The 137,022-nt window shown below is 34.4% G+C and overlaps 20 protein-coding genes and 2 pseudogenes across 46 annotated transcripts; 9 read left to right on the top strand and 13 right to left on the bottom strand.

Annotated features, from left to right (window-relative positions):
• Window positions 1-3,413: 3,413 nt before the first annotated feature.
• Window positions 3,414-12,598, bottom strand: LOC108741051 (transcriptional repressor scratch 1). Its single transcript, XM_018475662.1, has 2 exons — window positions 11,859-12,598; window positions 3,414-10,511 (listed from the first exon to the last, which is right to left on the bottom strand). The coding sequence occupies exons 1-2, from the start codon at window positions 12,064-12,066 to the stop codon at window positions 9,382-9,384; spliced, it is 1,338 nt and encodes a 445-aa protein (XP_018331164.1). The 5' UTR covers window positions 12,067-12,598; the 3' UTR covers window positions 3,414-9,381.
• Window positions 12,599-20,309: 7,711 nt separating this feature from the next.
• Window positions 20,310-29,750, top strand: LOC108741050 (zinc finger protein 570). The gene is made up of 3 exons (XM_018475661.1): window positions 20,310-21,165; window positions 25,521-26,260; window positions 26,495-29,750. The coding sequence occupies exons 1-3, from the start codon at window positions 21,006-21,008 to the stop codon at window positions 27,113-27,115; spliced, it is 1,521 nt and encodes a 506-aa protein (XP_018331163.1). The 5' UTR covers window positions 20,310-21,005; the 3' UTR covers window positions 27,116-29,750.
• A 13,092-nt stretch (window positions 29,751-42,842) lies between these two features.
• Window positions 42,843-46,093, bottom strand: LOC108741069 (AFG3-like protein 2). The gene is made up of 8 exons (XM_018475693.2): window positions 46,011-46,093; window positions 45,657-45,776; window positions 45,230-45,495; window positions 45,011-45,154; window positions 44,862-44,955; window positions 43,961-44,806; window positions 43,359-43,895; window positions 42,843-43,291 (listed from the first exon to the last, which is right to left on the bottom strand). The coding sequence occupies exons 2-8, from the start codon at window positions 45,738-45,740 to the stop codon at window positions 42,908-42,910; spliced, it is 2,355 nt and encodes a 784-aa protein (XP_018331195.1). The 5' UTR covers window positions 45,741-45,776; window positions 46,011-46,093; the 3' UTR covers window positions 42,843-42,907.
• Window positions 46,094-46,388: 295 nt separating this feature from the next.
• Window positions 46,389-47,542, top strand: LOC108741025 (uncharacterized protein C3orf38 homolog). Of its 2 annotated transcripts, XM_018475605.1 has the most exons (3): window positions 46,389-46,644; window positions 46,702-47,111; window positions 47,170-47,262. In XM_018475605.1, the coding sequence occupies exons 1-3, from the start codon at window positions 46,533-46,535 to the stop codon at window positions 47,170-47,172; spliced, it is 525 nt and encodes a 174-aa protein (XP_018331107.1). In that variant the 5' UTR covers window positions 46,389-46,532; the 3' UTR covers window positions 47,173-47,262. The 2 variants fall into 2 exon arrangements, with proteins under 2 accessions (XP_018331107.1, XP_018331106.1); XM_018475604.2 differs by having other exon boundaries at window positions 46,702-47,542.
• A 545-nt stretch (window positions 47,543-48,087) lies between these two features.
• LOC108741026 (modifier of mdg4-like) lies at window positions 48,088-50,642 on the top strand. 3 transcript variants are annotated; one of them, XM_025979762.1, is made up of 5 exons: window positions 48,088-48,191; window positions 48,391-48,755; window positions 49,050-49,268; window positions 49,330-49,513; window positions 49,866-50,642. In XM_025979762.1, the coding sequence occupies exons 2-5, from the start codon at window positions 48,396-48,398 to the stop codon at window positions 50,102-50,104; spliced, it is 1,002 nt and encodes a 333-aa protein (XP_025835547.1). In that variant the 5' UTR covers window positions 48,088-48,191; window positions 48,391-48,395; the 3' UTR covers window positions 50,105-50,642. The 3 variants fall into 3 exon arrangements, with proteins under 3 accessions (XP_025835547.1, XP_018331108.1, XP_025835584.1); XM_018475606.2 differs by lacking the exon at window positions 49,866-50,642 and adding an exon at window positions 49,590-49,758 and having other exon boundaries at window positions 48,090-48,191; XM_025979799.1 differs by lacking the exon at window positions 48,088-48,191 and adding an exon at window positions 48,198-48,288.
• Window positions 50,643-52,075: 1,433 nt separating this feature from the next.
• On the bottom strand, window positions 52,076-52,872 carry LOC108741027. Its single transcript, XM_018475607.1, has one exon. It carries the CDS (start codon window positions 52,798-52,800, stop codon window positions 52,171-52,173), a length of 630 nt encoding a protein of 209 aa, XP_018331109.1. The 5' UTR covers window positions 52,801-52,872; the 3' UTR covers window positions 52,076-52,170.
• A 583-nt stretch (window positions 52,873-53,455) lies between these two features.
• LOC108741022 (F-BAR and double SH3 domains protein 2) lies at window positions 53,456-62,459 on the bottom strand. 4 transcript variants are annotated; one of them, XM_018475599.1, is made up of 14 exons: window positions 61,580-62,459; window positions 59,811-59,954; window positions 59,656-59,741; window positions 59,061-59,205; window positions 58,842-58,978; window positions 58,612-58,770; window positions 58,138-58,546; window positions 57,869-58,075; window positions 57,650-57,788; window positions 57,387-57,559; window positions 56,567-56,956; window positions 56,066-56,495; window positions 55,977-56,002; window positions 53,456-55,799 (listed from the first exon to the last, which is right to left on the bottom strand). In XM_018475599.1, exons 1-14 carry the CDS (start codon window positions 61,616-61,618, stop codon window positions 55,242-55,244), a joined length of 3,042 nt encoding a protein of 1,013 aa, XP_018331101.1. In that variant the 5' UTR covers window positions 61,619-62,459; the 3' UTR covers window positions 53,456-55,241. The 4 variants fall into 4 exon arrangements, with proteins under 4 accessions (XP_018331101.1, XP_018331100.1, XP_018331102.1 ...); XM_018475598.1 differs by lacking the exon at window positions 61,580-62,459 and adding an exon at window positions 61,087-61,553; XM_018475600.1 differs by lacking the exon at window positions 61,580-62,459 and adding an exon at window positions 60,659-61,048.
• Window positions 62,460-62,560: 101 nt separating this feature from the next.
• On the bottom strand, window positions 62,561-70,378 carry LOC108741023 (myosin-2). 3 transcript variants are annotated; one of them, XM_025979234.1, is made up of 16 exons: window positions 70,307-70,378; window positions 70,167-70,245; window positions 69,766-70,062; window positions 68,885-69,580; window positions 68,185-68,569; window positions 67,302-67,582; window positions 66,953-67,047; window positions 66,451-66,592; window positions 65,645-65,782; window positions 65,461-65,586; window positions 65,355-65,402; window positions 65,072-65,290; window positions 64,874-65,020; window positions 64,217-64,480; window positions 63,866-64,149; window positions 62,561-63,151 (listed from the first exon to the last, which is right to left on the bottom strand). In XM_025979234.1, the coding sequence occupies exons 2-16, from the start codon at window positions 70,185-70,187 to the stop codon at window positions 62,854-62,856; spliced, it is 3,441 nt and encodes a 1,146-aa protein (XP_025835019.1). In that variant the 5' UTR covers window positions 70,188-70,245; window positions 70,307-70,378; the 3' UTR covers window positions 62,561-62,853. The 3 variants fall into 3 exon arrangements, with proteins under 3 accessions (XP_025835019.1, XP_025835003.1, XP_025835040.1); XM_025979218.1 differs by having other exon boundaries at window positions 70,167-70,339; XM_025979255.1 differs by having other exon boundaries at window positions 66,451-66,562; window positions 70,167-70,339.
• Window positions 70,379-70,758: 380 nt separating this feature from the next.
• LOC108741028 (hamartin) lies at window positions 70,759-77,462 on the top strand. 5 transcript variants are annotated; one of them, XM_018475611.2, is made up of 23 exons: window positions 70,762-70,865; window positions 70,920-70,958; window positions 71,032-71,261; window positions 71,311-71,428; window positions 71,489-71,633; window positions 71,697-71,809; window positions 71,882-72,068; window positions 72,136-72,209; window positions 72,272-72,420; window positions 72,557-72,702; window positions 73,096-73,197; window positions 73,381-73,635; window positions 73,699-73,930; window positions 74,289-74,462; window positions 74,523-74,648; window positions 74,702-74,960; window positions 75,039-75,231; window positions 75,291-75,416; window positions 75,490-75,642; window positions 75,822-76,008; window positions 76,071-76,228; window positions 76,289-76,579; window positions 76,950-77,462. In XM_018475611.2, the coding sequence occupies exons 3-23, from the start codon at window positions 71,168-71,170 to the stop codon at window positions 77,052-77,054; spliced, it is 3,387 nt and encodes a 1,128-aa protein (XP_018331113.1). In that variant the 5' UTR covers window positions 70,762-70,865; window positions 70,920-70,958; window positions 71,032-71,167; the 3' UTR covers window positions 77,055-77,462. The 5 variants fall into 5 exon arrangements, with proteins under 5 accessions (XP_018331114.1, XP_018331111.1, XP_018331115.1 ...); XM_018475612.2 differs by lacking the exon at window positions 70,920-70,958 and having other exon boundaries at window positions 70,759-70,865; window positions 74,705-74,960; XM_018475609.2 differs by lacking the exon at window positions 70,920-70,958 and having other exon boundaries at window positions 70,759-70,865.
• A 232-nt stretch (window positions 77,463-77,694) lies between these two features.
• LOC108741033 (60S ribosomal protein L36) lies at window positions 77,695-78,366 on the bottom strand. The gene is made up of 3 exons (XM_018475617.1): window positions 78,236-78,366; window positions 78,033-78,134; window positions 77,695-77,976 (listed from the first exon to the last, which is right to left on the bottom strand). The coding sequence occupies exons 2-3, from the start codon at window positions 78,131-78,133 to the stop codon at window positions 77,742-77,744; spliced, it is 336 nt and encodes a 111-aa protein (XP_018331119.1). The 5' UTR covers window position 78,134; window positions 78,236-78,366; the 3' UTR covers window positions 77,695-77,741.
• A 401-nt stretch (window positions 78,367-78,767) lies between these two features.
• Window positions 78,768-82,329, top strand: LOC108741030 (major facilitator superfamily domain-containing protein 6). The gene is made up of 10 exons (XM_018475615.2): window positions 78,768-78,921; window positions 78,977-79,115; window positions 79,596-79,818; window positions 79,941-80,100; window positions 80,217-80,465; window positions 80,552-80,739; window positions 80,922-81,143; window positions 81,261-81,509; window positions 81,570-81,753; window positions 82,144-82,329. The coding sequence occupies exons 1-10, from the start codon at window positions 78,852-78,854 to the stop codon at window positions 82,215-82,217; spliced, it is 1,758 nt and encodes a 585-aa protein (XP_018331117.1). The 5' UTR covers window positions 78,768-78,851; the 3' UTR covers window positions 82,218-82,329.
• A 431-nt stretch (window positions 82,330-82,760) lies between these two features.
• Window positions 82,761-85,018, bottom strand: LOC108741031 (kelch domain-containing protein 4). Its single transcript, XM_018475616.1, has 8 exons — window positions 84,968-85,018; window positions 84,724-84,890; window positions 84,498-84,668; window positions 84,030-84,432; window positions 83,820-83,969; window positions 83,487-83,762; window positions 83,160-83,429; window positions 82,761-83,075 (listed from the first exon to the last, which is right to left on the bottom strand). Exons 2-8 carry the CDS (start codon window positions 84,835-84,837, stop codon window positions 82,918-82,920), a joined length of 1,542 nt encoding a protein of 513 aa, XP_018331118.1. The 5' UTR covers window positions 84,838-84,890; window positions 84,968-85,018; the 3' UTR covers window positions 82,761-82,917.
• A 331-nt stretch (window positions 85,019-85,349) lies between these two features.
• On the bottom strand, window positions 85,350-88,863 carry LOC112903854 (centrosome-associated protein 350-like). Its single transcript, XM_018475659.2, has 4 exons — window positions 88,607-88,863; window positions 86,446-88,397; window positions 86,236-86,333; window positions 85,350-86,175 (listed from the first exon to the last, which is right to left on the bottom strand). Exons 2-4 carry the CDS (start codon window positions 88,385-88,387, stop codon window positions 85,489-85,491), a joined length of 2,727 nt encoding a protein of 908 aa, XP_018331161.1. The 5' UTR covers window positions 88,388-88,397; window positions 88,607-88,863; the 3' UTR covers window positions 85,350-85,488.
• A 401-nt stretch (window positions 88,864-89,264) lies between these two features.
• Window positions 89,265-93,379, bottom strand: LOC108741049. Its single transcript, XM_018475660.2, has 6 exons — window positions 91,172-93,379; window positions 90,678-91,078; window positions 90,164-90,607; window positions 89,813-89,937; window positions 89,637-89,748; window positions 89,265-89,578 (listed from the first exon to the last, which is right to left on the bottom strand). Exons 1-6 carry the CDS (start codon window positions 93,195-93,197, stop codon window positions 89,540-89,542), a joined length of 3,147 nt encoding a protein of 1,048 aa, XP_018331162.2. The 5' UTR covers window positions 93,198-93,379; the 3' UTR covers window positions 89,265-89,539.
• Window positions 93,380-93,563: 184 nt separating this feature from the next.
• LOC108743745 (protein SDA1 homolog) lies at window positions 93,564-96,279 on the top strand. The gene is made up of 6 exons (XM_025977542.1): window positions 93,564-94,385; window positions 94,480-94,723; window positions 94,788-95,084; window positions 95,151-95,367; window positions 95,440-95,600; window positions 95,661-96,279. The coding sequence occupies exons 1-6, from the start codon at window positions 93,750-93,752 to the stop codon at window positions 96,230-96,232; spliced, it is 2,127 nt and encodes a 708-aa protein (XP_025833327.1). The 5' UTR covers window positions 93,564-93,749; the 3' UTR covers window positions 96,233-96,279.
• A 567-nt stretch (window positions 96,280-96,846) lies between these two features.
• Window positions 96,847-97,888, top strand: LOC108741066 (protein lin-7 homolog C). Its single transcript, XM_018475690.2, has 3 exons — window positions 96,847-97,045; window positions 97,103-97,503; window positions 97,594-97,888. Exons 1-3 carry the CDS (start codon window positions 97,009-97,011, stop codon window positions 97,747-97,749), a joined length of 594 nt encoding a protein of 197 aa, XP_018331192.1. The 5' UTR covers window positions 96,847-97,008; the 3' UTR covers window positions 97,750-97,888.
• Window positions 97,889-98,255: 367 nt separating this feature from the next.
• Window positions 98,256-99,931, top strand: LOC108741065 (GDP-mannose 4,6 dehydratase). Of its 3 annotated transcripts, none has more exons than XM_018475687.2 (5): window positions 98,256-98,454; window positions 98,519-98,954; window positions 99,005-99,237; window positions 99,334-99,561; window positions 99,641-99,931. In XM_018475687.2, exons 1-5 carry the CDS (start codon window positions 98,401-98,403, stop codon window positions 99,770-99,772), a joined length of 1,083 nt encoding a protein of 360 aa, XP_018331189.1. In that variant the 5' UTR covers window positions 98,256-98,400; the 3' UTR covers window positions 99,773-99,931. The 3 variants fall into 3 exon arrangements, with proteins under 3 accessions (XP_018331189.1, XP_018331190.1, XP_018331191.1); XM_018475688.2 differs by having other exon boundaries at window positions 98,266-98,454; window positions 99,346-99,561; XM_018475689.2 differs by having other exon boundaries at window positions 98,408-98,495; window positions 98,550-98,954.
• A 1,357-nt stretch (window positions 99,932-101,288) lies between these two features.
• Window positions 101,289-102,667, bottom strand: LOC112906555 (annotated as a pseudogene).
• Window positions 102,639-106,266, bottom strand: LOC112906379. 2 transcript variants are annotated; one of them, XM_025980401.1, is made up of 4 exons: window positions 104,801-106,266; window positions 104,195-104,461; window positions 103,991-104,061; window positions 102,803-102,877 (listed from the first exon to the last, which is right to left on the bottom strand). In XM_025980401.1, the coding sequence occupies exons 1-3, from the start codon at window positions 105,905-105,907 to the stop codon at window positions 104,011-104,013; spliced, it is 1,425 nt and encodes a 474-aa protein (XP_025836186.1). In that variant the 5' UTR covers window positions 105,908-106,266; the 3' UTR covers window positions 102,803-102,877; window positions 103,991-104,010. The 2 variants fall into 2 exon arrangements, with proteins under 2 accessions (XP_025836160.1, XP_025836186.1); XM_025980375.1 differs by lacking the exon at window positions 103,991-104,061 and having other exon boundaries at window positions 102,639-102,877.
• A 2,374-nt stretch (window positions 106,267-108,640) lies between these two features.
• LOC108741046 (angiopoietin-related protein 2) lies at window positions 108,641-128,140 on the bottom strand. Of its 3 annotated transcripts, none has more exons than XM_018475636.2 (9): window positions 128,059-128,140; window positions 122,278-122,557; window positions 114,473-115,535; window positions 113,867-114,133; window positions 112,418-112,549; window positions 109,777-109,964; window positions 109,561-109,704; window positions 109,123-109,247; window positions 108,641-109,055 (listed from the first exon to the last, which is right to left on the bottom strand). In XM_018475636.2, exons 2-9 carry the CDS (start codon window positions 122,490-122,492, stop codon window positions 108,961-108,963), a joined length of 2,229 nt encoding a protein of 742 aa, XP_018331138.1. In that variant the 5' UTR covers window positions 122,493-122,557; window positions 128,059-128,140; the 3' UTR covers window positions 108,641-108,960. The 3 variants fall into 3 exon arrangements, with proteins under 3 accessions (XP_018331138.1, XP_018331137.1, XP_018331139.1); XM_018475635.2 differs by lacking the exon at window positions 128,059-128,140 and adding an exon at window positions 126,374-126,858; XM_018475637.2 differs by lacking the exon at window positions 128,059-128,140 and adding an exon at window positions 126,374-126,858 and having other exon boundaries at window positions 122,278-122,554.
• On the bottom strand, window positions 109,893-112,406 carry LOC112906541 (annotated as a pseudogene).
• On the top strand, window positions 127,490-136,845 carry LOC108741047 (trimethyllysine dioxygenase, mitochondrial). Of its 10 annotated transcripts, XM_018475643.2 has the most exons (15): window positions 127,490-127,998; window positions 128,075-128,192; window positions 128,252-128,367; window positions 128,487-128,704; window positions 128,764-128,939; window positions 130,174-130,398; window positions 132,065-132,105; window positions 132,181-132,255; window positions 132,351-132,600; window positions 132,770-132,905; window positions 133,257-133,403; window positions 134,363-134,490; window positions 134,554-134,797; window positions 134,930-135,136; window positions 135,909-136,845. In XM_018475643.2, exons 1-9 carry the CDS (start codon window positions 127,938-127,940, stop codon window positions 132,374-132,376), a joined length of 1,056 nt encoding a protein of 351 aa, XP_018331145.1. In that variant the 5' UTR covers window positions 127,490-127,937; the 3' UTR covers window positions 132,377-132,600; window positions 132,770-132,905; window positions 133,257-133,403; window positions 134,363-134,490; window positions 134,554-134,797; window positions 134,930-135,136; window positions 135,909-136,845. The 10 variants fall into 10 exon arrangements, with proteins under 10 accessions (XP_018331145.1, XP_018331143.1, XP_018331147.1 ...); XM_018475641.2 differs by lacking the exon at window positions 135,909-136,845 and having other exon boundaries at window positions 134,930-135,269; XM_018475645.2 differs by lacking the exon at window positions 135,909-136,845 and having other exon boundaries at window positions 134,532-134,797; window positions 134,930-135,269.
• Window positions 136,846-137,022: the final 177 nt, after the last annotated feature.

Here is a 137,022-nt window from a genome sequence, read left to right as displayed (position 1 = left end):
AGAGCTCATCAACCGTACGGTATACTTCAGTTCCGAAATTTAATTATTATTTATACTCGTACAACACATTAATATATATAACTAACCCGCCGTTATAATGTATGCGTTCGTCGTGTGTATACATGTGTATTTGTCAGGCAGCTGCTACTCGACCTCAAAAGGCAGCAGTAGCAGTAACAAGGGGTAGTATCCAGACTAGAGCAGTCTGCTTATTACTTGCCTTCTCGTGCCTGACTGACTGCCAGCCTATGCAACAACCACCGCCCGATGGTGGTGATGGAGATTGTGCTCGAAGCAGATGGCAAATTAAATAATCAAATGTAGACCCTCCGCGTTTAGTTAAAGCGCACGCGAATGTTACAGAAATGCAAGAGCAACAGCACGTGCTAATTCGGATGATGAATGTTACTGTCATCGTTGTTGTCTTTGTTATCCCTCATCATTATTGTACCAACGCTGTTTTAAACACCTATTATACGATTTGTCGCATAACAGTTGATTCCGCGACCAGTATATTGCTATGCGAAACAAGAAACAAAATGATTATTATTTTTATAGAAATGCGTTCATATCGATCAAAGATGTAATAGCAGATATGCATACATAGTGTGGATAAAGTAAAAGCTTCCAATTCGATTACTCCTGCAACTTTACCCCACATCAAAGCCTTTAAATTTAAGTAATTAGCCATGTTTTGCTTTCAACGGTGCTGCATAATCCGCCTTTTAATTACACCAATAACTCTTTCATTCTCCTTCTCTTTCTCTTCCTTTGTAGTACCTACTTTACTTTAAACGTTGTTTATTTGCAACGTTTGAAAGTCTTCGAATCCGGATCAGAATAGAAGCGAATTGTTATATGGACTATCATACCGTAACGAAATTTATTCGTTATAAATCGAGATATACAAACTTTTTGAAAACGTACAAAAATTCGACTAGAGGTTTGTTGATTTTATCCAAAACATCCCTGCAGTTTTAATGAGCAACGTGTGAGCTGTGTAATCAGTCGACCCGCACTCTTTTTTATTGAACGTGTATGTCGGCGCAAACATTTCTTCCGAATGGATTAATTTTATAAATAATTCTCTTTAGATGAAGATATTCAATAATAACACTAACATATCAGTTATAAATTATAACGCTTAGAACTAAGGCGTTGTTCAGTATTAACTCAGTGATCAGAGAAATGCATGACTGAGTTATGTAATTAAAAGAGGAGACGTACTCACAGGGAATCAAGGCACTTTGGCTTGTAAATTTTATCAGCTAGAGGTGTATATTTATGGGCATATAGCTTAGATTTTAAGGTTTAGATCATCGCCATTCGTCACTAGAACCAACACCATTACATTTAGCATAGCTGAACATGAATGACGTCTATGATTTGTTATTTTGACTCCATTCTGTCCGTGTGTTGAGAAGAGCTCGTAAATTTCCACCTCTTCCGTGCTCAAATTAATCAATCAGTCCACAACCGTCGCCTTCAATTAATCAACATATCCAGCGATCCCTTGCATTCCTTTTGCCCACTAATTTAGGCACTTTTTGCCATAAAATGCCTCCGTTGCTGAAGATTCGATAATGCAAATAAGAAATATTGGAATCCTGTAGAGAACTTCATCAATTCGTATCTCTTATCTATCATCTTGCCTTCCTGACCCATTGGCTGAGAACGCCCTTGGAATCTTGCGTATTAAATACTTACTTTTATTGCATATTCTTTTCAAAGTTCCTTTGGAAACTTCGAAAGACTCCGAGTCTCCTAAACATGCAGGATTTTAATTCCCAGGCAGCATACGAACAGCGCCAATCTTAAGTTTTCGGACTCGACACGAACATAGGCGGCTGGTGGTATAAACTTTGATGTAAGTCTTCTTAAACAACTTTTAAAAGTTTAATGATGAGGGCATTAGCGGTAGCCGCCGCCTTTACTTTGAATTTAAGAGACATTTATTTAAGCGGAGCGTAACAAGGCGTATATTTACGTGGCAAGGAAGAACTTTAATCCCGTTGAGATCTTTAGTCCCATTCGTTATAAACAAGAAAATTATAAATACGATAGATATCTTTTACAAGTAACGACGTTAATGTGTCGGTGAAATTTGATATGTACGTTTTGGGTATGATAGGAAAGGATACATTTATGTACATGCAAATGATTCCAAAAAACCGAAATACCATTATGTTTATTACTACTTACAAATTTTACAAACAACTTTTTTGGAACATACGTAATCCTAAAATGTAGCATCGTGCTACAGATGGCGTTTACTGCGCCATTTGTAGTATTTTCTAAAACTTTCTATTTAATTCCATTTTAACAAGAAATTTACCATTTTGATTCGTTTTTATAATTTTGGTTTTCTAAAATACTTTAAGAAAGGTATTTATTCCAGTAGTTACAAAACCAAATTTAGTTTAGATCCTTTAAATTAATAAATAGATACTTCCTTGCGACGCTACACGACGCTACGTTTTGTAACTAATATGCGTCAACCGCCTGTCGTTATAAACGATAATTGACTCAAACACCTCTTTTAATATCTACTTACAGTACTTCACTTAAAAAACATTTTCTTTGCAATCTCTTTGTTGACAAAAATTTAATTAAAACTACAAGTGTTCGCCGTATGTGGACTAGGCCTACACCAATTAGCGAACATGTAATTGCAATTAGATTCGATATCCGTTCTCATTTTCAAAACTTGCATGTCATGTCATTTGTCCCATAAAAACTGATATTTAACACAGCATCGTGAAAATTATATATACCTATACACTAAGAAAAAATGGCTTCGTATTACAATTAGTTGGATTTCCTTTTTGATTTGCCACAAGGGACAATGACTATTTTGCCAACAAAACTGATGAAAAATATAACTACGAAAACATCATGGCAGAATCTGCTTGGCGAAGTTATAATATTATTAATTGCTTTTCCGATATTGTTTTTGTCGTTGAATGACTCGCGTTTTTCACGACCGAAAAATAAATGGAATATGAATGCTTCAGAATTTTTATATACGCATACACTGAAAGACTTATAAATATGTGCACAGTGTTTGTGTAATACTGTATACATAAATGTATTGTATGTGCGTAGGTAAAAATGTATAAAAATGATGTTTTATCTTTCCAAGTGGCAGAATTTGGTGAATGTCGCACGTCAGCCGTAGGGCTGATACTCTTGTAATGTAAAATTGAGCCACATCTACTGATAGGTACATCTATTTTATTCAAGTGTAGCTATTAGTCACAGAAGCATACGGATTTACCTAAATTTTAAATTTTGGATGGCAGATTTATTAAGTGGCTTTGTAAGATTAAAGAAATTGTTTTAGTAGGTAAATTAGCCAAAAAAAAAAAGGTTTATAGAGCGGTTGATTAGGGAATTTGAAAAAAATGATAACGTAAACTTTTTATCTACAGTTTATTATGAAAATATAATACAAAACTTACTATAATGTAATGTTACATTGCTGTCATAATTATAGTATGTATTAAATATTGTGGTCAACTGCGCTGGACTGTAAATAGGTACCTACATTCTTTATAAAATCTGTTTGACAAATTCACAAACCGAATATGATTCAGTTCATTAATATTTAAATTTACATTTGTATTATCTACCAAAAATATTTCATTTTGTTATTATTTATTTATTTTATGTTGCTATAAGTGTAATTTTCGAAAGTATTGCATAGAAAAATTAGCCTGGAGGGAAAGACGGTTTTACAGATGTGAATTTTACAATTACTATAGAGCGTGAATAAATAAATTAAGAAGATACAGTAAATCGAAATAAGAAAGATTATAATAAATCATTATTGAGGCTTACATTTAACCATAAATAAATAAGTGTACATAATAGTCCTTTGCAACATAGAAAAACAAATTACAAAATAGTTGTTAAGTAAATTTGACTAGAATCTACAAAATTGTATTGTATAACACACAAACACTATTCTTTGGTAGAACAGAACTTACTTTTCGTCTTTACTAAGCAACGATAAATTTGAGTAAACTAAACATTTGCGATCAAATAATAGAGGTCTTCAACCCTGTAATAAATATTGTTAATAAATTTCAGAATATTTCTGTGGTTTAAATGTACAGACGTTAGAGAGAGAATTCGATGATAATATTTTGACCAACAATAAAACCTGCAAATTCTCCTAAAATAGTTTTCACCAGAAATTTGTACAACTGCCGAAGTCTTATATAATAATCTACAGGAAAACGAGAAAATATTTTGGTAAAGCCAAACTAATTGACCTTTCTAATTGTCATTTTTCTTACGACCAACTAAATAATTGAATTACTACGTAGATTCATATACTACTTGTTTGTGACTTGGATAAATTCAAATTTAGTTCAAATTGTAAGTTACAATATTTATCTATGTTACGACTAAATAGCCAGAAATTCGCTAACACGCGTATAGTTAGTTCAAAATGTCATAAACCTTGACTTTGGGTTGTGCAGTGGCAAAATTCCACCAGTTTGTTGATTGATTTATACATTTCTACCTCTTAAAAACATTGACCGTCACTGTTAGAAGCTGCATCCGTTGTCGTACACAGCAAGGCATATGGTTGGCAGCCCAGTGAAGTCTCATGAGATTTTGAACTATCTATAACAGCCGGTTAATATGCATTTCATATACTGTAATTAAAACGTGTGCATGGAGCGTATATTTAATTAACCTGCTATTACGCGAAGTAGCCCATTTCTACCTACATATATTGTAACATGTGCTCGATGTATATAAAACTTGGACAGTAATATTGAACAACCCCTGACATGCTAAAACGCTATTCACTTTGGATTTATATATTTCTACTCATCTATATAATTATTATGTAAATGACCGCCTAGGGCAGCGCTAGTATTTTTTATACGGTACATTGTTATGTTCGATTAGTAAATAGGTATATTATTCATAATGATATCTTAAAACAGATGCAAAAACTATTGCTGACGCTATTGCTATTATAATATTATAAATTTCAGGCAGGTTATGCTAGTGTGAATGGGGAGCGCCCGTTAATCGCGTTTTTACTTCAATTTTGACTGCATAAAACTAAGTTCTGTTACGTAGGTATTCGGTTATATGTATTTACTGTAATTATTTTTATGGATTTTACATCGTTTAGCGGAAATCTTGTTAAACGTTAATGAAGTCGTCGACACTGAAGACTAATTTTACCCGTTACCTACTCCCTAAGGGCGACTTAAAGCCGTTTGCAATCCAGTTTATTTCTATTTAATTAACTTTTGTTCACGTTATAAATCTTGTCAGTGCCCTTTCACGGAATATGCCAGATAAAACACAAGAATAAATCTTCATGTTGTTTCCAAAAGATAAACACGATAGTCAACGAAGAAAAAAATGGAAATACACAACAGAGAAGTACCACTTCGGTAGGCAGCAGTACAACGCGTTATATTTTGACCGGATTAATAATAATACGATAATTAATTAATCGAAATGAAACGAATTTAAAATTATAATAAAATCGGTTGCAATACAGAACATGTCTACAAAGTTTTACATTCATTGAAATTAAGTTTTAATCAAGACGGTAGGTAGTAGTACGGCTACAGTTTTGTGGAATTTAATGACAAAAAGTTAATTACTTTCCAGTTCGACGGTACTGCTTTCGTTAGGAGAATAAAGTTACTAAAACTCAATTTATACAAATGGAACCTACAAAATCCTATTTCGAAGTACAACGTCTGGAAAAGTTCCAAACTTGAAGAAAATTAAGATGTAAAGCAAACTGGACGTCAATCTTATAACTTATTCTTAAATTCACTTCTCTTATTCGCGCTGCACAAAAAGCTTACTTTTAAAACAATCACGTTGAAATTACCTACTCAAAACTATTGCCCATCTCGTAAGTATCCGTACAACGCTGTCGATTTATAACGGCAACAAAAATTGTTGTTACGCTTAATACCTGAAGTACCATTAACGTAAAATAGATTTTATTCATAACGGATTGTTAGAAGAGCTATTGCAATTTTTCAGTATATTAATAGCAATAAGAGTGTATACGAAATATCATAATTAATTTTTTGTTCTGTGAATATTTCATTTAAAAAACACTTGTATAATTTAGGAATAATCACAAAAGGAAAGGAAAGAGTCAGCTTGGAAAATTGCATAAAATAATAATACGTATGTTTATTAAATATTGTAGACTTTTCTTTTGGTTTCTGTTTATTTTGGGAAACGGTAAACCGGCCCCCATTCACTAAGCTTTTATAACTCTAACGCTATCGTCGTTATAAACTAATTTAAGAATAAGTGTTCGTTAATTTCTATATTGCTATGGTTTCTGGGGCAAAGGCTGTGCCCTCGACCCGCTACTTTGGTTATTGCTTTTGAATACCCGGCGCACTCGGAGAGATGTTGGTCTCTTTTTCACAATGATACTCGTTATCATTAAATTTTATTGCTTTAAACTTTGACTTGTCTACATACGTTATCGTTATTGTAAACACGTTTATTTTTATCGTATCATTGCAAATTGCTATTGACTGCAGTGTACAAAGTGTTTAATTTTTCGTAGCACCAAGAAGTAAATTCAAACAACAACAACAGTATTAATTGTAATATGTATACAAAACACTTTAGGTACATACGTTATTCACTCTTTTTTTTGTTATTAAATATCGTACGGTAGGTACCTACTATAATAATTGAGTGTAAATGTCTTTATTGCTCTTGGTATGTAACTACACACAATTATATTACTTAGTATTACAATTTTTATTGCTTATTTGACCATTAACGGTTACTTAAAATTTTGAGCGTACCTACAAGTGTCCATGTGAAAAAAAGGAACCAACATCTTCAATCCGCCATGACGGCCAGAACGTTTTACAAACTATATTTTTATAGAGAAAATAAGACCCCTACTCCTATCGTTTAAGTCATCTCTATATCAGCTAATTCACTTTATGCGATGAGTTAGTTACACTTGATTCATTATTATTTTGCTTAGATTTACGTACTACTAACTGTTACTCTTTTAGAATTTAGCAACCGAACGCGATGTAGTACGTAGGTATGTAGTTTTTACTAGCGCGTGAATTAGTAAGATCTGAAACAAGTTTAACTAAACAATCATCTCGTTCAACAAGAGTTCGATGGGCGCATTCGCGTCTTTTGGTGTTACCGTGACTTAAGTTCGTTGTGGGCGTGAGAAAAACTCAGCTTTAGTCGTTGTTCCGAAAATTCTTTTACTAAGGCACCTACTCGCGAAACTCTTGTTCAAATCCATATACATACAATATGTATAGTGTACCTAATAATCGGCTTCTAATAAAGGCCCGGCACTACTCTAGCAAACGCGACAAGGTACATATGTCTGTTATAGATTGCAGTGGTCACTTTTTTGCTATAGCTTACACAACCGCGTATCGATTATACATGAAACGATGCATATTTATTTAGTAATTACACGGGAACTTTTAGAGGTAATGAATTTATCTAGATAGGTGTCAACCTAATGCTTACGCATAATCTAAATTGCAGTACATATTTTTTACTATAGACTCTAATCGTAATGTCATTTAAAATGTAAAGGGAGTTTGTATAGTATAGAAGAAAGTGACCACCTTAAACCATAATCGACGTATTCCTGACGATTTCGTTATCTAATCAATGACTAGTTTTACACTCGCCTGGCTCAGTGCTCGGGCCTATTGCACTGGCCCATTCAACTCTAATTTTTTAACATTCGTACCAAGCACTCGATTCGATACTTACCATACCGTTTTTCTTTATTTAAATCGTTAATCAACGCGTTTCGTCATAACGAAATTTCTCATTAATCTCTTCGACCGAAAATAAATTGTCAACATTGTTTAATAATAATGTTTAACATAACATACATCTATTACAAGGCATTCGAATCGAGTGCAACTACCTACTAGATACGTGTAAATAAGCGCAACCCTATTATAGAATAAAATAATATTCCTTTTTGTTTGTATGACGTTAGAATACGTAACGTATGCTATTATTCTACCTTTATTGTTATTATTAATAGACAATATGTATATTGTAATAATATAACTCGTTAAAAATCTGTATATAGGTACATTTGCAAAAATACTGCCAAAACTATGCTCTTGTTATCGTTATAATAATTATCATCATTATATTATTATTATTATTATTATTATTATTACGTAATATATTAGTTGTTATGTATAATTTACAATTTACTTTACGGTATCATACAACTGGAATGTAGGAGTACGTTGTGTTTTAGAGCTCGGAGCCCGTTTTAAAAATATGTAAAAATTAAAAATACGAAATAATCACTTAATTGACTACTTAGGTGACTAGAGTTATTCCACAGACTCTGCTTCCAGGAGAGGCTATGACTAGATTCGATCACAGATGGCAAAAAATTAGCCGGAAAGTCGATCAGTTACGGTGCGATAAGAAACAAGTTCGTTATTTAGTTTTTTTCTTTTTCGGGCAACCCAATTTTAAACACCACCCCGAGCTATATAATTGCCAGTCTGAAAACCGAACTGAAAACCTACTTAAATTACTTAAGTATTTAATTAATTAAGACTAATTCTTTGCAAGATTTCGTTGCTCGAGAAACGTTGCATCGTTCGTGAAGAACATTTAAAAATATTTTTTCTGGCACTCTAATTAAGTATAAGTTAGTGGGGGTGCCGATAACATAATAATCTATCCTTGCTCGAAGACGCAGCCAGTGGCGGCGCGCTTGTCCTTACACCTAAGCACTAAATTAATGGACGTGTTACGATGTGTTATCTTGTTGGGAGGGATATTTACAAGGGACTCCAGTCCTGCGAATAAATCATCACTAATCTAGACGCCCTGGCAGGGCTGAAATACCGCTCGAACGTGCGACAAGTCGACTAGAAGCTCTCAGGCTAGAATTTCTGTAAGCCAAACGACAAGGCATCGGCATACCTTCACTGTTTTTTTTTTTTAACAGAAAGTCAATTCTAACCGATTACATAATATTGAGTCGTTACTAAATCAGCAATAACCTATACCTATCAGCTATTTACTGAAAGCGACTTGGTAAAAGAACAAAAAAATCATTGAAGAAGGTTCGACTTAACACTAGGCTTACAAGAATTTGTTGTCTCTAGAATTGAACGACCACTGACTAGAACAACTACCTGTTCGCCTAACAAAAATAGCCTTAAAATTATAGCCTTGGGTTCTTTGTGTTAGTAGGTCTTTGCAAAACCGTTGTATGTACTTCCTTCCGTTTGTAATCAATGGCGTAATATAGTAAATCTGTCTAAATAACCGGGGCATACTATAGTGAGAATTTTAACATCTCGTGACTGAGTGCATTGAAAGAAGCGATTAACCTGCATGTACATGAATAGTCACCACCGGCGATTCCGCAGAACGATTTCCTTCATCGGATTCGTCCTTAAGGCACGCGGACTCCAGGTGCTTGTTTAGGTACGACTTGAGAGCGAATGACTTGTGGCACCTGGGACACTCGAAATTCTTATCGGCTGAGTGCGTCTGCATATGAGCACGTAAATTTGATCGGTCGGCGAAGGCTTTGCCACAATGAGCGCAACCGTATGGTTTCTCGCCAGTGTGGGACCTCAAATGGCCCTGCAACAGCCACGGGCGCGAAAACTGTTTCCCGCACACGCCGCACTTATGCTGAAGCTTATGAGTCAGCACGTGCATGGCCAAAGCCGGCATACTCACGTAGGCCTTGCCGCAGGTGATACACTTTTTAGCCGCCTGAGAATCTAAACTACGATGCGTTTGTTTGTGCCGCGAAAGGTTACTAGATGTGGCGTACTGTTTACCGCATTCTCCACAAGTGTATTTCGGCTTCTCACCGACGGCCGGTTTTTGTACAATTCCAGGAGAATCCTCCTGAGGAGGCATTCGCTTCTTCGACCGACCATCACTCACAAAAAACGCTTCGTAAGTATACGCCACCGTTTTACTTGGCGGCACGGTGATTATGGTTGCGGCATTAGGTGGAGTTTGAGACGATTGTACAATCACCTGATGATGGTCCTGCGGGTACTCCTTTTGACCGTGCTCTATCAGAATCGGATGCGGGGGGGGCGGCGGCGGGGGAAGAAACACTGCAGTGGAAGCGCTGAGGTCTAAGATCGCGTGTGCCGCATGCAAATCTTCTTCGGCAGGTACGCGAGGAACCGGAGCAGGAGCCAGAGCCGGTGTCGGCCTGTCGTCCAATGAGTAAGGACGGTATATGTCCTTTTTTTTCGGGGGCAACGACAAGGCCGCCCCTGTACTGGTAAAACACATAGAAAGGGACTTACGAGAACGGTTAAGATTAGGAGGCGATGTGTCGTACTCGCTCCTTAGTTCGTGACTCTCTGTCACCGTTCTCAGAGTTGCATAGGACGGTTGCTGCTGGTTCGTTGAAGAAACTGGAGGATCGGTTCTTGAAGTAAAAGATGACGTGTACGCTGCGGGGGGATAGTCTTGAAGATAGCCTGCAACAATAAAACAAAGAGTGTACTATATCTCGTTCGCTTAAAGTAATATAACTATTCAAAAACTCAAATGTGAGGCAATCACTGCCGGAATTTTAAGTGCATAAATAATTTGAGCTGTTGGATGTTTACCCAAGTAAACTGAGTTTTGGTTACGTGGATTACCCCGCTCAGATATACTTTAATAAAATAGAAACCTTGCTTAATGTGATTGTAATATATACCATATTTGCAGGATAAGAAGAATTATAAGAAAAAGAATGAGGGTTTATAATGTTCGACATCGAAAGCAAGTCACGGTCACGTCCAAGAGGGGGAATTACAATGCGGCTTCGAACTGCAAATATTGAAAGATGTCAAATGTTATCGACTTGAGGGTTGCTAGATAGAACAGCGACTGAAACGAAGGCTTTTATGCTGCCTACTTTAACCAATTGATTTTTCAAGTTGGCTGTATCGTCAAAGCATAAAAATAGAAAGCTTTACGGCTGTCTGTACGTAGTAGATACATATAAAGTAAAGTCGTTCTGAGATTTCGCGATATATTTGTAATACTTAGAATAAAAGCCGATCATTTTAAACCAACACAAATGTAGGTACTTTGAAGTATTTCACAAATTAATTTTCACAAACGTTTGAATGAAAAATGATATCGCCTTTAAAATTTTAATTCCATTAGACTCTACAGGTATTCGAGTAGATATTTCTCTCACTTTCCACTAAACCTCTAAGATGATAAAGTGAACCAATTACCAATTTCAAAGGAAAGCGGTATTTCTCGTTCGTTCTTTTTTTCCCTCAGCTACCGTAACGAAACGCGTTTGAAACTTTTCAGTTTTTCTTGAGAAAAAGAATCATTTGTTCTTTTGGGGTAACGCTCGAGGAAAGAACCTGCTTATTATGTTTTCGAGAAAAATACCTGCCGCCTAAATTGTGGCCATTAGTTGTAGCAATTCCTTAACCACGCGGCAGCCAATTTATAAAGACTCTACGAACGAAGAGAGAATTTAGTTTTCTCTCTGGATGTTTTTTCATTTGCTTTCTAGATCGTCCTTTTTTTTAACTGATTATTTTACTGTCGCAATCTGTGACGCTCATGCTATTTATTTTATTTTGTAGAAAAGGTTTATGATACCTACTTGGTCACATTTATTGCCTGGTTTATGTGATTCTTTATCAAGCGATTCGGAAATCTTTTCAGCGAGTTTAGTATATCGTGACGGGCTTTTCATGTCTTTTCATGATAGAAACTATTTGACGGTTATTATTATTTTTTTTTTTGAATAACAGAAACATTACTAATGTTTATATATATAAATATATGTATATTATGTGTATGTTACGTACCGTTATAAAGAATAGTGGTACCATGAGGTGAGGTTGGCGGAGGACTAGGAGCAGTAGCTCCAGCGGTAGGACTCGATGGGCCCCAACACGAGACTCCGGAAGAATCGCCTACCACATCAATTTCTTCCTCTTCTTCCTCCTTCTGCGGCTCGGACCTTTCTGGCCACGGGTACGCCTTCCACTTCTTGGCCATGAGACAGCGTGGCATGTCGCTATCGTTGCCTCCAGGTCGGCCACGAAGACGCCTTCCGATAACAGCAACAGTTCCGACGCGACACTGTTATAATCGCCGCAGACTTCATGTTATCACACAAAAAAGCGAACACAACTTTATCATTATTATCAACATAATATTTCTCAGCAACAATCCAACGAAAAGGATTAATTGATTGGTTAGCGTTACAACAGTTACTTAATTGTCGTCGTTACCAGTTACAAATTACAGCGTTGGCCCAACGGTGGATGAAGAACGGATACGCGGGAATGGATTAATTTAATTAAACGTTAGCTACCGGCAACTATGATAACGATATTTTATTAGTGACGAGTAAATGATGAATTATTAGTTAGTAATGAATAGTATGTGTGTGTATGTACAGGGAAAGAGGCAAGAGAGAAGTGGACAGCTAGCAGCGATAGTAGTACGAAACGAACTAAGTCAGCGCACCCCCTCGTGTCTTCGCGGCTAGCGCGCACCCTCCGGCGCTTTTATACGTCGGTGGTGCTTTGGTCGCGATGCTGGTGGGGCATACGTGAACCCCTCTGTCGAGTTTAGCGCACGAGCGACGCCGGCGTCGATGCTGTGCCATACCATACCATACCATACCATACCATACCATACCATGCCATGCCATGTCATGCCGCCTGACTATTAGGAATAATAATCATAATGGTGATAGTAGTGCAACCGAGTTTTCGTTACGGTTCGCGACACACACTTTGGCGTTAGTAAGTGGTTGTTTGCTATCTGGTCAAGTTTACCGAAAATTTTATGAATATTTTCAGTCAATTATGAAATTCCTGGCTGTGGTCGAATTAAGCACACAATTCTAATTGAAGTCAAAAAAGATATCAGTCGGGTGGAGTATAATCTTACTTTTATACTTAACTTTTAGAAAAAACTGAACAACGCTTTAGTTTAATGTTAAAATACTAAAGAAAACACAGAAAAATAAAATTAAACTAACCTTTAAAGGATCAACAACACGACTATTATTTACAAAACTTATATTAGCTTCCATGGTCAACAATTTAAGTCTCCTCGGCATCAGCGAAATTCCTTATGCACTATGAAAAACATACATGTACCTGTTGATATGGTGTGAAAGACATATCATACCTATTCTGAATGTTTAGTATATATTTTTCATTTGCACGTGCATTTCTGTCAATTTACTTGTTTATCTAATTAAAAGATTTTTCCCCAATTAACATTTTTTATGTCCGATGAATCCTTAAAGTTTAAATATGTATAGTAAACCATTGGTATAAACCGACAAACAATCAAACAAGAATCCACCGATTGTTAAAGAACATCCTTCCTTCCGGCGAACAGTAGTAGACGGTTACAGTCACTCTCAAATTACAACAAAGATAGGCATCATTAACACCAGCTGAAACCTTACAAAGTTACCCTTCCTTTTTCCTTTACCAATAGGTAAAATAAGTACCTTACGTTATATTTTTCTGGCACATCTGCAACTTTTTACCGATACGTTACAGACTAACGGCTACAAATTTACAGCAATAATGTAATCATCTCACAATAAGACTAGTACTAGTACCAGTCATGTTCGACTTATCTCAAAAAATACAAAGGTACGCAAACATTTCAAAAGTTCTAAGCGCTATGATTAAAGTGAAAGTTAATATCAACAAGTAAGGCTTGGTAGATCGGGGACAGTGGATTAAATTTACTTCACACAGTTGCAAGTACGATACCTATCTTTTGTCCATTATGTCGTGTCATCAGGTGCCCGTTTGGCGAGGGTGGTAAAGTAATAATGTAAGCAAGCGGACGTTAGCTTTCGATAGCTGACCATCTGAGAAGGTGAACTCTTGGTGAGTGCCTAAAAAGATGTTTGAGACCGAACACGTGCCACACTCAAGCCGCACGATCAGCTGTGAATTTGCGAAGAAACGTCAGCTTGAGTATTATTATTCTTCCGAGTATTTCATTACCAGTTGAAAAATTGTAGTTGACAGTGTCAACGAGAAGATGATAAGGGAGTGCCACCCGTCACCCCTGTTCAGTTCTCAAACTGTTAATAGAATTATGAACGCTCACCTGGTGTAACGAATAGACAGAAGACATGAATACGACCAGTTTTATTACAAGAGAAAAACAGAAAACAAAACTCAAAGGAATGAATGACTTTATTCTTTTTCGGCGCCTGTTCCTCATATGTTACGAAAAATTATTTATTCGTACGATAAGTTACATCCGGGAAATTTGAAATGTCATTCAAATTGCGCGGTCGTGTATGGTTTAAGCGAAATTTTACACTTTGGGGTGAAAAGTTTTGTATTTCCCTCCGAATGAAGACCGACCAAAACGGAACTCTCCTAACAGAAAAGGCCAATAGTAATTAAGAAAATGACAAATGATGAGAGCCGTTTCTGTTTCAGTTGTGGTTCCCAAAACAATGCAATCAAAAAAGTAATTACTGCGAAATTGCATTTTGCGGCCTTTGGAATGTTTGCTGCTTCGAACATCGCGAGAGAGCATTGATGAGATTTTAAATAGTTTATATAATTTAGTTCGTTGATTGTTTGGTTTCACGGTCTCTGCTGTTTGTTGCTTAAAATTCTGCATCCAAAAGGCTACTTAATTGCGTAAGCATGAGATTAGGTTTACACTTTAAATTCTAATTGCTATTTTATACGTATGTTTATAAAAATAAGTAAGTAGTACAAGTTGCTTTACAACCTTAAATGGAAAATACTGAAACCTATTTCGTTTCTAGCAATTTTTTGTTTTTGTTGAATATGCAGATTATCGACAAAACGATTGCCCCGGTCTGGCTGGAGCTGGTCTGTATTGAACAAACTTATTCGGCTCAACAAGTATGTGGTACGGGCTATTACTCCTATCGTTCAATCTATCTTTATGAACAGAACTAGTTTTGTACACGTATTTGTGACTATACGAGCCGAACTCTCTCAACACCGACACACAACACACCACCTTTTTGCCTTATAGTGTTAAGGTGTCTTTAACCTTCATAACTCATTCTCTGCTAGTACTCCTAATTGCACATAATAATATTTTTTCTCCGAAATTTAAAATACGATTAAAAACATTGAAATATTCTGGATGAACGCGCATTAGACAAAACAATTTTTATTTTTCGTGTGTACAGGGAGAGATCTATTTTTCACATCACACGTTACGTCCGTGTAAGTTATAAACTGTAACCTTTTAAGGAGAAGACGTATGTAATCGACGTTTGATAAATTTGTTATATTTTCACAAGGTAATGCTTATATCGCAGCTAGTTCGAGTAGGCAAAAAGTATTGCAGTAAGTGTAGCTAAATCTTGATTTTACGTTCAGTTAGCCACATTTAAATCCATAATCTAGCACGTCACCCAAAGCCTCTAGTTGCAACATCTAATACAGATTACGAATTCTCACACATCTCACCTCTTTCTTCTTTGTTTGAAATTGTAAATATTTTTCAATTGTGCCAACGAAAGGTTCGATTGTGGACGACTAACGAATGTATGCACACATGTATATAGAATTCGAAATAATTTTGACACTTGGCTGCCGCTTGGTTTTTTTTGTTCGAAGGATCAAGGAGGTGCAATTGCTCATTTGCTCTCATTAATAAAGAGCACCCACTACGAGATGTAGAATTTTAGGTTTGGTAGGTGAAGGAGGGAAGCAGGCTGTATAAATTTGTATCAACAAATACATGTCTATGTCGAAGTTGTATATAGGCAGGCACATGATGGCCCTGCTTGGCTGTACCGGAGATGGATTTGAATCATCAATTTGCCGTGACAAACTACCGTCCATAGAAAACCAACGTCGCTTAAGCCCGCGCTCGAGAGCTACTCCCTTGTCGTAAAATCCTTCATAAACGTACAGGATTAGAGTCTGGCTGACATATTAATGGTCGCAAGCGAAAGCAAATTGAGGCCTCGCACGGTCCATTTAAACTGTCCTGCATCGTTGCTCCAAGAACCAGTCATCACCGAAGGATAACCGTATCCTTGTCTTATCTTTGTACCAATAAATACATCTACAGCGCCTTCTAACGCTGCTACTCGCGAAAAAGGCGATGTTAGATCCGTTGTCTAGAGTTACAATTCTTCTTCTTCTTCATTATTTTTTTAAGAAAATCCCTATCTATCTAACGCCTAATATGTAGATATTTAAAATTGTTAAATTTACAGGAATAAAATTTGTTTTGTTAGCTGTCACAATAATGTTATTTAATCCAAAGGCCTATAAATTCAGTTTTCTTCGCCCTTTATAAGTTAATTAAGACCTTGGAAATATTTTAGTATGTTACATTTAGGAAGACGTTTTTGGCGCGAACCGGGTCGTTTGCCGAAAATTGAAGAATAATAAGGAGAAACAGCAGACCGAAAGCTCATTAAATTTATTTCAGATTAAAGCGTGAGCGTCAAATAAATGGGGAAGGAGACGTCGTTATTCTTGTTTTCAAAAAGACCTACTACGTACTGTTAAAACGAAAATAATTATTTTCCAAGAGGGTACCTAATACACCGTCCGTTGTATGTTGAGTCTTCATTAACCTGTTTGCTCACAATCTTCTTATCTAATAATAAACGCTTTCTCTCTACATTTCAATAGACAACGTTGCTTTAAAAGGAAAACATTTTATGATCGCAAAAAATTACGGACGATTCAATTCTTAATTGAATTTCGTCAATGAAAATTGATAAGTCGCTTAAAATGCATAAATTTGTTAGCTGAAATAACAAGAAGTTGCCGTTTACACGCAATATTACTATTGGGACGACGAAATAGTGTAGAATGAAATGTTTTTAAAATTTGTAAATTTCTGTCACATTTTTCAAAGATGTGCAATTTCGTGCTCGACTCGGTTGGAAAATTACTGTTAATTAATTCCCTTTCATTACCTAATAAGTTGGCAGATTCTTGCGACAAGGCCCTCTGAAAGGAGTTCATCGAGAGAGGCATTCCTTGTAAAAATGTTAGTACCGGTTAAACGTCTTTTGTCTCCGATATGAAAAGCCTTTAAAAATTCCCTCGTAGAGCCAGATAACTCGCAAGAATAATTTCGTTGCTTTGGCGGACTGGCAGCTAAATTACCGACCCGTTCAAAGTTAGTGTCCAATTAAATTATGCCATCCTTTGCAGACGATTCAGAAAAAAAATTACAAAGACGACTCACGTTCTAAACGAATGGACGGACGTATAGTAGCAGAGAAGTCGACGTCTTCTTTCCAAGAGAAAAATCACTGGTTGCTTCATTAGAACTTTCTAACTTTATTTAGGAAAGTTAAATGCTCTAATTAGGGTTATTCCTTTTAATTCCAGAAAGAAATTTACTTCAAGCCAAACTCATAATTCGTGAATACCTACAAATATTTTACAGTGATGGAGTAATGTTATATTAATAAACACTCTAAACACAGTAGATATGGATAGAACTGCATTTGTGCATTCATTTTTAATCAGTAACAGCTGGAGGTGGTATATAACTTATAATTTTCTAAATGTAACTGAGGCCTTGGTCGTTTAAGATTTTTCATGCAATGCATTAACCGCGCAGACAGCGGCGGAATAAATTTTGCGACTGGACACAATTTGACACTGTGCCACGGCAAATCGCGAGTAAAACTAAAATACTTGCTCAGTTGTTAGGTATTTTGTGTCATTGAAGACGATCTCCTTTCAACGTCGTTATAAATGATATCTATTCTAAATCACCGATTAAAATGTGCTGTTAGAGAACTAATAAAAGTCATTCTTGTCTCACGTTTAACATTCAACACTCAGAGAATCAATAATGGAGCGATTCCTGTTCACTTTTTAATTACTATAATTAATTGACGAAGTCTTTAGCCGTCATCTAGTGTCGCTTGACGTCGCGTCGTTTCACTTGCCGTCGTGTACCTACACGGCAACGAAGTCGTTTAGGAACACGAATACCGTTTTATTTCCTTCGCCACGAACCTACATCTTCATCCATCATAGCGTTCCACGGGGGCTCCCGTTAATAGCTATTAAATGCCACCAAAACGTCACGTCAACGAAACTTGTTGGCCTTGCCTTGTCGCAGGTGAATTTCTATCCGAACTGTTATTAAGAAAATTAACACGACTATAAATCAGTTTCAGATCTTAACCATCAAAAAAAATACTAAAGGGTAACTGTAAATAAAGAAAATTAAATCGCGATTTCGAACTTTTTAGCTACACACATTGACTTTTTGTCAGATATTTGTTAAGCCTTGCCAAGGACTTCAACCACTGCTGTTAGCAGCAAATGTCACTATATCGCGATATATTGCTTTTAACTGTAATGTTTTTAAGATACTATCATCTATCAAATTAGCGTGCGTATGTGGAAGGAAATTGTGTATTGTATTAATTGTGTTAATAAATTGATCAAAAAAAATGTATACCTACTCAACTCAATGTGCGATTTCATAAAAAACAATAATCTGTCGCTTTCTTTTTTTGTCGATTTACAAATTGTCCTAAATCTGATTGTAAGTCGAGCATCTTCTTGTTTTTAGTGGTACCTCGCTTTGTTTCTCGAGGCTTTTAAAAGATATTGATCGACGAATGCTAAAGTACATGTGACTTAACGGCTCCGGAAATCCTTGAGTAAACAGATTACAAATCCCGAAAGTGACGTATTACCTGCCTTAGCGCTACTAAACTGACTGACGGTGCTGATCCAACGCAATGGGATCGGAGAACGGGCGCCTCTGGTTATTAATTTCCTTCCCATCCATCATTTTTAATAACGATCCTTTAATTAACTAAATTAGGCTTTGTTCGTTCAGTTTTAACGTGATTTTTCGTATAATTCTACAAGTCGAATTAACCATTAGCCAACCAGTCTGCGCACCCCTCAAAGGCAAAATAATTTTGCTAATGAAATAACTGTGTTATCTTTACATCAAAATTATTGATGAATTTAGCGGTAATCTGCTGTTTTGTCACCACGGCTGCCTACTAATTAGTATTTAAAATCACAGCTAAGCTAAGGAAATCTATCCTAGATTGCCATTATCTTTTCTCAGTAATAGCGTATATCTACATCAGTTTTTGTTATACATACAGTAACTACGTTAATGTTTTTATACACAGGAAATATTCGTACCTACTATTCACCACCAGCATCCGATAGTAACTTTTGTTTACATAAAGTACACAAAGCAAATACTTTGTGGTTAGTAATCGCAGTGTCACTGTTGTGCAGAAGTTGACTTCAGGCAGTGTCAGCAACAACCGACAAGACATAGTCATGGACATCGTAGTTCCACTATCCCATGTCCTAACCAACTATTTCATTGCAACATTACTGGGAAATGTGCGCGACCTGCTACTGTGATTTATGCAATACCGCGGCGGAACGTGTTGCTTATAAAAGGGGATGAGGCGATGCGGTCGCGAAGGTATGCGAAATTGCTGTTCGTTGTTGTCGGACGAGAGTGTGCAGTTATAGCCTCATAAACTTAAACCTTAGAATGGCGATTATTAGCAGAACCACGTTAAAGTTTCGTTACAAGACATGTTATCAAATCCGAAAGCTCCTTATTACTCTTTGCGATTGCATATCTTCGAAATTTGCAGACAATTGGGATTGGTAAGGTTAAGCAGAAAGGGTGTCTACAACTTGCAACTTATTATTTTTATCTTTGTTACAAATTCTAATTCCTTTTGGTCTCCAGTTAATGTACTTGTTAACACCTTAGCATTTGTTAATTTCACCTAGCACAATCACTACAATTAGCCATTGTCAGTGATTACTGGATACAATTCTCTCTTAATAACTATTTTTTACAATATTATTGTATTCTATTATATACAACATTTCTTCTCACATGAACGGTTTAGAAAACGTTAATGTGCAAATTAACTCGACATTACTGCAGTTTATTTCTAATAAATAGCATCTACATATTGCATATGTATAATATTAATCGGAAGTTATTTTAAGTTCCGGCAATGCACCGTAAAAATACACATTTTCGTCATGTTGCGGCGCCCTCGTCGGCAATGCGTCGCAACACCACCAGCGTCGTCGAGATGCACCGCTGCGCCGTCCTATCGCCAGAGGTCGGCGTCGACGAGAGACGACGCTTGGGTAACAGGTGTCGGCGGCGTGCGCGATCGATCGGTGTGCACACGCGGGGTGCGCGTGTGCGCACTGGAATGACAAACCACCCCGCCCGTGCCTGGCGTCGAGACGCCTGCAAGCATTGCTACTCGCGAACGAGGGAGTGGTGCGAAACAAGAAAATAACCTTTACATCCACTACGTCCATGACCGAAAGAAAAACCGCCATTTCCTCGATTGTTGCTCATCTCTTTATTATCATCCGTCGTCGTTGTTGTACCGTATTTAGTGCGTCTTTCTATGCTGTTTGTGCGTCTAGTGCGGGAATAGTGACGACATCATCGTAAGTAACGAGCGCAGCAAGAGGAAGCGCAGTACCAATTCTCGAAACCGTCCATGTTTATATACAAGGTACACACCACACCAGATATTAGAGATTCTCCTTCTGCCCAGTCGCTATTTCGACTAAAATCTTCTGCCAACAAGACCTGTTTACCTGTTGGATAAGTCTGTGACGTGTGTTTTTGCTACTTGTTGCTCTCTCACCTATACATGGTCACCGACGCCATCATCGCTCCTTCCCCTCGTGACAACCACCTGACGATTATTAGAGCACTTGCAGCGGCCCATGCAACGGTTTATACATTCCCAAACATATCATAAAAGACAATATCTTTCTAAGTACTCTTCATTAACTAAAATTCCTAATAATAATAATCGCCCGTCACAACAAAATAAGAAATTTACGGACTGTCTCTTGTTCACTGTTTAAATTTCGTGCCATAACTCCATGCTGAGGTAGCCTTTGGTATCACTTTGGTAGTGATTTACTACGTATTTATTAACCTGCACCATGCCCCGTTGTTACATGGTCAAAAAACAAAGCAGCAAGTACCAATCCACCATGAGAGATAACTGGGACGAAGAACCTACAGGTACTACGAATGCTCCGGAGAGCCCCATAGAAGCTTGCGTGGCGCCACCCTGTTACACTCCTCTAACCAATCGTTCCGGTAAGTTTCTGGGTAACAAACCTCCTGTACTAGAACGAGTACTTATGATTGATACAATACTAAATACTATTCCTTTAAGTATTTACTTAACTCAACCGTTTATTCCTTCGCGTTTTCTTAAACTATCTGCTATACTTTTTGAATATTTAAATATTGTTTTGATAATGGTATAGTGCGTCATAAAAACTCATTCCATCCATCGTACAACCAACATTGTGTGTGTACGTATACACTTCGTTAAATGTCCTGCAGACTATGAATTGTCAAAAGGGGAGTCAAAATTGAAAAAGCATCTAAGTAAGTGCTACAAATGTTTTGGGTATATGTTTTGAAATTGGTATTAAATAAGAAAATCAAAGGGTTTCTACCCTGCACTTTTACATAAAATTCCCTCATCAAAACTGAATTTTTTTCTGTGAAAACTTTGAAATGCTCAAAATTTGTGAGTTGTATAAATAGACTATTACCTACATCACAAAATATTTTGAATCGAAGAAGCTGTTAAGTCAACAGCGGCAACAAACACAGGATTTAAGTTAAAAACACTTCCACAATAATTTTTTCGTCACACTGTTTGTACGTATTTCATATTTTAATGCTTTACTAAAGTTTTCGCGAAGTAATTACGGTGGTAGCACTACAAACCATTTTGATCTTCTTTCCTATTACTCTCATAATTTCTGGGTCGGACATGTATATATTTATTTTTCACCTTAGAAGAGACACACTTTCAAGAGCTAATAATATAATCCCTTTCTGTTTCTTATAGTGTATGAATTTTACTTTTGATGTTCATTGTTGGTTAGATACCTTCTAAATCATTAGAATGAGATAGCATCAACCACTTACTTGGGAATATGATAACGTCAATGGAAACTCATGCTGAAAGCCTGACATTAAAGTGCACAGCAGATAGTATAGTAGATTTTGTTGTCTGGATGGTATACGAATTACGGTAACCCAATATTCGAGAACTTTGATGCGGTCTCAAAGGTTTATGACGGAACTGACATTAACCGAAATCGATTTTCCATAAGTCTACGAGTGCATGGTAGCTTTTAAAGTAACTTCATGAACCTGGAAGATACGAAAGGTTTTTACCTACTTAATGCAACGTGACAGGGCACAGAAACGAGAAAAGGCCGAACTAGTAAAGCGATTTCACTTGCGCTAATATTTTCAATCAAATAGTTATGTAGGTATTAATAACATAATATTAGAAAACGATATTTCTCTGGCGTTGTCATTTAACAGGTGAGAGCCGTTTTTGTTTCGAATTTAATTTCCTTTTGCTATACAAATAGAGATATCGAAGTACATACACATTGTAGTTACTTTAGAGTCGAACATGAGTATCCTGTCGCACTCATCAAAGCCACAATTGTCTGCGCTTTTATGAATCATTTGGTGGTACTAAATACCTCTTTTCACATTACTGGGTCTTCATCCGGAAGCCTTACGCCTTATGCACATTGGTCGCGTGTCCTGCATGCACATCTGCGCCATCTCTTCGCCCACACTACGGCAATGAACTTAATTTCCTTAAAACCACTGAAAGACCACGTATTCAACCGAAAGCGGTATTGCTAAGATCGAATTCACCATTAGATAAGTAAAACAAAAAATTATCTGCGACCAGTGGTTCGAAGGATCCCATGTTTTATATAGTATTTACTGAAACCGCCATAATGTACTACGTAGCAGTAAAAGCAGTTATCACTTACAATATAAAGTAAAATTTGTTCTAATCTGAAATAAAATAATGCGTTCATTAATGAGTGCTGTATTAGGGAACCCATAAAACGATATCAGTAACTTTTTGTCTCTATAAGGAACATTAGGTTTTAAAGAGGGCTTTATTTTTATTTCTTTCATTAGCAAGAATTTCTTATTTGCAATTACTCTCGCACCTACAACTTTGTAAACCATTCAAACTACGATACTTCTTCCTGATCGAGTTGGTGGACTTTCACGGAAACATCCTGCTGAAAACAATTTGTTAATTCAAATAGTTTCAGTTTTACTGCATATTGGACTCGAATGGAAACAGAAACCAATTACAGAAGTAGACCCATCGGACACGGCAGACATACTCTAAAACTCTACTCATCGAAAACTATCGACAGTCTACAAAAAGATGAAAGAGAATTGATGAAAAAAGGACATAAAAAAGAGATACGAAACAATGAAACGGTATTCGTGCAATGGCGTGCATGCTCTAATAAGCTGCTTGTTACGTAACATCATAGAATATGCACCCACTCGTTTCGTTTACATAACTGTGAATAATTGAAGAAAATCTGCATTGCGCGCAAAGTACGGAACAAAAACTGTACGGCAATCGTGTGCGCATAGATGGTGTTGATAATGGATCGGGAGGAAAGAAAACTAAGGGCACAGCAATCTTTTTTTACTGTTCTAATTATGCTTTCGCAGTAGGTAGGTACACTTGTAATTTACATTGTTTACATACGGAAAGGAAAAGGAATAAATATGAAAAGAAAGAAACTCAGAGGTCTTTTTCGAAAGTGTAGCATAAATTGCTTTCCCAACCGAGAGTCTATATCTAAATGTAATCTATGGAATGTAATCTTTATAAGTGAAAACAACCAGTCGTATGAAATTATGAATTACCACAAATGTGATGTGATATTTTTTGTTTTTCAAAAGTCAAAGACAAGAGACAGTGCGCCTAAATTCTTACTCATTTCTAATGTATTTAACCAAATATAAGAGAGCGTTGAAAGTAAAAAAAAATAATAACTTTATAAAAAGTGAGAGTGATGAGTTTTTTGCCGAATAAAAGAAACCGTCATATCGAGGCTTTGTTTCTGTTAGTCGTCAGAAGAATTTCTTTTGTGCTGTTTGTTTTTGAAGTTAACGGATGGATTAAGGTTTTCGAGAAAGATAGGAAATGGTCGGGGAGTGTTCCTATTATTTTCAAAAGAAGTAAAAACTTGCCGAACTGGCACTCGCAGCCGAACAGCGATACATCCGTTAGCGGCAAAAAGTTCCAAGTCGCGCTGCTGTCATCGCTTAAACTTAAACACACAGTCTCGTACTTTTCATTCCTTCTAATAAGGCCACTTGCTGTAATTAACCCTGAACGTTGAAACACGAAAGAAATCTTTCGGGGCCCTAATAAAGCATCAATCACTAATTACGTATGGCATTGCAACTAATTCCATCTATAAAAAAATTGGATTGATTTGTTAAAATGTAAAAATAAATTTCCGCGTCCTTGCAAGATTTTATAAAAATTTCTTTTAACGCAAACATATTTTCGTTAGTTAGGCCAACTTTTCGCTAATGAAACGAGGCTCTCGTAACTGTAGTCCGCAAATGTAACAGTCGGATTTTCCGCCTCGTCCGTTCGTTTGATTTTATTTGATGTAAGTAGTATTTCCGTCCAATTTACTCGTTCTACGAAACGTTCTACGGTAGCTAATATGTACACTTTCCTTGTCACATTTACTTTTGACATACTTATTCTTCACGACCTTCACCTTCGTAATAACGCCACACGGCGTCATATTTATTAAAAAAACGGTCAATGATATCTAATATTACAAATAAAACAATTCATAAATTCCCTTAGACTAACTATATAAATGAAAACTAATTACATGTATGTTTAACTTTGTGGAATCTTATACGCAAATTATTTATTATTCGATTTTGTTCTCATTCTAACACTAAATTGAAAAGGCTTTTTTTTAGACTAGGCTCCACTTATACCATTTCATTTTACATAATTTTCTTTAAGAGATACTTTCTTGGTAATGTTGAAAATTCTTCTTTATTATTTCCTTACGATAAATTTTAAAAATCTGCAGCGAATGATGCGAAACAATATCACGACCGCAACTATTGGAAACGATCCAAAAGTAAAGCTTCCAAATCTTATGTTTCTAGAGTTTAGTTTCAGGAACAAAAGCTAGGGAATAGAAGGCCGTGAATTGTGTGTACACATGTACGATTCGAGATCAGAGAAATAATCGCTTAAAAAAAGTTTCTCTAAAGGAAAAGGAAGTAAAACTTTGACGTTTTCCAACCCATTAATGTAGATATGTTATATCAGAGTAAATAATACTTAGAAAATATTAACATTGATCTTCACCTCAACGAGACGTTAGCAGAGTCTCTGCAACTCCCTAAATTTACTTAGTCTTTTGATAAGATGTGATTTTTATATTAATCCCTTAAGAAATTGTTAATGGAATCACGGAATATCGATTTTCCTATATCGAACTGAAGGTAATTGTTTCATACTTTTGCTGTATTACATTTTAAAATATTTTATGCAATGAAAACTGGTTCTGCTTTTTGCCAATTTGAGTCAACTTTTGTTACAGATTCTAGTCAAGAATTTAGTAATATTGATCAAAATGGAAATAATTATTCAAATGAAAATAAAAGTATTCCTCAATTTCGAACGCGAAGCGCCGAAGAAACGGAAGCAGCTCACGACCTGTTATCACTTTCCCAAAGTCTCCCCCCTTTACCAGCGCCCGGTGCTGTAACAATTTCCATTTCTCAAAACGAATCGTCCCTCTCTTGTATACAATCGTACCGATCCCCGTCTCCCGAACAATCGTCAATAATAAATTATAAAAACGTTTCACCAATACCAGTTTCAATCCCTTGTTACCATCCCTCTATAGTTTACGTGGTACAAGTACCTGGCGTTCCAACTCCACCCACATCAGAATGTTCTTCCGACACCGAAAACCCTTTAAACCAACACACCCTTGTAAAACATGAGGTTCAAACCCTAAACGAAGCCAGCGACATTATTATTCTTCCCTTATCGCCTGCCACCGACGATAATATAAAAGACGGAAAGAAAGAATTAAACCCGAATATAAGAACAACGGACATTCCCACAGTCATAGTCAGTCCTTCCGTCGTCACCAAGGTCCCAGTGAGACAGCAGTCTGTCATAACATCAACAGCGTCGATACCTGATCGACGAATGCGAAGAAGTGGAAACTGCAGGTCGAATAAGATTGTCAAAGGTCGAGATAACAATAATGACAGTGCTTTAACCAATAATAACACGTATGTAACTAATGAAGAACAAAAAAGCAAAAGGGTAAGAAACATAATATACAGGGCGTAACAAAAATCCCAGGACGAGCTTTTATTTCGATAGCCAAAGCTTTTATAAGAAATTTTGAAAGATTTTCCTCTTCAAGTTGACGTTCTAATTATTTTTGAGGTCATTAATTAAAACTGAATCAAGTTATATTGTCTCGGGACTTTTCATGCACCCTGTATCACAATATCGATTGGTATGGCGAAACATGGTGTTTTCCGTTTGTTTCAGAAATTCTATACGGTTCTAGATACAGACTCGAAATCGGCGTCATCGGCGCCATCGACCAACAGTGTATCGGCGGACCTTGCGGCAAAAATTGCAGCGTCAAAACCTTCATCTCGATACATATGCAGCGAATGCGGTAAACAATACGCGACATCGAGTAACCTTTCGCGGCACAAACAGACGCATCGCAGCCTTGACTCGCAATCGGCAAAGAAGTGCATGACGTGCGGAAAGGCATACGTAAGCATGCCAGCCTTAGCGATGCACGTACTTACGCACAAGCTTGCACATGGCTGCGGCGTTTGCGGTAAGCAGTTTTCGCGTCCATGGCTGCTGCAAGGCCATTTGCGATCGCATACCGGCGAGAAGCCTTACGGATGCGCACACTGCGGCAAAGCCTTTGCCGATCGGTCCAATTTGCGTGCACACATGCAAACGCACTCCGCTGACAAAAATTACCGTTGTCCTAAGTGTAAGAAGACTTTCGCTCTCAAATCGTACCTTAACAAGCACCAAGAAAGCGCGTGTTGGGATTTCGGAAAGCAGAGGGATAGCGGTTTCGGAAACGGGGATCCGGATGAACCCATCGACGAAATGATCGAAGAAATTATCGTAGATGAGTAAGATGATAACATACTGTGAACTAACCATAGTCAACAAAACAAAAATGTGCACAGAATGCAATATGTCGAGGATTAGATATATTTTATATCTGTTTATCGAAACGAAAAGTAGGAGGATATTAATTATTAGTATTTTATACTAACATGATAATTTCAAGTAATGATTTTTCATCATTGTAAAGAAAGTGACTTGAAATTGAAGAAAAACAAAAGGGACGCTTGATTTTGTGCACTTTTTTGAATAAAGCTTGAAAGCATAAAGAGAGTACAGTAAAAACCAGGTATAAAAGCAATACAATAAAGATTTAGTTATCTATAAGACTTTTAGTAAGTAAAAGATGGTTATCAAAAAGCAACGAAAATTAGAATACGAGTAAAAATTAGGAATTCATTTTACCTACTTAACATTAGTCGCTTTCTGCTTTCATTAAACTTATTTCAGATTTGCTAATTAGTTTTAAAACAAAAAGCTTGATACATTCGAATACAATGTACATTATCTACAACGAAAGCAGGCCAGCATAACAAAACTTTACGCCATTAATGGTCGCAGAATTAAATATATAACTAGATATCAGTTGAGTTTACAATTTTTGACGTCCGTGACACCGTCGTATTAAATATCTAAAGTTATAAAAAAAAATTAACTGTCAAAATAGTCCGATGACCAGCGCAGAAAAGAGACGTAACAAAAGTCGACAGAAATATGTTCTATAATTCAACGTCAAAATATGTTTCGGACATCTGCTCCTGACAAAAATGGCGGTAGCATAAATCCCGAGAATTCAATAAAGGAAAATACTATAAAGGAACTCCTGTCGCAGACAGAATGCGTCATGTTTGAAACCTTTCACCGCCACCAGCAACGGATTTTTATTCATATTAATAATACTTTCGTTTTCTTTCTCACTTATTTTTTCAATTTAATCAAGTCAAAATAGAAAAGTGCTTACTACTGTACACCCCGGCCGCAGGGATTTAAAACATATTTTTTGAAAAGGAAAGATTGGAAAGATTTTCTTTCTTGTACGCATTCTCCTAAAAAATAAACTGAAGCTGGACGGTTTGAGTTAAGATGCCAGCAAAGCTTATTAGGTGTTCTCTAAGACAAAAGCACTACATAATATACAGAACAATTCGAAAGACAGAAATATAAATACGTATGTCGAAGTCAATCTGTAAATTTCGGCATTTTCCGTTGTCGGCTTACTATATCTTAAGCTATTGTATTTGACTTCATCTAATTGTGTTGTGATGGGACAAATAAAACTGCAGTTTGAAAAAATTTCAACTTTGATGAGGTTGTGGTGTGAACCAGTTTCGTGTTTTATGCGCACCACGATCATGTGCCATCCAATTAGGAATTAGAAATGATAATACAACAATTAATGCATAATTCATGGAAAACAAGCCAATAAAACTTCCGTAACCGATTCGTTTGAGGTTCTAACACACAATTCATCATATTCGATATAAACGTTCAGTTAATCGATTGCGCTATTTTCTAAATTGTCACCCAGCCGTGTAAAAAAATGCCATCAGATTTTTCAGATTGGCTGCGATTACGTAAAAGTGTGTAAGGCAGATAGTAAATGCCTGTTGAAATATTTATTTAGGTATGTGCTTACCGTAATATACCCTTTTACTGTTTTTTTGTAGCATATGTACGTAACTCTGATAGATCGTAGAGATATACCTTTCCAGTATAATCAGAGCAAACTCGTAAATTCAGTGAATGAAATTCCTTCATTTGTTGAATTTTACAAACAAATACTGTACGTGTTAATGATATTTTTTTTTTTGATGTTGGCCGATTGTCTTGTTGGCTTTGCTCGGGTTATACGGTAACGGCGCGACCAAATTAAAAGACATGGACAATTGTCGCAGCCTTAAATTTTTGCACCAATTAATTAGGATGTGAATGTAGTGAAGCAGTAGGGTAAGGTCGTTAGTTAAAAACAACAAACCAAGAAAAATTAAAAATATCTATAAAAAAAAAAGAAAAACGAAACTTTCATCCGGTTTTCAGTATTGTTGTAAGTATTTTCGTAGGAATTTTTGCTTATACAAGGGTGGCTTTTGTATTGGATGGAAGTTTCACGTAACAGACTGATCGAAACGAACATTGATTCTTTTGCATCTATTAAAAAATATTTTCGTTTTTTAGTGGATTGTCGAATCCGTGTGCAATTTTCCAAATGAAAAGTACTCATCGTCTGAAATGGCGACAGTTTATCTAGAAAAAGCAATAATATACATATAATAATACCGTACCTATTGAAATTGATAGTCAATATCGGAAATAATAAGTTTGGGAGTTCTCTCTAAAACGGAAACATCAGATGTTTCCCAGAATTGATACATGTAACATGTAAAACGATTGGTCCCGAAAATTAATTTTTGAAAAAGTCATTTTCGATTCTGACCAATTGGATTTGTTTCCGTTTAAAAATAAAAACGAAAGTCAGCCGTTTATTTGGATTGGAGAGAACACTTTTCGAGGGCATAAATAATATTTTATAATCTCTAATCTACCTATTAGTGCATAGCATTAGAATGTTTAAGTGATGCATGGATTACGTCTAGTCATTAAGTATTTATATATATTTATTATATTTATTATGTTACCCCAGAAAGCAATAAAGCATTTTTCACTTACAAAAATTACAATTTGCATAAACAAGTATACCTACTTACATGTACCTACCTATACGAACATCTTTTTTATGGGAATATCTTTTAGGAAATATTACGAATGTTTTTTATATAAATTTGTCTATCTGTGTTGTTTGATAATATGATATTAATATAATTGTGGTGCATAATTAGGTAATGCAGTCATATAATTACTCGACTCGACAGAGGTATCAAAAGTCCTGCAACGGCGATTAAGAAATAGAAATTAAGTAAACTGTTAATCTGTTGAAGAATTTAAAGAAGAAACTCGCCACAAAACTTTTTGATGGGTTCCTACAGACCACCTATGCCGATGTCGTTAACGCAATCTACTCTCAATAAATTTAAAATACATTAACATAACAAGAAATAACTAAGATGTAATTAACAATTACAATTGATAAGACACTACAAGAGAATGATAATAACACATTTTCGTACGAATTCAAATCTTCTAGCTTGAATTTAAGTATTAAAAGGTAATGTAAAAAGTGCTTCTTAGCACGAGTTAGTGCGAATGTGCCGTGAGGTTGAAAAAGGGGGTCGACCCTATAGGGTTGGGTGATACGGTTGGAACAGGTCATCTGATAGAGGTTGGCACGCGTTATCCGGATAGCGGTCGTGATTTACAGCCTACTATTTCCTCGCCAGTCCATCACGTTCTGCCTGCCACACCCTTCTCTTCTTTTTCCCCCGAATTGTGCTGCCAGCAAACCATTAATGCCCTCTTCTCTGTTCCCCTTCTAAATTCGCTTTACTACAACGATTGATGTTTTTACGTATACGTATCTGGCGGCTCAATCTGTTGCATGTATTTACTCAATTTTTAAGACCACCGCTCACATAAGATAAAGCTATGTACATCAAAGAAGGATGCATTCAACAGTTTTCAGTAAATTTCCCTGTTTTCATCATTGAAACAAGTGCACACTGCAGTCCAGTTATCGTAATGACTTGACCATCTTATTTAGCTGGAATTTTTTATAGAAAAGGAAGGTGTTACCTGTTGATTGAATAAATCCCATCTGTAGATAGAGTTGCTGAACAATCCCAAAACAATTTGTGTTTATTATATCATGTATACCATACTTACGACATTAACAGCACCAGTAAAAAAGTTTGATTTCAATAAAGAGCAACGTCTTGGGAAGGTGGAGGAGGGCGCGTGGACGATGCTGCAGCACCATGTTCATAACATAAGCGTCCATATAAATCCACCACTATGTGAAATTGATGTCATTTATCCTCTTATTATTCTATTCGTCTTCCTTTCAAACGTGCATGCAACATACATATAGTCTAAAGCTCTAAAGGACAGTAGTTAGTAGTAACGATGGCAGTGGTCGGCGTCAACGCCAAATTTGCATAGTCGACTGAATAATCCACGGCCGATTTAACGAGTTCGAGCGCTACCAGTTTTGTTCGTTCAGCCTGCTCAAAATTGAATAGATTAGCTCCGGGATTATACTATTCATAAAATATAATTGAATTTTTGTTCCACCCGTACTAACGGTTCGACAGAAAACGGAAAAATTAACGACCATGCACCGTCGAACACAATACAAATGTAGTAAATTCCACCACCCCAACCGATAAACTCAATTCTTCTGTTTATCTCATGTAGGTAGGTAACAAATGCACAATAAAATTTTAAAATTTTCTTATTCTTGAGACTCGCCTGTTCCTATTCGTCTTACTCTAACTTACGCTTTCATCGATGTTAATATACTGTAGCGTCTCGTGATTGTATCATTAATGCGTGCCGAATTGACCTATGCCCGTTGACGTGCTAACGAATTAATTGCACTCGCATAATTCTGTGTGCTATTTGTCCGTTCGTTGTTTAAACTTCCTGTTAGCGATGGCCGAACTTTTCGACGCACACAATGAACATCGGTGAATTATTGTTCTTCATAAATTAAGTGTATAAATAAAATTCATTGTGTTTACTGGCTGTATTTTGCCCGAAAATGCATTTTAAACGAGAAATTTTATTGTATAACCGAGTTTATTATGCAGTTAAAATCTATTATGCGAACTGAATGGTTTAAATTATTATGATAATTCCCGTGCCGAGTTTTAACACTAGTAGAACTTTTGATTTCCAATTTGTGAAATGCCACAGAAGTAAAGCACTTTATCTAACTAAAATAGTAACCGTAATAACAAATATTTTATAATGGCATCTCGTTTGCTTGTGATTTTTTCCTTTTAGCCGGTCTTATCGAAAAAAGAAACTGCCCTATCTAATATTCCACCGATCAAAAATTTTAATTGCAAATGGGACTTGGGGGCCATCCTAGCACGTTGCTTATCTTATCACAATTTTATCTCTTAAGCTAGCGATGCATATAAATGGTCGTTTACAGTCCGAGTCCCTGACAACGACTCTGCCGTTTGCCATACAAATTCCAAAGTGCTGGAAAGGAATAATGCATGAAGTGGTTTTAATACACCCCCATCTGTTGCCATAAAAGCATAAAAAAACCACCTATCAAAAACATAAATGTAAGTGTGTGAATTAATTCTTTCATTACCCACGAACGATAAGCTGATAAAGCCCAAACGGAAACTATCTTGGTCAGCAAACAAGTGAGGTGTGTGACATATACACTACAATGTGTACTTCTTACAAAAGTATCGTCCCACTTTTGCCCGTTTCTATAAAAATCAAGTTCGGAAAATCAAAAATCTTCGTTTGATTGAGGATTTCGCTAGTAATAAATTCATTTTCAATTTCCAACATCAAAACATACGTTTTAAATCCGAAAGTAGATCTTATTTATACTGGCTTGTCCTTATAAATATCGGATGCTAAAGGTTCTCAGGAGAAATTAGTTTCAGGATCTATAGAGCTTTTAACTTTTTCTGCCAAGAGCTTTTTTTTTTTTTCGAAAAAAGATACGAAAGAATGTAAAACAAATTGAATTGTCAATCAAATTTCCCGAATCGTAGTATAAAAATATTATAGTATCACTATTTTGTCTGTATCACAAAAAAAATGTAATTTCCATTTATTCACACACATGCAGTTACCATAAAAAAGTCTATCGAGGATTAACGCTTAATGTGCCTTGCGAAAATGTTATTCAAATTTTGCATAACTCTTTTGTTAAATAATTCATAAATAAATGAAAGCGAATTAAATATCCAAAAGAAGGAACTTAATCCAAATCCACCGTCATTGCTTTCGAAGTACAACTTCTCTAGTAGGTACCTGTAATAGTAACTCGAAACCTTCATTATGTACATCTCAATTCACCATCACATTTATCTTTTCATTATTGCTCTGGCGTATGCACTTTTCTAACGGTGCAAGATAAATGACAGTTGGGTTTTTATTAAAGCTTTGCAGCTCGTCCGATTCATCAGAGAACAGCAGCAAAGCACACAAGTATACGCTTAAATTCGCATTTATTCATATCAGAAGCGCGGCGTTTCGTTTCTTTTTTTTGTTGTGAGCGATATTATCTTCAATTTCAGCAGCGTCGAATTTAGTTGTACTACAGGAACATTAATTGAACCAAGGGTGCCGTTGTCGATGGTGCGTAGCTCATACATTTTAATCACGTTTCATTTACCCCTGCAATTAGACAACATTTTCTCAAATATTACTGCTTTAAGATTACAATGTGGGTACCAGTTGAATGTGAATACCGACTATGGATTTTATTTAAATCCGTCCATTTTTTTGCAGTTGTTTATGTCCGTCTGAAATACGCTTTTTAATTAAAAATTCCGAGGAAATGCTTGATAAAAGTAAATAATTCACAATTGAATCATAAAATGTTTTAATGTACCACAGTAGCTATTACGGCATATTTTATTTTCTTAAACCGCAATGAATTGCTTTTGTTTTTGTATAAACTTCCGCAAACACTCATTAATGTTATAATTACTAAATAGTGTATATACTAGATTTTGTTCTTTTTTTATTAATTTCTATAATTGTAGTTGTAGAGCTAGATTAGATTACTGTTTGCAAATAGTTAAGGATATGGGTTGTTCCAGTTTTAGGGAAATGCGAACATTAGCTCAGGATAGGAAAGAGTGGGGAGGTACGTGTTCAACCAGTCTTAGGACTGACGACCTTATGATGTATGCATGTCTCTTTTTCGCAGAAATGTGTGCTTTTTGATGTGTAAACATAAATGTTGATACACCACTGGAATTATCGGTGGCACTTGTGGAGGAATAGTAGGTGAATTTGCGTTTTTCACGTGTTCATTACGGCACTAGTGAAATCCAACATCCCTAGCATTACGACGCCGAAGCTTATGGTTTAATTTAAAATGCAAAGCGAAAATTGCAGAGGACATGCCATGTGCGCTGTAATAACATTTACATAAATTACGTGCCGGCCGCATAAACTGCCAGTTAAGGCGTAAGTGTTTTTGTGTTCTCGATTTTATATCGCTATTAAGAGACCGTATTATTAGCGGTGGTCGTTTTAAATTTAATGGAGTATAAAGGGACAAAGCCAATATAAAAAACGCCGTCATATTTTACATATCTATTGTACCCATATTCCGCTTCTGTATCGTATTTAATGAAAAATTCAACTACGCTGCAATTTTTTATTGTTTTTTTTGTTCTTTATAAAAACTCGCTTTTGTTTTATTCATATCAAAACAATGGTTAGAATTTCAATAAAGAGCATAAAATTCTTGATTACCAATTTATCAGATGTGAATCGCTACTCTAAATTTATTAAAATTTATCGGCACATCACATGTAGTTTCGCTAATTTTCACCATTTTCTTTCCGTACCGTACCTACAATACTCATAAGTTGCATAGCTACTTTGTTATCTTATTGGACTTTTCTAATCCTTTTGAACGGTCATAACTTTTTGCGCCATTTGAATTACAATACCATAATTCGGATTACTTTCTGCAACAAATCCTAACTATAGGGAAAACGAACGAATAGTACCTTATCAACCAGTTCTTTCTTCCTGTTCATGGACATTTAATTTTAACAAAAATAAAATAGGTGGTAGGTATGTATTTACAATCTCATGCTACAACCGATAGCTTCATTTCAGAAAATAAAAATATTTTTAATAATTTAATTAAACATTAATGTTAATTAATTAATTCTCAAGTCTCTATAGATTTATTTTCAAAAGAATTCGTATCCGTCATCCGGAATTAAATGCATCTGTATCTTTCTGATATGCAGGTTTTACCTGTATTTTATATGTAGGCACTTATAGCAAATGAAAAAATCGGTGAAGGTGCCTGTCACGCGCAAATTAATGCGATAGGCTACATAATACGTTACTTTTACTAATCGTATGAAATATTGTATGTTTTGAAGTAGACAATTTCCGTCAATTTAACGCATCTTAGCAACGTTCGTATGCTACGTGATCGGATAAAATTGCAGAAAAGGTAAAATAAAAGTACAGTTGTTACATCTGTCGTTTATATACCTGTTTGATTTTTCTAGTGAAATACAAGAAATTGCTCTGTTTCATTAAAATTGTGCCCTATCACGCAACACTATATACATTGTGAATTCGTGCATTTAACAATAAATTATCAATGTTTCATAAAGTCTGCAGAACACTATTTATTTAAAACATACATTATCTGTATGCGGAAAAATCCAAATTTTTTACAAACCGAAATTTAGAGGAGTTTGGGGTCGTCGGGGAAAGTCTCCATGAAATTTCCCAATGATTGTAAATGAGGGAATATAATCATCGTGCTCTAGCCTGACATTTTAATCCAGGCTATCGAAGCATTTATTTTCAGGTCTGTGTGATAGGTTTTTAGACAAAATAAATTATTGAGTGTAATTTGGAATGGATCCAATTGACGTGCTTTCCCGTTAATGTTCTTCAATTCCTAGTTGCAAGTGGTGCCGGATATACAACCAACACGTTTGTGGGCCCAATTTGGAGTTGGCAATCGTAACGAGCAGATCAATAACACCTGTAAACGTAATCATGCGAAACTTTGAGCCGAAATTAAATTACACGGTCACCTGCCATTCACTAACTAGCTGTCTCCATGTTCGATTTCTCGTTGCAAATTTCGGGCTCTGAAGCACATCCTCAACCATATACAGGATGTCTCTTCGACAGTCTGCTAAATTGTGAAACTTACATGAAATAAAAAATTGATTTCACTAAAAAAATGTACACTAGCTTAGAATGTTTTATAATTAAATAAAAACGCTGACCAGTGCAGCGCAGTGTGGTAAATTGGAAGCATTATTAGACCCAATCAATTTCGTCGGTCTTTTAGAAATCAAGAAGATGATGCCGGTCGGTCCCGTTAGAGATTGTTAGTATTTCCGGACGACTGGCAACCCTTTATAGTCTGAAACGAGTGGCCGAGAGCGAGGTCGTGTCCCGTGGGATAAATTCGAGCAACAGGGAAAAGGAAAAGCGACGCGACGCCATCGGCCCGTCCATTCGACCATTTTACCCGTAATCCATCAGACGCTAATTTGACAAAGCAACAGCTTAACATATGTAACCACCACCCTTTCGAAACTAAACTAATAATAGAAAATAAATACGCTGGCCTATTAGACTTCACGGATTATTCAATAAGAATGTTAGTAATTCATTTTCTCAAAATGTGACACCTTTCTGAAAGGTTACGAGCGATTATGACTTATGAAAATTTTTCAATAGATCGAACATATCTCAACTCTCAACTGTTGTTGCACATAATTTCCATGTAGCGTATATCGAGAAAAGCACCGGATCTCCAACCTACCGGTTCATACTCGTATATTATCTATGTAAGTATAGTTTGATCCTTGCACTCGTGCGAACCCTTGGACGTATTTGAAGAACAAAGTTTTCGGGAGGCAAAGGGAACATAAATAAAAAATTGAGCAATATAGAGCAGATTTCCCGAGGCAGACAGCTCGGTAAAGGGTGTATGAGAAGGATAAAAAGAGAGAGAAAACGGTCGGTTGGTCCCGATTCATAATAGATAAGCCACCTGTGCTACGACTGGGTCATCGCATTTCGCATACCACTTCCTAAACTCCTGCGGGACAAATATCCATCTCTGTTTCCTTCGTTGCACTGCAAAACTTAAAATTGAATTTCCGCACGCTTATGTTGTACCTACGTATAGCAATTCCCGCCTGCTTTGTAATTCAAAGAACAACGCAAAACCCAAAAATAAATAAAAAACCAAAAAGGAGAAACTTAATCGATAATATCGGAATAATGTCGATCACCTAGGTGTTTCGTTTTGCGTTTCATTCAAATCTGCAGCAGTATAATATTGAGCAATAATTATACTTGTGCAACTGTAAGTAAAATAAAAGACCAAAAAGTCCAGAGTTACTTTTTATTATATTTTAATTTTTTAAACTTGATGTACCTACGTTTAATCCGTTTACATTTATAAAGAAAATGCGTCCCTAACACAGAAGATTACAAAAATACCAAAGTTTCAGCAATCACTCGTAAAGTGTAAAATAAACAAGAAGGGGTCAGATGAAAGCAAGAAACGTTTTGCATAATTTTGTCTGGTTTAGTTAAAGTTTGTAAGTTGCCTTTTCAAGTTGAACGTCGGTCTCTGGTACTCAGTTTCACTATGCGTCGCAAGGGACTTTCGCAAGGGTTATACGCATTCCTTAATAAGGGTCGGTGCTTCTGCAGATTAACTATTTACATATTTTTAGATGAGCATGGATCCATTGTTTTATTTGGTGACTGTGTAAACATGGTTGAATTAAAAAAGTTTTGCTTTCTTTAGAGAAACTCAACAAATTTTTGGGTCAATTTGAATTATGAACTTTTGTCAACTTTTGAGTCTCTGCACATTCTAGACCCTAATAAAAAGGTGGATGGCTCGTTTTGTGTTTTTAACGGTTTTGACGTTCAACAACCTGACGAATTTACTTACTTTCTCATTTTACCTTTAATTGTTGTAAAAAGCAGACTAATTTGTCGACCTACGTATTAATGTTATAATAAATACCGTTCTGCTCCATATTTTTTTATGAGTAGCTGACCATTTTATGTCCGGGACCCCGTTAAAAATTATTTTACGACAAGGGCGTCGTTCTTTATGTGGCAGTATTCAACAGGCAATAGCAATATCCTCTTCATTTTGTTGTTTTGCAACCCCAATCTCTCCCGCACCCCCTATATACAATAAGGATGAGTATATATGTGTGCTTGTGGGTGTGCAAATCCCGTCTCTTCCTTTAGACGTGAAGTCAAACAAATAAAGTTGTGTGTTGACTACATCAACAGGCTTTCCACTTTTTACTTTTCACGTGTTTATTAGACTACGATTGCACGGAAGTCATTTATTATATGTATAACTATTACATGCGATTTCTGGTATATAGTTGATATATACCTAACGCATATTAAGTATTACGTATAGGTAAGCACCCAAGTATGCTTTTACGAAGTGACGAGTGTCAAAAGTCCATTTCGAGGTGTAACGCCCATCTGTTTAAAAATGGTGTTTCCGGTCCGATAACAATGTTGTGTGTCATTCATAGATAAGAGATACATAATTTATAGCAAGTATATAGTAGAAAAAGCGATAATAATATTTATATCACAAAGATAGTAAGCTCACTGCGTCGTCCACCGTGTAGGTACGCAAATCCGAAAACTCAAATATTTATGGCGGACTTGGCTGATTCGCCGACGCGTTCTCTATCGTTGTCCCCAAGGGGACAGAGCGCTATAGCGATGCGCGTTTTATTGTTCCGGGTTCCATGTTTTGTTTGCGTTTAATCAAGCCCTAATGAAAATCACATGCCGATAAAAATAGATTTGTTAAATGAGTCCCTATACATCATATACCACACAGTTAGAGTAAGCAGCAAACTTCAGCCGTGCGTCCTTTCAGTCCTGGTTATTTGAAGCCGTGGTATTAATTTTAAAAATTCGGTAAATAGTTTATTTGTTAAGTTTTTCTCGGTGCAATATAAAATTCTTTTCTAATATTTTAATATTAAACTACCTGTCGTGCAGGAATGGGTATGAGTTTTTGGAGAAATAAAGAAAAAGAAACTTTAAAATGAGTCGTAAAGTATTTTATGTTCCGACTCAAATTAAAAACGAACAGATATAAAAGTGTGACAAATGTTATAAGTTAAATCATAAATTTTCCCTTTTCTATAATAAACCCTTAAGCAAGTTCTAAGTAAATTTTCTTATAGCTGGGTATACGTGGTTAAAATTAATAGAAACAGCAAATAGAAAAGCAGATTGAACTAAAACAGTAGAGTATTTTTCTAATCTTTTAACTTCTGCAGACTGAAAGTAATTAGAATTTTTGTAAGTGACAGGACTCTGATGAACTAGATAACTGATTCGGTTGTTTCGAAAAGAACTGTCAACCTGGTGGTTGGTGGTGGTGGCCGAGAGCGAAAAGTGAAGTTGCGCGGTGAGGTTGTTTGTACGTGCTTCGGTCATACTAAAACAGTCCAATCAAACAAAATCAATGACAGGATTTGCATGTCGTCAGCCAATTTGTCTCGATCTTACGTCGAAATGACACACAAAAATTTCCAAGCGTTTCGTTCTATTGCCAAAATCAAGTCCAATAGATTGTCATTAAAAGATACTGCATGGTGAAAGCCCAAAGTTTCATATTCGACTTTCATTGTCATAAAAACTACTGTGGCAAAGGCCTACGTACAGAAAAATAAAATGTGAAACGTTTTTAAACTTCCTTTTCACTCGATAGAAATAGATGGATGAAAAAGTTTAGAAATGAAGAGACATTAGAAACAGTAGGAGGCCTTCAGAAATCAATAAGAAACAAGCTAGATTGGTTGTAGGACACCTTCTCATAAATGGGCTCATTATTAGAAGTAGAGGTAGAGATAATTAAAGATGTAGGTTAGTCTAGTTTTCGAGAAAAGCGAAGATAGGAAGAATTAGTGGTGCGTGACCAACTAGTTTTCGTACTTTATGATGAAGATGCCTACCGTATTTTATTCAGAGTACATTATATAATACTTGGACTAGAATCATATGCTGTTCCTTCTCAATCAAATACAAATTAGCGAACTCCTTTTTACATGAATGACCAGAATGTCTGAACGTTAATTTACATGGACAATAGAGTTACTCGAATTACACGTAGGGGTTTACCTTGTTATGTTGCGGCACAATTTGTAATTATAACCAAGATTATCTAAATCGGTTCACGTCCACAACGGACTGTTGTTCGTAACTCGCTCTGTCCCCCGAGAAAAGAGAAGAACGTGCTTGTAAGTCGCGACACGCAGAATTTCAGTAATTTCCACAACTTCTCCTTTACTATGAATGATTTTGGCGCCATTAATAATCATAATTTAAGTATTACATCGCCTGTACGGCTTGAAATTCATTAACTTTCTCAAATACCCGTCTGAATATTTGTGATGACATTTAAGCAAAGAAAATAGACCCAATAGGAAATTTTTTAAGACAAATTAAACGCTGTTTTTCTTACGTAGGTACTTACTCTCTTCTCTTATGCTGTAAAATTAAAATAAAAAATTGTGTGTTATAACAATACAGTTTTATATGGTAAATAACTTCATTGCGAAAGTGGAGGGCGTGGAAATTACAAGCACGCACCGGAATAGCGATTACGGCAGCGATAGCGATAGCAACCGACCGCTGTTATCTCGCTAATACAAACTCCATAACTCTGGCACGTTAATCAACTTGGAAATCCTCAAGTAGAACAACTTACAACTCACTTACCAGGATAGCAGAATTATGCAGATTCGGGCAACTTCCACAAGATTAAGAACCTTGCTAGCATCGTAATACGTTCAAACTACAATGGTCTCTTCGTACCTTTTCTCTCAAACACCCCCATTTCTAATAAATGACGCCATTAACAACCGTACTATTACTTGTAATAACTAAATTAACAAAGAACAATCTTATGACTACCTACCACAAAGTAAAATTTTACAATTATACATATAATATCTAAAAAAAATTTAAAGGATTTCCCTGTCTTAGTCCGGATACAAGTTTCAGAAAGCGTATAATTCGGCCTGCGGGGTCCTAAAATATTCCCTTAAGTACTGATATATTGTCGTTGGACCTGTTACTGCCGCCAAGCAGTGAAAAATTGAAACTAGTCGTACAAGAAAAACAAACAAAGATGTTCAAGTCAGTACAGGAGCAAATTAATAAATTATTAATCGACATTTAATTTAAATTTTTGTTTTTGCATTAAATCTTAACTAGTATTCATCATGAAATTTTGTAGGTACATTATTAGGGGTACAGAAAATGACATAGGGTACCTTTTTACAAAAAAAAAAAAATGCTGTTCCCAAAGGATAGAAAACTTAGTTTTATGTGATCATCGATGACATTAGACACGTATTTAGGGCATCAACGCTAGCGAAGCAGCAGATAAAATCTAGTTAACTATAATTAGCAATTTAACATACACATAAACAACCCAACATACAACAAATATTAATGTGAAAATTCATTTTTAATTTTCAATCCCACTACAAACTACTTCAAGTTAATGAGGGAAGAATTTGTTGCACTTGTCACACTCTTTCCGGGAATCGAACCCGGGTCCTTTGGCTTTACGCACCAATGCTCTGACCACTAAACATAGTGTAAAGCCAAAGGTCCGGGGTTCGATTCCCGCCAAGGGTGTGACAACAGCAACAAATTTTTCCCTCATTAACTTAAGGTAGTTTGCAGTGGGATCGAAAATTAAACATGAATTTTCACATTAATATTTGGTGTATGTTGGGTTGTCTATTATTATAATATTTGATATTAACCCCTATTAAATGTGGAAGTGTTTCATATTATAGTATTAATATACCAAATATTGTAAGCCTAGCAAATGTAACTATAACTGACTACTATCCACGAACAAGCAATAACATATTACGTAGAGATAATTAATTACCTAAATTTCGTTAAAAAAATACACATTTTTAGTTGAAGGGGTAAAAAAGTAATTAGTGCCTAGTTATGAATTTTTGGTTAATTTTCATTATCTATCTATCACTATCGTTTTAATACCGAAAAGAAGAAAAACGCCTAACATTATTAGCAATTTTTAAAAAATGTTATTGAAAATTATGGTGAAAGCGCCGGGACAATACAGCCATAATTCTAGTTTCATTGAAGTAAATCAATGAATTTTCATCTTCAATTTATATTTATTCCATGCAAACGAAATTATAACCAATTAATATTTTACTTTCTACTATTAAACTACAATTTGTAATACTGTATATAGACAACCCAACATGCATAAAATATATACTCTATTTAATTACGAAGAAAGTTGGACAACGTGTTTTCTTACGAAAGTAACTTTTTTATTTTAAATTCAATATTACCCTTATTAGCAATATTTTTTAAAAACACTTGTAAATTTTGGATATAAATCCTTACACATTTTTATAACATTAATACTGTAGCCATTAAAAAAATAAAATAGGAAATCCACAGAATCCCAGATTTCGATTTAATTTTTGAAGAAGCACATTTGCAACTACTGAGTTCATTTAGAATATTTGTAATCGGTAGTTCCCGCTGATTAAAATTTCCTTAACTCAGTGTATTGCGTTTTCGTACAATTTTATTCTCATACAAGAAGGATCAAATTTGACATTTGTTCAATGTGAAATATGTATGTGAGATAGTCGGGACAGAAACAAACGGTGACATTTTGTGAACATACAGCATCCATCGTATTTGACATTTCAATTTCGTCCTCAATTACCGCTACTGCCTGTCTCTCTGATTGATTTATTTTTCTTTTTCGTACAATCTCAACGAGTCAAGGTCGGCTAGATTGGGAATGACTCATTATAATATCGACGTTTTCCACTTCTTCACTCACAATTATTATTCGTTTTTTTATTTTTTTGTTTAGTTCGTTTTAAGAAATAATATCATAATATGCAATTTTCATTCGTATCTTAATTATATATTTATCTACAATTTATTTGAACGAATAAGTTTATTTATTACCTTCATGTGCATTCCCACTTTTATTTATGTCAGGATTTGAAAAAAACATTTCAAAAATTAAACACAATTTATTTACACAATAACAAATAAGCGATCTTATGTTTCATTTACCAACAAAAAAAAAACTGAATTAAGTAGATTTTTTTATTAGATTGGCTGAGTTTCAGGCTCTTTTTTTGACGGTGGTTCTCGCTCTTTGTTCCACTCTTTAAGTCCTTCGGGTAGAGTGGTGTCTTCCTCTAGCGATCCAGTTCCTTCGACGAATTCCTCATACGTCGATTTTTCTGGGAAAGGTCTTTTACCAAGCAATTCTATCATATCTTCCCTGCTTAGAATTTCTTGTTTCAAAAGTCTTTCGGCCACTTTCCGAATATCTTCTTTATGGTGTGTAAGAAGTTCTTGGGTCCTTTTATATGCTGAATTAATTAAGTTTCTCACCTCAGAATCGATTATTTGAGCCGTACTTTCTGAATATGGTTTTTCTAATACCATTTCTCCTTCACGGGGTAAATCGAAGCTTACATTTCCTACCTAAAAAAGTAACAAACAAAATTAAGTACAAAGTAATGCAATGTCTCTCTTTCTCTCCTTGTCTCACCTTCTCGTTCATTCCAAACTGTACTACTTGCGCATAAGCACTTTGCGTAACTTTCTTCAAATCGTCTTGGGCCCCCGTGGTGATACGTCCGAAAAATAATTCTTCAGACACTCTTCCTCCTAATGTCATGCACATTCTGTCAAAAAGCTGTTCCTTTGAATATAAATATTGATCTTTCGGTAAATATTGAGCATAGCCGAGACCTTTGCCTCTTGGTATAATTGAAACCTTCAATAAAGGATCTGCATATTGCAAAAACCATCCGGCAATGGCATGTCCCGCTTCATGGTATGCTACAGTTTTTTTTTCTTCAGGAGATAAAACGTTCGTCTTCTTTTCCATGCCAGCTACCACACGTTCGATAGCTTGTTCGAAGTGTTTCATTGTGATAAATTCGTTAAGATCTCTGGCCGCAATCAAGGCTGCCTCATTGCAAACGTTGGCTATGTCTGCGCCTGTGAAACCAGGTGTAAGAGCGGCCATTTTTCTTGCCAATTCGCCCTTATTTAAGTTCGTCTTTAAGGGACCTAAATGAACCTAAAACGGATAATTTAAATAGTTAGGAAACATGATAGATATCTCATTTTAAGATGCATTCTTACCTTAAATATACTAGCTCTGCCTTTAATGTCTGGAGCTGGAACATATATTTGCCTGTCGAATCTTCCAGGTCTTAGCAAGGCCTTATCTAAAATATCAATTCTATTGGTAGCAGCCAATACAACTACATTTGTTGTGGTGTTGAAGCCATCCATTTCAACTAGGAGTTGATTAAGAGTATTTTCCTGTTCAGAATGGCCCCCAAAACTGCGTCCACCCCTCTTTCTTCCGACCGCGTCTATTTCATCAATAAATAGGATACAGGGGGCATGTTTCCGTGCCATAGCGAATAAATCTCGTACCCTTGACGGTCCCACGCCCACAAACATTTCCAAAAATTCCGATCCAGAAACGGTTATAAATGGAACGTTTGCTTCACCTGCAGTTGCTTTGGCTAGCAATGTCTTGCCAGTACCAGGAGGTCCTGTCAACATTGCCCCCTTAGGAATTTTGGCTCCTAAGTCTATGTACTGTTGGGGGTTCTTTAGGAAATTAACGAATTCCATTATTTCGATTTTGGCTTCTTCACAACCTGCTACATCTTTAAACCTAACGCCAATGTCACTAGAATTGATTAGTTTTGCAGTACTTTCCATAACACCTCCAAAAAGACCTCCACCTTTGCGTCCTTTACGACCTCCCATCATTTCAGCTGACCTTCTCATCATATAAATAAGGAAACCAATTACAATAACAGTAGGAAGAAGACCAGAAAGACTAGAAGCTTCCAGTTCAGATTTGTAGATTACAGGCACAAAGTTTGAAGGTTCAATATTCATTTCAACTTGTGCATTTTCCAGATTCCTCTCAAATGAATCTACACTTCCAATATTAAACCATAGTGTATTCTAAAAATTATTGTTAAAATTTTGCATTTTATACAATAAACTTTGAATGCTTTACCGATCCATCTACTGTATTTCCAGGTGTCAGTTTCACTCTAACCCACTTCTTATTAACAACTTCCAATTTTTCAACTATTCCTTTCGCAAGATAACTTTAAAACATGTTAACATTAACTAAGAATTTTGAAAAATCCCATTACAACTTACTTGTGAACAAATTCCTTCCATCCAATCTCTTTGCTTCCCATTTCCCAAAGTGCAAGAGTTGCTAAAAATGCTACAGCCCCTGCAGCTCCTAACAAATACCATTTCTCTTTATCACCTTCACCAAATGGTTTACCGCCACTACCCCTAGAAAAGGTCTTCTTTAAGTATTTCTTTTGTACATCACAACACTACAATTTGTAACAATTTTAAAACATCTACCTGTTACCAGTTCCACCAAACAATCCAAATGACCACTGATCAAATGGTTTTTGTCCTGATGATGTAGGACTTCTAGAAGGGGGCGGTTTTGGCTGTTCTTGTTTAGTGTCCTTCTCCTTAACATTTTTGGCTTCTTTTCCAGGTTTTTTATCTACTTCATTCGCTGGTTGTTTTGCTCCTGGCTTAAAATATTTCTCAAAACCTTTCGGTGGTTTTTGGCAAAACAGTCTGTACTTATGTAGCACAGTTTCCAAAGCATTTACTGTCTGCGATTAATTAAAAATATTTACACCATTGATTTTACAATCCTTAATATTTAATATAACCTACACTCCTCGATATACAAATTATATATTTAATACAAGAAAAAAGATAATGAAAGAACCGTGTCAACATATACTACTGCATAAGAGTAAATTAGTTATACCTTTGCAGTACCCGAGCTGTACCCGACACTTTGCCATAGCAGTTTTTCTATTCTTCGACTGATACTTAAAATTCTGTGTGCCATATCAGAATGAGTGGTAAATTTGATTGAAAATGAAATTTATCGTAATGAAACTTTGCATAGTAATATCTTCTTTATGGTGTGTAAGAAGTTCTTGGGTCCTTTTATATGCTGAATTAATTAAGTTTCTCACCTCAGAATCGATTATTTGAGCCGTACTNTACCCGAGTTGTACCCGACACTTTGCCATAGCAGTTTTTCTATTCTTCGACTGATACTTAAAATTCTGTGTGCCATATCAGAATGAGTGGTAAATTTGATTGAAAATGAAATTTATCGTAATGAAACTTTGCATAGTTGCGGGTTTCTTAAACCCTGTTAAACCCTTACAACCATAACCAAAAATTCTACGATTTCAATGGATTTCATAATTTTCAATAATTTTGATAACCATAGATAAGTAGATAACTTTATATTCTAGTTCATTGAGTAACATAGATAATGGCAAGTATATAGGAAGACGTAGATACAGATACGTTGTAGTAATTAAACCAAATTAAAGGAAGTTATAATTACTTTATTATCTAACAATATATGATTTGAACATTAATTTTGACTTATAATTGTTAAATATTATATAATACGAAAAGTATGCGAAATTTTTACTTCTTCAACGATGACATAGTAGTCTTACGTGACATTAGACAATTCCTAAGTCAGCAAAATAAGTTAGGTTAGTTCTATACTATTCAAAATTATTGAAAATTTTTGAGTATACTAATAATAATTTCAAGTTTATATCAGTTCGTAGTTCTACGTAAATATATTTTCATGTGAAAAGAAAAAGAGAACGGAATGGATGTCGCTGTGACAGAAATTCTAAATAAGTTGGAAGATGAAGAAATTATTGGATTAGCGAAAACGGTTACTCAAGGTCTTCTAAAAAGCAAAACAGAAAATCGAAAAGGTACAATGATTTCTTTTTCTACTGTTGAATTATGAATTTACGTGTTATGTGTTCAAGATGCCATAGAAGCAATTTTAAAGCATTCTCCCAACGAGTTAAGCATTTTAAGAAGAAAATGTATAACCAAAGATGTGTTATTTGAATATGTCCATCAAAATGATATCCAAGTTTCTTTGCCAATTACAAAACCAGAACTAATTGATGTAATTTTTACTTTTTGGAAAAAGAGGGCTTCTGATAAGAGTACTAACAGTGAATCCAACATTACTCCTTCTATTGAGCTATGTAAATCAACCAGTAACGTTAATAATATGGCAGAACAGTTTTCAGCATGGTTTTATAGTATGTTGAATCAATCTCGGCCAATGGGAAGAGAACACTTTTGGAATGATGCAAAATTAACTGTTAATATTCTAAATGATGCACAGTGTCAAAATCATAATATTGACGGAGACACTTTAGAAATTGTAAATGTGTTATTTAAATTGAAACAGGAATATAATCTGATGTTTAATCCCAATCTAGTGAAAGAAGGTGTTCAGGGACGATTAGATCCCCACGGTCTTGTTCTTGTTTTGGCATGTGGAACATTACATATAGGTAGTGACTGTGTAGGAGTTTTTGAACAAGTGTTTGCCTTAGTTAGAGACCCTTCTGCAGATAATAACTGGAAAATAAAGAATACTGAACTAATATTAAGAAGAAAAATTGTAAATGCTGCTCCAAAGTTGTGTGACAGTAAACTGACTGATGGTTTATTGCAGTTGCCCTCAAGTCAGATGTAGCAATTTGGTAAAACAATGTTTTTGTTTATACGAATATTTATTTTTTGTTTATGTAAATATAGATAGGTATTTATTTGTTACAGAAATATTTGTTTAGATACAGAGAAAATGTTGCTTTGTTTCACCACAAGTACATATTGTTAAAGAAATTCGTTTTGTATCATTTTTCCTTGCCAAAACATACAGAATTACAAATGAATTCACTAAATGTACATGTATGGGATAGAGCTATTACAAGAAGGCTACACTTATGGAACTGAGTTATGAATTTTGAATTTTTAAACAATTGCTCAGTAAATGCTCAATAAGAATCAAAAACTGCTCCAACTAAAAAATTAAACGTCTATGAGGTATTTGCGATTGAAAATTAATTTATTCTTTTTACTACCGTATGAACGTTCGGGTAGGTCACCTGAAGTGAAGTTTATTAATTTTTTCAACCCCTTTTAAGTCGCCAAAAAGTAACAGTTTTATGAGACGATACTCGATCATGTTCGGCAATGTATGTTGGGTTGTCTAACTAGTACATTCCCATTTTTTCATTATTTTATTAATGTACCATACTTTACTTCCTATGTGCATTTTATTTTAATTGACAACAGAAATTTGGCGATAACTCACATTTGTGCTTAATTTATACAACTTTAAATTTAATTTCCTATGTTTAGAGGTTTACATCTGTATGCGCTTGCGCTATTGAGGAGTCCGGATATGGCCCGATGATGGTCGTATTGGCCCGGAAATAGATCAAGTTTGTTTTAAGTAAGTACATGTAAAGGTGCATTTATTACTTTTTAAATAGAAATAAAAAGTAATATGATAACTAAACCTGTTTCATGATCGTATATTAAGTAATTTTGTAAGTATGTTCTAACTTTAAAGAAGTTGCATCATGATAATGTTATTTTTTTAATACTACTCTTATTATAACTATGATTTGTTCTTCTTTATTGTATTTTAGAAATAATGGCTCCAACAGAACTGTTTTCTCTTAAATGGAACAATTTTTATTCTAACCTTACTTCTGGTTTTCATGACCTTTTAGCAGAACATGATATGGTTGATGTAACAATAGCTGTTGAAGGACACTTTTTACAAGCTCACAAAATTGTTCTCTCTGTATGTAGCCCTTTTTTTAAACAACTGTTTAAAATAAATCCTTGCAAGCATCCTATAGTGATACTGAATGATATCTCATTAGAGAACTTAAAGGATATCCTTGAGTTTATGTATCTTGGAGAAGTGAATGTATTAAAAGATAATCTCGCCTCCTTTTTAAGAACTGCACAACTTTTGCAAGTTAAAGGATTAACAGGAGATGAGACGGTAAATATTGATACATTCAAATGCAGAATCAAGCCTAAGTTTGCTTTCTGAGCCAACAGTGACATTTCACTTGTTCGTGGAGAGACTTCATCAAGATAGATTATTAGGCAGTCATTTGTTTGTAACTTTATAAAACCTTTACACCTAAAGGTAAAATGTTGCTATTGGCTTAAGAAATAAACTGTTTTTTACCCCTTTATTTTCTTTCACTCTACATGTAAACCAGAATAAGGGAAATGGAAATGCTAGCCATTTACTTTTCATATCCAGTAATATTTATGTTGTATATTGTAGAATGATACTAGCTCAAAAAATCTTAATAAAAGGGAGGCAATATGTGAGCAACATACAAATAACCAATTGGAAGATTCAACTAAATTTTCTTTATTACCAAATGATCAAAAACAGTCACATTCTAAAAACTCAAGTCCTGCAGAAAAGATTTCAGTAAAGAAGGCCAAGCAAGAATTAATTTTTTCTCAGCAATCCTTAGTTAGAAATTTTCAAAAAGTGGTACATTTTCATTTAATATCTTATACAATACTATCATCAGATGCTTAACAATTTTTTTCAGAATGGCATTGACCTAAGTAATAATGGAGTTAGTGGTATGGAAGATTCAAATATTAGCCATTATTCTGAGTTCAGTTCTGCTGGGGATAAGGAGCACTTTACATTTAATAAAGAAACACATAAAGATGCTTGGGATATTATTGTACCAAATTCATTAGTATTACAAGATAATAACCATGATAATGGTAAGTAATAGGCTATTCTCCATATTCTCTTAATGCATTACAATCTCTTCTAATATTTTGAGTGTGCCATTTCTAGCTTATTCAATGCTATAATACTAACACTGCAATATGCAGAAAAAGTACAAAAGCAAACAATTGCAACAATAATAAGAGCTTTAATATATGAGCGATTTAGTCGCTTATTTATCTATATTTAGAAATAAAATATAAATCGATGTATTTCTATAATAAAGACAATAAAATTCCAGTTTCGTTTGTATTTCAAAATAATCTTTGCATACTTTTGCTGCAAACAAATGATGTAGTTTGTTGTTGTTTGTTAATTTTTTTAATCCAAATAAATTCGGTTTAGGCAAACATCCTATTTTGTCTACCAGCAACAAACATCCATTTCAATGTATGAAATGTACAAAACGGTTTTCAAGAAGAGATCATCTTCGCACTCATGAGAAGAATATTCATGGGGAAGACGCAGGTCCTTTTACCTGCGTCATTTGTTCCCAGCTATATAAAAATTCGGAGAGTTTACGAAAACATATCGCTAAATTTCATTACCCTAAAATAATTGAGGGTCAACAAAAAACTGTATAAATAATAATGCATTTACTTTTATCGTTAGTGCAACATGCGCGCTAAACAGCCAAAACAATTCATTTATATTGGGGTTTTCATTTTTTTTTTGTTTTCGTATAAGGTGTTGAATTAATTGAGTTATAGATGTGAGAAGCCAAAGTTTTTGTATTTAAATATAAGATATTAATGATCTTTAATACCTCCCTCTATTGACCCTGTAGCGTATATTGAAGGTAACGGAGTTAATATATTTTATTCTACTTTTATTTTGTTAAGTCAACTGTTTGTTTTTATAAACAAAAAAGAATACGGGACATATCATGTTGTATGTATTTAATTTAATTATGTATTTCGTGCGATTAATTTGAAGACTGGTTTTTCCTAAGATTGTTGCTGTATTTATGGTAATTCTTTTTTATTAGTTACTATTATTATTAAACGAAAGATAGATAACTAAATAACTTGGTTACAAAGTGAAAGTGTCTTCAAAATTATTTTAATTGTGAGTGCTGTTTTAAAACCTATTTTTATAGAAATTAACATTGCAAAATAAAATAACTGTTTATTANTCTAGTTTGCATAAAGTCTGAAATTTATACTTATTATTATTTAATATTAGTTAATACTTTGTTTTAATTTTTTTTATTTATATTTACCCCTCATACTAAAACTTAAAGGAACTAAGGTGTCATTCAAGTATTACGTAACGCAGTTAGGAAGGAAAAGCATCTTATAAAATGAAAGGGGGGGAGGTTAAACAGCATGTTACGTAACTTTAACGATATTTTAATTAACATTTTTAGTGTTACGTAACGATGAGAAAGGAAGGGGGGGAGGTGAAGCAAACTATTACAGAGCGTTATAAGGGGGGAAGCGGTACCAAAGGTCTTTAAAAACTGCATTACGTATTACTTGAACGATCTCTAAGAGATATATTTATTCGAGTGCTATTCCAATTTTTTAGTTAAATAAATTGAAAATTGTATATGTACAGAATATTAGGTAACGGTTTTAATATTAAGTTGTAATATTATGCGTACTGTAGTTTTTTTTAACATGTTTGTACGAAAGTTAACTATTCTGAACAGCTGCTTCTTGACCGCGTTAAAGTTGGTTCATCCGAAGTGAAACTTCTTCTTTTACTCAGCATTTTTTTTAAAATATCGGCGACTCCGGAAGATAATAATGCATTAAGATAACTGTTGCTAGAATAAATAGGCTTTTTAACCATTTGGTGCCGCCGTCGCTGATCGGAACTGAAAGGACAGGATCTTGATTTGTCCGTATCTGCATTGATCTATAAATATGCAGGTTTCATAATTATTATATTAATTCGCAAACATCGAAACTTGTGATAGCTTTTTTTTGTATTTATCACAAAAGAAGAGGAAAGAAACTTATTTAAAAAATTATTTATGTATGTTGACATTAGCACAGATATAGTTATTGTTCGTCTGCCAAGCGGACCGTCCGTTTTATTTAATAATTTTCAAACATTAATGTGGTATCAATTTAATTTCTTCCCACTACAGCAGCAATAAAGATTTCCTCATTAATTCTAGGTAATCTATAGTGGGAAGAAATTAAGTTGATTTCAAATTATTGTTTGATAATTATTAAAATATTAGCGGCTACTAAAAAATTAAAAACTTACTTTTTTTATGTTAGGTACTACGATACTAGTTATTACTATTAATTAAGACGTATGTTTAAGTTATGGAAAAAACAACGATTATTTACATTGTCTCTTGATGACCCTAAAGTTCCATTACTGGCAGCGTCTTCGTTTCGTTTCAAAGCAGTTTGCAATAATTCGGTAACTTTCTGACAACATTGAATAGCTTCGGTTACTTCTTCTCGAGAAAATAAAACCTACTCATAAAATGTGCATAATTAGACCTATATATATGTAGGTACTTACAAATACATGTACCTTATCTTCTAAAAGTTCTTTGGGAAAGATGTTCTTATGAACACTACAATTACTTTTACAATCTAAAGAGCATTCTTCTGGTTTTTCCTCATTACATGTCGTAAAACAACTAAGATGTTTGTTTAATGGATTTGTATATTGAGACCAAAAACTATTCCATTCCCCATCCAAAGATTCCATTGTACCGAACGTGCTTTCCATTATGTCCTGGCTTACATTTTCTAACCAGCTGGCGTAATTTGAGGATGCTGTACTTATTATGGTCGTATCTCGTATGGAATCCGTAGTACTCTTTGCGAAAATTTAAGTAGGTAGTGTTATTATAAGTCATTGATAAATCTCCAGGAATTTTACTTACTGATCTATGTTGAGTATAATCGGTATAGTCCGATGAAGAAGAATCTATAGAACTACACTCCCTACTAGAGCTAGGTACCAAACAACTCGAAAATGACCTTCTCGGTTTGTATTCCGAAATCGAATCTAAACTTCTTCTGTACGTAGCATCTAATGATCTGCGATACCTTTCTCTCCGGGTGCATCCACTAACCTTTTCAGGGCTTTTAAAGCATTCGGGAACGCACTGATTAAGATCTTCGATATTTTTATCGGGTAGAGAGAGCCTTCCGCCTGTTCTTTTCACCGTACCAGTTCTACTGAGTCTATGCGAAGGCGAACATTGGGGACTGAAATCATCTTTGTCTTTTCTGAACATCAGAATGGATTGATTATGTGATCCACTTGACGATTCTGAACTAAAACTTATACTTTCTTCCGACATAGTAGTTTTTTTAAATAAATTTCGTTTGTAATTTGTTAAGACTTCAAACTCTTTCACATCCACTTTTAATTGTTACAGACGACATTACTAATTTCACATTGCGATGTATACTGTCGATAAACTAGGGAAGTGGGCGATTATTATTCGGTTCTCATAATAATTTAACATCTAAGGATCGGTATCCAGGACGATGGGTAATTAAATGTAAATTTACGAACCACTGGGCACATCCTCGGAGGTAACCGATGATTACTTGTTAAAGGATTTAAACGGGATGGAAGGTCAAGGTAAAATTAATCATTAATGAGACCATAAACTTTGAATCAACAATATATAATGCTAAAATGTACAAATTATTTCGCCAAAAGTTCGCCTCGCCTTACTTTCAGGCGTATGTTAATAAATTATCAATTTCATAGTATTTCTTTGGAATCTATAGTAGCGGTCCTATTAATTTATATTCTTTATAAGCTGCATCTTCATACGTTCGGCCGTTGTTTAAATTTATCCCGTACAAACAGTCAAGAAAAAAATTTGTACAACTAACTGCCTATTATTTATGTAATATAAAATTATAAGAATTCCATTATAACAAAAACCCACGAAAGCATTTAGAAAGCCGTTTTATTTTTTTATAAAATAAAATAAAAGGTCATTAATTTTCTAAATATTTATTTTACATTTTGATGTCACATTTAGATCAAATGCATGAGGATATAGAATTGGATTGGAGTAGGTATTATCTACTGGTAACAGATTGAGTTACATGTTGAAGGCACCGCTGAAAGAAGACGGGATAAAAATATGTAATACTAACGACAATAATAATTATTAGAATAATTTTTAAATTAGACATGAATTTTTTTCTAGCGCGAAATAGTTTATTTTCGGTAACAATTAGCATTTCCTTTTAGCTTATGATATTTGTGCTAGCATATTTTAATTTTTTTTTATCTATATTATTTACAAGCATGTAGGTAATGTAGTTGTTTAATATTTTATTCTTAAAAAGAGTCGGTAGGTATGTACTATAATCAATACGTGCATATGTATGTACAGTTAAAAGCAAAAAATTTGTATTAAAGTCCGAAAAAGTTACGGCAGCTTCGCCCGTCGGGTTTTTTAAACATTAATTCAATGATTAAGACTAATTGACTGAAGAGATATTTAGTAATTTTCTCCAGCTTCACTAGAAGAAGCAGCCCCATAACGACATTTGGATAGCACGTACCGCGAAGAACATACTTTATATCCCTATTGGGTAGAAAGATTCGTTTAATACAAAGTGTAGGTTTTCAAATAAATAGGTACTTAAATTACTTTTTATAAATACAGTTTTGAAATTTGAAATTCGAAATCTAAAAATACTATTTTTTTTAATATTCAGGAATTCGATTTGCTATATTTCATGAATTATTATAAATTTGATATCATTAATAATCATAAAATGCATTTATAACTGTTTTGGTTTTAAGTACTTTCTCTGAACACATTGTTCACATACATTGCTTTCTACGGAAAAACTTTTTCTAGCCCTTTCTGTAAATTTATTAATGTCCTTTTGTTCTCTTCCCTTATAAATTTAATTCCGTTTGCAAGTTATGCGCAATCGGAATTGATTGTTTTTTATCTTAATTACATAAGCGGGTGATTATATTTAATCGTTTCTGTAAGCATAAGAAGCCTTATTTGGCTGTGGGCTGTAAAATATCAAAGCTATAAGTTAATTTTCATTTTTCCAAATGGCATTTTTAGACGGCTTGTATAGGTAGCAGTTTAGCTATAGCTCAAAAGCGCAGAAAGTATAGGTACCTATGTACGTTCTAAATAAAGCTTGGAAGTGTAATTTAGTTTACAGTTTTATCGAGTCTGCTAGATTAATTAGATATATATACAAAAAAGAATGAATATTAAAGTAAAAAATTTATCGTAACTTTACAACGTTGCAAGTTAATTATTGACCTATTTTATAGTAGTAATTATGGTACATTTAAACAGCAAGAAACGAAATTTCCTACTTCCATCCCTTTTAAAGCAATCAAAAATAAATACATCATATTTATTACATATTTATATTGAACTCAGTTTCATAGTGTCTTCAAGTAAGCGTATCTATTGAAGTTTTATTTTATTTCGTTTCAAATAGCTCTCTGAATTTTACTGTTTGTTGTCGACGACTGTATGAGAGAGCTCACGGAAATAAAAATCTAAACTAACTTTTTTTTTACATGTAGGTACTTATGTAAAGCTACAAAAATTATTGTATCTACGAGTAGTTATGTTGTATATGTAACAAGTAATTGGTTTTACTAAAATTTCAATCGTAGCTATTCGTTTGTTCATTTCAATTGCCTTTAAAAACCTAAGAAAATTGCTTGCGCGTATAAATTCGATGAGGTACAAACTTGTCATCGATGCCAGTTAATAGTAGTACGTTATTTCTACGCATTTGACTCCTTAAGATCTTGCAGTCTTGCTAACTGATGTGGTTCCAATTCGTCAGGTATACTTGCTCTTCCTCCAACCACCTGTTTCGGTACATCCACTACCCCTTCGACGTCAGCGTAAGAAGCATGACTTACGGAGTTCTCAGCAGTGCTTGGTCCCGTGGTATCGCCATCACTCGTACTACTACTAATGGCTAAAGGGCCTGATTCATATGGTTTTTCTTCAGTTGCGTCCTCAATTTTTACAGATTGTTGTTGTTCCTCCTGGATCTCTATTAATTCCTCATCAGGTTCTTCTACGATTACGTGATTAGTGAAATGTTCTTCTATGGGATCTCTTGGTTCTTTTGATGGCTGTTTATGTGCAAGTTCGCTTTCGTCTTCGTCATCTTCTTTCGGATTTTCTTCAACTAGCGGAAATGAAGTGTCCGCTTCTTCGGTCATTGGGGTTGCTGCTGTTATTACTATTTGGGCTACGCTCAAATTGAAATCTGCCGCCGCTTTTTTCTTTTTGCATTCAGTTTCTGTTGTCGATTCCGCCGTACCGTTTTCCTGTAAGAATCAAGATCAAGATGTTCTATAAAATCAAATCAATCGAATGAAAACGAAAGAACACAAGAAAACGAAATTTATTTGTTAATTAAGTCCATTTACATACAGCACTTTTGAAAAGACATATATGTAGGTACATATTTGGAAAAGTAGTGATAGTTAATTTTAATGTCTTACCTGATCTTCCACTTCAATACCGATAGCTTGTAAACGTGAGTTTTTATCAGAAAAGGTTATTGATTCAATTACTAAGTAGTATTACTTACTCGGTATATTTTTATCTTCTTGAAATTGTGCGCCATACTGTTTTTGTTGACCTTTACTAAGACTTATGGAGAAACCATTGCTGCTACCGCCTGTATTATCGCCAGTTATTGCCGTTTCGATTGCACCATTAACTATTGAAGCTTGACTAATTTGTGGTGTTTGTTCCTTTGACTCCTCTGGTTCCTCCTCGACCGTTGGAGATGCATCAATAACAATTGGTTCAGAAAATGGCATTAGATGTTCTGGTACTTCGGGGGGTGTAAAGACTGGAGGTGCCGAACATGGGGGTGTTTCATCCCATTGGTTGGTTAATGGTTCCCCATTTTCGTCACACTCTTCGACTACTAATGATGGAAAGTTTCCCACTTTACCGTCTAATTCGCCTTTCCACCAACCGTCGTCCACACCATGTGCGCATTTACTAATTACCTGTAAATTGTATTGCCGATTTTTAATAATAATCTACTTGAAGTGATAAATGTTTAACTAAAAACACTCACTTTAATTATTTGCCCTTCTTCCAATGTTAAATCTTCTTCTCCCTCTCCTTCATAGTCATATAAAGCTGCGCAGTATGACACTGTTGGTTCTGGAACGGCTTCGGTCATATGTATAACAGAAATTTGTTCGGGCGATTGATTAGTAGTTTCAGACTGTTGGGCTAATTCGTCGTCATTGTCCACTGTGTAGTCAACGGAAGAAAATGAAATTTGATTTACAAGTCCTGGACTTGTTCCAGAAGGTTCTCTTTCAATATCCAGGTAATTTTGCGGTACGTAACCTTCTTCTCCTCTATAATTTCGTGCCCTCAACCAACCGTCTCCATCCCCTTCACCAACTACTTCCAATTGTTCGTTCTCTACTATGGAAAGTTCGTCAGAATTTTGAGCCTATGGACAAAATTATATTTCCATATTTGTTTTTGCAATGTATGATATCATATGTACATTTCATTTTTAATAGAAGAGAGTACATTTACAGGTAAATGAGCGCAAAAAACTAAAGCAAAGACGACATTCCAATACTTATTAAGTAGGGATACCATTACCATAAAACTTCAACATACAAATTTTGCAAGTCTTTTACATTTTGATGAAGAATGTAGCTCGGTAATTCCTCTGGCTAACTCGGATCATACTTCTCCGGCGTTTTCTTATTATAGATCGAGAGTTGGTGGTCGTTATAAAAAATAATTTTACGAAAATTTCATGACATTTATCGTAAGACCCAGTTCGTTATAAATGATAGACACTGCGGGACTTTGAAATTCCGTGGTTATAATAAACGAAGACTACTTCATATAATACTGTATGTACTTACTGTATATGAATATAGTGCAGTACATTTGAAAGTTGGGCCACTCACAGATGTTGTGTCCCCTGCTGTTCCTTCTACGGGCTCTCGGGACTCTTCGGCTCCCCAATCCACTTGAGTAGGATCGTCCCATCCCACCGTGAGTTGCTCTATTCGTTGACGTTCTTGTTCTAACATTGCTGTAATAATAAAAATGCTGTCTTAAAAATTTGCAATAAAGAAACCAGGTAATCGTATAAATAATTATTGTTGTGGTTGTAATTACGTACCGTCCACTTCCGGTGCTTCATAGGATTCTTGTTGGGTGTCGTCCAAAGATAACGATTTGTCCGGCTTTTCGGAAATTGTTTGCTGAACTTCGCCGTCAGCAAAATCACTATCGTAAAACGAATCGGAACTGGGATGATCCTATAACAAAGTTATGTTTCTGGTGTACCAAATGAGGGACCTATGTACGTTATATGTATATAGTGTGTAATTTCATTTACCGATAGAGAACTAGCGGAACGCTGAATGTCTTGGACCGTTAACGTTTCAGCTTCTTTCAGCCATTCGTCAACATTCACGCCACCTTTTCTAAGGACCTCGATCCGTGCCTCCGCCTTTACCTTTGCTGTTTCTGCTCTTCGAATATTTTGTTTCATCTCTTCGATTTTAGTCTCCAAGTCGGGACTGTTTGGATCGTTGGGATCGGTCTATACGCCAAATAAACAATAAATAAATAAATTATTATCAATAATAACAATTAATTGTAAACCTTTTGCCCCGATTCTCTCAGAGAATTGTATATTTGCAACTTCCTGACTGAGTCTTTAATGTTATTACTTTCGCGTGCTATTTTCGTTGCCCATCGGCGGGCTTCCTTGCTTAGTTGTGCCGCTGCGGACTCATGTTCGGCCGTGATATGATCCACAGGATCACCTTCGCACGGTTCGAATTCGTACTGGATGTGCTGTTTGAGAACGGGATAAAACAAATAGACACATTGTAAATTATACTCTCGAGTCAACTGTTTCGATTGATTGAGCACCGTACTAAATGAATTTTGCATAGCAGAACATGTCAACAATTCGGTACGTCCCAACAGCGATAAATATTCTGCTACTTTGTCGAACACGTTGCTTTCCATCGACTGCATGGTTAACTGAAGGTCCACCACGAAATATCTGAGAAAGATGTTTGACATTTTTAAGTTTCGTAAAAAAATTAAAAAACAAAATATCGTATTTACCTATTTTGATGAGCGTTTGCAGCAGCAAGACACAAAATATAGTCATTACGAGCACCGCTTGATTTTTCCTCGAGCTGTTCCCTTTTTGATGTTACTTTAGCGCTATTTTTTTGGAGCGACGTGATGGACTGAAAAAAAGAACCTTTCTTCTTTTTTAATCTACAAAGGAAAATAATAATCATAACGATATTTTTTCTTAAACATGTCCAAAAAATGTTCTGGGTAGTTACTTTTCTTCTATATCCCTTGCTTTGTCCCGTACATCGTGGGCGGTGTGCTCTTCGTCGAAGTATAATTTTTTGGTTTTATCTAAATCTTGAACGCAAGCCTGCAACTCTTTCTGGACCGTTGCAATTTGTTCAGCGTACTAAAATAAATTTTAAATTCATCGAAGAAATCTAGAGAGATAGACAATTTAAATTTAAATTGTTAATATTCATAATACCTACCTTTCTCGCAGTTTGAATTTTGTGCATTCGAAGATTTTTCGCTTCATCCGCGATCTGCTGTTGAAAAATTTCTATAGCAGCCAATCGCGCTCTTGCCAGTTTTTCGTGTTCCTCTAGAACAGTCCTCCAGACACTCCACATATTCCTAAAGAGTTAAAATCTTTTTCTTCTGATTCATTTTTGAAAATTTTGTTTGCGGATTGTACCAATAACATAAAATTAAAGAACAAGACGCTTTCGAATGTTTTTTTATAGCTATGTACCTATATTATATAACAAATTTTTCTTCGTGCAAAAACTAAAAAACATTAACTTTAATTACTACTCGTTGTAACACCTACTTTAAATAAAATTAACGAAAAATTTAGCTTTGCCTTGACTTTTTTTGGAGTTTGTCGCTATTATACGATCTTTTGTTTTTTACTTTAAGATTTAAATGCACTAAATAACACGTTCGATTTGTTCTATTTGGTATATCACGTTAATAGATACTATTGACTGTTATTCATTTTAATTGTACATATATTGTAATAATCATTTAAATTATCTTCCGTTAAAGCGTCCCATTGAAAAAAATAATACATCTAATTCTCACCATTTTTCTTCGCTTCCTTCGACTTTTATGTCCGGTATATTTGGAATTTTCTTGTTCAAATACGCCGATGAAATTTTGAGCAGCGCCTAAAACAGATATTATACGGTACCTATATCGTCTACAGGTCTATAACATTAATTTAGTTTCGAACTTACTTCCGAGTACGATCTCTCAATCGCTGATTTTTTTATCACAAATGTTCTTATATCTTCTAATAAATCGCATTCATGTTGATTCTTTGCTAATAATTTCGTTATTTGTTCTGAGTGCAAAGTTTTTAGGAATTTTGCGTAATTTCCCTGCAACAAGTCGTAAATAATAATATATTGTTCATCCATCGTCAGCATTTTTTTATTATACATCGCAATTGATTAAATTAAAAACAGTTTAATTACGGTATTAATGTTGCATATTACTGTTAATTTCTTCGTTAATTTAAAATTCACTCTCGCCATTCCAAGACAGTGGTAACATTTAACAAAAGTAGAAAAGAACATTATTGGTGTATTTTTTTTCAATATCGGTTTAAAAGTTGACAAAGATTTATTATGCAATCAGTTTTATAAGGTCATGGCATGGGTATTATATAATAAGGTCATTATAGTACAATATTCATTGCTCTTTTTTCTGTGCTTAAGCAAAACCAAAAATGGTTTTTATACGTGTGCAGGGGATACGTTAATAAGTTGTAGAAATACGTATTTCTACATACGTTGTACGGTATGTACCTACAAATAATCTTTTTGTTATAAATTAATGTCAGCATGGAGTTGATCTTTCATGATTATCTTAACTCAAGTAAATTCGAGGGCTTTCTAATTTTTGTAATGTTAACAGTGAAACGTGTAATAATTGAATATATTTTATTTAAACATTATCCACATGTTTCTTCTTATTCGTGACACAGTTAGTTATGTCAGAAATATGTAAAAATAAGTGAAGATAATGAAACTAGAAGAATTTAGGTTAATTTAATTTAATTAACGTAGGAGTTGATTCGCACCTTTCTCGGAGGTGGCTGCATATTAAAATGAACAATTGGTGATAGTAAATACCACCACCATCAGCGGCACTCGCATTCACTATCACCACGATACAATACACCGCGATCGTCGTCCGAAAAGCACTAACGGAATCCAAATCCTCTCTTATCGATTACGACGCCCACCGACGCCGACGACTGCGTAAACGCGCATTATGATGGACGCCGAACGTCGCCTCTACCACCGACATACTGATATTGAACGTTAAACAGGCAAACAGTATTAAACACGCTTGATGGCCTTCTAATCAGGCCACTTTACTTCCATTGCAAAACAATGACAAAACACCCGAGTTTCGAGTTAGAATTATAAGGTTCGAACTGCACAAGATGAGTATGACCAAGAGTACAAATTTAATCAATAGGAATGGTCGTTTATTCTTACCTACCTCCTTTATTTTCCCCAACTTCACTCTTTTCTCAGCAACACCATTGAAAGTAAAATTCAAAGCGTCCATATTATATCTACTATTATCTACTCATACAACCTACATGAAATTAATTCACTACCGTCATTACATCGTAGGTACCTATATTTTTACGATACTGCATACTAAATTCATCAAAAAGTAATTAATAATCAATATAGTTGCGAATATATTGAATGGTTGTGAACTACTACTGTCAAGATACATATGTAGGCACATTGTACCGTGTTTATTGGATTAATTGTAAGAAAAAAATTACATTGAAAACTTATCGCAAACCGAACAGATAATCGAAAATTGCAAATATGTATTTCTTATCTGTTTTTACGGATAATAAATCAAATTGATTGTTTCCGGTAAATTATTGTATTTAATAAAACTTGCAAAACTTCCTAATACGCCGCGGCGTATCAGAATAAAGTTCGTTCGGGATTTGAATTTAGTTAGCACTTACGTTGTTATTACTGAAATGTCGTCGATATACCGGAAACATTTTTTTTAAGCCACACTTATCGTAAAACGTAAAATAACAAAAAAATATGTTTTAAATGTGATCACTTGTCAATGTCAATTTTGCATCAAGGCTACATGGTGATATCTGAGAAGGGCGGACTGATTTCGTTTATTATTATCAAAAAAAAATAATACTACGATCAAACATTAAAAATTAAAAATAATAATTAAATTAACTCAGATTTCAGATGTCTCACTTTGCAAGTTTCACTCATCGTCAATGATTTTACCAGAAAAAACCCCTGTACTTGATATGATGCACTTTTTCGATGCTTTTGAGTTTTTTGTACATGTAGACACACGTACCTTTCATTTGTCGCTACTCACAACAATATACACTGGTGGTTATTGAGAACCAAATACATGCAATCGTTCATCAAAGGGCAGCATCGTCTGTTGAAAAATACGGCGTGGTAGGTATCTACCTACGTACGAATGCATACCTACAGTCAGTCATCTTTTCACATACGTAATTAATATAAATACAATTTAATGTCTTTGAGGGTGTTATTAGGCTTTGTGTAAAAGATTTTTAAGAGTTCGGTTAGTTTAGGACACCTTTTAGAGAAAAAGGTAATATTTTCAGATAGACAAGGTTGAAAAAAACATATTCTACGCTCGTGCGACACGAAATGATATGTCCGGTGACCGTTTCGCCTTACCTGTGTAGGTACACGGTACTAGTGAAATGTTCCCTGCAAGAACAAGAACAACCATTTCGTGCAAAAATATTACGAGAAGTGCATGTACTTTATGGCGCGCACTCTTTTTCAACAAACGTGGAACTTTAATTTGTATCTGTTGCAAATAACATTTATTGCGAGACATGACAAACCATTTTACTTCACCATCACCATAAAAATAATGACAAGACATTACCATTAACACCACTTACCGCTTACAAAACCAAATACAATTATTGTTAGTTTTTAAATATTTATTGATGTGCTTTAGTTGCGTGTATGATTACTTGATTTTTTTTATTACAAACCAGTTCCCATAACAAAATACTAGTGTGTATAATAAAATATAAATTGTATTACATTTCAGTAGCCCCACTCATTTCCATTTTACAAAGTTTATATATTTTTATTTAATTAAAAAAAAAAAAACGAACATCTAGTTGAATGTCACTCAGCGATACACTAACATACATATGTAAATATGTATTGCAGTCAGCAAAATTCCTACTCCCAATTTATCCTCGGATTATTATCAATATTGGCCGCAGTCGCAGGCGTCTATGCCACCATCGCCACCCATCGGCGCCACTCCACCGTCCGGGTACACAGTCGAATATGTATTTTTTAAGAAATTTACGTGCGCTTGCAAATTCTTGATACGCATTTGGGCATCTTCAAAGTTCTCGTTCAAATTCGTTATTTGCGCCTGCATCTTTTGCCTTATTTCGTCCCTGTCCTTCTGCGCTTGTCGCGCCTGAGCCCGGCTCTGCGCCAGCTGACGCTCCAAATCTGCTATCTGATTTTGCATCGACCTTCTCACCGTTTCGCATCTATCAATTAAATTAAATTCAATCAATGTTTGTTATACATACTTACTACTGTTACGATTGGCGGTAATAACTATTATTGTATCAACGAATACTTTAATACAGTCAATGTCTTTTTTTTGTTGAACAAGGACGAAAACGATCTTGAAGACGTAATTAACAGTTAATAAGGGAAATATAATTTACGGGAGGCATGGAACTAATTGCAGAAAATTTCATATGCTCTATACAAATTATCGTATCAATTTTTCTCCTATCTAGACTAGTTTTCCGAAGGAATGAGAAAAACGACCAATGCATGTGATTTTGTTTGTTTCTATGCTATCACGCTTAAATGTTGAAACTGATTTTGCAATAAGTTAAGCTACATACATAAGCATTCTATCAATCTTGAGTACGATTCGTATGTTTAAGTTCTGAAAGTGTACCTACTTCACGAAATTTCACCCCCTTAATGTCAGCCTATCATCATTTACCCTTCCACGGAGCACCATGGTTCCGTGGAACACCTTTTAGGGATCGTTGCCATAGTGAAAATCAAACCAATTAAACTTGTTTTAATAAGACATAATATGTGCAATGTTTGGAAGTATTCCATCATTAAATTGTGGCTATATCTTTTCAAGAATTGTGTGTATCGAGAAACTATGTATGTTCAAAAACAATTATCTAAGTTCTTTGCAAAAAAAAAATTATTTGTTTTTTGTTATCGCATACCTGTCTTTCGTCCGTGCTACTTGTCTTGCTGATTCTTCTCTAACCGAATCCAACTGGGCGACGAGCTGAGTTATTTCGTGTAATTTTTCTTGCACTCGTTTCTCCGCCTGGTCGTAAGCTTCCTCAAGTCGTACCATGTCCATTTTGATCTTGTCGTTTTCCTCTTCGAGTTCCTGAACTTTGGTGGTTAGATCGCGAATTTTCTGCTCGAGTACCGCCTGTTCGTCAGCTCCAAGTTGTTGATCGCTACGGACTTTCTCCATATCTGCAGCCATGGCCGCTGCCTAAAATTTTATAAAGCAACATGAAAAACTATGACAATTATACTATATTAACAGGTGTGATTCTTACTCTATCTTTATATTGTTGTAATTCCCGCGAAATGGCCTCGTTGTTTCTTTCAGCAAGAAGATGCATCTGTTGAGCTTCTTGCAACTTAATCTGCGTAGCTTTGAGAATGTCCGGTAGAGGTGTTAACTCCTGCAGTTTTTCCTGAAATTGATTCTTTACCCTTTGGATTTCGAGATTTACTTGCTCGGTTATTCGGTTGTTCTCGATTTCCATCAAATCTATTTGTCGTCGTTGTTCTTCTACAGTTTGCTGCGCTTGTAAATACTGAAAGAATTTTGTTCAATAGCCATATATATATANTCACTTACATGCATGCACAGCCATATATATATATATATATATATATAAGCGGATATCGATACAGAACTAATTAGTGTTCGCACGTTAGCGGAATTGTTAACCCTTACCAGATGTATTTGCATGGAAACTGCTATAATAAAAATCGACAAAAAACTGAATGATTTTCAACTTTGTAATAAATATAAAAAGTATAAGTTGTTTGTGTTGTCAAGATAATTGCATCTTTTTTCGTTAGTTAAACGATATAAATAAGAGCTGGTTAATGTCAATATTAACCAACTCGGAGTTGCACTGCGTTTTTAACTAACCAACCGTCATTCGTTCAAACATTAACGAAGAATATTCTTTATTGTTTACCTTATTTCGATAATCGTCCATTTGGGTCTGCTGGTCCTGTATCAGTGCCCTGAGTTCCTCCAGTTCGTCCTGCGCGTCCCTAAACCTTTGTTTCGCCACATTTAATTGTGCTTCCATTTCGACCATTTGTTGCTTCATACTTTCGCTCTGTAAAAGTTGGGCCAATGTCAAGGCAAAAATTAAAAAGAAAATACCTACCTTCTCCAATTCCATCTTCAGAACTCGAACCTCTCTCTCTAGGTCCTTCATCTTTTGTTCGTAGGCTTTCTTAAACTCGTCAATGTCACCGCCACTCCTCTTCATCTTTTCGTTTTCCGCCCGTAAACTGGCCACTTCCGTTAGTTTCCCTTTAAAGTCATCCTGAAGTCTGCAATACTGTTCCTTCAATTGACTTAGTTGTTGCTCTATTGTTCCACACTAAAAATAAATGCCACACATTTATAGAAACCGCAGGTGATGTTTTTTGCAAGTTTTGTCTTACCGGAGCTCTAGGTTGTGGTCCACAAGGAGGCGGACAAGGTGGTGGGCACTGAAACGTGTGTTAAAACGATTAAAAACAATTTTAATTTTCATCAACGTTTACCAACAGGTTTGCACGGCGGTGTGCATATCATACGGCGATGGTGCTCCAAGTGTTGTCGTTCTTTTTGCACTTCCACTAGTTCGCACTGCATGTGTCTCACTTCGCTTTCCATGTCGTTCAATTGTTTTTCCTACAGGAAAAATTATTACGTTATTGGAGTTTATTGAGTAATTGTTATAGTTATTCACGAGAGCATGCGTTGTTTCGACATATTCCTGAAGTCGGCTCTCCATCTCCGCAGGACAAGGACCCTTTCCTTTTCCGCAAGGCATCCTTTTTGCTCCTCTGCCGGTTCCACAAGGTGACGCTTCTTTGGGTTCTTCTTGCTGAAATTTTTGAATATTCTCATTGTCAAAGGTTGAATTTGTATTGAGAAAAAGAGTTTGCTTTTCCGTGTTGTAGAACTATGTAGGTACGTGTACCCCGGCGGTGTAGGAAACCGCGTGACGAAAACAGGGTCCGAAATAACCATCTCAAAATAAAACGGCGATAGAAAGCTTAACTGTTGCAACTGTAAAATCAATCACTATCCTTCACGTTTAATAAACCTTTACTTAAATAAGGTAGCACGTTAATCACAAAAAAAAAAAAACAAAACCCTTAGTGCTAACTCACGGAAAATCACATGCACTGCCCTTCCGCTTCTCCTCGACAAACTCAGCTGGATGGAGTAAATTTTGATATTTTTGTAAAGCGTGAAATTTTGTAGCAAAAATCTTAGGAGAGTATGTTATGTATTTAAAATTAACCATTTAAATAATAAACAATTATACATAACGAAGAAAGTATACTCACAAACAAAACTCTGAAAAAATCAACGCCTCATATAGACCGGTAAATGTACCTAATGAAAACTTGACCGTTCTGGCCTCTGTTTTCGTCATTGTTGAGACCAAATAAGAAAAATGAGAATGGCGAACAGATAAACCTGTATTTATGAAAAAATGATAGGGGACGTAATTCCATAGTTCTTTGTTTAGATGTGTTGATTTACCGCTTCTCTCCCTTTAAGTCTCTGATTGAGCGCGTTGTTCTCTTTGCAGACAAGTTTTAATTCCTGCTCGAGACTACACAGCTTCCTCTGCAGGTTCTCAACGAATTGATCTCTAGATAACAAATCTTCTTGCAATTGATATCTACCACACAAACAAGTAAGGAATTGTTTGAAACAATTAACAAGATCGAAACTGGTCGGTTAGTTTAATAATGAAAAAATTAAACGAATTTTATGAAAATGACAAAACCACAGACAATTTTGACATTGCTAGGTGTTTAGAAACATTCTCAAAAAAAAACACCGACTTGATCTTTTCATACTGCAACCGGAATCTTTTATTGTTTCGTCGTTGCTTCATTTTTGTTTTTTACTTTTTAACGAAAAAATATTGCGCGCAACTGTATTAAAATTATTACATACATATAATAAAAATTATTTTCTGACTTACGTTGATCATCAGCCTTGCTCTCTACGTATTGACCTATGTGTATTTACGTACCTTGTACCTTCCAATTGTGCATTTTCGGCAGCTAACTTCTCTTGCATGGTATACGATTCACTTAATCTTTTCGCAAATTTCGGAACGACGCCACACTTTAAAACAACAAGGTTTCATTTACCTAATATTATCGATAAAATAATCATTTCTAAATAGTATACCACATACATATTTTTATATTATCGATTTACATTATAACTTTTTGAGCTGTGAAATGTTAAATTAGGATCGTACCGTCATTCCTAGACGTTTCGTCAGAAAAATGCAAAACATGCCTATTACCGAAAAATCAAAGAACATGTACGGAAAGATTAAAGAATAAATGCCGCAAGCTTCAAACAGAACTTACCGGCGATGATGGTGCATCCGCCGAACAAGGAGGCTTCGACCTTCTTTTTTTATCTTTATCGTCGCAAACTATAATTTTTGGCATATTGTTTTCGGTAAGGCCACAAATGACCACTTTCGGTAACATATCCTCCGGTCGCTTGTGTTGCGTGCTGGGTTTTAGCGGCGTCATTTTTTCAAAAAGATTCGTTTGGGCAATGAGTTGTTGAATCCTTTTGGTTTTCTCCTCGAAAAGTTGCATTTGTTCTTTAAGCAAACAGTTCTTTTCTTCCAATTCCTTACCTGATGGGAACCAATTTTAATTCACCTTTAAGTATGGGGTGACGAGGTGAGATTCGATCACGGGTTTTCCGGAAATTTAATTATGCAAAGTAAAAGTGCAAAACTTATTTAGTTGTGCCTTTTCGCCTGAATTTTGCCTTCAAAATACAGTGGCAATGATCATTTTTGTTCAGAATTAAATATAGTTTTTTTCTGAAATCACCCAGTGCCACCCGATAATGTGCGAGTAGTTGGTTGAACGTGAATTCTTTTTCTTATGTATTTCCAACAGACAAAGTGTCTGTAAGAATTCCCGGAAACCATCCCAACCAAAATTCTAAGATGTTTTGGAGTGACGTGTACTTGTCGATGGGCGATATTGCGGTGAATTAAGTTTAATAAATTTACGGCAAATTTAAATCTTTCTTTTAATTTAAGAGAAGCGGCTGGCGCGTGCTAATACCTGCCAATCGCTTTGGTCGGAAAATAGACGTGACTATGTGACATAAAAATCTCGAATATTTTTTTTCTGTTTAAGATAGGACGGATATTTTTGACTAGTAACTGTACGAACCACAGCAAGTGAGAGAGATTTAGATGTTAATGCTACATGAGTAACAAACCTTCGGCCTCGGTCATTTTCGTTTTACATAATAGTTCACCGACCCTCTGTTTCAGTTCGTAAATGATCTTAGCAGTTTCCATAGCTTGTCTTTCGGCATCCTCTAATTCGGCAAGAACGGCCGCATCTATTGTAGGATCGTACTGAAAAAATGAACCGCCTCCCCCTCCGGCACCAGCACACGGAAAACCTGCAGCTTGTGCTCCTTCTGTCCCCTTTTTCGTGTCGCATAAATTACTCACATTCTCATCCAGTGCCCCCTTTAGATCTGGATTTTCGTCCATCACTTGGTCCAATTCCTGGTCCGCCTGCTTGACCAAGTTTTCGATCTCTTGCAGATCATCGTCCGCTATCGTTTCTGTTTGTAGATCATCGGTTACCGTGTCCTTAAAAAAAAAGAAAACTGTTTGGCACGACTTTCAATGTTCATGACTGTTTCCTATCTTTTGGAAGAGTACTATGGCGAAAGGTTGACTATAATAAGCCCTTCTTCCCAGATCTCGAACTGTTCTGCCGTAGTCCATGGAATTTTGCATTTTCATGTGTTTCGTCGTTCTTCGCTAACGGCATCTTCAGTGGTGACTTGACTGATATCAGTAACCACTGAGGATGCCATCAGTGAATCATCTGGAGAAACAAAATTTCGTTGGCCACGTCCGAAATCCGAGAAATAGTTTTGTAAGATCAATTTTGTCATCTACCTCGATACCAATTTCTTCCACTGTCGTATCTTCAGCCATTCCTAATTCCTGTTTTTCTTCTGTTTCACTGTGATCGTAGTATTTTGCTGTAATTGATTCGTTTGGAAATTCTCCTTCTTCTTCTTCTTTTTCTTCTTGTAATTCTTCTACTTGTTTTACTTCAATAACTTTTGCTGCTTCTTGTTCGTTTCGGTAAAGCTCTTCCTCTAGGCTTAATTGTTCTCGTTCCAAGACTCCTTCGCTACTGGGAGAAAAAAACAAATCTAGATCCTCGTCCTGAAAATCTGCTTCTTCTTTTGTCTTTTCTGACTTTTCAACGTCGTTCTCTTCCGCTTCAGTTCTTACTGCTATTACGTCTTCTTCGCCGCTGTCGAATTTAATTTCTTCTTCAACTGTTTCTTCTCTTGCCCTGTGCTCTTCTTCTCTACCGATATCGAATGATACTACTTCGCCCTCAAACGGTTGTTCCAACGAATATTTCTGTCGTATTAGTCCTTTCTTACTACGGTTTGTGACCAATTCCGGCAGACTTCCCCTAAATAACAAAGGCGATTTTTTTCCTTTGGCGTGGCGTAGTTTTAATTTGTCGTCAGATCTTCTATCTCCCGCTCCTTTATGTGAATATACTGACGCAGATTTCGCAACTGAACTTACTGAATAAGTTGCAGTTTTTGCGGAATGACAAACTCGCCTCTCCTGAAAAATAGACACATGGATTTTATATCCGGATAGGTAATGATCTGATGTAAATTACAAGCTGAGATAAAAAAAGAATATATTATACAGTGGGGGAAAACGAATTTTGAAGATGTGAAATTCGCTTGCTTTAGATTTTATAGTCAAAACAATTATTGATAAAACAGATCGATTAGTTTCGTTACCGATTTAATAGATTCAATAGATCGAACGCTGTTTAACGTGATCCACCTCGGAGTCCTCGCAAACTTTAGATCGTCCCAATTTCTCAATGTCTTCCTGAAGTAGCTATCAGCGTCGTCTCCGTGGTTAAAGGTTGGTGCTTTTAAGAAAGGTTGACAACTTTTTATAATTTCAGCAGTTCGCTCCGCAAACGCCGTGCTGGACGGTCCCTTTTTGCGCTTTTGCCTTAATTCACTTTGCGTTTTAATCTCAAAATCAGAGTCCTTTAGTAGTGACACTGGTTTACTATTCCGTTTCACCTACAACAAGTTTGTTTTAATTTCTATTTTCAAACTATCACTGTTTTTCGCTGTTGCATGTTTTAACGCGCGCGCGCGCGCGCTCGCTCGTGCCTTCTTCTTACCGGATTTTGAGAAAGTTTCATTGCATTATTTATACCATGCGAAAGGAAATTTTATTCCGTAAAGGTTGATACCATTTCACTAAAAGTAAAAAGTAAATCAAAATAATGTAAAGTGTTCAAAAAATAACAGAAGTCACTACCAAAAATATTGATTTATTATTTCCGATGCGAAAAAGTTTTCATATATGCCATTGTCTTGCACACTTTATATTTATACATTCTAGTAACAATTTTTTTTACAAAACAAGTTAAATTTTTTATATTGTGTGAGATTCTAATATGGCTTTTTATTTCGCGCGTTTTTTATATGTTGTTATATATTAACATTTTAAGATCGGTTATTATTATCAACATTGATTAATTCATATTTTCTAATAGTTGATACACGCATAAATTGAATACGAAAAAGCAAATTATGCACTATTAAATAAAACTAGAATAAAATAGCAACTTAATTATTTAAATTTAAAATTACAAAATACCGCGCGAATTGTCTACTGTTGTATATTCAATATAACCAACTTAACTCCAATAATCCCCCATTGAAGAAGAAAAAGATCCCTGACTAATATTTGACAGGAGGGTTAATACCATAAATATATAATAATTTTCTGTCATTTAATAATATGTGAATATAAACGATGTGAACGATGTCTATGATCAGTTAAGTTGAATCAGATGAAAAAAACTATTTTTAAGGTAAGAAATTATTGAAATTTCCATTTATTTTCACATTTGTATATTACAAAATAGGTTACATCAGATTGTGTCCTGGTAGGATATCAGTTCATGGTTAGTGCATTGTATTTAATTTCGTCAGACAATTTTTCGTTACTTTAACACACAATAAATAATCTTATTCCAGAAAAAACATGTACCTGAAATGAATGTTATAAGGACTGAAATGGTCTCGAGAGGCAGAAAAAAAAACGTCACCTATTTTTGTATATGACATACCTACTTGACTTCAATTTTGCTGCTAAGTACAAGTCCTTTCTAATATGAAAATGGCTGAGTGGTTTATGCAATTAGATTCAAATGATCCCCAAATGGTAGAAGAAGTAAAACAAAAATTTCATGAACAATTTAATATAGGTAGGTAGTCCATATAAATGTGCCATTCAAAAATAAAAGGTTGTTTCAGTGCAAGACTCCTGGTTATTAAATGGATTATACGACTATTATTTAAATTCAAATTCAGCACGCAGTATGGAAATTCTTGTAAATGTTAAAGAACCTCATCATAATTATTTATTTGCCAAGTAAGTGCTACATGTACAATATCAATACATCAATGTAGATAATATTCATTTTATTATTAGAATATCAGATTCTATTCGAGGCTCAAAAACCGACACTAAGGTACAAGCTTTAACATTATTGGGACATGTTTTAAGGAAACAGCCACCATGGTTATTTAAAATCACTGAGCATCAACTTTTAAGAGACCTCTTAAAATTGCTTAAGGTAAGTAAATTCTTCTCGTAAAAGTCTTCAGTTACTTTATCCAATTTTTAAATTTGCTTTCAGACTGAAACAGATATTGTTTTACTATTAAGTGCTTTATTAGTGCTCATAGTTCTTCTACCTATTGTTCCAGCCCTTATGGGTCAATATCTACAAGATGTTTTCGAAATATTTAGGTATGTCTGTATGTTGTGTTTGTGCTGCATGTATGAAATTTTCTATTCGATTAAATGTATTTGTATTATAAGCCGATTAGCAGCCTGGAACAATATTAGTCCTATAAAATTGGTGGAAGATCAGTTGGTACACATGCAGGTGGCCCATTATGCACTTTTTCAAAGGCTGTATGGAATGTATCCCTGTAATTTTCTAGCATATTTACGAAATCAGTACAGGAACAAAGACCAAATTCCTATTTTTATGCATACAATCAAGGTAGAATGATTTACCTAACAGTAAATAAAATGTATATTTTTTAATAACTAACATTAATATATTTCAGCCAATGCTAGATACAGTTAAAATGCACCCATGTCTAGTAACTGCCTCAAAAGATAAGGAAACAACAACAGACAGGTTACTTCAATCACACATCCTCTATCCTCTCATGTTATGTATATATTTTTTTAATGTTCTAGATGGAAATGTATGGAAGCCCACGACGTTATAGTGGAGTGCGAACGGTTATCTTTAGACGTTTCCGATAGATGTTCTCAAGATTCATGTTACTCAGCAACCACATACAGATCCAGATCAGGCACAATAAATTCAGGCTCAGGGGGATATGGTAGGTGTCTCCAGTTTGAATATAGCTAACTTAAGATAACGAAAAAATTACATTCAATCTAATTTATTTAAATTTCGCATCCTATAGAGACAAACCAGTTGCTTGTACATAGGTTTCGTCAAATTCTCTGTTTTAGACAGTGCGTTCCAATTTTCGTTAAAAAATACTCCAATAGCAAGTCTTATAAATGAACAGAAAGATTTCTTCAGTCCAAGTTTAGTTTTTCAACCGCAGACACCCCCCCTTCCAGACTCTACATCCGGAAACGTTTCACTTAATCAGGTATTTTTCTACATTATAGTATTTGTTATAGACAAATCGTATACATACTTTTTATCATAATTATCATTTAAGAAACAATGCATCGTAATGTCGTTAGAATAATACATACATATATTTGGTTTTTTCGTCTCGCTTATTTATATGCTTTTTTGTTATGGAATTCTCTTTTTATTTGTATATTAAATATATAGGCAAATTAAAAGTGCTTGCTAAATACCATTTTGTTTTTCGTGAACAACAAATTTGAAATAATTATTTAGTAAAATTACTGTCTTGTACTTTGAAACTGAAAAAATAAACACTACTATTGAGTACAATTTATTGGTAGTAATGGGTTAAAACGACGTCGTATGTATTTTAATGTAAGGGCTAACGTTTTGCATGGCTTAATAGGGTGCGGGGCAAAGCTTGGTCGTGAGTATTGGGCCTTCTAAAGAGGGATCATCACCGCCAGAAGCAGCCATAGAGGCGACTCCAGAAACTACGCCTATCAAGGTATTCTAAATTTTAGGCGGGTACTCTGTTAATATCTATCCTATATCTTATCATGCTTGACAAACAGAATGAAATTACAAATTTAACGACATCATATTAACCTACTTATAAACAGTTGTGTAATTCATAATACAACTTTTAATGTGTTAAAAATGAAGCAAAACTCTTATTATTTATTTTAAGGACGTTAGGATGCGCCACACAGCATCTCTGCCGCAAAATTCAAACGTTGTACGTGCTTTAAATTCCTTCGGCACCAAGACCAGATCAATGGGATCATCGAGCACTACTCCCAGTCATTCGCAACCTTCGTCGCCTATGAGAAAGGAAACATCCCCGTTCAACTTTGACGGTCGTCACTCGGCATTCGGACACCCAAAAAAGGACCACGCTGTGATGAAGGTGCAGAAGCTTATGCACGAACGAAACGTGGGCATGGTATTATAAATTCAATTAGATTTTAATGCAAATCTTGAGAGGGTTGTTTTAATTTTGTAATAGATTGATAGCACCTTGGAATCGGCTGTAGCACGAAAAACACCCACGAGTCCTCTAAGGTTTATTCCTTCAGTAAGTGACAATAACTTTTTCAGTAACGTCAACCAAAGAATCGAGTCACCCATTAGCGTAGAAGATGAAGAAGTTCTGGAAATTGTTCAGCAGGGAAAAATGGAAAATTTTCCTGGGCTGAGACAATGCGACAGCGTTTTACAAGAAGTTGAAGGCTGTAAAAGTAAATTCAACATTCTATTATTTATGACTAGATAGGTCCGCCCTGTGCAAATAATTTTTTAAAAAAAAAAAAAAGAAATTCGTGTTGCGTAGCGCAAGTTGATCGAGCTTCGCTCGGATAGTCTGTGCAACTGGCGTATAATAGTATATAATGTACATATCTACATTACTTTTATTTTTTTATTACTTATTTTGTCAAAGTTGAAGTTTTACAAATTTAACTTATAATTTTAAGTAGGGCAATACTTAAAACTGAAAAAAAAAAGAATATATGTACCTGAACTTATATTAACGAGATATTTAATAAAAGATAAAGGTGATGGTGATTATTATCAAACGCAACAATTAATTTTTTTCAGTAAATGAAGAAGACTTGGAAGAGCAGGAACATGGATCTCCGTGCACGGAAGGGGGGTTACATATGGCCGATTCTCGATCCATGAACATACTCATTAAACGTTTGCGTTATCACAGCCAGTGCGGCCCGGACAGGGATCTCCCGGAAATATCGACCGAAAGTAGCCCCGGAAAATGTAAATATCGTAAACGATAATTGAAAATGCATATTATTTAACCATTAATTCTAACACTAGTTAATGCTTCATACCCGAACAATGCAGTAGTGCGTCGAGCAAATTCCTGTCCAGAAATGAAAAAAAGCCAATCTGTTCCTACGAAAGAGAGTATAAGTAAAACACTATTGGAAGCAGACGAAGAGGGTAATAAATAATATAGAACGAAGTGTAAATTTATACTTCATGTTAAGTTACAGTAGCTGGAAAAGATAATCAGAATGATGCAGTTTCCCTTACTAATGGATTATGCCTAAAAGAAGAAAAGCGCCAATTGGCGATAGCCGAGACTCAGACGGAAAATTTTTGGCCTATGCCATACGAACACTTGTTTCTTGGCATTTTCCCTTTACTCGAAGGCAACGCTGATGTTAAAATCAGCCCCACACCCAGTCCCGCACCTTACAATGTACAACAAGATAAGTCTTCGACTGCATCTCCTTATGAGATTTTAGATAGGTATAAGTAAAAATACTCTCTGTCTGTTTAATTAATTATTCGTTTGAACGGTGGTTGCCTTAATTAATCGATTTGTAGGTATTTAGAAGTAGCTATTAATAGTAACAGTAACGACAGAGACGTCGTTCGTCACCTTAGGGAGCAGCTGCAGTTACTACATCAACAATTGCTCTTTGAAAGGCATCGACGCGAAACACACGCGCTCAGGAATAGACGTCTTTTGGCCGATTCGAGGTCAATTAGGGCATTAGAAGAACATAATTCTGCCCTTGTAATAAGTTCCAATATTTTTATCTTCTTGCTTTCTATCTAGTGCTGTGTACTTTTCAGAGAGACCAAATACAACTGCAACAAAAGGAGATAGACAGTCTCAGGGAAGAACTAAACGATCGTATGAAAGTAGGTTACGTAAATGCCAATCTTACGAGCGAGGCCGCCGATTTTTTAACATGTCAGGTGAGGTGATAAATTATTCTTTTATTAACTTCTAATCACAAGAATAGAGCAAACGGTTGTTCTGAATTTTCAGTGTGCCACCTTACGCAGTGAACTAAAAACATTAACGAAACAAAACGACAAACTGGAATGGGAACTAGAGAAAATCAAAACAAAATGCGTGGATTTGAACTTGAAATGGCAACAAGCTGAAGAGGCCGTTTTCGATGCATCTGCAGAAGCTAGAGTAAAATGTTTTTATTTGTCTCATTTTAATTTTTTATTTTATAAAATATACAGAAGTAAGTTCCCTTTTAGATAGAATACAAGATAGATACTATTCATTTGTTTATTGGTGCTATATTTCTTTAAATGAATATACACATTTCGTTCTTTTTTTTTTCTAATGTATCCTTACTTTTTAAGATTGCCAAGGAGCAAGCATGGGCTGGAGAAAAAGATAAAGCTGAATTAGAAATAGTCAGTCGAGAACTTCTCCTTTCCAGTGAGCTGCAAATGAAATATAGGGAGAAATTGTCGGATATCATCATGTACAAGCGATCCGAATACGAACTGCAAAAACTGAAGGAAGCCTACAATGCTGAAATTAAAGGCGAGTTACAATGAGGCTGCCTTTTCTGTTTTTTTATTTAACTTATCTAACATTTTTTATAGGTCTCAATCAACTATTGGAAACAAAGACCACCAATTTAGAAGCTTACAGGAGCCGGATGATCGAGTTAGAACAGGCTATTAATCACAGTGGAGAAGTGCTAGATTTTCACAAACGATTGATCAATCAAGTGAAAGAAGAATATGATGAAATGCTGAAGGTAAATTTGGATTATATTTAAACGCTTATTTATTTTTCCTTTTCAATTGACAACATATAGGCTGTGGAAAGTAAATATCAGACGCAGTTGACGATCAATCGGTCGTTAGAAGAACGCGTTTTAGAGTTGCAACAACGTATCGATTTATCGTTGCGTCGCGGTGGTGGACTAGTTAATTCGCCGGACACAAGTAGTTGTCACGAAGTCCATGCCACCGCAACGGATCGTACGAGCGTCGCAACGGGTATCAGCCCACATTCATCACCGCTGTCCGCATCACTTGCATCGTCCGAGGGTAGTGTGGCGTTTGCTATACACGCTGGTGACTCCAAAGAGGTCAAAAATCTTCAGGTATTATTTAAATGTTCCACTGTACTTGTATCATTAGTGCTGATTAATTTTACAATAATTTACGCCTTATTGATTAATGATTGAATATCATCATTTACCCATACTTACTTATATTTCGATAATCGATATTATTTACTGCTTTAATTATATATTACGAAGTTACTTCAGAATTAAGAAAATTACACCAATAATATTCTTTAAAAATATTGTGAATTTTTTACAGCAGTCTTTGAATATAATGTGTGTATTTTATGCCGAAGAAATATGCAACATAAATTAAAATATAAATACAAGCAAGAAGCAAAAAAATAATTTAAAAAGAAGGGAATTCAGGTAATATTTATATGGTTTTGAAAATAGTGTTTTACAGGTAATAATGGATGAAAAGGAACCACTTCAACAAACTGTTTCGACAAATTCGGAAGAAATTAATTTGAACGAGGAAGGGTCCTCATCATCAATAACACAATTTTAATGGTTATTATTTTTTATTACCGTCATTTGGTGCGTTTGCAATTACAAAACAAAAAATATCTAGTAAAAGCCTTTCATTACAAAGTGGACACGATTGTTATCTAATAAATCTTAAAATTTAGTTGTATATTCTTTTTTGTTAACTTTGAAATTATTTTTTTTATATTCTGCTTTTGAAAAAGTCGTTTTATTTTATATTATCGTGAAGACTTTTATTGTCAGACAATTTTGTGGCGTGTCAAAGTAAGTGTAATTGCCCAAATGGACTGCTTGGTTGACCACAGTGAGAATTAATCCGCGTGAATGATCATTTTATCCATGTTATCTATGGAACTTGTTGTAAGATAAAATATTGATTGTTACAAGTACTGGTTTATCAGAAATTTTTATTAAATGTGCTTAAAGATTAGTTTTCCTTTTGGTTGTAAGTTTTGGTTTATAACATTTACTTTATTAAAATACCTACACTTAAAAATACTCGGTACTTATTAATAGTCACCTTCTTTCATTAACATTAGTCGTCTTTTAATTCCTGCAATACAAAGATGTGAACGTCCACAATAATGCAGAAATCATCAACCGCAGCTGTATAATTGAGTTATTAATGAATTAACTATTCAATTGAAAGAAAAATACAATAGTGTTCTTAGAACTCTTTTATTAAACAAGTTTAGTTCTTTATACAAAATTATTTGTGGGTAGCCTGTGCTTTACGCATTTGTGTCAAGATGTTAGACAGCTCTTCTCTCTTCCTCTTGGCACGGATATGTGTACCTAACCGACGTTTCAAAAACTTAAGAGCCCGCTTGTCTTTGGATACTTTAAGTAACTCCATTGCTCTTTTTTCATACGGAGCGTGACCACATACTTCTCTAATAAGATCTCGAACGAACTTGGTATGCTTTGTTTGGATCCCCTTCAACCTATCAATAGACTCGATTTACGCACTGTACTAATAAAATAACTGACAATACATTACCTTGCAGGTCGAACCTTATCGGCCTTTGTTTTTCCTGAAGGGATCTTCGTGGTTTTACGACCTCTTTGCAGTCCTACAGCTATATCATAACGTGGGGCCATGCTGCAGAAAGTTTGGTTAGGTTTAGAAAAATTGCTATTTCAAACGGATTTGCTTGTAAAATACGCTTATAGAGGTATTTTAAACTGTTCTTCAACAATTACCTGTATTTCCTTTGATTTATATTATTTTTACTTAAAGTAAAACTGTCAACGTCAATATTAATGCTAAAATAAACGTACGAACAAAACGTGAACCATAGTCACCATAGACAAGATAACCGTCATAGATAATAGATCTACAAAGGGTAAAAACCATAGACAACTAAAAACAGGAACCTTTCCAGCGTGCCAAGCTTGTTTAATAATGGAAGTGTTTAGTCTGCGCAGGTATATATATATATGTTTACACTTTTATTTTTTTTTACTACAGATATCATTTAACCGACATCAACTGGGCAATTGTATCTCTATGAAATGGACGGTAATCGTAAATTACATTCGTCCATCTGAAGTGGCAGCAATTACGAAAAAAAAAAAAACAATTAATCGCGTTTCCGTATGCACCCAATATAAAAAGATCAAATGTTAATCTCAATGGCATTGGATAGTAAACTTATCTATGACATGTCATGGACATATCTATGATGTCTATGAATAGATGATGAACCATTGATGAACGGTTAGGAACATGGGAACATCGACATTAAGAAGATAACATCTATGAAGATAACCAAAGCAATAGTCAAGGTATATTTTTCGCTCGAGAAAAACCTGCGAAATGATGATCTCTTTGCAAATGAACAAATTTTTGTTGCCCATGAAAGCTCATTACTTTCTTTTTAATGCTGGTAGTGCTAAATAATAAATACTTTTAAATGAAAGTTAATCATCATCTTCTTATAGGAACGGCTTCTGTGGTTCCGTTTATGACTGTTTATGCGAAACAGTTGCGTTTTTCTAGTGTTACCGTAGGAATTATTTACACAATACTAGCTATTGCGGGGATGCTAGCTAAAACAATTATAGGAGGTGTTGCAGACAAGTAAGAAATTGCTTTTTTGTTGCAGATATTTTTATAAGTCTTTTAAACTCTACAAGTATTCTATAGAAGGCATTCATAAACCTTGTGGACTGGTATTTGCAGCATGTTTATTTATTTAACAAACCAAGTACATAAAGTAACTCCATAGAGCCCCACCGTGGGTACAATAATTCCCATATGCAGGCCTAGCCACAAACAAATACTTGTATATATGTGTGTATATATAAATGTACAAATGATAAGCATATCTAATAGATCTTACGAGTGGAAATGGAATATCCATACTTATCTTAAATCATAATAAAGTTTTACTTATTTGGTCTTACACTTATCGTTGTACAGGGTATTTTCATAATTATTTTTTAAATAGGCTGGGCTCTTAAATAAAGCCACCAACTGACATATAATTGATATATGCAACAAATATTGCCTTTCATCATTAAGTTTTGATTAGATTTTCAACCCTTCCTTTGTTTACAGATATCAGTGTAAAAAAGTAATATTTTTAAGCAGTATTATGGCAACCGGTTTGTCCTTTTTGCTTATGAACTTTAGTAAAAGTATCCCTACCCAGCAAAAAATGAGATTTGCGTGCGACTATGGCAGTTCTGTAATGGACACATGTGTTAATAACTTCAATATAACAGACGAATGTGCAGTCGAAATGATCACCTCAGAAACAGCTTCTACTGTTACTTGCAAGGTATGTGAATTTATATAAGATTACTTCACATGGCATTTTGCTAACAGCAGCACTGGTAAGTAATGATAATGCAATCTTATTAAATACTTTTTAATTACCCAATAAAAATTGTCTCTTTGCAGCTGTTTTGTGAAATTAACAATCAAATAAGAAATACTGTTTGCAATTCGTGGAATGTTACTGAATACTGCAAAGAAAATTCGACAGAACTTTTGTCGTTTTCTGCGGATATTTCTATGCGTCATACGGAAAAATTGGGTGATTGTGTTATTTTTAGAATAGGTGAGGTTGTTTTTTTGTTTTAACATCCTAAGGATGTGTATTTCTCCTTGTAATATTAGTAATTACGATTATGGGGGTTGTGTATATTTACTCGATTCTCTCTTTTTTGTGAATAGATAGTGTTCAGTTTGCCAATCGACAAGTTTTATATCCCTATTGCCCCCGTGATAATTCTATCCAAACGGTTTGCGATATTGATTGCGATTCCTTCGCTGTCAATGATTTAGTGCGTGTACCTACTATTAAAATGAGTTACGTTTATAGCACGGATTCTTTTTGGGTATTGTTAACTTTTTTTTCACTCACATGGATAAGCCAAGCTGTTGTTGTTAGTATAGGGGATGCTATATGTTTTGAAATGTTGGGTAAGTAACAGGATCGTTCGTCTCCGTTTAATACTCGTGTATCATGTAAATACGATTGTAACTTTTTTTATAACAAAGTTTTACAGGTGACAAGCCTAATAAATATGGTTATCAACGATTGTGGGGCGCTCTGGGTTGGGGCATTTTATCTGTTCTAGCCGGCTACTTAATAGACTTTTCTAGTGAAGGATTGGGTTATAAGAACTACACGCCAGTGTTTGTTCTCGGATTTATTATACTTTTAATTAATTTTATAAACTCTTACTTTATAAAGGTGAGAATGATGAGTATATGTATATATATATATTTGTTGTTATTAATCACCAAAACAATTACATGATCAAGTTTAGTTATTAATTACAGCATTAGGTACGGTCTCATTTTCTAAATCAATATGATTACACTGAAATAAGACTGTTGGTTGTGAAAATAAAAATGAATGTGTTTTTGCTTCAGTATCAGCAAAGGCACATATCGTCTAATCTTTTACAAGACATAAGTATGGTTGTTACGAATTTGAGGGTCGTTGTTTTCATGTTTTGGTGTACGTTTGTGGGAATGTGCACCGGTTTGGTTTGGCACTTTTTGTTGTGGTTTATTGAAGATTTAGCCAAGGTTCGTGGTTGTGACTCTCATGAATGGATCAAAACCTTACAAGGACTGATAATGGGTATACAGGTATATATATGTATATATATATTTGTGTATATGTATATAAAATTGATATTTGTTATCCTTACGTGGGTAATTATAATTCTTTTTACTACTTTTTTTTGAGTCTCTTTATTTGTCTAGTGCCTTTTTGGGGAATTGCCGTTTTTCTTTCTTTCCGGTTGGATTTTAAAACGAATAGGTCACGTGAACACGATGAGTTTAATACTTCTAGCAATTGGAGTGCGATTTACATTGTATTCATTTATCTCAAATCCATGGTGGTTCTTACCCATAGAAATTATGAATGGCCCCACGTTCGGGCTAAGTTACGCAACGATGGCTTCGTACGCAAGCATCGCAGCACCACCCGGAACTGAAGCCACCATGCAAGTATGCGCATTTTTTTTTAAAATCGTGTATTAGTATTCGTAACAGAGCAGGATCTCTTAGGGTTTGGTTGGAGCCGTATTTGAAGGAGTGGGCGTAAGCTTAGGTAGTTTTTTGGGCGGAGTACTTTTTCAAAGTTACGGTGGAGCGATTGCGTTTCGTATATTGGGTATGACAGCGTTTATAATGAGTCTAGTACACGCTGGGGCAGCGTTCTGGTTAGCAAAGTGCGATGTACGAGGTAAAGGTGCGTCTGAAACAATTCACGTTTTCTTTTTTCTTCTTAATTTTTCAACTTGAAAAAAAGTCCAAACATCAACAAAACAATAGTTTATGAAATCGGTAATTAATATGCATTTGTTAAATTGCATTTTATTGATAAAGGCTTCAACTGATTGCTGTTCTGATTCGGGTCTAAAGGCCGTCGCATCCAGTATCGAATATGAAAGGACCTCTCAAGAAGCTCGCCACTCGTGTTAGCGAAACGTTAGGAAGCAACTCCAACACACGACGGCCTTTAGACCCGAATCAGAACAACACATTACTTAATTTCGTGCGTGTCTGTGAATAAATTAAATGTTTTTGATGAAACTATAAAAAAAAGGCACATTAATATAAAGTTTTATCCCCTTTACAGATATGTTTGCAAGATATGCTGCGCCCCAAGATGCATTGCAAATGGTAGAGAGCAGACAAGATGTAGTGCAATAATGAATGTAATGATGCATTAATCGGGATAATTATACAATTTTTAGCACACCAAGGGTTAGAATATGAAAATAAAATTACTTATCTGTGATCGTACTACAGATAGAAGACTTAATGTCATGATTACCTTCGTTGAATCAAATTCCAAAGATTATTGTACTTACCTTTTTTTTCTTGTTTGAACAAAATTGACATTCCATAACGCACATCACTATGTATATTTCAGTTAGTTTTGCATTGATATATTGTTCTGTGCTATAAATGTCAAATTAAAAAAGTAAAAGAGAGACTCGCCTAAATTACCATCAATAAATTATTGCGGACACGCTTTTCCCCCACTTCTTAGTGAAACAGTATCGCGATAAAAATTAAAATGTGGGAGGAACACGTGTCCGCAATAATCAATATATAATGGTAACTTGAATCTTTTATTATTTTTTTTTAATTAGTTATTTACCGCAGTCTCCAATTTCTATCCTTTATAACTGTCAAGTTATTCGTTGATTTGTTTATTGTACTTAATTTTCATTTATATATTCTGATAAGTATTTTTCAAAGATTCAATCTATTTCTTTATTTAAGCATTAATACAATCAGTATATGTTGATTCACACATTGGGGCATTTATTTAAGTATTTGTTTCTTTTTATTCTTTTGCTGTTGTTACTCTAAAAACCAAACTATGGTACCTATTAAAAATTATTTATTCAGTTTCCATGGGTGTTTCTTCATCTTCATCTGTACTGCTTTCATTGTCCGTGCTGCCACTGCTTGAAGTGCTACTTGCACTTGCAGACTCCAGCCATTCATGAAACTGATTATCTTTTGCAATTATTTTCCATTGATTCATTTTTTTTAAATCTACAACCAAACCATGAAATTGGTCATTGTTGCATTATATGCATACATATATACTACATTATGGATATAAGTTGATTTACTTACCAAGTGCATAAAAATCGTTTAAGGTGAGTTGCCTATTACCATCTTCGTAAATTCCACCAAAAACGTATAGAACGCTGTATTTTATGGCCAAACCGGCATTCATTCTTGGTGTTGGCCAAAAAAGGTTAAGGTTTTCATATGTTGAAAATGTACTACTATTGGTTTTGCTCAAGTTTTCGGACGGACCTACAGTTACAGTAAAAACACCATCATCTGACACTGTTTGGAATTTTGGAATATTTGTATCCATACTTTTGGTGATTTCTTTGTCTAAATTCGATTAAAAAATAAAAAAAAAATTAAAGTGCTATATGCATTTTATTTTACCCATGTCATCTGCATTTTTATTTCGTCTACATTTTTTCTTCTCCTTGTCCATTATTTGAACGGTATGCCAACGGAGCTTTCCGAGATCCATACAGTAAAGATCATCGAAAAATGAACTCGTCAAATTTTCTTCATCTTCAACATCATACACTCCACCGAAAGTATAAGCAACACCGCCGGAGGCGGCAGTTATCGGCATACCACAACGTGCGGATACGCAAATGCCACCAATCTTTGTTTGCACCCATTTCCATTTCAATCCTGAAGCGTCATTTCCTAAAACAGTTACTTAATATTATACAACTGATAATAAAAACGGGCAGGAAATGTTACCAAAAGGAGCAAGCAAGAATGCATCTGTAAAAATGTGTCCCTTGTCCACGTCTTTTTTAATTCTTTCTTTTCTGTAACCACCATATATTAAAATTTTTCCGTCAGGTAAAGCAACCATACAACAACCTGATCGAGCATCAGGAGGGGTCCCTAAATTAAAAAAAAAAACTTAACAAGAGACCAGTGAAAAGAAATTAAAATCGACAAAACCTGCTGGTTCTATTTTCTGCCATTTGTAATTTTCAGTATTAAACACGTGGACATCATTGAAGTATTTGTAATTTCTTAAGTTGTCATTAAAGCCACCAAAAACTATAAGCTGTTTTCTAAAATAAACCATTCTATGGCCACTCCGAGCACTGGGTCCATTAACAGCTGCTATTTTCTCCCATTTCCTTTTACTAATATGGTACACCCACAAATCATTATAATGATAAAATTGTGATTGAGTAGGGCTTGTAAATTCACCACCAAATAGCCAAAGTTGGCCATTATTGGCAGAAGAGACGGCCATTTGGTGTCCACAACGAGGCGACGGACCAGAAGGGCATTGTAACAATGACCAACTGTTTTGGTTTGTATTATAGAAAAACAAATCATTGTACACCTGAGTCTACAATAGTAACTGATAAAAGTCATATCATAAAGACAAAGTCAAGTTTAACTTATGTTTGTCACCTTCTTCCCATTATAAAATTCTCCTCCAAATAAAACTAATTCGTCTTTGTCTGGATGTGGTACGAATGTAAAGTTGCATCTTCTTGTTGGAAAATCTACTTTAATCTCTGTAACTGTTGTCCTCTTTTGTTCCTCATACTCAATCTCTAACAAAATTTTTTCAATATCGTCCTTAAAAGTGAAACACTGTTACACAGTAAAACAGTAAGTAAATAAAAGGTCATACTTCACCTATTGCCATTAACGCTTTTTTTTGTTTGATATTAATTTTCTTTTCTGTTTTCGAAGCGGTTTTTTCGGTTCCTCTGCCTTTCTTTTTATTTTTATCCTTTTTTCCCATTTTGGTATAACCTGAACAAAATAAATAATAAAGCTAAATTTGTCCCCAGTTGACTGAAATCAACACCATTCATTAAACATATTAATATTGCTTTATTTATGTAAATATAGTTTTTCTACTAAATTCTAACCTTTTCACAGACGGTGCTCACGTTTTATGACAGCAGCCATTTACACTAATTAACATCATATTCACACTTAATGTTTGTTTATCCATGTCATTTTAATAGTTTAACAAACTTATGCAACACACCTTGCCTTTGTGTATATTGCATATATAACAAATAGGCAGCTTTTAATTATTTATTACACATCCATTTGTCTTTAAAGTTGAATTAAATTAATAATCAGATCAAATAGGCAAATTTAGTTGTTATCTTTTTTTTTTAATTCATTTATATATTTAAACTTTATACAGATCAATCAACTGTTTACTGTCCTTCAATTTTCCAATATTTATTTAACGTTTAAGCACTTATTTTTTTCTTTATTTCTTTTTATTAGAAATTTCTTTGTTAAAAAAGTAAATATTTTATTTCTTACAATAAGAATACAAAAATATAAACACATGGCAACTTATTAGTCGATTCAAACAATTATTAGCGAAAAATGTCAACGCTGAAAACAACATTACTACACTTATGGCAATCGTTTAATTTGGACTCGTAATTCGTTTTGCCAATATAGCTTTCAAAGTGTGAGCTGTTTCACCAATTAATGAATTTATGATTTCATTCGTCAGTTCGTTGATAACGATCAGCTCATCTTTATCATAATTAGTCCATTCAGATTCCTCGTTTTGTGACTCTAACACCAGCAATTCGTCAACGTGATCCCTCTTCTTTCTACTCCATTTTATTATCATGCTTTCTTTTCGATCGATTTTCTCGTATCCTAAACTTTCTTTCACTTTCTTCATAAGGAATTTTTCGAGTATTCTTTCGTCAAAAGCTTTTTGGAATACCAGCTTCGGCTTCTTTGTAATTTGCATCCAAGAGGGTCCAGACTCTTCTTCGAATTGTTTGTAATATTCGACGGTCAGTTCCTTGCACAAATCAAAAATGAACCTCTGACACGACGGTTCGATTTGGCTCTGCATTTGTCTTTTAATCTCCGGTAGTAGAGACACATGTGGCAGAGTTCCATTTAAATGGGCATTGAACAAATAGTTGCTTATATGATGCACTATCAGGTTAACTTGTTCAGCTGATGAGGGTAGTATGGATGGAATCGTCGCAGTTAAAACTGGAGGCATGTAAGGAGGTGGAGGCTTGTTTGGAATTTCACGTAAATACAAATAAGGCAAATGTTCCTTTTGTTGTTGTTCGATTTGTTTGATCTAAAAAATTATTAAAAGTTGGAATAGGACCAAACGATTATTTTGTTTTTCAATTCATACCTCTTGTTCAATAGCTAACTGTTTCTTCACAAGTTCTTCTTCTTCTTCGCTAGCAAACGTGTGTTTAGGTAAAATTTGTTTATCGAAGAGAACAATTTCTGAATAATAAAAATATTTTATAAATTGAACATCTTATATATAAATATGTATACATATACAAAATAATTTATACGAACACATGAATGTGAAATTTTAAAATTGATAAGTTACCTGATTCAGGAGAGACACCAGACAATGAAGACGTATTGTATGTATTTATGCGCAGATTTTGCAACTCAGAATTCGGTTCACTTCTAGAAACATTTGCATCCGTTAAAATTTCAAAAATGCGTTTCCGCACATTCTTATAATTACAATTTTCTTTTTCCAAATCGTTACCGTCTTTTTTTTCTATAGTGTCCAAAGAGTATACGTTTTCCTTTTTAATTTCTGCTTCTTTGCTTGTAATGTTATCTTTTGTGCTAACGTTTCTCAAGTGCTTTACTTCATTTTTACTTAGCAATTCGACTTCTTTCGGAATACTATATTCTTCATTTTTTTCTGTATCAGTTGAGATCGAACTAGATTCAAACTGTCCTGCAACATTTTCATTTTTAATTGTTTTATTATATGTTTGAAGCTCACTATAGCTTTTTTCTATTTCTATTTCATTATTTTCTGTTGTGGATACTTGCTGTTCATCTTTCATTACTACATCATAGTTGCATACATAAAAATAATTATTAACATTCTTACCAGCACTTAGATCTTTGTTAAATTCCAAGGAATGTTCCGATTGAATGTCGTCAGCAATAGCTAAGCTAAAATCAACTTTTGATGCACTTAAGTCTCTTTTTTCATCCTTGAAAATAACTTCGGATATAGTTGGTGATTTGTTTGTTTCCTCATACCCGCCAATTTTGTACAATATATCGGGCATTTCTGTGATTTTAGAAACTTCTACTATTTCAGACGCGGTTACTAATTCACTTTGTAAACTTGATAACGCGTCTGATACCGTATTTTGAGGTTCAGAATCAGAAACTTTGTTTATAACATCGGGAATCGAAGAAGCAACGGAGGCTTTTAGCTTTTTTAATTCCTTATTATAGCCCACAATAATGCTCAAACGATCAACTGAATTATTGCTTGCCTCTTCTGAGTATGCTCCATTTATTTCTTCTTCACAGCTCGAAGGATTACTATTTATAGTTGAAGTGGAAATGTGTTTAAAACCGCATTTGTCTTTTTCTATGGTATTATCTAATATTTCAAAAGGAGTCGTCTCAACTGGAACTGATTCCGTATCAACATTTGCTTCGATGTTAGTTTCGAGACATTCGTTTTCCAAATCAGAAACAGATTCATTGCAAGAAAAGAGCCCTTTAGTAGAAACAAAATTATCGGACGGAATGTTATCAATATTCTCTGTTTGAATAGACACCGAAATGTCACTTATTACTGTTTTTAATTCATTATTAGTTGTGGAATCGTTTTTACAACAAATATCGACATTTTGGCGAGGCACGCATTCGAGTTCAATTTTACTTTGAATTTTAGTAGCGATATCTGCGTATGTATTTAAAGAAGTTTCCTCAAAGTCTTCAGAGTAACTAGTTTGATTTACTTTCAAGCTTTTTGGTGTTTTATTTGGAATGTTTTCGACCTGCTCAATAGTATAACTCCTTTCGATTATTTTTTCTGCAATGTCTTCACTCTTTGTCAAACTAGCAGAAGAGATCAATATAGAATTGAATTCGTTTTCGTCACCGATTTCCGTCAATATATTATTGTTATCGACTTTTAAATTGTTGTCGGAGTTGGATGTATTTCGACTGACATTGGCTTTATTACTTTTTTTGGCGTCTTTACAAAACTGCTGTATTGCTTCATTAGACATTATATACAGTTCATTGTCTTTAAAACGTTGCTCTTGTCGTCCAGTCATGTTCTGCCACATGACATTCAGTTGGCATCCTTTGAAAGTGAAATTTGGACTGCTTGACTCATTCTGAAGGGAAAAATAAGGATTAGTAGCAGCTACTCGACTTATTATCGAATTAGCTGCGGATTCCAATTCGGCAATCTGACGTTCTTCTTCCACAAGTTGTTGATGCCATTGTAATAACTCTTCAGCTATTTTACGTCGTTTTTGCAAGGCTGTCTCTCTCATCAACAAGGACCTAAAAAAGGTATAATTGCAAATTTGTAAAATGAGTTTGATATATTAAAAATTTTAAATTTAACAATAACAATAATAATAAGCTGCCTATTTATTTAAAATCAATAATAAAACGATCGTCGAAATGTTTAAGACTTTCTTTTGCTTATTAAAACATTTTAAATCCCTGTTTAACAAAATATAGAACGTAGGGGTCTCAATTTAACTTACTTTAAACGGAAAATGGAGAATTAAAGATAATGTAATAACAGTTGAAAAGAAACCGCTTTTGATGATCGTATATCTTTGATAAAAAGAACTTGCATTTTCCGTTTTTAAAGGGTAATCGATGTAATAAAATTTTGATGTTTACACCGAGTGACACGTAAATGTGTAGTACAACTTATAAATGCCTCCTGCTGAATGAAGTACAGACTAATTTTAATACTTCCTTCCTAAACGAAAACACGTTTTTGGAATGTGTCCAACAGGATATCTAATTTTAGATAGATTGTTTGATCGCTCCTGATAATTATGTACTATTAATAAATCGGCAATTTGACCAGAATACGAGCCTCCGAAAAGCAACGCCACATTAATACGTCAAGAGTAAAATAAATAATCATCTATCTATATACATATATGTTATTTGAGGCATAGATTAAATTTTTTCGAATTTATGCGAAATAATTTTTATTTATTATATTTATTGAAACATATTCCTTTTTTTTTCGAAAAACTGATTTTAATGTTTTCTCCTTTCATAAAACATTAGTTTGTTTTAAGTGAGAATAGTTTTAATGTTACCTTTTTAAATGATCATTTTGTTTCCGTCTGAATTCCTGTTCTTTCGGATTAGAATCGCTGGAAAAGTCTGAGTTTTGAGAAGTTACAATTTCATCTGTCAGAAGGCTACTCGCGATGGATTGTGAGGAGCGTGAAGACAGACTTATGATGTCGTTGTCACTCATCCCAAGACCCTTCTTGGGAAATCGTGACGTTTCGGACATTATAGACTCACTGTATCGATAAACACCGACTACCTTTAGGGGTCCAGACGAATGCCGGCGTTCACGTGACAACGATGATTTCAGTTTATTCACGGTCTCACTAGTAGTCGACAATTGGGCCTTGATCATACTTCGCTGTTGTCGTAAACGCGTTTTACGTTCTTTGGAAGCGGCTTTTTGCATTTGTTTTAACCTATTCAAACAAAATTTGGATAAAACATTATCTTATTTATTGCATCAAAACAATTAACCTTTATATACCTTTGCATTTCGTGGCGCTCGTGTTGAAGCTTGACAAGTAGGCCGCGTTGTTTTTTCTTAATCATTGATATTTCATTCAGCTGCCCAGAGTCCTTTAAATACCTGTAATATTTTACACATTCATATTTATTTATGAAATACTTCACCTACGGTAGACATTTAATACCTTTTTTGTATTTCTAACCACGCCAATTCACTCTTTGTTCTATCAAGTAGAGATTTCTCTCGAATCTTAAGTATTGTCTTAAGATTTTCTATTCTTGCATCTTCGTCTTTTATTAGCTGATTGAACTTGTAAAAGTAATTTCATTAACTTCAATACAAGGCTTTATAAATTAGAATATAGCAGTAAATTAAATTATTAATGAAATAGTTAATTATTGAAAAGATAATGAATGTGTGTAACATTACCAGTCTAATGAATGTACATCCTACATGAAGTTTTAGTATACAATATACATTTACATAGGTACACCGTGCATTATCAAAAATAATTTGAATTACCAGAAGAACTTACCATTCCTAATGGCAAACCAGGGTACAAATGGTCCTTGTGGTGTTTATTAAAATTTAATATTGTGGAATTACTGTTGTATGATTTGTCAGATTCATTAATATCTGTTACACTGGATATGCTAAGGTTAGTATTAGAAAAAAAACTCTTTTCGAGCATGTCCGATGTCGTAGAAGCGGTAAAAATTGGCTCACAACTGTTCAACACATCCGACCCTCTGGAATAGTTTATGGTTCCAATTCTGGCATTACTTTTTGTCTTTGAGGAAACGACATTATTTGAGTTTTTCTCTTTAACAACTTCATCTTCTCCGTTTTTATTGTTTGGTACATAATGATTTTCCAATAACGACTTTTCTTTTTCCACAGCTTCTTGTAATGACTTGTTGAAATGATGCAGAAGTCGTATTTCTGCTTCAAATTTCAAATGAATCTCGTTAGAATTGATCTAAAAGGGAAAACGGTTTTAATTCTTATGATTGTACTGGGCATGCTACATAATACAAGAAATTACATACTTTAGTGTCTATTGTTTTAGGTTGAAACTTTTGATTGAGCGGAACTTGAAGGTGTGCAATTTGATCTTTAGCATTATGCAAAGACAAGTGCGAGGTATTTAGCGTGACGGACGGACATTTCAAAGAAGGCACAAAATTTAAATTGTCAGCGCTTAAGCTTTCAAAGTCGCTTGAGTATTTACGCTTATCAATTTCAGAGAAACGTTCAAATTGATCTTCGTTTAAATTCATCAGTTTTGTTTCTTTGCACTTTGAATTTAAAAGGGAAACAGTCGTATTTTCGTTTTTCTCTGAATCAACTTCATTTTTAGTATTTGGTTTTGTATACGTTTCAACTCCCAAACATTGCATATAACTTAAAAAACTCGATAACATCGTAGTATTTCCTGTGTCTTCTGTTTCTAAAAAAAAAAATAAATCTGTATTATACGTCTCTGCAAATACTTTAAATGATTTTTTATTTATTTTGCAGATAAACTACATTTTGGATTTACCTCCTGCATTATTAGTGGCACTACTATCATTTTTATAAATCATATTCGTTAGAGGCAAAGGTTTACTCTCACCTTCAGATAAAGGCAAAGAAGAACAAGGTTTTGAAATAGTCGAATTCGCAGTTAATTCATTTACAATTTCGTCTTTTTTATGCTTTAGACATTTGTCGTCAGTATCTGCATGTGACAATAATGTTTGAATCGTTTCGTCTGATTTCGTTAATTTTCGTCGTCTGCTCCTTCTCAAGTTGTTGTGGCGTTCTGGATTACATACCAAATTGTAATCATCTGTTTTATGTGATGAATCCAATGAATGCAGTAAATGTGCTTGCTTACATATCCTTGTGTGCACTGAACTTTCTGTTGAAATATCTGGTATGTTTTTCGATGTATCTGAATCACTAGCATATTCTCTTTTTATATTGTTATTCACATATTGAGAATCAATTTGTAGAGGTTTCAGTGAAAGAGGTTTAATGGTTTGCAGATCTAAGTCCATGCACTTATTGGAAACAAGTGATTTCAAATCACATCTACTATTACTAGAATTTGATCTATTTATTGAATTTTGTGAAAAATTAACATGTAAATCAAATGGCTGAGCAAAAGAAATGTCCTTATTTTTCCAAAAAGTAATACTACTTTCAGACAGTTGAATTTCTTTAAAAATTGAAGGAACAACTTCTACATGATTAATACTGTTAAATTCATCATTAAAAAGTTCATAATGCTTTTGAGAATTCTCAACTATTGGTGCCGGCTTACTTGTTAAATTTTCAGTATTTCTCTTAGTCGCAAAGTGATCACTTAACACATTTGATTTTGAAAACTCAGAAAAATCCATTCTTTCATTGACTTTTTTGTTAACAGCATGACTGAGTTTCTTTTTCACAGCGTTTATAAAATTATATGGATATGGCAATGTAGCAGGCACGTCAAGCCAAGTAAGCTTTGATTTCTCTAAATTATTTTCATTACTTTGTATGACATTTTCTTCCTTCAAATTTTCATTTTGTTGTATGGTAAGAATATTTCTATACAATTTTCTTTGTCTAAACCCTCTAAAATAAGCTTGAATTTTAGTAGCAGCATTACATAAAAGCTCATCCCTCTTAACATTACTTTCCAATAATCCTGTATCAGTTTTACAGTGTGATTCTAAATGAGAATTAAGCTGCGTTACTTCGTTTTCTTTCCTTTTTGAGATATATCCAAACTGATCAACAGATACTTCTCTATCTTCTTTGTTAAAATTATGTTTGGGTTCCTCCAATTCACAAATGTTTGGGACTCTTGGTAATAAATTACAGATCAACTTATTTTGACAAGTTGAGGGTTGCTTATTTTCAGATGCCGTAACTTTTTTTTCATATGATTGAGATTTTCTTCTTTTTTGTTTAACACTTTTTGACACTAACTGCAAAGACTTCTCATGAAGTTCTTTTAATTTTTTTTTCCTCAAATCAATTTCATTCTGAGTTTCTTTAATTTTCACTTTCATTTGCTCTGCCCTTTTCTCTCTTTGTTTTTTAATATATTCTCGTGCCTTTTCTTTGTTATATTCATTTTTCTTTTTTTGGCAGTCAATTTTATTATTTTCATTATTTGAAGCTTTGTATTTTTTCAAAGAAACATAATTAAATCTTGTAGTAATATTTGATGATACTTGATGTATTTTGGGTAGATTTGCTGACTTGTTATACTTTAAAAGAATATTTTCTCTTCCTACAGTCGCATATTTTTCATGGTTTCTTTTATTAATATCACAGTGTGTATTGTTAGGAGGTGGTTCCTGGCCATTACACGACAACTTTTCAACTTGTTTAACATCAGTCTTTGTAAGATTTTCATTTTCACTGCACAATCCTGTATTGATCAACTTCTGTAATTCTAACTTGAGATTCTCGATTTCCTGTTTTGTCTTTATAACTTTTTTGCTGACTAAATCGATTTCATTTTTGTCATTTTCTTTTATGGACGAAGATTTATCTACTGCTGAATTCTTTTTTTGTGTCTCAAACGGCATCACTCCAGTTGCTGACTAGATTGTCTACGGCTATCTGGTGTGTTAAATGGAGGCTGCTTCTTAAAAGAAATAAATTATTGCCAGTACCTACAGTCATTCACATGACACAAAAATCGCTTATACTACAAAGTTATATTTTTAAAAACTCAAAAAATAATGAGAATTAACGAACTTCAACATAACCTTACCTTGCGTTGCAATGAGAAACAATTATTGATCTTTATCTATGGTTATAAACATTGATAACAAGTATATACTGAGACATAGATACATAAATAGTATTACCAGTAAGAAGAGGTACCTATTCTTCCAGAGTCACCAAGCCATTAGCATAATAGATGGAACAAATCTCAGAAGTTGCAGTTTTCGACTAAACGTCTCGACCATGTCTCGACCTAACATTCATTTATTAGACCACGGCCTCTTAGATTAGGCTAAAGTGGTACAGTACTGACGGGTCACAGTTATGGGTACAGCGTGATACATCATTGGTTCAGTTCCATAGTTTCGTGTTCGAAGACCTAACCTTAATCATAATAATTATTAATTATCATGGTGCGAAGACACAATAACCAACTTCCCGAAAATTTACCGCAATTACAAAATTTAATTAAGAGAGATCCGATATCTTATCATGAAGAATTTTGTCAACAGTATCAACATTTCAGGAATGTTATTGAAATTTTTGAGTTGTCACCGGAACAGCCACATAAAGTACTGGATGAGCTGACAATGTTTATGGCCCAAATAGCAAATTGTTATCCTAAGGAACTTTCAAACTTGCCCCAAACAATTATAAATCTGTTAGAGAAACACAACACCATTTTGGACAGTTCTGTTCGTTTACAATTTTGTCGAGCATTAATTTTGCTACGCAGCAAAAATTTATTAACACCAACAGATCTTCTTGAGTTATTTTTCAAACTGTTAAGATGTCAAGACAAGGAACTTAGGACATTTTTACAATCACACATAATTAATGATATAAAAAATATAAATGTAAAGCATAAAAATGCAAAACTAAATACAGTATTGCAAAATTTTATGTTTACTATGCTTAAAGATGCCAACGTGAAAGCAGCTAAAATGTCAGTAAACATTATGATTGAACTTTACAACAAAAATGTATGGAATGATGCCAAAACAGTAAATGTGATAGCGTCAGGATGTTTTTCACAAACAGTCAAGGTGATTTCAGTATAATTTTTTTTAGTTACAGTATCAATAGTATATGTATATATATTTATGCTTTTTACTTATAAAGGAAAAACTTTTTTGGTAGGTAATGGTTGCTTCCTTGAAATTTTTCTTGGGTAAAGATCCAGAGGAGAATGTAGCAGATTCTAGTTCAGAAGATGAAATAAATCCTAAGGAAATTATGTTTTCTAATAAAGTTAATAAAAAAACAAGGAAAAGAACTAAACATTTAAATAAAATAAAAAAATTAGTTGTGAAAACTCAAAAAAGGAAGTCCTCAGCACCAGTGTTTAATTTTTCTGCTTTACATTTGATTCATGATCCACAAGGTAAAATTTGTTAATAAAATAAATAAAAGGGACAAACCACATGATTCAATTACCATTTTTATAGGAATGGCAGAGAAACTTTTTAAACAGTTAGAAACCACTACAAAAAGATTTGAAGTAAGGCTGATGACACTGGATGTTATTTCTCGTTTAGTTGGTGTGCATAATTTGTTTCTTTTTAATTTCTATCCTTACATTCAACGTTTTATCCAACCTCATCAAAAAGAAGTTATTAAGATATTACAGTTTGCAGCCCAAGCAAGTCATGAACTGGTCCCTCCAGACATTCTTGAACCCATTATAAGAACAATAGCTAACAATTTTATAACTGAAAGAAATTCGGCCGATGTAATGGCAATTGGTAATATTATTATAATGGGGTCGACCATTTTATCAATTTTTAATTATATGAATTGTTAATTCGAAGGTTTAAATGCAACTCGAGAAATATGTGCCCGATGCCCTCTTGCCATGGAGGAAGACCTCCTGAAGGATTTGGTCGCATATAAAACTTATAGAGAAAGGCCAGTCATGATGGCTGCTCGTTCTTTAATCCAACTGTTCCGCGCCATTCGGCCAGAACTGCTTCATAAAAAGGACAGAGGAAAGCCCACAGATGCCGCTTTGGAAATATCGGAAAAAAAGTAAAAACTTTATCTCGATAATTTATATGTATACAACAGAATAGAAATGAAAATAATGTATTACATTTACAGATATGCTCAAGTTGATGCTAAAGATTACGTTTGTGGAGCAGAAGTTCTTTTGAAATCTGGGGATAAACAAGTTGAAATTGGTTCTTCATCTGACAATGATGATGAAGAATGGGTCGACATTCCTCAGTCAGATGAAGAATATATAGAATTGCATAGCGAGGGTAAGCTTATTATTGGAAATTGATTTTTAAAATCTCAGTACCAATTTTTGATAACTTTAGATGATGAAGTATCTGAGGAAAAGTTGGAACTTTTCGTAAATAAAGAAGAACCCAATGATAATATCATAGATAATAGTAATGATAACAAAAACGAAAGAAAGATTGTGGTAGCTAAACGTCGTTCGAATGAAAAAGACGTCAGGAAGGAATTAGCCCAAAAAATATCTCTCCATCGAATTCTTACAGATGAAGATTTTAAAAAGATAGACGCAGCAAATATACGAAAACATATTCGAAAGGCAACTAAGGGCGAAAAGAGAAAATTTGAAGAAGCTTTAAAGGAGCCTGCAGAATTAGTCAAAATAGGTGACATCGAAAACGTTTATAAAAAAAAGAAACATGATAAACAAACGAGAATCGAAAGTGTTAGGAAGGGGCAAATGGATAGAGAAAAATTTGGGTATAAGGATGGAAGAGTAAATTCTAAGTGTAGCAGAACTAATAAAGAGAAAAGGAAAACTAAAAACTTCCAAATGATTAGATTGAAAGAGCGACACAAAACAAAGAAGAGCTTTAAAGAAAAACAGGTTGCCTTGAGGAACTACCTCGTTAAGCAGAGAAGAATGAAATAATTTCAGATTAATTGTTCTTGTTTGTTTATTAAATCCAATAGCGCGACCAATATTATTTAATTGTCCCTTTAACCTGGACAATTGACAGTTATCATTCTTTTAGTATTATCGGGATTCATTTATGTAGTTTATTTTACGTCGAAATCCGTTTTACGATTTTGTAGATTTATTTGTATTAATATTTAAAAGAAATTATGAGTGCTGTCGGCACAGGACAAAGTACTATAAGCAATTTCTTATGCTGAAGTGTACGATTTACAATTACAATTCTTTTACATTACAAAGAGTGATTAAACAAATTGTTCACAAAAAAGTGAATTTCAACCACTCGAAGCAATGGTGCTAACAGTTTCGAGCTTACCGTGACTGATAAGGGGGAAGAACTTGTACTAGTAATTTTAATGAATATTTCCCTAGTAATGTTTTTTATCGGAAATGCAATCAATAAAAATGAATACTGTAAATTTTCCATCCAGTGGATACTAATTTTAATGAGAAATCGGAATTTCCAAAACACTTTTTGTTTATTGAAATTATGATAAAATATTTTTATTGCAAAATACGTGAGAAACGTAATAGTGGTATAATTAAATTTAAATACGTAGAAATGAATTGTTGTAATTCTATAGAAAGGACGGTAGATGGTGCACTTAGGAAGTCGATATGGCATGGAAAGGGTGTACAGCGTAACGGAGCGGAATCTATTTTTTTCTAGCAAAGTAATGGTTCAATTAAAAAGATACAAGAAAGTTACAGTCAAATAAAAATATAGGGAAATGACCCAAATAGGAGAACCGTTAACTCTAAATCGAGGTAAGGGACCATAGTAAGGTTAAGAATAGGATGTAATTTGATTGCATATTTTATTAGACATTAAACGATGTGTGGAGCTCTTAGAAAAGCTTCAAAAAAATGGTGAAGTACCAGCTACAAAATTAGCAGCTCTGCAAAAAGTTCTACAAAGTGACTTTTTGAATGCTGTACGTGAGGTGTATGAGCATGTCTATGAAACAGTTGACATCCAAGGCTCTCAAGATGTAAGAGCTTCTGCAACAGCTAAGGCCACTGTGGCTGCTTTTGCTGCCAGTGAAGGACATGCACATCCAAGAGTAGTCGAATTACCTAAAACTGAAGAAGGGTTGGGTTTCAATGTAATGGGTGGAAAAGAACAAAATTCTCCGATTTATATTTCAAGAATTATACCAGGTGGTGTTGCAGATAGACATGGAGGTTTAAAAAGGGGTGATCAACTTCTCAGTGTTAATGGAGTTGTAAGGAGTAAAATAATAAATGCATTTTACTTTATTAATTTTTATAAATAGTAATTTTTCCAATGTTCATGAACTCCTTTGTCTTTTTAGTCAGTTGAAGGAGAAAATCATGAAAAGGCAGTGGAACTTCTTAAGCAAGCCCATGGTTCTGTAAAATTAGTTGTAAGATACACTCCTAAGGTACTTGAAGAAATGGAAATGCGTTTTGATAAACAAAGAGCTCGTAGACGCCAGCAATACAATTAATTATACTGCTAAAAATTTTTGTGCAATATTCCATATGCAATGTGTCCTATACAGGTGCATGTAGAATTCAATAGCTTACTAATAATTTATCTAATAAGCTATGTATACATAAAAGAAATAATTTTTTGGAACTGAACTATTTATACAATTCATTTATCATCCTTCATTTGTTTACAATAATTAATGGTAGGATATTTAGGAACACAGACAGAAATTACAAGATTTATTCTTAATTCAAACAAATATTGTAATTTATTGACATTATAAATAAGAAATTGTTGGGAGCTGCTAATGAGTTTGTCTATCGTCTTTACTTAGTCATTACAAAACGCGTTTACATGTTAACGATGTTAACTGATAGGTGAATTAATGGATTACAAAAAAAATAGTATGTTAAATGTTAAATTAAATATCATTAAATGAGTAATATCAAAAATTACTCCGTAAGATACGCTCGTGATGCGGAGCTGTAATGTGGGTTGCCGCAGTAAATGTAAAAACCTGTAAAAATATTAATTAACCGGTACACCAATAACCTCAATCATATGATATGACCAATCACGTATAGTGAGTGATAAGTACAGAACAACAAAAAAGTGACAATTAGATAAGAAATATAAACATTATTTGTTATAATTAGAGCACAGTAAAATGTCAGGTGGCGATAATTTGAATATTGCTCTTATTACAGGAATAACCGGTCAAGTATGCTTAACAATCAAAAGAGAATGATTCATACAAATAATGTAATTAAATTTCTGATGTACAGGATGGTTCTTATCTGGCAGAATTTCTTCTAGAAAAAGGATATCGTGTTCATGGAATTATTCGCAGAGCTAGCACATTTAATACATCCAGAATAGAACATCTATATGCTGACAAATTTACTCACAGAGGTGGTAAAATGAAACTTCATTATGGAGATCTGACAGACTCTAGTAGTCTGGTAAAGATTATTTCTACAATAAAACCCACTGAAATTTATAATTTAGCTGCACAAAGCCATGTTAAAGTTTCTTTTGACTTGAGTGAGTATACAGCAGAAGTTGACGCTATCGGCACACTCAGATTGTTGGATGCTATCAGAACATGTGGATTGGAAAAGCAGGTAAAATTTTATCAAGCATCTACTTCAGAGTTGTACGGTAAAGTACAGGAAATACCACAGTCAGAAACTACACCGTTTTATCCCAGGTCACCTTATGGTAATATTTTTACATAATAATGAATTATTTGGAAATATGTACTATTTCAGCATGTGCCAAATTGTATGCCTACTGGACAGTAATTAATTACCGAGAAGCCTATAGTATGTTTGCATGCAATGGTATACTGTTTAATCATGAAAGTCCAAGAAGAGGTGAAACATTTGTTACTAGAAAAATTACTAGGGAAATAGCCAAAATTTATTTGGGTTTGTCTGAATCTTTTGAACTGGGAAATTTGGATTCCAAAAGGGATTGGGGACATGCCAAAGATTATGTAGAGGTATTTGATTTGTATTTACGATGGTTGAATTTACACAAAACACTGGAGTAAAATCAAAGTACTTACAGAAATGTGGCAAAACTTTTTATTCAGTAGGCATGTTTTAAGGCAATGTGGTTAATGTTACAACAACAAGTTCCTGAAGATTTTGTCATTGCTTCTGGAGAATCACATAGCGTACGTGAATTTGTGGAGGCTGCATTTAATTTTGTAGGTAAAGAAATATTATGGGAGGGCAAGGGTTTAGATGAGGTGGGTAAAGAGAAAGGAAGTGGGATTGTAAGAGTAAAAGTAAACCCAAAATATTTTCGACCTACAGAAGTGGTAAGCATTACGTTTTGTTTTTATTTTATTATAATAAATCATAGCACCTATATGAATACTATTGAGAAATACATTTTAGGATATTCTTCTGGGGAATTCCTCAAAAGCAAGAATACAGTTGGGATGGTCACCAAAAGTGCCTTTTTTGCAATTAGTTGAAAACATGATGAACTCTGATATAGAATTAATGAAAAGTAATCCTTCAGCTTAAAATTTTATGAAACTATTGAGGATATGTTCTGTATTATACATATTCACATATAGGCATATGAGAGGTTTGAAGGTAGTTATTAATACAGTAATATTGAAAATATTGATAAAAAGCATAGGTATCAATTACAGATATTTTTAAAAGTTTTTATTTTATAAAGTTTTAGTTTTATTTTCTACCAATTTCATTTCTTGCATAATTTTGTGCCTTTGTTAAAAAAAAGAAATACTGTACCTGTACTGTACTCCAAAAACTGTCGAAATTATTGTTATTCCTTTTTCCCTTTTAAATACCGTATTCTTTTCATATACTCAGTAAGTGTATTTTACTTATTTTTATATTCCTGTAAGTCTTTAAAACATTGAAACTCCCATTATAAAACTAAGTTTAATTATCTTAAATATTTTTACAGTACAGTTACAGTAATATCAGTTATCTACTTATGTACACATTGTTCTTCAATTCCAGTTTATTAAATAATATACAAATCAATCTTTGATTTTGTACAGGTGGAAATCTAGGTATATTGCACAATTGCATTATCTTCGTAAGCCGAGATTTTAACTCGAGTTTCATTAATTTTTAAGGAAATATACTAAAAATTAAACATGAAATACAAGAGCAGTTTTGCTTATTAATTACGTTGACAGACAAGAAAAATTGTGATTGGAATAATAGTATTATTTTTTTTTACAAAATGCAATGCGGCAAGATGTGTGGCACACTGTTTAATGGCAAAGTTCATTTTCCAATATTGAAAATAATTAAAATACTTGCAAACATGTTCATTTTTAAATAATCTTTCGCCCAATTCTTATTATTAAAACTAATTTATCGACTTCTTTGGCTACCTATTATAAATATACACTTAATTCTGGCGCCGGGTACTTTTTCGAATGTTATTTTATTTTTGTATTAATAATCATTTGAGAGTATTTTTTTGTATGTGTAATTATAAATTACAAATGTTTTTGTTGCAATTTAATAAAAGAAGTTTTTCAAATGTGACGCCAAATTAAATTTTATGCTTAAATAATTTAATTTCTAATATTTATGTCGCATGGAGCCTCAACTGTTTTTCAAAATACTGAAACGATGTTAGTTAACAGCTATTTTTAATATATCAAATATTGGATTAAGTTTATCTTTTCTTAAAATCCAATCAAAAGAAAATGGTTTATGTACAGGCGATGATGAATTGGAAAATAGGCTATATGTAAATATAAATTCACATTATGTGGGTGCGGTGTGAAAGGTCATAATAAATATGGAAATGATTGTAAATTGGCTAATATTTTTACGATTGACTTTAAACACTAAACACCGTTTTCAAGATGTTTGTGCAACAAATCCCTTAGGTTTAATCATCATCATTGCTCTTTTCAGGGTATAATCCCATCCTCTCCAGCGAAACCATACTATGCCTAGGTAAATTAAAATATTTACAATTTTATTCTCTTCGCACATCTTTTAATTTAAGATCAATTTTACCTTGTCTNTGATATACATTGCAATAGATGGTCGTGCGATCTTTAAATTGACGACTTTGTTTATATTCATTTAGATTATATTACAAGTGTGATTCAAAATGTATATTCTTTTCAATCTGACAAAAACTAAATAAGTCATTCTAATTCAAAATAGTTGCTACACAATTTTTATCAATAAAAGATTTCTGTAGACAGTCTACCTATCCAATACTTACATTTATTTGTTATTGAAATTTACTCATTAATAAAGAACACGAATAAATAAACAATCACGTTAACCGACCGAAAAATTGCTATTAATTCTAGAATGGGGGTGGTAATCCTTGAGATCGAAATCTGAAAACACAAAGTCATCTATTTTGGCGACGTTCCTTTTAACATGTAAAGTGGGAAATGTCTTTGGAACCCTTCGAAGCTGGTCTTTCAAAGCTTCTATGTGATTTTGAAATATGTGACTGTCGCCAATCGTGTGTATAAATTCGCTGGGTTTTAAACCGGTCACATGAGCTATCATGACCGTTAGGAGAGCGTAACTCGCAATGTTGAACGGTACCCCCAGTCCCATATCGGCCGATCTTTGGTATAACAACGAAGACAATTCGTCATTATTTACGAAAAATTGTACGAGACAATGACAGGGTGGAAGAGCCATTTGTGGTATGTCCACAGGATTCCACGAACATAAGATTATCCTTCTATCATTCGGATAATTTTTGATTGTATTAATCACTTGACTCAATTGATCGATTCCTTCATTCGCGTAATTGGCTCGCATGCCTCTATACTCAGCTCCAAAATGACGCCACTGAAACCCATATATCGGACCCAAGTCTCCCTCTTCTCGGTCCCCAAACCCCATTCTATCCAAATACTCCCTCGAACTGTTGACATCCCATATTTTTACGTTTCTGGTAGAAAGTTCTTTGGCATTTGTGCTTCCTTTTATTAACCACAGCATCTCCTCGACTACGCCACGCCAAAAGACACGACGTGTCGTTAAAAGGGGGAAAGCGTTATTTTTAAGGGAAAAACGCATTTGAGTTCCAAATATTCCATATGTAACCACACCAGTTCTATCTGTTCTCTTAGTTCCTTTATTTATGATGTGACGGATTAAATTCAGATATTGGTATTCTTCATGATCTTGCTCTGGAGAAGTACCATCCCCGCCATTAGCACTTCCGTAGGTAGGGATCATTGTTTCATTTCTCTTGGCGCTGTTGTCCACGAGAATTTCGATCGTTATTTTTTCGCAAGATCTCGAGGATGGTACTTTGTACGTGATCGCTTTCGATTTATCGTCGCCCATTAATAAGTTGTAAATGTAAATTTCGGCAGTTGAAAAATAACCTACTTCCAAAATTTGACAAATCTGACAGCTTTTTTTGTATCGTCAAAGAAACAAAAAACGAATTATTAATTGTTAACCGAAACCCCCTCCCTTATAGTGTAAAATACGTGTGGGTTAAAGAAATAAACTTACCGTCCATCCTCCATCGGCGATCTCCTGTTCGCAGTAAACTTTTAGAAACCAGTAAGTCGTACCTCGTATTTGAAGATAGTACACACCGGAATCTTTCATGCCCCCGTTCAAGAAATCAACACAAGAATAGCCCTAAAACGAATATTTTATAAGCAAAATGAGTAACATTGAAAAAAATTTGTCATGAATTATTAAAGACGAACTTAAATATTATATTAATATCAAATAGTTTGTTAGTTTTGTTGACGGATGTTAAATTTATGAAAAATTCCTTAAAGGCAACATTAAAAAATCATAACGCAGTCATTAAGAAACTGCACGTGGCTTGTATACGTATACTTATTACATTACAATGTAATATAAGAACAATTACCACGAAATGCTAAAATGTTGATACGTATATATTGTAAAAAATTCAAGGGTACCAATAATGTTAGTTAACAGATAGTTAACAGATTTTCGTTGTTTAAAACCAGTTTAAAATCACTTTTTGTATTAACAACGAAATATTAGAAGTTTATTTAATGAAAACATTTCCAAATATATAAGTTAGCATATTCTAATTTTTGATAGGTACTTAGGTAACAAGTAATAATAGGATAAAGTTTTCACAAATAATATTTGAATCAGAAAAGTAACAAAGATGCTTTTGACTTTTTAGCGGAGTGAACGAAGATTTTCACTTCGGAAAAATTTGTAACCAGGTGGTGAACAACATTCTTCAAGTATGCTAGAACAATTTAAGAGCAAAAATATGTTTTTTTGGCAAATAACTGTTTAAGTTTTATTTGTACATAAAAATTGATAGTGCCATTCGAAAGAAATGGAAATTTTACGAAAGAAATATTTATGATATGTATTTTGCGTATTAAAATGGAGTGAGTAGGAAATATAGACATTTAGACTTAGTATTTTTCCGAAAACAAAGGTGACTAACACCAAATTTCAATCGTCAATATCAATGCTTAATATCGCGACATCAGCAGTTTATAAGTTATCAATTTGAATGTGAAGATGGGTACTAAAGCCCCAGTGATTTATTTTATGATACATGCCCATTTTTATATTATTATTTTTTTATTCTAAACTCTCGCAATCGTGTTTTTACCGATTTTCGCCTTTTTCTCTTTGACTGTTATTACATTAAAAAGAAAAAAAAAAATAAAACCAAGAAATGTTTTTCAAGATTAGTATCTGAGCTAACACAATTTTAATGCATTTAAATAAAAATAAATAATATTTTACTTTTGTCTTAATCACTTTGATCAGATTCTGGTGTGAAGTACGTGGTTTTTCTGATTCGTACGTCTAATAATCTAGGAAATAAAATCACAATGTAACTGTTAATTTCTATCCTTTAAACATTTTTTATGAAACATTTATCAAACACGCTGTATGTAAAATATATATACTTATTGTATAAACAATAGGCAACAAATATAAACTTACTCTAACATCTTTAATGTTGGTAATCATGTCGGTTGTGAATGTAGTATTCGGGGGCGAGGGTTTGTTTTTGACGCTAGGGAAAATTATTCCTCCTTTTCGCTTTTCCGATCGTTTTTCCGAACTGGTCGATGTGGCCTGTTGTGCAGGTGACGCTATTGAGCTATACATTGTTTGATTTATTATTAACAAAGTAGAAGGGGAGGGAGTTGGCGATAGGGAAGGTGGCAAAGTTGTAAACGTTGCAATCGGTGTAGTCGTTTCTGTTAGCTAAAGAATAAAAAACAAAATTAATAACGGAAATATTCCTGCACCTAATAAACAAAGGCCTTTGTCGCGTTTTTTTTTTTTGATGGACAGAATGGTTTTTGTAGATAATTCAGAAAAAATCTTCGGATTTTCTATGCTCTCAAAAAGGAAAAAGTTTAATAGTGAACATAAACTACCACTTTTGTGGAAGTGAACTAAATAAAACATTAAAACCTCATAATTAAAAATTAGGTACTGAAGTGTGGATCAAATTTACTAAAAGACTGAAGAAACTTCATTGCTGCTGTGTCACCCTAATATACACCTACATATGCAAAAAAAAAAAACATTTCGTTGTACCTGATCGTGCGTATAGTCTTCACTAGTATATCTACTGGCATCGAACTCAACTAATCTGTCTATTGTAGGATCCAAAAGAAGTTCAGCTGGAACGGGCCGCTGAGCTAAAGTTGCGACGTTATCTTCTTGTTTTTTTAATCTCCTTTCGACCATATCTAAATTTTGTATAATCTTATTCGTTTTAACACGTAGGTCGTTATGTATTTCACCAATGGCTCTTTCTTGCCTTTGCGTATGGATTAATAGTTCTCCAGTTTTCGGCAGAAGATTATCTACTGAACTCTTGGTTCCGGTCACTACGTCCCACACTTCGTCCATCTTTTCTGAAACAGTCATGATGGGACGCATCTGTTTAACCAATGCGTCAATTTTACTATTTCTAACTATCGATGGAGGAGGTGTAGTGGGCATCGTGGTTGTTGTTTTATTGTTCCAAAATATTCCTCCTCCTGCATCGTTAGCTTCTTCCGGTTCAACAACTGCCTCGTGAACTTCCGACATCATTCTTACCACTTTTCCAAGATTATCGGAAACCAAATTTATGTGAAATTGAAGCTTTCTGTCGACATTGGTGGTAACCGTTCGTAACTGGTTGAGCTCTTTACTTATGTGATTCATCACTTCGCTGTTTAGAGCTTTTGTTATTTCCACGACATTCATGCTGACCGGTTTTTTTTCACTTGCCTCTGCATTTATATCTTCCCCTGGAAGATTATTGTTGTCCAGTTGATTTTTTAAATTGTTAAGTTTCCTGTCGATTTTTTCGACTTTTATATCCAACGAGATTAGGCGATCGTTTAGTTTTTCTTTGTTTTCGTCAGATCGAAGTGAAAAAGGTCTCGGTTCATCATTAGCGGAAGGACTTTGAAATAGTTTTATATCTAGATTACCGAGTTTGGCAATTATCGATTCGGTTTTGCCTATATTATCGTTTACTCGCGAATCCAATCCTTCGACTCGTCTCATTAGATGTTCAACAGCTTTATCCAAGTTTTCTATCCTTTGTAATTTCGATTCTAATGTGGATATTATTGCTTCGAATACTGAGAACAGATATTCTTCCCTAGATAAAAAAATATGTACAAATATATTAGAAACAAACGACATATTTTCAATTACTATGTAATCTACTGATTAAATTAATTGCGGTTTTTGAGACAATCATTTAAAGAAATAAAATCAAGACCAACTTTAAAAAGTACTAAAATAGTGCATAAAAATAGTTAATTAATATTTTGTATTCAAAAAGACCACGTAGCAATTTCTTGAAAAGACACAAACTCAGAGTTAAGGTCTCCGACGAAAATGAGGAACAAAAAACAAAATGTACCCGAAATTTTTGGGTCAGCCACTAAATGCACTGGACTTGGGCTTTTTTCTTTTATTATGCCGACTGATTATAACTAATCTAAAAGTGCGAAACTGGACTGCACTTTCGCGATTTAGAAACAATGTAGCCGGGTTTGTAAAGCTTACCTATGCTGGCGCGATAATTTGACCCAGTTTAGTTAAAGAGATCGGCGTGAAGGTTTTAATTTTAATAACAGGAAAATGTGCTTAATGTATCTTCGTAGCATTTGTTTTATTTGCATTACTGGTTGACAAATTTAACGCTTAGATACTCATAATACTCCATATACATATATATTTCAATATTTACATGGTTCTTATTAATTTATATACATAGGATTAAAGTGTAAAATAGTAATAATTTATTTCCGTAGGTACTTGACTTCTTAGGCATTTTGGCTGCATTTTGATTTTCCAATACATGCTTTTTGAAATCAGTATTTTTTAAGCCTGTACATGAAAATTTTATTGTAGATGATGAAAAAATTATTTCGTAAAAATTTGAGCATTCAATTTTAATTTTACTATTCAACTTCCCACATATTTAATGCTAATTATTCTTTTAAATTACGATAAAATAGAAATTGCATATTTTATTGCAATAAAGTGGTATATCAATGGGTGAATAAAATATCTACCGCTATAAATTCTTATATGTATCAGAAAAAGTTGATTTCAAAAGAGCAGCGTCACACATTGAAGCTAATTTGTGCATATTTTCTGAATTACACGTTTAAATTTTTTTATTGCTGTCCGATACTTTGCGAAAGTTTCAACAAAACTGAAAAGACCTTTATATGTATAATATACGCGTATTGCGATAAATAGTATACATATTTTATAGAAAGTATAGATCGAGAAATCTTAGAGCGTGTATGTACATAGAACTGATCATTTTCGTCCCCTGTCTGTATACAATATGCACGTACATACACTATTTTGATAAATGCTACAAAAAAGTACCATTGTATTGGTTGCACTGAAATGTGGAACTCTGTCCGATTTTGTTTGTTGCTGAAAGTAGCCTTGGTTGTGATTAATGAATGCGAATGGGTTGTTACGTAAGAGGCGGCAGCGGTACAGATCAGGCAAAAAAAAACATAATTATTATCCTTCAGCGTATCTCTAGCAAGCTTCGAATTCGAGCGACTTAGGTAGAGATAGAATATACTGCGGCTGACGCGAAACAGTTGACTTTCCGTTCGTTTCCTATTTTTTGTTTTTCGCGCTGCTCTTCCGTAAAAATATTAATTTAGGAACTTCTACCTAGGTATATTTACGCACATACATAAATAATCTCCACGCCGATAACATTTTCTTCGATATTTTAATCTACTGTTTTAAAAACTGTCGGTTTCCTGACTCGAAACAATTAGTTCAACAAATTGTTTGATTCAAAAAATTATTTAAACATATTCTACGATATATTGTTGTCACTTATAAAGCGCTGATCTCAGACCCATATTTATTTTACAACTAGATCTCTACGTCTGTAATTGTCAATTATTTAATTTCACCTATCTGTAGCAGTAGGTGTGCAACTTTACTATTACAGCTACGTATTTACGTTTTGATTACATTTTATATTTATAATTGTATTTAGAATGTTATAATCTTTTAAAAGACTCCCTTTTTGCATGGCTATAAAACCGAATGCAAGTTTTGTAAAATAAATTATTGATTGATCTATGAAGGTACACATCTTTCGATTTAATTAGATTCGGATTTTGCGTCGAAAAATATTGAGAGCATCGCAATTACTCTGCTATAACTCATGACCTGCTTTTCTGATATACATTAATACCCTTATCTCAGAAAGCAAACATATTATCTTCTTATAATTTTGTATTCAACTTGCTCTCGTCATTAATAATCATTTAGCAGTTATATTCAAGTTATATATAAACAAAATTTGAGGGCGAGAAAATGGGCGACTAATGCGGTCATTCTTTATATCAATTTCTAAATTTTGTATGATGATGGTATTTAATCTTAATCTTAATCTTAAATAAGCCGGTCTTTTACCATTTCATCATTATTTACTTTGCTATATTTTCACGTAGATACTAGATTGACCTTACACTTTGGAATTCAACTTCATTTTTAATAAGCAAATGGTCGAATGCAATTTTTTCAGCCCATCCTTAAATAAAATCTTAGTTATATTCTTGCTTATATGCGATATATTATGCAAGTATACCTAAATAGCGTATTCTTTGTTTACTAAAATTTTCCAGAAAACGACGATTACTAGCAATAGCAATGACTCTTTTAATTGTTAACAATAAAATTACTCCTCTTGTGTCAGCATTCATTGTTTAGCTTGTTTTATGAGATCAAGGCTTAGAGTACAATAAATTATTAGCGACAAAAGTTTCTTTGTTTACTGCTCGCAGTTTTCCCGGCCTGCATATATCTATTACTAGCTTTTCCCCGCGGCTTCGCTCGCAGAAATTCATATTGTTTCTCCATAAAACATTTNAATGTGACGCCAAATTAAATTTTATGCTTAAATAATTTAATTTCTAATATTTATGTCGCATGGAGCCTCAACTGTTTTTCAAAATACTGAAACGATGTTAGTTAACAGCTATTTTTAATATATCAAATATTGGATTAAGTTTATCTTTTCTTAAAATCCAATCAAAAGAAAATGGTTTATGTACAGGCGATGATGAATTGGAAAATAGGCTATATGTAAATATAAATTCACATTATGTGGGTGCGGTGTGAAAGGTCATAATAAATATGGAAATGATTGTAAATTGGCTAATATTTTTACGATTGACTTTAAACACTAAACACCGTTTTCAAGATGTTTGTGCAACAAATCCCTTAGGTTTAATCATCATCATTGCTCTTTTCAGGGTATAATCCCATCCTCTCCAGCGAAACCATACTATGCCTAGGTAAATTAAAATATTTACAATTTTATTCTCTTCGCACATCTTTTAATTTAAGATCAATTTTACCTTGTCTTGCTGTTAGATCTTGTGGATCGTTTAGGTATAGTCCATTTAAACCTCGTCCGCATGATTTCCACCACCAACCGCCTTTTAACATCGATGCACAATTTAAACTTGACCGATCATTATCTCTAAAAAAAGAAACAAGGTAAATGTGTTATTCGTTCAATTTTATAAAATTTATTATTAAAAGGTTAAAGAGCTACGGTTGATAAGGTGTATTTTTGGCCCTTTAGTACATCTACAGTAATAAAAACGTTTCTTTAGAACAGTTTGCTATAATTTTGCCATTTTATTAATTATCATTACTTTTGTATATTTCTAAAACGGAACGTGAAAGAAAAAATTATTGACTGAAAATGCGCCGTGTCAACCTTAGTTCGTTTACTGATAAACATATATTTTTTATAACGATCTTGTGTTAGCTATATGATACATATGTACCTATTGTATGTTGAAAAAGGGCTATGATTACTTCCGTACCAAGGATCATTGAGGGAATCCCCTGCGTTACCTTCGTATCCATCTATTTCTAGCTTATAATATTCTGATTCGGAATATATTTTGAAATGAGAATACTGAGCGTACCTAAAATTTGAAATAATTTTTATAACATTTCATCTTTACGCGCCATTGTGAATTTCTTATTAAGTCCTCTACCTTTTATTTCCTTCAAAATCTTCTAATTCTACTCGCAGTATATATTCTTCATTGTTAGTTAACATAAATATGTTTTCGTTTCCCAACCAAAATTCTTTAGCTGGATCTCCAAAGCCGTTTTTATAATCATTCCAATCTCTATTAAAATTTTCCCGTGGATCACCAAAATCATCTCTTCGTTGAATTACCTTAAACGATAACTATTATTAATGATCATTGGGAGTTGATTAAGATACAAGTTCACAAGGTTGATAACATAGTAGTGAACAATTAACAATTAAACTTAAACTTATACCTTGGTTAATTCAATAAAAATATCGCCATAAATATTTATTAAAATTTAAAGTGTTAAAATGATCCAACCAATTATTTCATCAGGTACTAACGAACTGATTAATATGGCACTTTATAAGGAAACGTTTGCTTTTACCGTTTATATATTTTTTTATATTAGGTACACTTATACATAAGAAACAAGCAATGCCTGTGAGAAATTTAATTATCCTGTTTGTAAAAGTAGAATTTGGAGACAGTGGTAATTGACGACTAACTCAAAAACGAGAGAGACTCGCCCCAAAATACCGCTATAATTTTGATAACTTGACTTGACTTGTTTTGACTGTTTGGTATTGAACGTATTCAAGTTTTCTTACAAGCCTTTTTTTCCGTCTATCTTTTTTTTTTCATTCGGATGTATAAATTTGGTATTTGGAATTATTAAGAGCACCCCTTTTTAACATTCATATAAATAGTCATAATTTTCAATTTAGAAGTGGCCTTTAGTTATTCATAAGTGTATATTTAATGTGCCCGTAATCCTCAAACAAAAAGAATTTTTTGGCACAAAAATTAAACCATCATTAATTAAATAAAAATCCTTGAACGCTAACCTATTAGTAGCAGCCGATAGTCCTAAAATTTCCATTTTGAAATATTGTGAATGGATATGTTAGATGTTTGTTAGTTTTTTTTTACAAAATACCGTGACCAAAATTTATAATTAATATTTGTCCAACTGCATAATAAACTTCATTTCTACCGAGTGTTCACGATACCACATAGCTTTTTCGCGTAGTGTCTCACAATGTTTAGTATCGCCAGCACTGCGATTAATAGTTATCATATTCTTCACTAAAGTTAAGGTTTGCCTAAATGCAGTTACGACATTGATATACATTGCAATAGATGGTCGTGCGATCTTTAAATTGACGACTTTGTTTATATTCATTTAGATTATATTACAAGTGTGATTCAAAATGTATATTCTTTTCAATCTGACAAAAACTAAATAAGTCATTCTAATTCAAAATAGTTGCTACACAATTTTTATCAATAAAAGATTTCTGTAGACAGTCTACCTATCCAATACTTACATTTATTTGTTATTGAAATTTACTCATTAATAAAGAACACGAATAAATAAACAATCACGTTAACCGACCGAAAAATTGCTATTAATTCTAGAATGGGGGTGGTAATCCTTGAGATCGAAATCTGAAAACACAAAGTCATCTATTTTGGCGACGTTCCTTTTAACATGTAAAGTGGGAAATGTCTTTGGAACCCTTCGAAGCTGGTCTTTCAAAGCTTCTATGTGATTTTGAAATATGTGACTGTCGCCAATCGTGTGTATAAATTCGCTGGGTTTTAAACCGGTCACATGAGCTATCATGACCGTTAGGAGAGCGTAACTCGCAATGTTGAACGGTACCCCCAGTCCCATATCGGCCGATCTTTGGTATAACAACGAAGACAATTCGTCATTATTTACGAAAAATTGTACGAGACAATGACAGGGTGGAAGAGCCATTTGTGGTATGTCCACAGGATTCCACGAACATAAGATTATCCTTCTATCATTCGGATAATTTTTGATTGTATTAATCACTTGACTCAATTGATCGATTCCTTCATTCGCGTAATTGGCTCGCATGCCTCTATACTCAGCTCCAAAATGACGCCACTGAAACCCATATATCGGACCCAAGTCTCCCTCTTCTCGGTCCCCAAACCCCATTCTATCCAAATACTCCCTCGAACTGTTGACATCCCATATTTTTACGTTTCTGGTAGAAAGTTCTTTGGCATTTGTGCTTCCTTTTATTAACCACAGCATCTCCTCGACTACGCCACGCCAAAAGACACGACGTGTCGTTAAAAGGGGGAAAGCGTTATTTTTAAGGGAAAAACGCATTTGAGTTCCAAATATTCCATATGTAACCACACCAGTTCTATCTGTTCTCTTAGTTCCTTTATTTATGATGTGACGGATTAAATTCAGATATTGGTATTCTTCATGATCTTGCTCTGGAGAAGTACCATCCCCGCCATTAGCACTTCCGTAGGTAGGGATCATTGTTTCATTTCTCTTGGCGCTGTTGTCCACGAGAATTTCGATCGTTATTTTTTCGCAAGATCTCGAGGATGGTACTTTGTACGTGATCGCTTTCGATTTATCGTCGCCCATTAATAAGTTGTAAATGTAAATTTCGGCAGTTGAAAAATAACCTACTTCCAAAATTTGACAAATCTGACAGCTTTTTTTGTATCGTCAAAGAAACAAAAAACGAATTATTAATTGTTAACCGAAACCCCCTCCCTTATAGTGTAAAATACGTGTGGGTTAAAGAAATAAACTTACCGTCCATCCTCCATCGGCGATCTCCTGTTCGCAGTAAACTTTTAGAAACCAGTAAGTCGTACCTCGTATTTGAAGATAGTACACACCGGAATCTTTCATGCCCCCGTTCAAGAAATCAACACAAGAATAGCCCTAAAACGAATATTTTATAAGCAAAATGAGTAACATTGAAAAAAATTTGTCATGAATTATTAAAGACGAACTTAAATATTATATTAATATCAAATAGTTTGTTAGTTTTGTTGACGGATGTTAAATTTATGAAAAATTCCTTAAAGGCAACATTAAAAAATCATAACGCAGTCATTAAGAAACTGCACGTGGCTTGTATACGTATACTTATTACATTACAATGTAATATAAGAACAATTACCACGAAATGCTAAAATGTTGATACGTATATATTGTAAAAAATTCAAGGGTACCAATAATGTTAGTTAACAGATAGTTAACAGATTTTCGTTGTTTAAAACCAGTTTAAAATCACTTTTTGTATTAACAACGAAATATTAGAAGTTTATTTAATGAAAACATTTCCAAATATATAAGTTAGCATATTCTAATTTTTGATAGGTACTTAGGTAACAAGTAATAATAGGATAAAGTTTTCACAAATAATATTTGAATCAGAAAAGTAACAAAGATGCTTTTGACTTTTTAGCGGAGTGAACGAAGATTTTCACTTCGGAAAAATTTGTAACCAGGTGGTGAACAACATTCTTCAAGTATGCTAGAACAATTTAAGAGCAAAAATATGTTTTTTTGGCAAATAACTGTTTAAGTTTTATTTGTACATAAAAATTGATAGTGCCATTCGAAAGAAATGGAAATTTTACGAAAGAAATATTTATGATATGTATTTTGCGTATTAAAATGGAGTGAGTAGGAAATATAGACATTTAGACTTAGTATTTTTCCGAAAACAAAGGTGACTAACACCAAATTTCAATCGTCAATATCAATGCTTAATATCGCGACATCAGCAGTTTATAAGTTATCAATTTGAATGTGAAGATGGGTACTAAAGCCCCAGTGATTTATTTTATGATACATGCCCATTTTTATATTATTATTTTTTTATTCTAAACTCTCGCAATCGTGTTTTTACCGATTTTCGCCTTTTTCTCTTTGACTGTTATTACATTAAAAAGAAAAAAAAAAATAAAACCAAGAAATGTTTTTCAAGATTAGTATCTGAGCTAACACAATTTTAATGCATTTAAATAAAAATAAATAATATTTTACTTTTGTCTTAATCACTTTGATCAGATTCTGGTGTGAAGTACGTGGTTTTTCTGATTCGTACGTCTAATAATCTAGGAAATAAAATCACAATGTAACTGTTAATTTCTATCCTTTAAACATTTTTTATGAAACATTTATCAAACACGCTGTATGTAAAATATATATACTTATTGTATAAACAATAGGCAACAAATATAAACTTACTCTAACATCTTTAATGTTGGTAATCATGTCGGTTGTGAATGTAGTATTCGGGGGCGAGGGTTTGTTTTTGACGCTAGGGAAAATTATTCCTCCTTTTCGCTTTTCCGATCGTTTTTCCGAACTGGTCGATGTGGCCTGTTGTGCAGGTGACGCTATTGAGCTATACATTGTTTGATTTATTATTAACAAAGTAGAAGGGGAGGGAGTTGGCGATAGGGAAGGTGGCAAAGTTGTAAACGTTGCAATCGGTGTAGTCGTTTCTGTTAGCTAAAGAATAAAAAACAAAATTAATAACGGAAATATTCCTGCACCTAATAAACAAAGGCCTTTGTCGCGTTTTTTTTTTTTGATGGACAGAATGGTTTTTGTAGATAATTCAGAAAAAATCTTCGGATTTTCTATGCTCTCAAAAAGGAAAAAGTTTAATAGTGAACATAAACTACCACTTTTGTGGAAGTGAACTAAATAAAACATTAAAACCTCATAATTAAAAATTAGGTACTGAAGTGTGGATCAAATTTACTAAAAGACTGAAGAAACTTCATTGCTGCTGTGTCACCCTAATATACACCTACATATGCAAAAAAAAAAAACATTTCGTTGTACCTGATCGTGCGTATAGTCTTCACTAGTATATCTACTGGCATCGAACTCAACTAATCTGTCTATTGTAGGATCCAAAAGAAGTTCAGCTGGAACGGGCCGCTGAGCTAAAGTTGCGACGTTATCTTCTTGTTTTTTTAATCTCCTTTCGACCATATCTAAATTTTGTATAATCTTATTCGTTTTAACACGTAGGTCGTTATGTATTTCACCAATGGCTCTTTCTTGCCTTTGCGTATGGATTAATAGTTCTCCAGTTTTCGGCAGAAGATTATCTACTGAACTCTTGGTTCCGGTCACTACGTCCCACACTTCGTCCATCTTTTCTGAAACAGTCATGATGGGACGCATCTGTTTAACCAATGCGTCAATTTTACTATTTCTAACTATCGATGGAGGAGGTGTAGTGGGCATCGTGGTTGTTGTTTTATTGTTCCAAAATATTCCTCCTCCTGCATCGTTAGCTTCTTCCGGTTCAACAACTGCCTCGTGAACTTCCGACATCATTCTTACCACTTTTCCAAGATTATCGGAAACCAAATTTATGTGAAATTGAAGCTTTCTGTCGACATTGGTGGTAACCGTTCGTAACTGGTTGAGCTCTTTACTTATGTGATTCATCACTTCGCTGTTTAGAGCTTTTGTTATTTCCACGACATTCATGCTGACCGGTTTTTTTTCACTTGCCTCTGCATTTATATCTTCCCCTGGAAGATTATTGTTGTCCAGTTGATTTTTTAAATTGTTAAGTTTCCTGTCGATTTTTTCGACTTTTATATCCAACGAGATTAGGCGATCGTTTAGTTTTTCTTTGTTTTCGTCAGATCGAAGTGAAAAAGGTCTCGGTTCATCATTAGCGGAAGGACTTTGAAATAGTTTTATATCTAGATTACCGAGTTTGGCAATTATCGATTCGGTTTTGCCTATATTATCGTTTACTCGCGAATCCAATCCTTCGACTCGTCTCATTAGATGTTCAACAGCTTTATCCAAGTTTTCTATCCTTTGTAATTTCGATTCTAATGTGGATATTATTGCTTCGAATACTGAGAACAGATATTCTTCCCTAGATAAAAAAATATGTACAAATATATTAGAAACAAACGACATATTTTCAATTACTATGTAATCTACTGATTAAATTAATTGCGGTTTTTGAGACAATCATTTAAAGAAATAAAATCAAGACCAACTTTAAAAAGTACTAAAATAGTGCATAAAAATAGTTAATTAATATTTTGTATTCAAAAAGACCACGTAGCAATTTCTTGAAAAGACACAAACTCAGAGTTAAGGTCTCCGACGAAAATGAGGAACAAAAAACAAAATGTACCCGAAATTTTTGGGTCAGCCACTAAATGCACTGGACTTGGGCTTTTTTCTTTTATTATGCCGACTGATTATAACTAATCTAAAAGTGCGAAACTGGACTGCACTTTCGCGATTTAGAAACAATGTAGCCGGGTTTGTAAAGCTTACCTATGCTGGCGCGATAATTTGACCCAGTTTAGTTAAAGAGATCGGCGTGAAGGTTTTAATTTTAATAACAGGAAAATGTGCTTAATGTATCTTCGTAGCATTTGTTTTATTTGCATTACTGGTTGACAAATTTAACGCTTAGATACTCATAATACTCCATATACATATATATTTCAATATTTACATGGTTCTTATTAATTTATATACATAGGATTAAAGTGTAAAATAGTAATAATTTATTTCCGTAGGTACTTGACTTCTTAGGCATTTTGGCTGCATTTTGATTTTCCAATACATGCTTTTTGAAATCAGTATTTTTTAAGCCTGTACATGAAAATTTTATTGTAGATGATGAAAAAATTATTTCGTAAAAATTTGAGCATTCAATTTTAATTTTACTATTCAACTTCCCACATATTTAATGCTAATTATTCTTTTAAATTACGATAAAATAGAAATTGCATATTTTATTGCAATAAAGTGGTATATCAATGGGTGAATAAAATATCTACCGCTATAAATTCTTATATGTATCAGAAAAAGTTGATTTCAAAAGAGCAGCGTCACACATTGAAGCTAATTTGTGCATATTTTCTGAATTACACGTTTAAATTTTTTTATTGCTGTCCGATACTTTGCGAAAGTTTCAACAAAACTGAAAAGACCTTTATATGTATAATATACGCGTATTGCGATAAATAGTATACATATTTTATAGAAAGTATAGATCGAGAAATCTTAGAGCGTGTATGTACATAGAACTGATCATTTTCGTCCCCTGTCTGTATACAATATGCACGTACATACACTATTTTGATAAATGCTACAAAAAAGTACCATTGTATTGGTTGCACTGAAATGTGGAACTCTGTCCGATTTTGTTTGTTGCTGAAAGTAGCCTTGGTTGTGATTAATGAATGCGAATGGGTTGTTACGTAAGAGGCGGCAGCGGTACAGATCAGGCAAAAAAAAACATAATTATTATCCTTCAGCGTATCTCTAGCAAGCTTCGAATTCGAGCGACTTAGGTAGAGATAGAATATACTGCGGCTGACGCGAAACAGTTGACTTTCCGTTCGTTTCCTATTTTTTGTTTTTCGCGCTGCTCTTCCGTAAAAATATTAATTTAGGAACTTCTACCTAGGTATATTTACGCACATACATAAATAATCTCCACGCCGATAACATTTTCTTCGATATTTTAATCTACTGTTTTAAAAACTGTCGGTTTCCTGACTCGAAACAATTAGTTCAACAAATTGTTTGATTCAAAAAATTATTTAAACATATTCTACGATATATTGTTGTCACTTATAAAGCGCTGATCTCAGACCCATATTTATTTTACAACTAGATCTCTACGTCTGTAATTGTCAATTATTTAATTTCACCTATCTGTAGCAGTAGGTGTGCAACTTTACTATTACAGCTACGTATTTACGTTTTGATTACATTTTATATTTATAATTGTATTTAGAATGTTATAATCTTTTAAAAGACTCCCTTTTTGCATGGCTATAAAACCGAATGCAAGTTTTGTAAAATAAATTATTGATTGATCTATGAAGGTACACATCTTTCGATTTAATTAGATTCGGATTTTGCGTCGAAAAATATTGAGAGCATCGCAATTACTCTGCTATAACTCATGACCTGCTTTTCTGATATACATTAATACCCTTATCTCAGAAAGCAAACATATTATCTTCTTATAATTTTGTATTCAACTTGCTCTCGTCATTAATAATCATTTAGCAGTTATATTCAAGTTATATATAAACAAAATTTGAGGGCGAGAAAATGGGCGACTAATGCGGTCATTCTTTATATCAATTTCTAAATTTTGTATGATGATGGTATTTAATCTTAATCTTAATCTTAAATAAGCCGGTCTTTTACCATTTCATCATTATTTACTTTGCTATATTTTCACGTAGATACTAGATTGACCTTACACTTTGGAATTCAACTTCATTTTTAATAAGCAAATGGTCGAATGCAATTTTTTCAGCCCATCCTTAAATAAAATCTTAGTTATATTCTTGCTTATATGCGATATATTATGCAAGTATACCTAAATAGCGTATTCTTTGTTTACTAAAATTTTCCAGAAAACGACGATTACTAGCAATAGCAATGACTCTTTTAATTGTTAACAATAAAATTACTCCTCTTGTGTCAGCATTCATTGTTTAGCTTGTTTTATGAGATCAAGGCTTAGAGTACAATAAATTATTAGCGACAAAAGTTTCTTTGTTTACTGCTCGCAGTTTTCCCGGCCTGCATATATCTATTACTAGCTTTTCCCCGCGGCTTCGCTCGCAGAAATTCATATTGTTTCTCCATAAAACATTTGAAAATCATATTCTATTTCTATATCCTACTAATTTCTTTAAAGGAAATTGATAGACCTTGCAAAGTGACAGTAGAACAAAGTAAATGATGTTCTCACTTATTACACAGAATTATTTTTTTTTGTTAGAAAGAGCCATTGTTAAGAAGCACCTAAGTATAACAAAAATTATCCACGATTCTGTAGTATTGTATGATAATTTTTGTTTTTAGTAAAATAAACATTTCATATTCATTAAACAATGCGTTAATAATCATTTTATCTACGTTGGTTATTGTGTAGTAAGTACGTACCATCTTGACTCACATTTGAGCTTAATATACATATTTATGCATAGATGTGTAAACAATAAGTAATATATATTTCCAATTTTAACAACAAGCTCACAATAATTATCCATAAAACAAACGTTTCTTTTTTACGCTTCGAAAATTTCCTTTTTTTCGACACGGAACCACGAGTAATAATTTTGAAGGTGAATCGTCATCATCGTAAGGTCTTCAACAGTAAACTGGTGGGACACGCACTTCCATTTCTTCCTATCAAGCAACTATTTGCGAACAGTAATCTGACCCTCTTGAGTCCTGTTTCTGCTTCTAACAAGTCTAACTAGCCATTCATGTATGAGATTGTCCTATCAACCTGTCTCGTCTATTTCGTCTATTTCCTATTAACTTCTATAACGCCCTTTGTTGGATACGCACCTCCACTCATTTCTATCCTGAGTTAATCTTCGGATTTCCATAAAACTAGAACGTCCTACATCCTTAACTGTTTGCCAACAGTAATCTAATCTATCTTGGCCGCTTTTTTTTATTGATTCATTGACCACCACAACAGAATCCTACTAATTTCCATAATGATCTATTAAGTAGTTTCATTTTTACAGAGAATCTTCTACGAATAGTACTCGCCTGCTACATATTTTCGTGATTTTCCAGCAGTTTGTCAACGTTAAACGGCGCCAAGCGATGCATTTTTTTATTTGCTTATTACACTTCCGTTTTACAATTTTTGTAATAGAAATTTTAATAGATACATCGGTACATATATGTATATATACCTTGCGTATAATGCTTCAAATTAATCCGCTGCAATGGTATTAATTTATAGGTACTTATGCTCCTATATTAGTAAAACAGTGTAAGAAACACTTGGTGTTCAAAAGTATTATAAAATGACTTGCCGAACGCTTATTTAAATAAAGGTGCGTGTAACATTGTTATGCAAATTATATTTTCACATGTCAACAAGCTAAGGTTACCTACTTAACCATTTGGTTATTTCTTTTGAGAAAAAAGGCAACGTTCTGTGTCAGATTCGAAATAATATTGTATGTAGCTTATAGTAATACTGTACCCACCAGGTTGTATATGTATAATCTTATAGCACGTATAAATACGCGCATACTTTATTTTTGATCGTAGGAAACATTGTATCTGCAGGTACTTATTTTATTAATAATCAAAATTTGTGTGTAAATCTATTTGAATAAAAATTACTATACACCTACTAAATTACATAAATGACAAACTACAATACGAACCGTTAATTTCGAAATTCAAAAAAGATTGTTAAAGGTGTGGGTTTGGAATACGACGTTGTACGGGTTCAAAACGTGGATGGTGGTTACGGCGGAAATGAAAAGGTTAGAATCGTTCGAAATGTGGTGTTGCAGGCGAATGATGAGGATACCGTGGATAGAGAAGGTTAGAAATGAGGAGGTACTGGAAAGAATAGGAGAACGAGGGCACTATGGAAGTCAATAAGAAACAGATGACATAGGTTGGTAGGACACTTTCCTCAGGCATGAAGGGCTAGTCATAGACATATTAGAGGCAGAAGTAACAGCTAAGAGGAGTAGTGTTTTAAGGAAATGTGAAGATCAGTTCAGGATTCGAAAGAGTGGAGGTGCGTATCCAACCAGTTTTAGGATTGACGACTTATGATGATGATGAAATAGACTTTAAGCTAATGAGGACAGAGGACAATAACAATATATGTAATAGTGTTAACGTATTATCTAATTTCATGTATATTAGCCTGTTTAGTGATTAAGATTTACTCCTCACTTTTTGCTTTGTTTGTGAACCTATCATTTTCCTAATCGTGAAGATTGAGCGGTTCTATTTCTTTCCAAGTTTCTAACGATTTTATTTTAATCCCACTGTATGTAGGCATATTACTGTAAAAATAGTGGCCTGTACGTTAATCTAATTTCCGATAGCGTGCTTCATTATAACTTTTCACATAACGTACACATTTACACTGTCTACATGCTATTATCATAATAGGACAATAAGTATATCCTTGATTTATTAAAGTACCTTTTTGCATTCACTTTCTATTTCACCGGAGGGTACAAAAACAATAAACCTCCTGCTGCTCACCAATAGTTTCAATATCAAGACGTACCAATACGGTTTCATATTTACCGACGGCGACGTGACAATCAAAGGTGTATAGTAATGTTGATAAGTACCAATATATATCTACGTATTTACGTTTTGAATAATAATAAGTGTAATTTAACTGGTCTAATTATCAATCTCGTCAAAAAGAAAAAAAGGATCACCAAGAATGAAGGAATCGTTTGCACGATATAGCCTGTGCTTTGTACGAATCAATTCAAAAAGTAACGGCGCATGAACTCATTCTAGTAATGTTCTCACTTATTTGTTTGTTATTTGGAAACAACATAAAATGAATGAACGACTAGAGTTTTTAAAAATTGACCTTCAGTTTTTAAAACTAATTGATAACAGTGGTGGTTATTGATTAGATCAAGTCTAATGAACCGTCTCGTTCCATTTTGGAAAAAATGCATTTCTGGATGATGAGAGAACTAACAATAATTGTATAAGACTTTGCAACAATTTATTCTTACGCAATCTAATGACAGTCCGAGTTTGTTCTAGCAGAACTAACAATAACTTCCCGACCGTTCAGCCATAGATCGAAAAATTTTTTATATGTATATACAACGAAACTTACTGGCGTCCATAAATAAAAAGAGATTGCGAATTTAAAGGAAACAGGCAAATGGGCAAGTGTAAGTGGTACATAGGTACATTACATACATTTATTGCTAGAGGTATTCGATACCTGTGCCTTAGCAAAATAAATGTGTATTACGACACCATCGTAGTCGCGGTCAACAGAAACGATATAAAGTATATGTACCTACATACATATATCTGAATACTTATGTATCAATGTACGTGTGTATATCATTGAGACATTCTCTTCATGCACGTAACCCGTTCGTTCTTTTCTTCTTTTCTTTTTTTTAATGATCAAAACAGTCCGGCAAATGGATATTTCAGCAGACACACCTTTCTTCTCATATCATGATGTAACATTATATTTTTAAATTCCCTCAAATAACTGTAACTATAACTACCATAATACATACCATGTGCGTACCTAATATTTGTAGAGATAGTTTTGATGAATTAATTGCTTAAAACGTCAAATGATGAAGGGAAATGGAGAGATTTCTTGTAGATAACGTGAATGCCGTTTATGATGATACTGTTTGTATATAAGGATAACATTTTATAATTTTCGCTGAGTTTGAATGTTAACAACTTGTGATCACGTACCATGTACAAACCTTCCTGTAATAAAAGTGTAATGCCTTCTTTTATAATGACAGCGTGCATACGACGTAAAAGAGTTGGGCCGATAAGGGTCGTTTTAAATCTTAACTGCATTTATTCAAATTGAAAAATATTCGTCTAAAGCTGAGCCGGTGGCCAGTTCGTGAGTGAAGGAAAATCGCCTAATTTGGGATGTTGGACTACCTCAAAACCAGTCAACAATTATTTCTAATTAAAATTGCAAAACGAAAAGGTCTGCAGCGTAAATAGGTGATAAGGGCAGCATGGGAATGCAGCCTAATTTATATTTGGCTTTAGTTTCTCTTCATACTTTCATCCTTAACTTACGTGATTCTCTTACTTTATGTACCAACCTGTTGTTGTTGTTGCTCGGTTCTGCTCTTACAGGTGTCTGTCCACTTTGAAGTGACGATTTCGCCGAACTCGTCCTTGCCTTCATCATCATTGTCCTGTTAAGTGCCATTTGGCTAGCACTCGTTTTGGGAAGTTGAGCTGAGAGAGATGACGAGCTTCTCACAGTCAATCCTATTACTATAGCCACGAGCAGGCACCACGCGGTACCCCTCATGGTCAATCCTGCTTCGACCTCAATAAAGGAGGGCTCTCGCTTATAAGTATCAAGTTATAAACCTACTAAAAAGAAAAATAGTAAATTATATATGTATCTACAAGAGTTTATTTTATGTTCATCTAACAAATAGAAATAAAATTAATTTAATTCGTTGAAACTAATTGACAAAAAGCGCTCTCACGGCACAAACATCATTAGCAGGAAATTATTTGTAAATAAGCTTGCCAAGTGTTACTAATTACGAGTAATACTCTGCCATTTGAATTTGTTTGGAGAAATTAAGTAAGCTGCTTGGAAGGTAATCTGTTCTACAAGTAGGCAATTTTTTCTTGCTGATACAAATCTAAATTTCTAATTAGTTCGGTTTCATCGACTACAAAAATAATTTCCACATTCTATCGTATAAAATACAAATATGAGGAAAATATCAGCACACATACATGTACATAGTAACGAAAAACGAATAGATATCACAACGTTTTTTAGGTATCAATTTTTGTTTTGTTTGTAATATACATTCACCTATAATAATTCCTTCATTAAAGCCAAACGAAATTAAATCTTCAACTCACAAAAAATAATTTGTTATGGAACTAGCGACCCGTCTCGGGTGTAGTGTACCTATATGACGGACGGGGGTCGTACAACCATAGAATATACAATGTTTAGGGTTGTTTTTTCATTAGACAGCAGAAACAGATTTTTGTACATAATTATGATGTATCTCGTAAAGTTTAACCAACGTTAGCAATGTAAGCGTCCAATTTTTTTTTAGTACTGTACTGTTTATACGTAGGCATTTTAAAATATTTACAGTTCCTTAATTAAAAACAAACGCGATTGGCAACATTTTGATCTTTGTAATAAACTGGTGGACTCCTGGGGGTCCATTAGGAGGAATGTTTTAAAATTTCCAGAAAATGTTTTTAAGCAGTTTCTAATTCCATCACTAAATAGGGAATAAAGTTTATATGAAGATGCATCAATTATTTTTTAAAGGTACGATTATGAATGTTTTTTCTACACTATTTGAATATAAGTAAGTACTAAAAAAAGGGTTTGAGTGATTTAAGGGTGGGTTTATAAAAACGAAATGACTAAATAGAATCGATAAAACAAACTTAAAGTGTTTAAACGATGTTTATTGTTTGGTCAAATTGTCACTATTGATAGTTTCAAAAAGAAATTGAATCTAATTGGAGAAAATACGAAACACGCATAGAAGTAATAAGACTGATATTTTTAGTCCTTAATTCCAACTTTAAGAATTACATTCTCTATATTTTGTTTTAAAGTTTTTTCTTTAGAAGTATTAACGGGAACTTGTTGGATTTATCGTTATTCAGCTTCAGCTTAGTCTACCACAAAGCTTTATAGTTCTTGTTTTACAAGGAATTTACTACTCTTCAAAAGTAGATTACTGCAGTAACTTGAACAACGTGATCTATTTTATATTAATATAATAGGCAATTTTGAACTATGTACGAAAAATATCATCTGACTAGTAAGGTAAGAGTAGGTCGAATCATTCAAAGTGTACCTACAGATTTTAGAGATTTGAGCTATACATTTGTAAGCCGTTCTTTATGTACAGAAAATTTGCTACAAAATTTATTTTTCTGTTCATTTTTGCTTAAGACATTGCGACAGAATGAAGTGTAACTGTTTGTTAGTGGTGATAAAACGAAAAAACCGTCAAATTTCGTATGCTTTTCGTAGAATTAAGGTTTAGCATTTTTTGAGAGTTCGGTTCCGATTTTTTCACACAATTTTATAACTGAAATGAAAATAACAAAAATGTTGGCTTGGAGCACACACAAGTGAACTAATTAGGTAATTTCAAATTCTGCTTTAAGTTGTGCATATAATTTTTGAAGTTTTACCGACACAGCAATCATTACGTGGCCATATTTCGCCTATACTGTTAATACATATTTCTTCAGGCGACGTTGTTGCTGTTAATTACTTTTAAAACTTCCAATGCAAGTCATGTCATTCCATAAATTGCTTGGATTATTTTGCATATATTAAATATTATTATAACAACTTATTCGTTTGAAGTGCTCATTACCGAAAACAAATGTGTTTGAAAATTAACAATTAGGTACATTGGTTATTTTTGTTTGATAGCTACTGTATAAGTGCTATATTCTAAGAAGTAATTATTCTTTATGAATACTACAACTTCCAATTTGTGTATGACATACCTAACAGGATTTGTTTTTGAAACATGTACAGTGTGTAGAAAACAGCGTCGTTTTCATTTTAAACTAGCTTTTACCCATGACTGTTCGCGCGAAAAAGTCCCATCGAAATCGGTTCAACCGCTTCCAGATAGACAAAAGGTATTAACCTAGATTGTTCTGAACAACCCCCTCTTCGTGTACATCTGCATATGTATAATGCTACATCGAAATCGGTTAAACAGCCGTTTCGAAGGTTAATCCGTATAGAGACAAAATCTATTTAAAGGTCGTTTGTGTCTGAATTTAAAAGGATTTTGTGTTTATTAATTACATGTCTACACTTGTGGGGTCGATAGTAGTACCGGATTCAAAGACGGGGAGGTAGGTGGGGCTGCAGCTTCAGCTATCAGGTCAGTTTTGCTATTAATATATGTTTAAACAATGATATATATACCTGTAATAAAGTGATTTTCTGCACTTTTTTGGTGTTATTATACGGGTACTATTCTTAAAAGGTCCCCGGAATGTTTTCGGCCGGTGACCTCATTTTCTTTCAATCCTTTAATCGAATAAATGAAGCTTTTAACATTTGTAACTAACTGCATGACAGTATCCGAAAAACTCCAGTTTCCAGTTACAATACTGTTTATTTTTATATTATTCTTCATACGTAAGAATTTAAATGTAAAAAATTCGTCTTTCCGACGTACCTAAAAAAAGCTTGTAGATCCGTATCAACGGGTTCTATAGAAAATATAACTATTATTAATAAGTAGTTATATTGTTACTATAAATTTCAAATGTATAAAATACCAGTAAGTTGGTTTTACGATTAATTGTTTAAATAACCAAATGACCGGTTAACGTTCAAACGCGACTAACTGAAACAAAATTGTTCCCTTCATAGAATTATGCGGTGGTTCTTTTTATTTACTCATTATGAAATCTGAAAACAATAAGAGATGGTTTTCAGAGAAACTTCCATCATCATCATAAGGTCGTCAGTCCTAAGACTGGTTGGACCCGCATCTCCACTCTTTCCTATCTTGCGCTAATCTTCGTATTTCCTCAAAGCTAGAGCAACCCATATCCTTAACTATTTGCGAACAGTAGTCTAATCTAGGTCTACCTTTACCCCTCCTAACTTCCCTTTCTGCCTCTAATATGTCTCTGAGTAGAAACTTCCAAAAGACATTTTTCTGTCCAAATGTGATTTATAACCGATTCTAGGAGTACAAGAACATAAATAATGAATAATGAACGCTCTAATGTATAATTTATACATGTAGCAGGGGAGGAGTATTAGCAGCAACGTGACGCTTCACTTATTAATGTAAGACAATGCGGTGCTTTTATTTAGCGGTATTTATCCAAGAAAGTTCCACTTCCTGTCCGGGGAGTACTGAAAAATAATATACGCACCAAGCCTAGGGGAGGAAATTAACATGCGATCTGAGGTATTCTTTGCGTATTAGGTGCATAATAGCGTAAGTAAGTACGTAATAATACCTATTGTCGTGGAATTCAAAGCATTTTCAGTTATATAAGACTTTATTGTAAGTACCTACTTTATTTTTATTGTTATTTTTACGGAACTAATAATATCTGGGTAATATGGGACTTAAAACCTACAACGGCGTAGCCCACCCAGCACCCTAACCAAGGCTACGCTTCTGAGGATTAGATACGTACCTCGGGTGAAATTTGCAGAGTATCCTTTAATTAAGTTCACTTCAGTAAATAACAAAAAAAAAAGTTATCAACACTTTCGTTCTTATCTAAGAAGTCTAGTAATGAGACGCCAATTTATAACGATAGCCAAGGCTTAACAATAATCGTCGCGTTCTCGCACAGTTAATTAATAATCGTCAATTTATTAAAATGCATTATTTATAAAAATTGTCTACGAATGGACAAACAGGAGGTGTGTGTACGACTGACGTGAATACTGACCGTACAAACCGCAAAGACAAGATCGCCGTTCACACAGATTCTACCACTTAGCAAGTAGGCCCTGAGGAAGAACTTTCACTTGCCAACCGTAACACGGAACACGATGACGCGTCGTGACGGCACGGTGACGCCGACGCCGTTATATTATTATTATTATTATAATGGGACGTAGCCATAGTGTCTACCTCAATAACATCGACTACTTCAGTTACTTACATACATATGTAAAGAATATAGTATTTACATTAAACAGTATTTTTCTTTATAAAAAAAGGAAACCAGAAATGAAATGGCGTTTTTTTTGAATATCAAAAACGGTAAAAAGTTATTTTCTGTTTTTTTTTTGCTTACTTATACGTATGTAGAATGGAATGCATTTAACGAATCGCGTTACTTTCAAGTGCATTTCCCATTTTTCTCGAAGACAAATCGTCCTATCGAGGTCTATAAAATACCATTGTGTGGGTATTTTAATTATATATCTCCAAATGGTATATTAAAAGTCACAAGATTTATTGAATACAGGCACATTCCATTCCAAAGTAAAGTAAAAAAACGAAAAACAAATAACCTCTTGTTACCATTTTTTTTTGTTCAAAAGAAACCTGACAATGCTGTCAAGCAATAAGCCTTTTTATGTCGGAAAGTCACATAATATGAATGAAATATTCACGGCAGGAAAACATGCAATATTCTTCGTTCCAAATGACATACACTTAATGAACACCCTGTATGGACACGAAACCCATTTTGATCTTGTACCCTTCTAGGTATTTACATGTATGATAGTGACATGCATTTATAAAACGATTCACCAAATGACCTTTCTTCTGCCACAGCAGTTATGTAACGATCACAACTATGTACCGATATAATCAATGCCACAAATGCAACATTTAAGTAAGCCATAATAGTACGCATGAGTTTGGACATTTGATGAAAGAAAGATGTTATTAACCACCTACGCATTTGTTATTGCTGTACGTTCATTATGTACTTAAACATAATTAGACAATTGATGGTCAAAGACATTAATCAATAAGTACTGATATTTGAGGCATTCAAAAAGCATAAAAATTTCCACAGTATGATTTATTTTATTTAGATAGATTTTTTCAATAAGGTGTCAATTTTTTGTTCGAAAATTCTCTAATGTTTTGTTATTATCGCGCAGTGAAATATGAAACTGACCGTCAGTGATCTCTTATCTCTTACGACAGAGATAATTAAGAATCATTTTGTAATGTTCTCACCATCATACGTATAAACTTGGTAATTTATATTAGTTTATTGAAAAGTGAACATGATAAGAGGAACTAAGGAATTGCTCAAATTGACCATATTCCATACCGAAATCGAATTAAGTGAGTAATGATTATGTACCTACTTTATTGTTATGGTTTATTAATTATGTAAACACGTACCTACTCATTTTTTAAGGGCGTCTCTCGCTAAAACCATTTCACGATCATTTCAAAATAATATTTACACATGGAAACGAAGAAAACGGTAATCCTTCACAAATGCTTTACTATTTTTGGTTGAGAGATCACTGTAGGTAATTTTCTCTTTTATTTTTATAACTTTCATTCGTTTTTAATTAATGGCAATTTACAGATGTGGAGAATGCATCAATAGCAGAACATTTCAAAAATCTTATCATATATTGGATATCCCGTTAAATGTTAAACCCATCCAGTATCACCTTGAAGAAAAACAACTGTCAGTTATATGTAAGTTCAATTTGCACCTTTAATAAGACGTGTTTTTTCGAATTTTATTTGAGATGCCCCCATGGTTTCTGTAATTATAAATTATACTCCTCAAAATGCAATTACCTATTATTTTTCAGGGGACGACGGGCATAGTTCTGAATTTTCTTTAGAATGGCTCAAAAATGTACACCAGCCTATTGTACGTCAGAGAGAATATTTTTTTTGGAATAAAGATACGGGAAGCGATATTGTGGATAACTCAATTTCTTTAGATGAAATTAAAAAGAATAAGACCAAGTGCCAAATAAAATTACTTAAATCTCTTTTAAAATACGGATTTGCATTTATTGCTGGCGTAAGGATAGCGTTATTTATAATATGTTATTTGTTTATCTATTTTCTCATTTTATGTAGATCGAGCCGACGCTTAATGCTACCGAAAATGCTATAACGACTTTTTTCCCTGTTAATAAGACACATTTTGGTGACATGTGGCAAGTGACCAACAATTATCTTCACAATGACACAGCCTACACTGATAGTTTTTTAGCACCACATACTGATAACACATATTGGACAGAAGCCGCTGGGTGAGAACTTTTATTGAATGACATTCATTTGAAATATCAGTTACATTCAAAATATGAATACCGAAACTTAAATACCAATCCCTACTTGTTATATTATGTACTTCAAATGCCTTATTCTTGTTATAATCTTTTCTAAACTTGTTGCAAAAAAAAACGGGTATTTATAGTATAAGGGCGAAATTTCGGGGATATGCCTGGACGTCGTAACTGCCTCCAGACTTAACGATACGGTAGACAATCTCCGTGCAGGAGGACGGGCAGGACTCGTGGTGGAAAAGAAGTCGCCGGCCACCCTGAGGGACGTGTCATAAAGCTTTTGAGAAGGAGATGCTTTCCGGTCCTCTTTATAAGCTGTACGGAGGCCGAGTAGGACGAAGGGAAGCCGGTTCGGCCATGGTGTCTCTGGGTCGCACATGAGAGCACCTTCCTTGGTGCGATGTTAGCGCTTCACCATCCCGTTGGACTGTGGGTGGAAAGGCGTCGCGTGGATTCTGGAGACTCCTAGAAGCCTGGTGAACTTGAACCCTTAATCTGAGGTGAAGGGCAGAAGGGTATTGTAAAGATTGATCCATCGGTCAACGAGAGCCTTGACGACGGTAATGGCCTGCTGGCCACCTGTCGATCACGATAAGGCAGTACTGGTACCCTGTATACAAAGGCAGTTTGACGATGTCGACGTGGATGTGGTCGAAGCGTCTTTAGGTACTTCGGAGTTGCCGAGGACCGAACGGTTGTACGAGAGGGTAAGAAAAATCGATGAACGGGTATTTGGTGAGCTTTTATTTTCAATGGCGATTATCGGAAAACGACCGCAACACGCACACTACACCACACTCTCGTCCGACGTCATGAACACTTTTGCAGCTGTTGATGCAACACAGGAAAAAATCGCGAAAAGCGAATAAAGTCAGTAAGTCGGGGCCATCAATATGGATGCACTACGATAGGCGTTTGAAAGCCACGGGAAATCGGAAGGCTAGGATCCGAGGTAAACACAAAAGAACGGCACCAGGAACAACTATTCTCTTTTCAATCGCAAAACACTCACCGCGGAAGCGACCAGTGGTGGAATACAATATAGACAGATGTATTTATGTATTATCACGTACATGCTTGTAGATAACAGTAATATCAAACCCTGACGATCTTTTGTGATTTAAGTAAAACGAATGGCATGAGCCAAAAATTTTACGCAATTTTTGTGTTAATATGCTTGCTTGTACACTTGTTTTAGTTTAATAGCATTTCACATGCTTTCTTATGAGGGTACAGGAGGAAATACACTATTGGTTGACGGATTCAACGCCGCCACTAATTTAAAAAACAACCGTCCAGAGTTGTACGATACTTTAACAAAAAATGTAATTGAATGGGAATATGTGGACGAAGGCGTTCATTACAGTAACATCGATCATATAATTAAACATCATCCATTAACAAAGGACTTATGGCAAATTCGGTAAGGTTTCTTTCACATTATTTGCCTATGTATAAAACAAAAAAAAATTATTACACGCCCTTCTATTGTTTTCGAGACTTTTAGAACTATTTCATTTTCTTTATGCGCGTGTAAAATGTAGAATATGCATGATACTGTGTATTATTACATGTAGAATGAGGAAACTCAGTCTTACATTGTATATAATTTTGTATCTTATATTCATAACGACATGCAAGTGTTAATGTAGTTGCATAAGACTACGTATTTTTAGATTTAATGTTTATGATAGAGCAGTACTAAGAACACTTCCTTCCGAAAAGATACTAAATTTTTATAAAGCGTACACAGCATTTGGGGCAGAAATTGGAAATAAAAACAATGAACTTAATATAAAATTAATACCCGGTACAATTTTGTTAATCGATAATTGGCGGGTAATGCATGGCAGAGAATCGTTTACTGGTTTAAGGATTTTGGGAGGATGTTACGTATCAAGAGCAGATTGGTTAAGCACAGCCAAAAACTTTGGGCTTTCCGTCTATTAATTTTCCTACGAATTAAAAAAGGTACTTTTTCTTTTGACTCAAAAGAAATCACAATTCTACTTAGATTAAAAAGAAATAACTATAAAATTTTATTACAAACAAGACTAAATTAATGGTATCAGATAATGGGTACATTTAACATTTTCTAAACGTCTAATTTTTAAATAGAAGAGTATATTTTGTTTAATAACAGTACACTGTATATTTGTTATTTTTCCGTTTATACGCATGTCGGCCTCAAAGAATTCGCCTTATTCGTTCAGAGCATAATCTCGTGTCTAGGCTGAATCAATTAAATGTGACCCCACAATTAACATGTCACGTTACTTTTAACATGTAACCATATGTTTTGTTTTGAATATGTAAAATCAATATATTCCATTAAAATAACACACTTGTGTATTCATTACATTTCCTTTTTGTCTACACGAGAGCCAACCTTCCTGGCGTTTACCACTTTGCCAGAAAAAGGTGAAAACCAGAAAAGTTCAATCTCGTAATATGATGATCATTCGTCCACATCATTGGGGGATCTGTAGGCCTATTTGTGGTTAATGCATCGCAAGAAGAGGTAAACCCCCAGACTTTACCACTTTGCTTTAATAAGGTGAAAGCCAGAAAAGCTGAACCTCGTAATGTGGTGATTACACGTCCACATCACGGGGGCGCTGTAGACCTTATCGTGGCCAATATCTATATCGCTTAAAGAAGAAACCCCCCCTAACCGTCACCATTTTGCCTGAAGAAGGTCAAAACGAGAAAAGTTGAATCTCCTAACGTGGTGATTATTGGTGCATACCATTGGGGGCTCTGTAGGCCTAATTGTGGCCTGTCCATCGCTTAAAGAAACAACCCCCCAATCCTTGTCATTCTGTCTGAAAAAGGTCAATACCAGAAGAGTTGAATCTCCTAATGTGGTACTTGTTGGTCCATATTATTAGGGGCTCTCTAGGCCTAATCATGGTCAGTCAAAAATGCTTTCACCAATAGTTGGTCCGTACCGTAGTGTACAGGAAAAATTTAATTACGAAGGAAAAAAATATAAACATTTTTAAAAATTTTGAATTTTTCATCAACACCGAATGACGTTTTTATTTTAATTAAGCAATATTGAAACTTTAGTTTCTCCTTTATTATAGGGTCTATGACTATCACATGAGGGACACAGAAAGAGCCCCACGTAAGGACAATATAAATAGAAGTAACCGTTGAGTGTTTTGCAAAAGTTAAAAGTTCAATTTCAACCCTATTATAGGGGCTAAGATTCTCAAAATCTTTCAGAGAACGTGGAAGGAGCCTCACACAAGGATAATAAGGGCAGAAATAACCGGTGAGCATTTTGCACCGCTCATTTTTAAAATCGTCTTGTTTATACTATTATTTTAATTAAGCAATATTGAAAGTTTATTTTCTCCCTTACTATAGGGTCTAAGATCGTCAATTTCACATGAGGGACGTAAAAGGAGCCCCACGCAAGGACAATATGGACAGAAGTAACCGGTGTGCTTTTTGCACCCCTAATTTTTAAAATCTCTTTTTACATCTAAGAATGTCAAAATCATATGAGCGACGTAGAAGAAACCCCACGCAAGGACCAAATGGACATAAGTAACCGCCGAATATTTTGAACCATTTTTTGTTAAAATCCTCTTGTTTGTTAGCATCTAATTCTTAAGTAAGTGATCCTTGTTTTTTTTGTTGTGTATATGACGAATAAGTTATTGTAATGTCTTAAAGAATGCTTAGCCGCCTTCGTGTGATGATGCAAGCGAGTTTTAATTACAACACTAGTATAAACTTCACCAGTACATTGTTCGAAACATTAACTTGCTTTTTATTTTTAGGAAGCCGTTTAAGTAATTCGAAATCACAATTAATTTATTAATAGCTACACTTATGAACAGAGGAGCCGTTTGATAATTATTCCAGTAGGGTATGCAGGTAATGCTAGTAAAGAGGCTGAACGGATCATATCTAATAGTGAGTTCATTTGGACATTATATTATAGGCTAAATTTTTGAAACTGTAACATGTTTATTTAATTTGACCAGGGTATGCTTTGCTCTGTCTGGTATTTTTCCGTTCATGTATCGTTGTCGCATGGAACGCACCCAATTTCTTCATAGCATAAATTGAGGTTAACATGCATCTACGGTAATGTGATACTGTTATTTTGACAATTTATTGTGTTTTGTAATGTGTATGCTTCTTCATTGTAATACTTTTGTTGATTTTGGTATTTCAGTTGGTTTTTGGTGCGTTTTTGTTATTTATTTCATGTTATTTACTAAATCAATTTGTTAATTTGTTTTTCATGTCGATTATTTTAAGATGGTTGACTTAATAGTCTACTGTAGTGTAGGACTCTCTGGACTTTGTTGTTTGCTGCTTACCATTAACCTATAACGAATTTGCAGTCAAATGGCAATGCAATATCAGGGGATCGTGTTTGTGATTGTGTCAGCATCTAATTCTTAAGTAAGTAATCCCTTGTTCTTAGTTGTTGACCATATGTTGATTAAGTGATTATGATGTCTTAAAGCAACACTGAACCACCTTCCTGTGATGATACAAGGGAGTTTTTATTAACAAAACTAGTATAAAATTCCCCAGTACAATGTTCGAAAAGGTTAACTTGCTTTTTATAAGAAACGAGCACTTTACTATTAGCAAGCTGTTTAAGTAATTCGTAATCACAATTAATTATACAAAGTTACAATGATGTCTTAAAGCAACACTGAACCACCTTCCTGTGATGATACAAGGGAGTTTTTATTAACAAAACTAATATAAAATTCACCAGTACAATGTTCGAAAAGGTTAACTTGCTTTTTATAAGAAACGAGCACTTTACTATTAGCANTATAAAATTCACCAGTACAATGTTCGAAAACGTTAACTTGCGTTTTATGAGAAACGAGCACTTTACTATTAGCAAGCTGTTTAAGTAATTCGTAATCACAATTAATTTATAAAAAGTTACACTTATTTAAATCACTCAATGAATAGAGGAGCCGTTTGACAATTACTTCAGTAGGGTATGCAGGTAATGTTAGTAAGGAGGCTGAATGGATCATATGTAATAGTGAGTTCATTTGGACATTATATTATAGGCTAAATTTTTGAAAATGCAACATGTTTATTTAATTTGACCAGGGTATGCTTTGCTTTGTCTGGTATTTTTCCTTTCATGTATCGTTAGTCGTATGGAACGCACCCATTTTCTTCATAGCATAAATTGAGGTTAACATGCATCTATGGTAATGTGATGCTGTTATTTTGACAATTTATCGTGCTTTGTAATGTGTTGGTTTCTTCATTGTAATGCTTTTGTTAATTTTGGTATTTCAGTTGGTTTTTGGTGCGTTTTTGTTATTTATTTTATGGTATTTACTTAATGACATAATTAATTTGTTTTTCTTATCGATTTTTTGCAGATAGTTGACTTAATAGTCTACTGTGCTGTAGGACTCCCTGGACTTTGTTGTTTTCTGCTTATAATTAACCTAGAACGAATTTGCAGTCAAATGGAAGGGCAGTATCTGAGAATCATCTATGTGATTGTGTGAGCATTTAATTCTTAAGTCAGTAATCCCTTCTTCTTAGTTGCTGACTATATGTTGGTTAGGTGATAATGATGTCTTAAAGCAACGCTGAACCATCTTCCTGTGATGATACAAGGGAGTTTTTATTAACAAAACTAGTATAAAATTCATCAGTGCAATGTTCGAAAAGTTTCAGTTGCTTTTTATAAGAAACGAGCACTTTACTATTAGCAAGCTGTTTAAGTAATAGGTGTTCACTATTAATAAAAACAAAGAAGAAAAACAGAGAAGAAGATTGATAGATAGCTGAGCTGATCATAAATATCAGTGAGTTCATTTGACATTGGGCTACTTTTGTTAATTTTGCTACTTCATTTCGTTTATGGTGCTTTTTTGTTATATGTTTCATATTATTTCTTTTATAACAGTTAATTTGTTTTTCTTGTCGGTTATTTACAGATCATTGACTTAATAGTCTACTGTGCTGTAGGACTCCCTGGACTTTGTTGTTTGCTGCTTACCGCTACCCTAACAACAATTGGCAGTCAATAATGGTGGGAATAAAGGCCATTATACTGTTTATTCATATAAACTGATAAATAAGTTCATAATTACATTAAGGCGCTATGCATGCTATAGCTATAGAAGATGAGTTAATGATTCATAGTGAGTACATTTAACATTCTAGTGTTTTTATTAGTTTGAAATACATAAGAAGTACATTTTCTTAAACAACTGTACAGTAAGTTTCGAAGTTGTCATATGTTATTTGTTTAATAATGCTACGCTGTGTACTTGTTATTTTTCTGTTCATCTGAATTCGAGCCTCATATCACCATATCCCACACCCAAGTCTCGTACCCTAAATGCGACACCGCACATCCACAGCAAATGGCCACACACTTCATGCCCCAGTTATGCCACCTATCGCGTAACACCATACACACATCTAACGCCACTCCCAGATCTGGTATCTCAAATCCGCTTCCGATGTGTGTTGAACGCCTCATGCGGGAGTGGCCCTATCTCGAGGTCGCGAATGTTGTGCCAGGTATCCCATGCGGTATTCGGACAGCAATATTCCGGAATCGGGGTGCGGTGTTTGCTGCAGAGGCCGGAGGTCCCTAGTCAGATTTCGATGTCCGGTATGAAGAGTGCGATATAGGGGTCCGTGCCGGTATTAGAAATTCGGAACTAGGGGTCAGGGGTAAGGTACTGAGGTGCTGTACGAGAGTGTGAGGCGCTGGAGGTCGGGAGTGTTGTATCAGGGTGCGGTGTCAGGAAAGATGGGGTGCGGTGTCCACGTTCGGTACTATGTGTGGTGTGAAATATATTTTTGGTATCCAGGTCCGACGTTCTGAACGTTGTGCCAGGGGTGCGACATTTGGTGTCGTCGATTGGGTATTCTCGGTATTTGATGCACGGTACTTTGTTTCAGATAAGCGCCGTTCGGCGTAGTGTTCCTATGACGGCATTCAACAACTAGTGGATAGTATGTGGAAACCTACGGACGTGAAAGGTATTGTGCCTTGTATCTGTTGGCGCCCCTTGTTTGTTGCAAGGCATTCGGCAACTGATGTGTAGAACATTCGGCGTTGCGGTCTAGAAATGCAGTACTCGGTAGTCAGTGAGTTGTGTCCGGTGTCAGGAGATTATGCCTTGTCCGATACGGTTCACCAGGGTTCATGTAACAGGTAAGTGATAAACGTTACGTTTTTGGTGTCTAGTAGCACTAGATGTAGGGGTCGTCTCGTCAGGTTAGGTCAGGACAGGTAACGTCTGGGCATTTCGGGTCAGATCAGGTGGAATCAGTTCAGGTCGGGTTGGATCAGGTCAAGTTGTATTGGGTCTGGCAAGGTCGGATTAATTCGTGTTGCGTCAGAATAGGTCAATTCAGGTCGGGCATGGTCGGATTAGGTCAGGTGAAGTCGGGTCATTTCAGGTCGAATTAGATCATGTCGGGTCAGATCAGGTTGGGTCAATTCCATTCAGGTCGGGTCGGGCCAGGTCAGGTCGCATTGGGTATGGTCAGGTCGCGTTAGCTCGTGCTACGTCGGTTTAGGTCATGCCAGTTTGGGTTCGGTCAGGACAGGTAAAGTCTAGTCACATTAGGTCGGGTCAGGTTAGGTGGTGTCAGTTCAGGTGAAGTCGGGTCATGTCGAGTCCGGTAAGGTTAAGTTGGGTCGGGTCGTTAGGTCAGATCGCGTTAGTTAGGGTCATATAGAGACAGTTTAAGTCAGGACAGGTCAGGTGAGGACGTATTAGGACGGGTCAGGCCAAGTTAATTCGTGTTGCGTCGGGTCCAACCCAACCAACCCCACCCTACATAATCCAACCAAACTCAACCCAACATAACCCAACCCAACACAACTTAATCCAACCAAACCCAACCGAACCCAACATAACCCAACCAAACCTAACCCAACATAACTCAACCAAACCCAACATAACCCAACCCAACCCAACCAAACCCAACAGAGCCCAACCCAACCCAACCCAACATAACCTAATCGAACCCAACCCAATCTAACCCAACATAATCCAACCCAACC

Source organism: Agrilus planipennis, unplaced genomic scaffold, assembly GCF_000699045.2.
Source record: "Agrilus planipennis isolate EAB-ADULT unplaced genomic scaffold, Apla_2.0 scaffold156, whole genome shotgun sequence".
NCBI lineage: Eukaryota > Metazoa > Arthropoda > Insecta > Coleoptera > Buprestidae > Agrilus > Agrilus planipennis.
Note: the sequence above shows the minus strand (reverse complement) of the source record. Positions and strands in the feature narration are given on the sequence as shown.

Bases quoted from the DNA above. Each gene is read 5' to 3' on its own strand.
- LOC108741051 (XM_018475662.1), bottom strand. From the start codon at position 12,066: ATGCCACGCTGTCTCATGGCCAAGAAGTGGAAGGCGTACCCGTGGCCA. The intron at 10,512-11,858 runs GTACGTAACATA...TTATTGTTGCAG, and splicing joins TACCACTATTCTTTATAACG to GCTATCTTCAAGACTATCCC.
- LOC108741050 (XM_018475661.1), top strand. From the start codon at position 21,006: ATGCCCCGTTGTTACATGGTCAAAAAACAAAGCAGCAAGTACCAATCC. The intron at 21,166-25,520 runs GTAAGTTTCTGG...CTTTTGTTACAG, and splicing joins TCCTCTAACCAATCGTTCCG to ATTCTAGTCAAGAATTTAGT. The intron at 26,261-26,494 runs GTAAGAAACATA...CGTTTGTTTCAG, and splicing joins AAGAACAAAAAAGCAAAAGG to AAATTCTATACGGTTCTAGA.
- LOC108741069 (XM_018475693.2), bottom strand. From the start codon at position 45,740: ATGGCACACAGAATTTTAAGTATCAGTCGAAGAATAGAAAAACTGCTA. The intron at 45,496-45,656 runs GTATAACTAATT...AATTAATCGCAG, and splicing joins ACAGCTCGGGTACTGCAAAG to ACAGTAAATGCTTTGGAAAC. The intron at 44,807-44,861 runs GTAAAGCATTCA...AATAATTTTTAG, and splicing joins GAAATACAGTAGATGGATCG to AATACACTATGGTTTAATAT.
- LOC108741025 (XM_018475604.2), top strand. From the start codon at position 46,533: ATGGATGTCGCTGTGACAGAAATTCTAAATAAGTTGGAAGATGAAGAA. The intron at 46,645-46,701 runs GTACAATGATTT...TATGTGTTCAAG, and splicing joins CAAAACAGAAAATCGAAAAG to ATGCCATAGAAGCAATTTTA.
- LOC108741026 (XM_025979762.1), top strand. From the start codon at position 48,396: ATGGCTCCAACAGAACTGTTTTCTCTTAAATGGAACAATTTTTATTCT. The intron at 48,756-49,049 runs GTAAATATTGAT...TGTATATTGTAG, and splicing joins GATTAACAGGAGATGAGACG to AATGATACTAGCTCAAAAAA. The intron at 49,514-49,865 runs GTAAGTAATAGG...AATTCGGTTTAG, and splicing joins AGATAATAACCATGATAATG to GCAAACATCCTATTTTGTCT.
- LOC108741027 (XM_018475607.1), bottom strand. From the start codon at position 52,800: ATGTCGGAAGAAAGTATAAGTTTTAGTTCAGAATCGTCAAGTGGATCA.
- LOC108741022 (XM_018475598.1), bottom strand. From the start codon at position 61,155: ATGGACGCTTTGAATTTTACTTTCAATGGTGTTGCTGAGAAAAGAGTG. The intron at 58,771-58,841 runs GTAACTACCCAG...TTTCCTTTGTAG, and splicing joins GCAAGGGATATAGAAGAAAA to ATTAAAAAAGAAGAAAGGTT. The intron at 55,800-55,976 runs GTAAGACATTAA...TGATTCTTACAG, and splicing joins GTATTGAAGTGGAAGATCAG to GAAAACGGTACGGCGGAATC.
- LOC108741023 (XM_025979234.1), bottom strand. From the start codon at position 70,187: ATGAAACTTTCTCAAAATCCG. The intron at 70,063-70,166 runs GTAAGAAGAAGG...AACTTGTTGTAG, and splicing joins TGAAACTTTCTCAAAATCCG to GTGAAACGGAATAGTAAACC. The intron at 66,593-66,952 runs GTACGTAAATAC...TTTGTGTGGTAG, and splicing joins GCACAATTGGAAGGTACAAG to ATATCAATTGCAAGAAGATT.
- LOC108741028 (XM_018475609.2), top strand. From the start codon at position 71,168: ATGAAAATGGCTGAGTGGTTTATGCAATTAGATTCAAATGATCCCCAA. The intron at 72,421-72,556 runs GTAGGTGTCTCC...TCTCTGTTTTAG, and splicing joins TTCAGGCTCAGGGGGATATG to ACAGTGCGTTCCAATTTTCG. The intron at 76,229-76,288 runs GTAAATTTGGAT...GACAACATATAG, and splicing joins AATATGATGAAATGCTGAAG to GCTGTGGAAAGTAAATATCA.
- LOC108741033 (XM_018475617.1), bottom strand. From the start codon at position 78,133: ATGGCCCCACGTTATGATATAGCTGTAGGACTGCAAAGAGGTCGTAAA. The intron at 77,977-78,032 runs GTAATGTATTGT...GTCTATTGATAG, and splicing joins GATAAGGTTCGACCTGCAAG to GTTGAAGGGGATCCAAACAA.
- LOC108741030 (XM_018475615.2), top strand. From the start codon at position 78,852: ATGATGATCTCTTTGCAAATGAACAAATTTTTGTTGCCCATGAAAGCT. The intron at 78,922-78,976 runs GTAGTGCTAAAT...ATCTTCTTATAG, and splicing joins TTACTTTCTTTTTAATGCTG to GAACGGCTTCTGTGGTTCCG. The intron at 79,116-79,595 runs GTAAGAAATTGC...CTTTGTTTACAG, and splicing joins ATAGGAGGTGTTGCAGACAA to ATATCAGTGTAAAAAAGTAA.
- LOC108741031 (XM_018475616.1), bottom strand. From the start codon at position 84,837: ATGGGAAAAAAGGATAAAAATAAAAAGAAAGGCAGAGGAACCGAAAAA. The intron at 84,669-84,723 runs GTATGACCTTTT...TTCACTTTTAAG, and splicing joins CGTTAATGGCAATAGGTGAA to GACGATATTGAAAAAATTTT. The intron at 83,763-83,819 runs GTAACATTTCCT...TAACTGTTTTAG, and splicing joins ATTCTTGCTTGCTCCTTTTG to GAAATGACGCTTCAGGATTG.
- LOC112903854 (XM_018475659.2), bottom strand. From the start codon at position 88,387: ATGAGAGAGACAGCCTTGCAAAAACGACGTAAAATAGCTGAAGAGTTA. The intron at 86,334-86,445 runs GTAACTTATCAA...TTTATTATTCAG, and splicing joins TGGTGTCTCTCCTGAATCAG to AAATTGTTCTCTTCGATAAA. The intron at 86,176-86,235 runs GTATGAATTGAA...ATAATTTTTTAG, and splicing joins AGTTAGCTATTGAACAAGAG to ATCAAACAAATCGAACAACA.
- LOC108741049 (XM_018475660.2), bottom strand. From the start codon at position 93,197: ATGCCGTTTGAGACACAAAAAAAGAATTCAGCAGTAGATAAATCTTCG. The intron at 89,938-90,163 runs GTAAGTTCTTCT...TACTTTTACAAG, and splicing joins CTGGTTTGCCATTAGGAATG to TTCAATCAGCTAATAAAAGA. The intron at 89,579-89,636 runs GTTAATTGTTTT...TTGTTTGAATAG, and splicing joins AAATGCAAAGGTATATAAAG to GTTAAAACAAATGCAAAAAG.
- LOC108743745 (XM_025977542.1), top strand. From the start codon at position 93,750: ATGGTGCGAAGACACAATAACCAACTTCCCGAAAATTTACCGCAATTA. The intron at 95,085-95,150 runs GTAATATTATTA...GTTAATTCGAAG, and splicing joins GGCCGATGTAATGGCAATTG to GTTTAAATGCAACTCGAGAA. The intron at 95,601-95,660 runs GTAAGCTTATTA...TGATAACTTTAG, and splicing joins TATAGAATTGCATAGCGAGG to ATGATGAAGTATCTGAGGAA.
- LOC108741066 (XM_018475690.2), top strand. From the start codon at position 97,009: ATGACCCAAATAGGAGAACCGTTAACTCTAAATCGAG. The intron at 97,046-97,102 runs GTAAGGGACCAT...ATATTTTATTAG, and splicing joins ACCGTTAACTCTAAATCGAG to ACATTAAACGATGTGTGGAG. The intron at 97,504-97,593 runs GTAAGGAGTAAA...TTGTCTTTTTAG, and splicing joins TTCTCAGTGTTAATGGAGTT to TCAGTTGAAGGAGAAAATCA.
- LOC108741065 (XM_018475687.2), top strand. From the start codon at position 98,401: ATGTCAGGTGGCGATAATTTGAATATTGCTCTTATTACAGGAATAACC. The intron at 99,238-99,333 runs GTATTTGATTTG...TTTATTCAGTAG, and splicing joins ATGCCAAAGATTATGTAGAG to GCATGTTTTAAGGCAATGTG. The intron at 99,562-99,640 runs GTAAGCATTACG...AATACATTTTAG, and splicing joins ATTTTCGACCTACAGAAGTG to GATATTCTTCTGGGGAATTC.
- LOC112906379 (XM_025980375.1), bottom strand. From the start codon at position 105,907: ATGTCGTTTGTTTCTAATATATTTGTACATATTTTTTTATCTAGGGAA. The intron at 104,462-104,800 runs GTACAACGAAAT...TTTATTCTTTAG, and splicing joins AAGACTATACGCACGATCAG to CTAACAGAAACGACTACACC. The intron at 102,878-104,194 runs GTAAGTTTATAT...TATTCGTTTTAG, and splicing joins CCAACATTAAAGATGTTAGA to GGCTATTCTTGTGTTGATTT.
- LOC108741046 (XM_018475636.2), bottom strand. From the start codon at position 122,492: ATGAGGGGTACCGCGTGGTGCCTGCTCGTGGCTATAGTAATAGGATTG. The intron at 109,965-112,417 runs GTAAGTTTATTT...TTATCGTTTAAG, and splicing joins TCGCCGATGGAGGATGGACG to GTAATTCAACGAAGAGATGA. The intron at 109,705-109,776 runs GTAGAGGACTTA...TTCAAATTTTAG, and splicing joins GATTTTGAAGGAAATAAAAG to GTACGCTCAGTATTCTCATT.
- LOC108741047 (XM_018475640.1), top strand. From the start codon at position 127,938: ATGATAAGAGGAACTAAGGAATTGCTCAAATTGACCATATTCCATACC. The intron at 127,999-128,074 runs GTGAGTAATGAT...TCATTTTTTAAG, and splicing joins CCATACCGAAATCGAATTAA to GGCGTCTCTCGCTAAAACCA. The intron at 128,368-128,486 runs GTAAGTTCAATT...ATTATTTTTCAG, and splicing joins AAAACAACTGTCAGTTATAT to GGGACGACGGGCATAGTTCT.